Source organism: Grampus griseus (genome assembly GCF_964374135.1).
Source record: "Grampus griseus genome assembly, chromosome: 12".
Lineage (NCBI taxonomy): Eukaryota > Metazoa > Chordata > Mammalia > Artiodactyla > Delphinidae > Grampus > Grampus griseus.
Window position 1 is genome coordinate 20,920,202 of NC_139006.1, and position 144,179 is coordinate 21,064,380.

General features: G+C 43.0%; 2 protein-coding genes across 4 annotated transcripts in view; both read right to left on the minus strand.

The window, feature by feature from the left end:
- Nucleotides 1-376: 376 nt before the first annotated feature.
- On the minus strand, nt 377-62,288 carry PITPNB (phosphatidylinositol transfer protein beta). 2 transcript variants are annotated; one of them, XM_082667692.1, is made up of 12 exons: nt 62,188-62,288; nt 57,494-57,524; nt 54,567-54,712; nt 44,251-44,342; nt 43,584-43,591; nt 42,984-43,058; nt 41,313-41,396; nt 21,964-22,041; nt 9,101-9,211; nt 7,190-7,312; nt 3,535-3,620; nt 377-2,350 (listed from the first exon to the last, which is right to left on the minus strand). In XM_082667692.1, the coding sequence occupies exons 1-11, from the start codon at nt 62,205-62,207 to the stop codon at nt 3,573-3,575; spliced, it is 816 nt and encodes a 271-aa protein (XP_082523818.1). In that variant the 5' UTR covers nt 62,208-62,288; the 3' UTR covers nt 377-2,350; nt 3,535-3,572. The 2 variants fall into 2 exon arrangements, with proteins under 2 accessions (XP_082523818.1, XP_082523817.1); XM_082667691.1 differs by lacking the exon at nt 3,535-3,620.
- Nucleotides 62,289-110,127: 47,839 nt separating this feature from the next.
- Nucleotides 110,128-144,179, minus strand: part of TTC28 (tetratricopeptide repeat domain 28) — a gene marked incomplete at its 5' end in the record, with an annotated part of 590,760 nt that continues 556,708 nt past the window's right edge. Inside the window, 10 exons of one of the 2 annotated variants that reach the window (XM_082668132.1) lie at nt 110,128-115,053; nt 116,264-116,371; nt 119,462-119,591; nt 120,168-120,191; nt 121,710-121,786; nt 122,380-122,611; nt 124,879-125,003; nt 127,337-128,057; nt 129,717-129,896; nt 139,782-139,926. In XM_082668132.1, coding sequence (XP_082524258.1) covers nt 113,426-115,053; nt 116,264-116,371; nt 119,462-119,591; nt 120,168-120,191; nt 121,710-121,786; nt 122,380-122,611; nt 124,879-125,003; nt 127,337-128,057; nt 129,717-129,896; nt 139,782-139,926 — 3,370 coding nt within the window. In that variant the 3' untranslated portion in view covers nt 110,128-113,425. The remainder of the gene's footprint in view (nt 115,054-116,263; nt 116,372-119,461; nt 119,592-120,167; nt 120,192-121,709; nt 121,787-122,379; nt 122,612-124,878; nt 125,004-127,336; nt 128,058-129,716; nt 129,897-139,781; nt 139,927-144,179) is intronic. The other variant, XM_082668131.1, reaches the window with a different exon arrangement.

A 144,179-nucleotide genomic window follows, 5' to 3' on the forward strand; every position in this document is an offset into this window, starting at 1 on the left:
AATAGTTGTTACGTGTCCAAAACTGGAAGATTTGAAGTGACCAAGTCCTAAAAGAGGAGATGTAAAACATGGCCCCAAACCAAAAAGCCACGATCTTGAAATTAGCAGAATCTAACAGCAAAATGCTTACTGAGTACTTTAAAAAATACTGTGGATTTTCCTTATTTTTCCCCTTTAAGAATAGTTTTTAAAACCCCCTGAGACTAATATATAATCCTTCTTTACTGCTCAGATTTTAAGGACAAATTAAAAAAAATTTTTTTTCCAGAGTGGTAGTGCTGCAAATTAGAGAATTCTTGAAAAAACAGCAGAGAAGTCGTCCACAGTGTTCTAAACCAGACGTGGCATCAGGGAAACAACCACTCAGGCACACAAGTGGCATTTTGTGATCAAATTTATTTTTTGTTTAAATTTCATTTACTTTGTTTTACTGTAATTTACACAAGAGACTGCCAAGTAAACTAGATATTTTACATTCACCACACATTCCCTCAAATCTCCACAGTTGTTAGAAAAACATTAAAATCCATGCGCTGGGCTCTCATTTCCGTGTGCGTCTAAGCTCCCAATGATGCTACAGACGCCAGCGAGAGTTAAGTTCATTAAAAGGAGAAGGCTAGACTCTTTATTTCACAAAATTAGCAATAATCTTCCTGGCATCACTTTGCAGACAATGATTATGCTTTGACAAAACCTATCCTACAACGGTGCCCAGAGAGTAAACATCAGTCTTGATCCTGAGTACACAGAGGACATGTGCGACGTGGGGTCTGCAGCTGAGGATAAAGGGTATCACAGCGCAGGAGTGATCCTAAACATCCTTGTCTAAGTCACTGTGATCACTTCAGTGGGGACACAGGTCGTGGGAAAACAAGGAGCAGGGAGGGCAGGACTGTCAGCAAATCAGATTACTAATGTGATATGACCACGTAGGGGCTTGTGTGCTGTAGGAGGGACGGGAGGTTAAAGAAGATGGTTTGTGACTTGAAGGCTTCAACAATACCACTCTATTCAAGCTCCCAGGACTGACAGGAGAAAAACTGGATTTGGACAGAGAAAGATAATAAAAATCTTACCTAGCTATTGTTCCTTTCTTTAAAAAAAAAGGAAAAAAGAAAGAAAAAAGGGGCAGCAGCTTCTAACCGTCATTTTCATGATGCTTTTTCAGGATATGTTCTAATGACACCCTACTTGAGAGCACATCCCAACGGGTGGAACTGCGCTGGCCCCTGGCAGGGCCTCCTAACCATGTGCAGACAAGCCTCATGCTGCCTCTGAACCTCTTCTTATCTCAAAGGCAGCATCTCCCCCTTAAAGTATATTTCAACATGAAAAGAGCAAAATGTCATCACTATCTATATTCTACCGTGTAAGCTGTGAGGAATCTAGATCCTTTGCATAGTTTCCAAGCTGTAATTTCAGAAAGCAGTCATTTCAGAAACAAGACTCCATGGAAGTGCTGTACGTCCAATTTTTCTAAACAGCCTACAATCCTATTAATTTCTTTATCAATTTCTTTCTTTGCCTAACAGAAGCCTGCAAATTGTATAGTGTTTGTTATAAATCACAGACTGTCATTTCCATTTTTGCTAGACTTGATGTAGAAAAATACTTGAAATTCAACATACAAAAATCCAATAAAAAATGGAATTTTTTTAAAAGGATCTTTCCTTGGGGCAAACAAGTAAAAATTGGTCTGTAACTCTACTACTTACTAATAGATACTATCCAGTTTGGCTGTATGATAATGAAAATCCAGAAATAAATGATTATAAATACATTCAGAGTTACATTCCAAATTCCTTGGAATACCAAAAGATTTCTAATAAATTTTTCTGTGGGAGTCTGTTGATTATGGCACTAAAATTAAAATTTATAAGAGACTGATTTAAAAGAACAGAAAAGTAATAAAAGGCTACATATATATATATTGGTCCACAACTTGCCATTTATGAAACATACCAGCTAGTATTACACTGCAGTCAATTTGTCCATTAACGGTATTACTCTGATAATTATTAAAATCTGTTCCAGGTATATATATTGAAAATATTTTCTTTTGCATTCTTGCTGAAGATAGGTACAGTACTTTGGAGAAATTGTACTAATCCCTTCAGTATGTATGTACATATATACACTAGTGTGTGTATTTTGATCTGCAGCTCTACATGCGTTTTATATACAGCTACAGATAGACACACATATATACACACGTGGTTGGGACCTGTGCCTGTGGGCACATAACCACAAGCACACGTCTGGGAAACGTCAACACTGCGAGACATGGTCAGATTCTTCTTCACTCATCACTGGCTGCACTTGTTCCCCTTACTTGACCTTGATTACGTAACTGTAAGGAAAGCGAGACAGTGCAATGTGTTAAAATACACAGAGACGCAAAAAATGTTAGACCGCAGCTTGTCACAAACATTCTCTTGGAAAAAAATCCTCAGTGTAACAAAACTTCTGGCAGACAATGCACCCCAACTACTGCATTTTTAACGTTTAATCTCTTGATTCTGGTCTTACTAAGGGCATAATATTTTGTTTCATCAGAGGGAAAATAAATTAGAAGCAGAAATAAATCATAGAAACTCAGAACACCTTAGTGAAAGTAATAATAAATTTTTTAAAAAATTGTAAATGAACACTAAATTTTAAGAAAAGGGCTTTGGAGGAATCCTGGCAGAGTTCATCCATTCTTATTTGGTATTTTTCTTCAGGACTGAACATTTCGTTTCTCCGGTGTTCAATAATTAAAGAGCAGGTAGCACACGTCAGGGGGCAGCCAAGAAACAGTGGGGTAAGAAGTGTGTTCTGTCTTGTCATTTGTCTCAATAAACATCATAGCTCAATATTAACAAATGACGACAGTGTACTGCCGATTTTTGTTTTTCATCCTGGTTTCAACATGTGGGGTAGATTTTGAGGCTCTTTTTTTCCCCTCTAGGAAAATCTCTTATCTAGGCATGTAAATCTGTGTGAAAGAAATAAGACCATAGAAATATTTTACACTGTAAACAAAAAACAGTGCATTTACACATATTAAAGCTAAGTATAAAGACTGAACAGTCAACATGAAGACTTCCTGATATTCAGAAATTGTCAACTAAAATGAATGATTGAGATTGGCCCTTACGGCATGGGATGAAGGATCTTTAACTTTAAATGCTTTTACATATTTCCTTACTAACCACAAATGGTCCTAAGTGAGAAATAGGTCAATTAACTGGCTATGGATGAAAACTCAGCTGGTTTCTAGGACAGTGCTGCATGATGAGTAAGCGTACTTGGCAGCTGGATTCTAAGCCGTAACACTAAGAACTAACTTAGGATTACTAAATTCAACCTCTTCCACAGATAAAATTCTTACAGAATAACTCAGGTGTTCACTGTCGATGTCTGAAATATATACCTCTTACATTCTAAAAATTAAACCATACTTAATATGTTGTCTCCACTCAGCAAGTTAACTACCCATTACCAAAAAGGTATTGGTTTTTAAACATTCTTTTTACCCAGGTCTTCACTTACACAGTTTGATATTGTCTCTGACCCTACAGGGGACTCATCTAGACATCAGCAGCCGACGTGCCTCGGACGGAACCCTTCTTACGCATCTAAACGTAAAATAAAATCATGAGCTGCTGAAATCACAGACTCTAAATTGGGTTAGTAAGCAAGGGGAGAAAAAAGATCTAGAAGAGATTGTGAAGTGACCGCTGCCTATTTACAAGCATATCCACATTAAAAATGAAGTTCCAGGGCTTCCCTGGTGGCGCAGTGATTGAGAGTCCACCTGCCGATGCAGGGGACATGGGTTCGTGCCCCGGTCCGGGAAGATCCCACATGCCGCGGAGCGGCTAGGCCCGTGCCTGCGCGTCCGGAGCCTGTGCTCCGCAACGGGAGAGGCCACAACATTGAGAGGCCTGCGTACCGCAAAAAAAAAAGTTCCGAGGCCCTTCTGTAGTTACCTTGATCTAAAGTAAATCTTGCAAAAGGCTTTTCTTACCACAGCACAAAAAATGTATCTATTCTCTAATCTAGGAAACAAAAGCCTGCAGACTGATGATGTGAAATTATCAAAGATAGCCAGGGTAAATGAACTGTTCACTAATACAGTGTGAGAAAATGCCCCGATGGTCTGGTTCACCTTTTCATAGTCCCTGGACCAGACAGGAAGCCATGAGGTGTGGCCACCTCTGGCTTCTGAGACCAGTGTCCCTCAAAGGAGTTCTTTACAGGAAGTTTATTAAAAAGAGGGAGGACAAAAGGAAGAACAAGCGAACACAGGAACAGTGTATGAGAAACAATGGACACAAGGACAGGCATCAGAAAAGACAGGCATTCACAACAATGGCCTAGAGACAATTCAATGAGAAAATTAGAAAAGAATGGACAGAAAAGGAACACATGTAATAAACACATTTCTGAAGCTCAACCCTTCCCCCCTCTCCCGATCCCTCCTGAAGGTCCAGTTGAGAACAGGCATAACGTTGCCCTAAGTACTCCTTCAGTTGCTGGGCCTAACCCCAGTATTTCCTCTTCAGGATTACAGGCAGGGGCATTCCTCTCATGCCTAACCTCTTGAGGTGCTACGCCTTCTCTCCAGGGCCAAAACCCATTCGAAAGAAATCCAATTCTTCAGATATTTGTGAGTTGAGAATTATAACATATCACATTCTATCATCAGGTGTCAGGGAAACAGGACCTCAAGAAAAGGGGAAATTCCTCCGTGGTGAAGAGGACTTGAAAATGTTACGCCTCTTCAGGAGGCAGGTGTTTTCTGGGTAGGCATTTTGGCCTGTGGGCATGATGCTGCCCAGACTGAGATGCTCACTAACCAACTGTTAGGACTCAGAGCAGCAGCAATGGGCTGTGGAATAAAGCACTCCCCAGTGACCTAGAACAAAATAAATGGGCTTTAACATTAAGATGATCAGCATTTAACCCTACAATCTGACGTGAAGTATTTTTGAAATATTTAACAAAGATACTGCCATGGATTCCCAGCCCTGAACCAATGACAGATTTCTACCAACTTCATGAGGGAATTTGTCAGTTTAAGCCATGTGGATACAATAATGATGCTTTCTAATAAACTGGGCTTCTGTGTAACACTTCTTACACCTTCTTTTCGAGTGCGATTCCCAACTCACAAGTAACAGGTGTGCATGGAGAAGCAGTTGAGCCTGCAGGCCCTCTGCCACAGGTGGCAGCCACAGTCACCACCTCCTGTCAGGGCTCTCCCATTGGCGCTGTGTTCAGGCACCTTGAGACTAAAAACTTGTGAGGGAAGTAAGCACTCCCCTGGGGGAAGACAAGGCCTCGGCCAAGTTCCGTCCAAGGGGTCCAGAGCCCAAACCAGGGAGGGCTCCATTCGTTACCCCTTCAGCCATCACCACTCTTCCTCATGCTATGGACGGGCCTTCAGCATAGAAATCAAAACCAAATGAAAACCTCCTTCCTGAGAGTTCGAATCAATAAATATAAGTCCATTTTCTGTTTCTTCTTGGTGCTGGCAAATCGTTTTTTGGAGATGCCAAGGCTGTACCATAAGCTTAGTGGGAATGAGTGTGTAATCCTGCTGCTTTCTTCTTGATGTTCAGCTGACACCGGCTGCTTGGAGGGGTTGGAGGCAGAGGTGGCAGCTATTACTGGAGCCTGGAGCACCTGGAAGGAGCAAAACCAGGCAAGGCAGGAGGAAAGGGACTAAGACTGGGTGGTGGTGAGGGGTGCTGCTCAGAGAAGGGAACCTGACTCTTGAGAAAGGGAAGACAAAAGTGGGAGAGAGGCATTGGAAGGAAGGTAGCAAGTACCCACGACTTACTCTTGTCTGTTTAAATATTTTGCCTGGGGCCAGCCTAAAAATAAGGGTGTAAGGGATGGTCTTCCATGCTTGCCATCCTATCACCTTACTCCCAAGATCTAGAACTCAGAGCCATACTATTAGTATGAGAAATTGAGGTCAGAGAGGCCTCTATTGTCTGCCCTGCAAACCAAACCCCAATTTATAATGTTGTCACTATGGGAAAACATGTTCCAAATCTCAAAAACTGAACTTAAAAACGTTTGGAACAAAATCCATTCATAAGCTGGAGGCTGCTTAAAGTTTACTTTATGTATAAGATAAGGTTAAAACATTTTATTGCCTTATAAAGAAAATATGTCCTGGTCCTCTCAGAAGGTTTGCATAAAGCTAATTAGAAGCAGATCTGCTGTAATCACCAAAAGTAAGCAATTTTAAACACAGATTCTTTACAGTGCTATGTGCCAGACAAATAGATTTCCTTCTGTGCCAAAGAACCTGATTTGTTGCCATTCTCCTGTGATTAAATGGAGTTCCTGCCTCACACACAGGCGTTCGTCAAACACTCCCGCCCGCCCACGGGGCTTCCCAAACTGGGACTGCTGGCAGGACTCTGGATGCCTGCATGGAAACCACAGCCTACCCTGGACATTCCTCGGGTTTACTTCCCCCATGGGGCCTTACTTCCAACAGAAAAGAAGCGCAGCCCAGAGCAAAAGCAAAACCAGACGCATGCAAGAGTAAGTCGGGGAAGAAACCACTCTGGGAGAAAGGGGGTGCTCTTGAGCTGCAGGGCCGGCGCTCTGGTGCGGGAGGAGCTGGGGTGGGCTTAACTTTGAGAAACGGCATGCAGACCTCCAGCCCAAGGATCACCTGAATTTCTGCCTAAAGCTTGTAAGAAATAAGGAGACACTGCTAGTTGTGGGATGGGAGGAGGCACTTCTGCGATCAATGACAATACTACTAGCCTTATCTTATCTACAGAATAGCGAACTAGGACTTACTGTGCTAGCATTAATAACTTACTGCGATAACAAAATGACAAAGGCAACTTGGCCTGATAAAGTGAATGCCTAAAAGGACTGCGAACCAGGCACCAGCATGGACAACCAATGCATGAAAAAGAATACAAGACCACTGAACATTTTACACGTAACGAATTCTGGATCAACAAAGTTCTAATTTACTTTCACGAAAGATGCTCAACAAAAGAGAAATCAGAATAAAAGGATATTAGTGTCTAAGAAACTGGGTTTTGAGGATATAGAGATTAAGAAATGGCTTTCAATAACACTTTTCCTAATTTTAAGTCTATACTTATTAAGCACACAGTTTTAGAAAGGGGAAAGTAGAGAATTTCCCCAGAATGGGAAGTCTTACTGTTTCTAGTTCTTTCTGAGTTTCATCTTCCATTCTCCTAATATCTTCCATTGTCAGATCAATCCACTTGTCAATCCAACAAAAAAGCTGGCGATGGAAGTTTGTAAATATCCTTTTTTCTTGCTTTTAAAACAAAGAAGAAAATGATTACAAGACGGCAAAACTCTAACATAACATATTAACTTTATGTGCCCCAATTAACCCATGAAATCTACATATTCTTGGTTTGAAAAGACCACTATTTCAATTAGTGAAAATCTTAATTCCGTCCTATTAACATTTTGTAAAACAAAATAAAAAGAAAAATCTCCCTTTGAAATGTGAAACAATCCTCCTTGCAAAAGCAGAATGATTTACCAGAAACTGAAAACAAATGTGGTGGGCATTCTGATCCAACATGAACTCCTGCTAGACCCGACTTAGTTTTACCTTTTTCTAATGTCAGTGACTAAAGGTCAACTTGATTTCTTCTGCTATAAAATCATACACTGTCATTCTTAACTTCTCTGCAATTCAAAGAAATATTGTGATGTAGAATACAACATGTACTTAAAGAAGAGAGTTCTGGGTTCTTTAGAATAAAATGTTTTCTTAAATTAAGAATTCTTATATACTCTCCATTAATTTTTCTGCTCTATTGTTACTAGGTACACACACACACACACACACACACACACACATATATTTAGTGGCTTTAACATATATAATTAGTGGCTTTAATTGCTGGATTATTTAAGTTTTACTACACTTTCCCAAGAAGCGAGAAAAGTGCAATAAATAGTGAATACTTTAGTACGTTTGGACAATCGACTTAAATTTTTTTTTCCATGAACAGGATGGACTTTATCAATTACATGTGTACCTTCTATTTATCAGAACTGGATTGTTAATCTATTATTGTGATCCAAGAGGAAGAAAAGAAGCCAGTATTTACAGAGTGCCTACTGTGGCCAACAGCAAGCAGGCCCAAGAATAATGAAAGTTTCCAGCACTTTAAGATCCTTTTTTTTTTTAAACATCTTTATTGGAGTATAATTGCTTTACAATGTTGTGTTAGTTTCTGCTGTATAACAAAGTGAATCAGCTATATGTGTAACATCCTTTTTTAAAAAAAAAGTTAGAGCAGTTACAGTTTAAAAGTAGAAAAGTTACAGTGAAACTCAGATGCAACTAGTTGTGGGAAGTTCAGAGATATAACAGGGGCCTCTATATAATGATAATGGAATGAACTATTCACCCTATAGGAAAATTAAATACCAAAGAAACTTTCCATGTTCCTCACACGTTTACAACCATGTGTTTCTATGCAACTGCAATTCTCCCCTCTTTCTACGTCAAAATACTTGTGTTACTTTCAGTTGAATAAAGAAGACATAAAAAAGAGGTAATTAGAATCTGGATCCTCAGATTATGTCACCCTAGGTTCAGCGTAACTATTCTCAGTGAGGATCTCTGAAGAAGACATCCCACCAGAAGGTGGAAAGTGCACAGGGCACAGAAAGTGTGTGTCAGGAGAGACCTGTGTGCAGGGGCTATCAGCCGAGCTGGGACAGAGGAGCCTCAACATCAAGGCATGGCCTCTCCCTCCAGCCAGTGCCAGGACCCTGGGTACCCTTGGAGACATGCTGGACGTGGAAAGGGCGCTCTACAGAAGAGCTGGGCAAACCATCAGAAAAGCACTTTGCACCAAAAACCGCTATGCTTTTCTCCAAAGAAAGCCCCTTAAAACCTCTGCTGGGATCTGTTTTTGCTGTTTGTAGGCAGAAAAAGGAGGGCAGAGAGGAATTACACAGAGGGGCAATAATTTCATGTAAACGAGAAGGAAAAAGTGGCAAAAGAGAAAATATACCATTAATAGCTACTTCAACTCTTAACCTAAATTTAAGTCACCATCCTCTGAACAGACTTTACCTTCTGAATGAAGTTTTCTACTTTGCTTTGCAGTCCCCACCACTTGAATTTGATGGTCACCAGCTTATAGGCACACATCTGAGGACAGTCAGGGTTGCTTGCCAGCTCCTTCTGCATGAGGAAAATTGAAAATGGGCAATCGTGACTTAAAATTGACTGTCGTGTAACAACATCACAGACGTACATGAAGAAAATTACAATCTCATATGTGTTTAATTCAGGTATTTGGAAATTTGAAATCATTTTAGCAAAAGCAGCAGTATTCCCCTGCTGCAAACCCTCCTTCCACAGACCAAGTTACTTCCTGGCTCTACAATTTAATAGGCACAGTGCTCCGCCTCAAATTACACTATTCATATTTCAGATTAAACACCAAATTCAATTCACATCATATCAATAGTGAGCCCTTAATACGTAAAGGTTCTCATAACACCATTATCGCACTCCCACCGTGGATGTGGTGAGGTCTCATCCATTTTATTGAGCCTCATTAAAAAGCCACGAGGAAGATTAGTCGTCTTCTTGTCTTCAAACACTGGCAAGTGGAGGGGCACTGTTTTTTGTGTTTTTTTAAAAATTTATTTATTTTTATTTTTGGCTGTGTTGGGTCATCATTGCTGCGGGCCTTCTCTAGTTGCAGTGAGCAGGGGCTACTCTTCATTGCGGTGCACAGGCTTCTCATTGCGGTGGCTTCTCTTGTTGCAGAGCACGGGCTCTAGGTGCGTGGGCTTCAGTAGTTGTGGCTCGCGGGCTCTAGAGCGCAGGCGTGCAGGCTCAGTAGTTCTGGTGCACAGGCTTAGTTGCTCCGTAGCATGTGGGATCTTCCCGGACCAGGGCTCGAACCCGTGTCCCCTGCATTGGCAGGCAGATTCTTAACCACTGCACCACCAGGGAAGTCTGGGGCACTGTTTATTAACTGAGGTATTTTTCAACCGAAAGCGGGGACATTTAAAGGGATGTAGCAGCAAAAGTGGATCTATAATTATCAAGTATTTGAAGGCAAATCCCATAAATCCGGACTTTAACTTCCATAAATCATTACAACTCATAGTTAAAATGTAGTAGGGAATCAAATCAAGAGTTAGGGTAAAAAAGGAAAAATATTAAAAAAAAGAGCAAGGGAGAGAGAGGGGGGACTATGTGGACAGAAAAAAACAAAATAAAATGTTCGCAATTTACTTTCATAAGAAAACATGAAAAAGCAATTAGAATTTGGATCCTTAAAACATGTCACCCTAGGCCCAGAGTATAAAAACTTACTCTGGATTTTTAGGTTCAGCATAAATAAATAAGTAAATAAACAGGTAGAGAGAAGGAGAGAGAGGAGGCAGAAAAGGGAGAAGAGGAGGGAAAAAACAAATACGGCAAAGTGCTAACAACTGTCCAGTCTAGATGGAGGTGTTTACTGTTCTATTCTTTCGGTTTTTATGGCTGCTTCTGAACATTTTCATTATAAAAACTGGGTGGGGGGGGATTGCAAGCTATAGCATTGCTGATGATTTCTGTGAAACTTAGTGCAGGCTACTGTCCTAGTAAGCACAATATACTAGCATGTTTACTTGGGGGAGAGGGGTGAGTGGTGGGGGAGGGGTGAACCAGGAACTCACCGCGCACATCAGTGTCTTCACCATGGACCCACTTAGCACCACTGTTCTCCCAAGGTGGTATATGTGGGAGACCGATCCGCTCCCGAGCTGACCAAGGAGAGAGCCTGGGACGGGCCCAGAGCAAAGGCAGCCACCAACCTGCCTCTGGAGCTCCCAGTCTAGCATGGAAGGCAGGTATGGTTCAAAGAATCCCAGGTGGCAGAGGCGGACTGCAGGTATGGTCTAGGGGAAGGGCCATCCAGTAAACTCTCAGCCCCAGTTCTGGTGTAATTCCAAGAAGAAAGCTATGTCTCAGGACTGTTATAAAGACTAAATAAGGCAGAGTATGCTCCGTGCTTAGTTGGTGGGACTCGGAGCTTAAAACAGATTAGTTCTCCCTCCCTTATTCTTTCACAGAGTTGTACCTACCACCTTGAATTTGCAAAACAATTTTAAAATAAAGTTTCTCAAAAGAGTAGAAAGTTACGGGGACCCTTTTTATAAAAACTAAATTAGAGTGAAAAGATTAAGCAGCCTTTTACAAGCGTTCTTCTCTTTTTCACCACTGTTCTTAGCTTCACACAGCACTCAAATTGCAGAGCTGGCGTCAGTCACACTGTGTGCCACTATCACTTCTTGTCAGCTTGCACTCATACACACTTTCAGTAAGTTCGTTGTGTGTGAACAAATATTACTTCCATTCAGCCACACGTACATAAAATTTTAAAATGATGAACTTCTAGGTCTTATTCTAAAACCTCAAGATTATTCTTCATTTACACAATCATAGCAACCAGACCACATTTCCCCCCGAAACTCTCAATAATGTTCCAGTGTCAAGTGAATTCTATGATACAATATATGAAAAAATTCTATTTTGGTATTATTAATAGGACTCAAAGCCTGTAGAGTCCTGCATGACTGATCAACTTTTCTCAGAAAATGTCTTCTGTAATAACATTTCATCTTCTGAATAATGACCTGGTACATGGATTAAATCAATGAGGCAACATCACAAGCATTTAAATACGAACATTACATACAGCAGACAGTCCTTCTGTAGGTGAGTTCTATGTCAACAGAAGGACTTGGCTAGCTCAGCTCTAGTTTTCCAGTTTCCTTCCCGTTAAACAGAGTACCAATGTGAAAATTCAGCATGGATGTGTACGTGTGCACATGCGTGCACACACACATACCCATACTTTATGAACAAGTTTAATTCAGCAAGTATTAAGTGGGCACCATTTACAATCCCATTTGTGCTAGGTGGTATTAGAGGACACACATGTGGCTGGTAGAGAGGAGAGTGACTATGTATAAAAATAATGATGAAACCACTATCCTTGTACGAACAATCCCTATCAGAAGGGACACACCTCTGTTGTGGACACTGTGACCCCAGACTAAAATCACATATTTGTAACTCCCCATCCCGTCCCTGACCTGCAGACCCAGCTCTTAAGCTGGGCTCTGGTGTCTCTAAGAGCAGTCCACAGCCTTCCCCAGGATGTAGCGAGCTTCTCAGTACCCAGCCTTGTTGAAATAATGACAAGGTTGGCCTTTTACAGATCATTTTTTCAATAAGCAGTGAGCCAGAGTGGAGGTACTCTCTAATCCAATAAGTGTCACTGACATGAAAATTTCACATGAAATACAATTTGGATGTATGTAGAATAAGGCACTTAAAACTGTGAGGTACACCTGCCAAACGGTAGTGCTAGACTCGGAGTAAGGGGACTTGGGTTGCAGTTCCCATTATGCAAAGTAACTTCCCATGTAACGTGGGCAGGATCCTTTACCTCCCCAGGCCTTAACTTCTCTGTCAGTAAAAGCAAAGGCTGGGCTCCACTAGAGCTTTGCATCTTCCACTGACGTGCCACTAAAAACAGGGGTGAAGGAGTTGGGTGTGAGGGTTGGGGTTGGCCCAGGGCTGCAGTGGGTAAGCTCATGTCCCTGACATTCAATGGCTTGTCTTACAACTTCCTATAATTTTGCATTTTATTCTGTAATATGCTTAGGCTTAACAAAATATCCTCCTGCCCACCTACTCAGGCTGAAATTTCCTCTTGACTGAGAACCTCTGATGCACTACTGATTAGTCCTAAGATACCTTCCAGATGGAACATTCCAAGGTCCTATTAATTACGGGCTACTGAGAGCTTCGTTCTCAAACTCCAAATCATTGGACACCTTGTGCTAAATGAAAACCCTGGGTGTTTCTAAAACACCAACTCTTCAGAATTTCCCCACCATTTTATAAAAACAGCAGGATGAAGCATGGCTCTAATTAAAGAGTAAGCTAAATTTAATACACACATGCCTATACCAAACTGGGGCTCCAAGAACAAAGCACACACGCGTGACTTCAATAATTACCCAAGTTTGTTTCTCACATTCTTTCTAGTGACTTTGGCAGGCTGCTCAAACTAATTAAAGTACTACTGGTAATTTACAAAGTAACACTGGTCTATAGCATTTAGTTTAAAAACTGTAAGTGATGGGACAACAAGAACCAGTTCTCTGAGCTATCTTCCATGGATCTAAAATGTACATTGTCTCAATTTGATTTTTCTTTTCCATCCAATTTACAATTATTAAAAAAAAAAACTGCAGCGAAGAATATGTAAACCAATTAAAAAAATAAACCAGTGAACAAACAGCCTGCTGCCTTTATTTCTTGGCCTAATTCTCCACAGTATCAATACTCTAGTGTGAGGTACAGAAGGTGACTTACAGAAACACAATCTCAAAGATCCCCGGGAGAAAGATGAGAACATAGAAGCTATATATTTTCATCAGCTATCATTATTAATATGTATGTGATATTTAAGGTCTCACCCCAATTCGAAAAATGACTTATGCAATTCACCTCTTAATCTGTGCTGTGGTCTTAAAACTAGTGATTAAATTAAGAAAATAGCTTTAAAAGTCTCTTTTGGGATTTCCCTGGTGGTGCAGTGGTTGAGAGTCAGCCTGCCAAAGCAGGAGACGCCGGTTCGATCCCTGGTCCAGGAGGATCCCACATGCCGCAGAGCAACTGAGCCCATGCGCCACAACTACTAGGCCTGCGCTCTAGGGCCCACGAGCCACAACTACTGAGCCTGTGCGCCTAGAGCCCATGCTCCGCAACAGGAAAAGCCACTGCATTGAGAAGCCCACGCACCGCAACAAAGAGTAGCCCCCACTCGCCACAACTGGAGAAAGCCCGGGCACATCAACGAAGACCCGACACAGCCATAAATAAATAAATAAACAGACAAACAAATAAATAAAAGTCTCTTTAATGATGACACAGAAAATAGTAAACTTGACTACATGTGGTAAATAAAAGGTAAAAGAATCCTTTTGGCATAATCTTTCTGGGGTGGGGTCTGACACTACGTAGTTAAAAAGTTTTAAAGCTGCTCGTATCCTATATATACCATATACCCTTTAACTTGATAATTCCACTTTCAGAAATGCATCCCAATTCATCAGGTAAGAAAATAACACTGTAGATTTTTTCAGAACAGCGAAACCTTGGACTTACTAAACACCCACTGAAAGAGAGTTGGTGAAATACCTCATAGTTCTTCCAAGCAATCGGCTACTATGCATACAGCCATTAAAAACCATCTTTTCAAAGAATGTGAAGAAAAATAAATCATAATACCAATATAAATAGGTATCTATGTATAATATAAACATCTACAGCAAAATAAACTATGTGAATTAAGAAATATAACAAATAGCGGTAATTAAATGCTGAGACTACAACTGACTTTTATTTTCAAAACTTCATAAATATGTATTATTTTATAATCAGAAAAAAAAAATTAACACGCTTGAAAAACAGACTCTAAAAAAGTTTTTGCCTTCAGCTGAGTATTTTAGGACAAAGATTTACTTCGCCCTAAATTATCTGGGTACTATTTTAAATCTTCATTCATCTTTGACTATAAACAATCTAAATATTTTCCTGCTTCTTTTCTTTTTGATGTTTCATAAATCAAAGCTAAATAAAATCAAGCTAAAAGCTGAATTAAGATCTTTAATACGTAACTTTAGCTCAGTCCACATTTAATTTTTCCTCATCTTAAACTTCTAAAGCAAAAACAAGGTATACATGTAAAGTATTATCAGCTTCAGAGTTATCAGAAGTATTCTTGTGAAAAAATGTGTAACCTTTAAAAAAATGTGAAAAATCTCAATGGGACAAGTATTTGCGACCCCACATTCAGAGCAGTGTTTTAGAATCCAGAGAACCCAAAGGAGTTTCAGCCTTCAGGGAGCTTGCTGCTGGCGCAAAGCAAAGTTTCCTCTTTGGCCTTAAACAATACAAATGTTTTCTGATTCTTTCCTCCTCCATCATTTGAAAAAATAACTCCAAAGCAAATAAAGGCAAAATCTGAATTCAGATCATTCACACCTAATTCCAATCCAGCCCAAACCTAACACTTCCTAACCTAATGTAGCAGTAAATAAAATTATTCTGCTAATGAAAATACAAGTTTTATACAGATTATAGCATGAAAATTTAAAAAAACGATCGAAAATAAAAGGTAAAGAATGGTTGGTCACCAAAAGATAAGAATCAGAAGTTCTATAAAAAATAAAGTCATGGGCTAACATAAGAACCCAAAATGATCACCCATCTCTACATGATTTTAAATTTCATCTGTAATACTAGCTCGCTGTGAAATGTTTCCAAAATTGTATTTAAATAGTTTGTGTATTCACTGAATTCCTTACATTTCACTTTTCTAACTATAAATGAAACCCCTAAGCTCAAATCATGTTTTTAATTTAACGACACATATTAGGTTACTCTGAGGTATGTGGATGAGGCCTAAGGGAGAGTAATGTATACTGAAGCCACACAACGTAACTAAACAAAACGCAGGGTGTTTAATTGGAACGGTGAGCAATCAGCCCATGCTCTCCACAAGAACTACTTCCTCGTATCTGTGACAAACAAATACACACAAATGCAAAAGAGGGGGAAAAAAACCACCCAAAGGCATTCTGCAAACTCATTTCCGAAAAATGTAGGCCTCTCACAGCTTCATCCTACATGTCAACTGCACATACACTTTTTCCTATTTAAAATGTGTTGGGATAAAGACAGAATAGGTATAAGTTACATCTAACCAGCGTTAATATTTTGCAAGGACACAGCAGTTTTTATAAGGCTCATGCTCCCTTCATATTTCAAATTTTCAATTTTAGGCAATCTGAACGCTCAATTTCAGCTGCTGATTTCGTAATGTTAAGTTTCCAACCCAGAGTTCACTAAGAAAGTTAAAAATAAATGCACTGCTGTGGCTGTTGCCAGCGCCCCCATCAGTAAATATCAACACACGATTACAGAATGTATGTGGAATATGCGTACCGAAATTTCAAGCAAAGCCTGATGCTACAATTCACAGCCATTCCCTCAATTTGGTTTAGATTTTGGTAGTCATTTGGACAGACCAACACTGGACATTATATTCTCTGTAAGTACATGGCAAGTCCAACACTGATTTTTATTTGGTTTAAGATAGTTAACTTGAATTCAGCAAATACTTACTAAGTATCTGTAAGTATCTACTATGAGCAAACCCCGTGCTCAGCACTGCACATACCAAGTGAGCCAGACACAGAGCCTACGGTTGAGAGTTCAGAGAGTGACGGGGTGACGAGGAGGTGGGGGAAGGAAGGGAGTATGAACCCGTGAACCGCCACCCTGACGCAGGACACACCAAGTTCCATGAGCAGGTCATCAACAAAGGACTCGGAAGGGTTCAGGGCAGGAGATTCCTAACTGGTTGGGCAAGTGCTAACTGTTAAATGGAAGAAGTAAACGTGGGATAAAGTTCAAAAGATTAAACTAATCGTAGGTTAAACTAATTTCACAGAAATAGACAGTAAAGCTTACTGCCTGTGAGAGAATGACCAGTCACATTTTCCATGCCTCCAAACTTAGTATTTTTGTAGCTCGCACCCATTTTACTAATCAGAACTTTACTAAGCATGTGCTTCATGCTTGTGTCCAATTACTCCAGGAGTGACACCAAATACAAGTGAAATCACAAATTCACGCTTCAAGTGAAACTCATGAAAACTTTATGGCCCTGACTGTCAGGAAGACACTCCGCAAGAGGCCCATCCTGTCAAATCACTCCTTGAACCTGAGTGAGACATCCCATCCGTCCACGCCTAGTCCTTCGGCTCTGCCTGAGAACAGAGGCATTCGGTACCCGAGATAAAGCTAGAACTAATCATGTACCGCTCCTGGGGCACTTAGCTTCTGGAAGACACAGAACGGCTTTTTTGGTGTCCTCTTAGGAGTTGCATAATTGATACACACTAAGGGCAAAATGCCTATTTTTTATACTGAATTAAAAACGTAGTTGCCAAACCAAGTACTCAAAAACAATGAGCCATGTTCTAAGGTCTGCTTTAGCATACATAAGCCACAGTGTGGTCAACTAGAAACTCATTATTAAGCCTCTTTATACCACCCACTATGGGGTTTCAAACGTGAGATTACAGGGAGGGAGCACGTTTAAAATGCCTTCACATCCCTCCTGGACTCAGACCCAGGTCTAGATGAAGACACAGGAGAGTGCCCTCAGCCCTCCTCCTCCTCGGGCGGCTCAGTAAGAGACAGTGCTCGTTAGCCTCTAGAGGACGAGGATGGATGATCTGGGCTGCCTTCCTGCCGGTCTCTACCTCAGAGAGATTTCCACTGAGGGGTTTCAAATTCTCCCTCATCCCCTACTTCCATTCTTCCCATCCCCAGCCAACAGAACCTTGTGGTATCTCTACTTTAGGCCACAGACAACCAAAACTGCCTTCTTTTCACAGGTGTGGGGGGAGAAGAGAAAGGAGTCTTGGCAGCACAGCAGGAAACAAATCAGCATCCCCATAACCCAGAGATGGCTGCCCTCCACCGGCTTGGAGAATCCAGAACGGCCTCCGCCATAAGTCCAAAAGGAATCTAAAGCGTGACCGTGCAGGTGAACTGTACAACAAACTGCTCTGCAAGGCCAAGCTCCAACTGCCAGAGCTTTTACATAAAATTGAATTAACTGACATAGAAGACAAACTGCACGTGTCTTTATGATTAGAAAGAGAATATTTATATAAAGATATATAAAAAGATAATACAAAAGCCACCACAATTTCTGCATCAACTTCTTTACTCGACCTGATCCCCTAATACCCCAATGTTCAGACACATGTCAAGCACTGTAAGGGCTCTGCAGATGCTTCGGCAAAGCCTCTTACAAAGACCTTTATAGGCCCAATTATTAACTATCATATGTATGTAGACATAGAGGCTGAAGTCTTCATGAGGCATCTGGATTAAATGATGAAAAAAATGAGACCTTGCCATAATCTTCAAAAGTGTTGTTTCAGTTGGTTAAAATGACAACTCCTCACCTCATCAGAGAAGGCAAACTGGAGAGCTAAAGGAATCCACATGCACATGGGTAAACCATTGGTACTGGTAGTCATACCAACATCACAACCCCTGAAACATAAAATGAACCAAAACATGGACACGTGCGCGCGCACACACACACACACACACGTGCATGTGTGGTGCTACACAGAAGACGTTTACATCCATGAGAAATGCACAATTTTGCCTTGAAGCAAAAATCTTTATAGGTCATAAATCACTCTCCTATTACTATGCAGAGTCACTTAATCAAGTGTTGAACCCTAAATAACAAAATGTAATTCACATGCTCAGATTTTAAAAATTCTTTTTTTAGAGGGAAAATGAATACGTATACAACTAAGGTCTGCACCTGTGGGTTTGTAGTTTTAAAAAAATAATGTATCATACCATAAACTAAAAAAAAGTCTGTACTCCTAACACATACAGGTAATATGAAAATCTATTCCCTGGCAATCCCGTGATCCCCTGCTAGCAAAGGCTCTCTAAACTGTGTGGCCTCTGCTTTATGGCTGACCCGAGTCAAGCACTCATGAAGCACTCATAACCACGAGGGGTAAGGACAGGTGAACCAGGACGTGTTCGGCAATCCCCAGACACCAGAACCAAGGGAACCCTGGACACTAGACAAAGAAAAGGAATAACTGTGTCGTAAATAGGGTAGCATATTCACTGACCGCATTAACCCCAGGAGATGATAGAGGATTTTTATTTCCAAAGACAAAAGCATGACAACAATGATAAAAGCTACCATTTATTGTGCACTTCCTCTCTGCTGGGATTATAACATTCATTATTTAGTCCTCACACAAACCTTCTGAGGCAGTTACTAATATCATTCCCATTTTAGAGGTGTGGAAACCGAGGTTCAGAGTTAGGGTTAAGTTATTTAAGTCACAACTTGTGATAGATTCACGATGGGTTTTTAATGGATCTCCCTTAGTGCCACTGTCACCTAACAGATTCCCTGACCACTGGAAACGTATGACAGGTATTAAGAGAAGAATCAAATTCTGGAAAATACCATGAATAAGAGAGCCACACAACTGCCATGATGCAGGAGGGCAAAACAGTGCAGACTGGTGAGCCGGGATCTCTGGATTAAGAGCCAGAATCTGCTATGTCTCCATGCCTTACACATCTCTGTGACTAGCACTGAATCAGGTGCTACAGAAATGGCAGACGCTTCTCCTGTAACTATTATCCCTATTTCTCTGGCCAAGTTTCTAATCTATAAAGTGAAGCAGCTGTATTTACCCCACAGGAAGGTTGTGAAGATTGAATACAACCTTGTCTAATGCCTGGCACCAAAAAAAAGCTTCTTTTCCCTCATCCAGTCTGGTGCAGACAAGCATTAAATACTGCAATGATTCAGAAGGAAAACATCACTGTGGGATAAGTAAGGGAAAGTTTCAAAGCGATCACGGGTGTGCACTTAGCTGTGACTACCCTTTGGAATGTGTTCTGGTAAGGTGAGTCTCCGCTGAGGGGTATGGAGGGCCTCTGGAGCGGCAGAGGAACCACCAGGCAGCACTTGGACTGGAGCATTCTTCTATACGATCCTGGGTGAGTGGGACCAGAACAGGGTTTCTTCTTCCTTTTTGCCTTAAGTACCATGTATTTCTTCCCTATTCTCATATTTCAGAAGTATAGAAACCTTCAACTATTATCCTTCCCTGGTGCTCCCTTTGGTGCCAGGCAAATAGGGCCTGCTGAACAGCTGCAGGAGATGCTGACAAGAGCAAGTCAGTCCACAGGTTCCTGTTTTTCTGTATGTTGTATCATCAGCTAGTCAATCCTTCTTACTCTTTAGTTTCTGTCTCAGCAGTAAGTGATGCTTTTAAGGCCAGTGTTAAATCTCAGAGAAAGACTTCTCCTCTGACTTACTCTTGACTCCCTGAGTTATTTCTGAGATCACAGTAACTCACTGAAATTCAGTTAAACAGTAACCCAACTTATGAGAGTAGCTGCACCTACCATCTTTTGGCTCAAGTCAACAACCGACAGGCAAATAGGTAGAATGGTATCACTACCAGCCAGCGCTCTCCCTGAGAAATAAGCTATTGTTTAACCCCCTCACCACACACACACACACACACACACACAAAATGGGGGCAATAATTTGCTATACTGCAACCTGAAAAAATGCAAAATTTCACAATTTCTAAAAACGAAACCTATTCTAGAATTTTAAGTAACCATTAATAGATAATAAAAGACAAAGCAATGTTAGTTAAAAAGGTAAAAATCATAAATAAAAAAGCAGTAAAACTCATATTCCAAGTTCCTAAAGGTTGGAAATCAGGTAAAAGTCATAGTGTCAAACTACCCTTGCTGCCTGTTATGAAACTGGTTAGGAGGTCCTACAGGAAAGATGTGCACCCAGACACAATAGCCCACCACATAATATAGCATCACCTTTCCAAGTTTATACCTGAAAAATTGACAATTTGAAAAAAATTCAACATTTAATCCACCTCCAACTCTCAATTTCATGGCCCTCTATTCCCTGAAAACTATCATCAGCTAAAGAGCTGGTACTTATTGGGGCCAGAAGACCTCTGAGAAGATATGGCAACCTTAGAAGCAGACACCTGTCTGCTCTAGCACAGCACTCTCTTTTAAGGCCCGTGTTAAATCTCAGAGAAAGGCTTCTCCTCTGACTCAGGGTGAGTTCTAAAGTTCACAGTGAGAAATCTTGAAAAGGGGTGGGGAATTTTTTTTTTTAAATCCATGAGAGTAAATTTAGAACATGCATACTGAACTTGTTCCTTAATTTTTTTTTTTAAGTGACATATATCACTTTCTGGGTATTAAAAGTCTCTAGTCATGTCCATTAAACTGAAAGAATCTTGAACCAAACTCTATCCAGAGAACAAATGTGAAAATAATTATGAATCATTTCTTATAGAAGAAAGTCAGACTCGTTCTTCATTTTAATTGATGTGCAAGACTGTCCAAAATAGTCCAACACCCATGGAGAACCATTCACTGGGTTCTTCTTGTGGGGCTGTTACAGTAATCCCCTATCTGCAAGCAACGACTAACAGTATTTAGTTGTTGCTTGCAGATAGGGGACTACTGTAACAGTAATCCTAGACATCATTTATCGATGACCTGTGACTGGCTTCAGCATAAACAGATTGGTTACCAAGTAAAACGCTGTTGGCGGAAAATCTGCTCTGGGCATGTTTAGGTTTTTATGCTCCTCTTCTCCTGTCAAATTAGCTGTAATAACTTGCCATCAACACATTAAGCCTTCTCTAAGGGGCTGTCATTTAGTTTAGCGGATGTCTTTAAAATCCATTATATTTCTATAGCAATTTAAATTATTACCCTAACATTGCTTTTCTTACTTCCATGAATAAAGTAAGGATGCGCTTTTTATTAGAAAACAACTACTTGCCATCAAAATTGTTCTCTGGTGCTCTGCTTTCCGAAATGTAACTATTAAAAGGCCAGGAACATGAGACCGGGGAAGGGGAACTTGTTCAGTTTTTACCAAGACTAAATTTAAACTATCAACCTTCACTTAACATGGATTTTTGTACTGCTTCAAGTCTCAAAAGAGAACATTACAATCCCCAAAGACTAAATCACTTGTCTCTTTTAAGAGTTATCAGAATAGCATTATGCTGAAAGTGACAGCCTGGCTCTGTTCTGTTTGTTAATGCAGCACAGACTTGCTGGCCAACTGCAACTGGCTGTGAGTCCTTATCACAAATAAAACTATTTTTGTGCCATTTCTGTTTTTCACTTAAACGTCACCAGCTCTTCCAGACTCAGGACCTGTCAAGTGTTCTGTTGCCAAGACTCTGCCTGTCAGAAAGGTCAGCATCCAGTACCTTCCAGTTGGGTCCCAAAGGGCCTCTCTTGGTTTTGACTGACTGGAATAACGCTGGGTCTTCATCAGCTTTGTAGTCCTGCAAAGCAAAACAAAGTCAGAAGCAGAGAAGAAAACCAGAGAAAATTCTTTAACCTTGCCAGAACAGCCCTCTGCAGCTACTAAACACATGACAGAAACTGACGGGGCTTACTGTGCTTTGCATAAACGCAGGAAAATGTTTCTATACGATATTAAGTTCTCAGTTTGGTTCTCTTTGCTTTAAGCTTTTACCTTAGCAAAACAACTACATAATAAAAAGTAATAAAAGTCCTGACTAACAGTCCACCATGACTGGTTGCTGGATAGCTATCTCTAAGAAATCTTCCAAAACTTTTCAACAGTTTCAGTACTTTGATATATTATATATTCAGTACTTTGATATACATATAATCACACTCAAGAAATAAAGCCGACCCACACCAGTTTTCACAACACCCCTAGATGAAGACACTGGCCTCTAATGCCTGCTGGAGAGCAACCCCCATGACTGCGAACACCGATCAGAACCACGGATGCTGTGGCATCCCTTGAGCTCTGCCACGGCTGGGTCTGTGGTGGATGCCTCAGTTAGGAGGCCAGCCACTCCAAAGCCTTGTTCGTGGAGAGCCATGGGTACACAGGCAAACCTCAGGGACTACACTCATGTCAGCCCTGCAATGCCAAGTGAGGTGAGCGAGGGCTTTACGACTCCATATGGGACTCAGTTATATCATGCCATAGGGAACAGCCCTAAAATCTAGGTTTTATAGGAGGTTTTGGTGTGTAAATACTCTTTCCCTTAATATCCTCTTTCTGATAGAATGGAAAACATGAAAGGAGTAAACCTTTTTAATCCTATCTGCTTTACAAAAGTTCTTTGGTCATTACACACATACATACACACAATCTACAGACAGAAATTAAAAAACTACTTTTGAAGAGCTACCATCCAGATTTTAAAAAAGAAATGAGTTGTAACAGTAACAGTGAACAGAGGTCAGTTGAAAATAGTACAAAAGGAGAGCCCCTTTCTTCTTGAGCAGAATTTTTAAACCAGGGGTCCTTCACAGCATTTATGTAGGGACCACATACTTTGAGAAAAATGCCCAGACAAGTCAATATGAAAAAAAATCATTGTTTTAGAGATAGGGGCAGTGCAAGCACTGAACACATGCCAAGGCATAATACAAACTTTCAAAATCAAAGAAAACATGCTGAGAAGCAGCCAATCAAGACTCAACAGTTATTCAGTAAATGCATATGACATGTTAATAATTCCTAAAGAGAAAGTTATAAATAAATTACATGAGGAAGGAGAAGAGTGAGGTTCGGGTAGACAACAAAACTTTAAAGAAAGATAACTGGGCAAATGTGTGACCTTGAACTCCTAACCGCTGTCTTCTAAGAAGCTACAAAAAGGTCCCCCAGAGGGTTAAGACGATTACGCAGGCAAACTCGGCTGGCCATGCTGAGCCTTACTGCTAAAATACGCAACATGGCGCAGCTACAGGCACGAGGTCAGTCAGCACTGTCCAGGAATGACAAACTGGGATGAGCCAACTGCAAGGAGTCAGACAACTGGAGTTAGCTGGTGTGTCTGGGCACATCAGCAGAAAGTTCAATTACTGTCAGCTAACATGAATTCTTAAATTCCAATTTAGAACCGCACCCTAAAAATTAACAACTTCACTGCTGACCGAGAAAAGAATCAACTGTACAGGTGATCTCAAGACCTGGATTCACAGTGAGAAATCAGCTGTCCTACTAACAAATACTTGTAACCCCTTTTTCTTCTAGGTCAGAGGCTTGGAAACCCAGAGATAAGCTCAGTTTCCTCCAAAACTGAAAATATTTAACATTATATCAAATAATCACTTTTGACATCCTCTCCCTCGATTCAAGGTCTATTTATTGAACAGCCATCACAGAAATGGTGCATTACATATGCACCATGCAGTGCACAGGATGCTAAGCTAAGAGGCAGTCTAAGGGATCTAAGGACACAAGGAGAGCCAACACCTGGTTCTGGCTCCTAGAAAATCAGTCTAGCTTGGGAGCAAAGCAAGAGAGACAAAGAAACGGTAATCGAAACCCCAGGGGCTACATGTTGACTGCCAACAGAGAATAGAGAGGAGAGTTATAGAAAGAATTGAAACCAACCGACACCAGCCAAGGAAATGTATTTTTAAAATGAGTTTTAACATCATGTTTAAAAGTAGAAAAATCTTACTGCTAAAGAACACTGTGTTAAATTTTTTGAAGATAAAATTTTAATTATCTGTATAATGCCCAGAGGTCTGACCAGTGTTTAACATTTAACAGTTCATCCCATTTGAAGGAAAAATACTTCCTTTTTTCTTTTTTACTAACTGGGGTGTGACCTTACTGGGGGCATGATGCTCAAGTTTTTGTTTTTTACAAAATCGAAGATATTATGGAGCCTGGCATGAGTTGAATAGTAAACACCACATTTCCTGAATCTAAGAGGCTGCCAGTTACAGGATGCTCCATTATTTTATGTACCATTAAGAAGGAAAACACTAAGCCAATAAAACATGCCACAACTGGAAGACAAATCTGACGAAATAGAGACTGCAGAACTATCTCTGAGGATGCTAAACTCACCAGCTCCAAGAGAAAGAAAAAGCAAAATCCACAAAACAAAGTGTACACACGTATCAGTAGGGCTGACAGTATACAATAAGGGTAGTACATAAACCAAGGCAGAACTAATTTAAGAAAAGCGAGCTTGGTCTAAAAATTGTACCAGCATAAATTATTTTCATGTAGAGGTAAACTAATTAAGGGGTGACTCACCCCAGGAGCTGGGTCTAAGCATGATTACAGCACCAGTGAATGTGAAAACGTAAGCCGTTGGATTAGATGGACTTTTGGACAACACTCCTTTCTCCTTCCTAACCCCACCCAGCTCCATACCATGGCGACACCTTAAGGGATTTTCAATGCTTATCTGACATAGATTCATTAACTGAAGAACATGGAGTAACACTTTGAAAGTTCTCCACTCTGGACCTAATATACTGATCCTGAAAGTTTATTTCCGAGCCTTCATCATTAGTGCTGTTCACTGGATAACTTTTCTGAACTACGGATTCACAAAATTATAGAGGTGAACTGCACCTTGAAGACCACCCAAGTCGCTTCAATTCACAAATGAGGAAACCACAGTCTAACAAGAAGGTGGCAATGGCTCACCTACCTGAGGACTTGAACACAAGCCTTCTTACCCTCTGTCCTGGGCTCATTCTAGTCCAGCACACAGGAGGACAGCAGAAAGGTGTCCACAAAAGCCAGATAAGCAAAACACATTTCAAAAACACCAAGAAGCAGCAGCACCAGAGATACCAAAGTGGATTTTCCTATAAGGCATGAGTGTGTGCATATAAAATATCACACATACACATATATACATATATCTCCAAAGCTAAGTCTTCCCTCTCCACTTTTTTCTCTTGAATACAAAGCAGCAAACATTAAGGATATACTGAAAATGCAACAAAACCCAATTATTAACAATAGCACCTTAACCTTGACAGATGAGGATAATGCATCTTGTCAAAACCTAGGAATTTTTTTGTGCTTTTTAATGTTAGTTTGAATACGTAAATGTTTAATCAGTTGAATTAAGTAGCAAGATATTAAAAAGCAGGAAGCAGGTGTGGTTTTAACAACCTCAGTTTTGTATCTCTATAACAAACATTTAATTTTTTGAACAGTATCTTTTTTGCTACAATTTTATTGTTGGGTAGCTAGTTTGGTCTTTCTGTATATGAAAACTGGCCGATTTATATCCGTATCACAATGAACAAATATATTCCTTCATGTATGACAGTTTCAGCATACAGAATGCAACCTCCGCTACCAATTATAGCTGCAAATGAGCAATAGTGTGGAATGAGACAGCCTGCTGGCTTTGTTAGTATTCTGTCTCCTTTGGGATCCCGTGGGGAAAGGGGAGGCTCTGATGAAGAGAAGCCCTTGGCTCATGGTTTATTGTGCTTGCCACCAGCTGCAGACTTCTCATCTCATTAGTTCTTTTAGAATACTGTGGGTGAAGACAGCTGTAGCCTACTTGAGTCTTCAGCTCCTGGGTATTCTGAAGGCTGAATTTGCTATGCACTTTCTGTAATCCTTGGGAAAAAAAAGAAAGCAAATTCACTAGGCCAAGGAAATGTATTTTTAAAATGAGTTTTAAAATCATGTTTAAAAGTAGAAAAATCTTATTGCTAAGGTGCACTGTGTTTAAAAATTTTTATGATCAAATTTTAATTGTCTGTATAATGCCCAGAGGCCTGGCCAGGATAAGGAAGGGTTTAGTAAAACCATCATTATCAAGTTAGGTGTAATGTCCCCAGACACTGCTTGCTCCACCAATGCTAGCGCCTGAACAACAGAAAAACACAATGGTATCAGCATAAGGTAGATTCAGATAAGTGTTAATACAGCTCTATTTAATTGAAAACTCTTATTTAAGTAAAAAAGGCAAGTCAAGACACCCTTTGGAGAACAAATAAAATAAAATATGGTAAATAAATGGGTTACTGAGACTCCATGCTAGAGCCACAGAATACATTAATTAAATTCTTATAAATAACTGTTTTCTGTCACTGGAATACAAAAGTTGGGCTACCTCTTGGGTGTACATCTGTTACTCACTACAGTTCTCAATAGAAACTCTCAACAGAAACCAGATTCATTTTGAAGACAAAGAATATTAGTTTTACGGGGCTTCCCTGGTGGCTCAGTGGTTGAGAGTCCGCCTGCCAATGCAGGGGACACAGGTTTGTGCCCCGGTCCGGGAAGAGCCCACATGCCGCGGAGCGGCTGGGCCCCGTGAGCCATGGCCGCTGAGCCTGCGCGTCTGGAGCCTGTGCTCCGCGACGGGAGAGGCCACAACAGTGAGAGGCCCGCGTACCGCAAAAAAAAAAAAAAAAAAAAAAAAAAATTAGTTTTATGAATCTTTTAGCATAGTGGCTGTCCCCCAAAATGCAAGTAAAAAATCTGTGCTGAGCCAACCCAATGTCCTAGAGCCAGACTGAACTCATGATTATAAATGGGGGAGTGAGGAGGTGATGGGGGTAGGCTGGTAAGAGCTTCTTAACAGCTTGTGGAAAAATTGAGATGAGCTCCAGATACCAGAAACTGCTTAAAGAACCATGCCTGGTTACCACAGGTGAGGTTACAGTAAACTAAGGAAAGGAAAAGAGTGCCCAATCCACATGCACTAGCAACTCCTTGACACCTGCTCTCCCCAAAGAGAAACAATTCTACAGGGTAAACAAAAACTTGAGAGAGATATTAGGATCCTGCAGCCTGCTGTAAAATGCCTTCCTTTAGCACAAGATGATTAATTAGGTGTCTATTCAAATAGCTCAAAGATAATCATTAAGTTTAAAATGCACAGGTATTGCTGCTCAACTTAGCAAAGCTTATTTCTTCTAATCACATCCTAAAAGTAAAGACCAGGATGGGGGAAAGAGCTGAATTAAACATGTAGATAAACAAACATCATCATTTATTAGCACTGCCCTGTATTTTCCAGTACTGTGGCACTTAGAAAAAAGGAGTTCCCAGATTCTATCACCATTGACCCAGTGCATAGCTAACTGGAGCTGAGAAAACTCAAGCCAGACTCTAAAAGGGAAGTCCATTTAAAAAAAAAAAAAAAAAAAAAAGTTTGCATTAAATTTTGCAAGTAACAGAGGTGTAAAGAGAAAACATTTACTAACTTGTTTAAGAAACTCATTTCAACAGTTATTTTCAAATAAGCAATTTTCTTTCCTATTTTTAATCACATCTCCCCAGTGACTCCTCACCCTTTCAGGTTCCCATAGAGTACCATTAATGTAGTATAAGTAAATCTCATTAATTCAGGTCCTACCACCTTGGAATTCATAATAATTCGGACAGGGGCTAGACTGAAGTTTATCTTTGTATGATCTATGAAAAAAAGATTTGCTACACAAATTAATAGAGTAACAAGATCTCAGGAGGGCTGTTTAAACAGTTCAGAAGTGTTTTAGAGCAATTCAGAAGCATTCATTTGCATATAATTATTATGCTAATTACAAATCATTCTTATCTATTCATTAAAGCAGATTCCCAAAGGACCACTAATTGTCAATAACTTGTTGGCCTAGTTTCTGTTACTGAATGTACCTCAGAGGAACAAAACTGCATTAAAAAATATTCTCTAATTCAACACTCTCATTAATCCTTACTGGCTTTCCACCAATGAATCTTTAAAGCTGAATTTTTAAACAACTGCCCTGAGAACTGAGAAATGCAGTCAAACCTACACACCCAAACAGAACACTTTCTTGTAATCTTTTCAATCTCATAGAGATGCTGCACAGAGACCTGGGGTGGGCGAGCTTGGCGGACAGGGGAGGAGGACAGACGCTGTCAGCAGAGCTCTGTGCTGAAAGGTGGCCACAGCCTAGAGCACTGCTGGGCTAGAGCACAGCTAGAGTAATCACCTCCTCCATTCCTTCTCATCTTGTCCGAATCACAGCCAGAGCCTGCCAACACTGTCATGTTTATGAAGGCAGACCCCCAAAGCCTTTGGAAGGTTGCAAATTGATAGAGAAAGAGAAAAAAACTCAGAATTTCGGTTACGAAAAGAAGTTACAACCAAAAGCCTGATGTGACAGTCTCCATCTCCTACAACCTGGCAGGGAAACTAAATAGTTGGGCTCCAGAGGCTGGGTTCCTGGAGAGCCCAGGGCTGGAGGGTACTCCCCAGCCCTCCTCTCAGGGGTCAGTAGGCTACTGGTTTGGATAAGCCTGTGTTTCATACACAAATATACAATATATTTGTTACTGTTACATTATATTTATTATTATATGTTTATATAGTATAGCATTTAAAAATGAAGACATTTTAAACTCTTAAAACCAATGAAATAAGTTTCAACATACCAACAAGTCAGTTTTATTAAAGATGATTGTTAAATATATATTTTAAAATTAAACTGCGTATGCCTAAAACATAAACAATATGTTTAGGAAAGTTTTGCTTAACATAAATGCATTTATTTCCTTAAATGACAGTAGATCACAGAACATATTACATCAAATTCCTTACACTAAAATGGGAATGTCCTTTTGAAAATTCACAGGGTGAGCCCTCTCCAGTAAAATGTCCATTTTGGTTCATGATTTGGGCTTCAGGCACAGCTGCATCTAAATCCCAGGACCCCCTTAATTCCATTAGCACCAATTTAACAAACACTAAATGGGAAATAATTGCAGAAAAAATTTTAACTTTTTTTTTTTTTTAACAGCAAGAGCAAAATCTGATAAGCAGCATCATTCTTGCTACCATTTTAGGAAAACTTACTTATGTTCCAGGCACACACTTCCTCCTAGTTAACCCTCACAACCTTGGAACAAAGTTACTAACATTGCCACTGGGGGTGAGGAAGTGAAGTTCCTTGCCCAAGTTCACGGTGGCTGAGCAGAGCCGGGACTCAGATGCTGCTCTGTGGACACCCAGGCACCAGGAAACTTTACTGCAAAAATGTGATGTGATTACACTTCATCACTTGATAAGACTCAAGTACCCTAAGGGATGTTTACTCCCACTCGGTCTAGAGAACCTCTCCTTGAGGGCTTTACACTGCTGAAAAGGGCTTTTATAAGGAACAGACTTTAAAAACTTGATTTGGAGCTGTTTATGCTAATTTCTTTAAAAATATCTGCCGTTAGCTGCTCAAAAAAACCCATTTTCTAACTCTTACCAGACAATTTCTCCCCCCTAGGAACTACTTCACACCTGACCACCTCCACCACCCTCCCTTTTTTTACTTTGAAATCATGGAAGAGATTAGAAGTAAATACCAATAACAGGTTCTAGTGGAAAAAGTATTTTCCGCAACATAAGCTTGTACACACAGAGTTTTCAGAGAAATTTTAAAATTCTTGCTAAGATTTAAGCAAGCATGAAATAAGCAATGTGCTCTTTTCCCACAAGAGGGCACTGCCATCCAACTATGCCTTCAAATACACAGGACATTCTCTAAATCCACCACTGGATGCAAATCTAAGTGTTCCAGAGTACTTGACCATGTAAGGCAGCAGAATAAAGTGGGAAACATTTTCACATTTCTTTTTAATAAGAACCATGCTTACACTTATTTATATCTTCTTTGAGAATGGAGAAAAGAAAACACCCTCTGTAACTCACTACAAAAAGGATCTTGACAATGATTTGCTTCACAGCACAGCGAAGGGAGACGAGATAAGCCTTTGACAAGTGAAGTTTCTTAAGCAAAAGCAAAACCACCACTACCTCAAAACCTGTACTTGAGTTGTTCTGTTTTAGTTTCCAGAGGTCAAGGAGGCTACTACTACAAGTCAGGAGCTGGATCACAGCTCTCACCTCTTTATGATGCACACACTTTAATAAAGAGCTTTTGGAGCTCTTGCACATATACCGGGGATAAGTTACACCCTTTCAAGATAGAAATGAGTGTCTAGGTTCATTCTAGTGGCAGAAGGGAGAGGTACTCTACTGGGTTGAGTGTCTGCTCATGCCAAGGAGACCTGAAGCATCTGGCAACCACAGGCTCCTCGCACTTGCTGGAGCCCGGCCACAGACTTCCAATAAACAAAGGCTCTCTTCACGGCTGAAGAATGGGGCAGCCACAGCTCTGGGAGGCAGAAAGCCCTTCTTAGGAAGTGAGAGGCAACAGCTGGAACAAAAGTAACATCTAAGATGCAGGCGCTCTGTGAAAGCTGTGGGCAACAATGGAGTGACGGTCAGCGCTGACCATTTAGGGTTATCAGCTACCAGTGGTTAATTCTGAAGTCTATTAGATTGACCCCAAAAGTGTCACTTTTGTGGCTCAAAAGCTGACAAATATTAACAATTTCATATGGTCTGATCAAATATTTAACTTTTTCCAGTCGAATTTCATGTTTCTGATTTTAAAGAGAAAAAATTTTAATCTTATAAAGATTATTTAGAAAGCATATTTTGTGATTCTTACATTTCTTTAAAATTATGAAGTTTTTTTTTAAAGGCAGTGCAATAAAGCATATGTTGCCAAGACTATCTACTCAAATGTGTAACATCTGGGTACTGTCTCACAGAATGTCTGATCAAAAGAAAAGATATGCCCGAATCCTTCCTAGAGCGCAAGAAACAAGCACTGCTTAAAAGTGTGACCAAAACTTACATGCCTAAATAAATGAAACCAAGTTTCATCAGCTTTCCATGGCTGACATTTAGGAAAAAAGTATGTTTAAAACGAGCAGTAACTTTAAAACAATACATACTCATGGTTTAAAACAATTATGAAGTGCCAGATTGTTCAATACTCAAATAATGGAATGGTGTTCAAAGTGACAACAGCTAAGTGGGTGGAAAAGGCAAGTCTTACATGTTCATTTCCAAAGGCAACCAAGATTTCAGAAAATCAGATACAGCTTAGCGTACTTCTGCTCTCAACTAAAACGGGCCCACCAAAACACATTCGCCAAACAAATGGATCATAACCGGAGAACAAATGGTCAGTGCTGGAAAGAACAAGCAAAAAGCACAAACTTTAAAAGCCAATTCATTTTCCTGGAGACCACCATTACCACGGGACTCCTACAAGTGGATTGGATGAGCCCAGCAATCCCATTACTGCCTTTGGATACGCAATTAAACGGTGGGGGCTCTTCATTTAGTAAAGTACTACACTCCAAATCTACCATCTTGTCAGCCTTTGAACCCGGACTTTGCAGGCACCCTGGAGCCCAGCACTGGTCTCTATCAGTTGTGAGAAAAAAAGCTCTTTGGTGGAGGGCACTCGACACCACCAGACTACACAATCAGAAAAAACGAACTCCAAGTCACTTAGAAACACTTTTAACATGTTCACTGATTAAGAATCTTTTTTTTTTTTTTTTTTTGATTAAGAATCTTGCAGGCTCTTCAGACAGATACAATTATTAGTTTATCTGGAAAAATATTTACCACGCCAACACAGAGCAAATAGCAAGTTCCAATAAATGTTTGCTAAATGAACATGAAAATATATGAGTGGTGCTCACTGTAAGTACGCATACCAAAAGACATCTTAGGGTCTCCAATCCTTCTATTCTGTTGTATGTATGCAAATTTCCAAATATGCCCGAGTTTAGCAGTTATGGATGGAGGTAACAAAGGCCACGACGAAAGCTGCTATTTCGGGGGGCAAGAGAAGATGGATGGAAGAGCCAGCACTTGCTTGTTTTAAATAAATTGAGAATGCTCTTAATCAACATAATGCAAAGGAAGGAACAGCATACAGTGAGATGTTCTAGAAAAATAAGTCAGCAGCCCTGCTTTTGAGTCCATTGGTAACGTGGCTTGCGGGAAAGTTACAGCACTTCCCTGAGCTGAAACTCCTGAACAGTAAAATTAGCGACTGGTGTGAATGTTTTGGGACCATGGCCTCCAGTTGAGGTTCCTTCTGCTTCCAAAATCCTAGAAGGAGAGTGCCCCCTCTACAATGTTGACCAGTAACAGCATACTAGAGCACTTCCCAAGAGTGAGCAGAAATCACCTAAAGAGCTGGACAGAGACAGCCCAGGGCCTGGAAGGCTCTGACCTGGGAGGAGGAGAATTTTCATCTCTAACAAGCTGCCCACGGGCAGACCTTGCTTAAAAGGAAAGCGTTTTGGCCAAAGTCCTAGCTTAGGACTTAGCCACAACGTTCCCCAGAGGGCCTCAGGGGCCCTAAAAAGAAGCTTGTAACCTCTAAAGAACGTTCAGAGAACTGGACCAGTGGGCAGATCCAGCCACAACTGAGATCCACACATGTACGGCCTTGTGGCCGTGGTGGGGGTGTTCTCCAAAGGAGCCCAAACAAGTGGGGAAACTACATAGGCTGGAACGGAGCAGAGGGGTTCCAGGCCCCACGAGGGAGTGAACTTTATGAGCAGCCCTGGCCTCTCACCTGGGAGTTCCCGTGTCCCTTGGGGTAGCAAGGAAAGAAGCGGGACTAGTGAGGGGAGCCACACTTTGCTCCAGGAGCTCCTGTTGAAAAAGCTGCTCAGGAGAAGTTTTCTACTGGAAGGAGATGGCACAGAGCCGTCTGGAGTCCAACAGTGGCGACCCAAGGAGCACAGCCCAGGGAGGGAGGTTTGGCTACTGGGGGCAGGCATCAGGGCTGAAGGCATAGAGCTCTGAGTCCAGAGTGTGAGATACCTCCTCTCCACCACTTCCCGGGGCGGGGACAATCGCAAATGTGGAGGAAAAAAAAAGGACTTGGGGTAAACACAACACGGCAACCAAGGCAATTATACTCATGAGCATGTAAGGATAAGGACCTGAAAGTAACAAATGGGGCAGAGGGGGGTTAAAAAGGACAGAAGAAGGAAGAGATACGTATGAAATCTGAGATTTATCTTAAGAGCACGAGCTTCCTGGGTCACTCACAATGAAAGTGCCCCTCTGAGCTCTTTGAGGAGTCTCCACTAAGGATCTGATCAATCAGACCACACCTTGCACATCCTTTCTGTGACCCAGAAACAATATGGCATGTGAGTTTCTAGCTTGTGTGTCTCTTCCTTTTAGGAATACCATCTTCAGTGAAACAATACTAAGGTTAAAAACTGGGCAACTCTTGGCTTTGAAATGCCTCATTTGGGAAAAATCTTTCACCTTTAATTAATATACCCTAAGATGATGAAAAAGGGAAAAAAAATTATTCTCTCTTTAAACCTGATGCATTTTAATTTGGCATAGATCTATATTTTTCAACTATATCTCCCAAACTTTTATGCCATTAATATTTGCTTATTACTGACATCTAAAAAGCAGATGTTCAGCTTTATCAATTTTAGACCTGTGAGCCTTAAAAATTTGAATTGAACATTTATTTCCACGAAAAAAAATTATAAATTATAAAAATAAAGTCCCATAGCATGTACTTCAGAGGAAGCATAGACTACAGAGGAAGGCTGATACAATCCTTTCCCGGTTACACATAAATACCTAAAATGTGGTTCCAATTTCTTTTTCTTTTCTTTTCTTTTTTTTAAATTGTGCTCATTTTCTTTCAAATTACTTCCAAAAACGAAGGTCTCTCTGATGTTAATCATGTGTACACTTCGGCTTACACTTTAAAGACTCTTCCTCTCCTGGGAAGTGACTTTTGTATACAAATCATGGAAAGCTACTTAGACAAAGTGCTGGAGATGATTAAAAGGGGCCAGATTCAAATTCATACCTTAAAAAAAAGCAGAAGCAGATGTCAACTGACTCATTTGTGTATATTTTGGAAATGAGTTGAAGATATGCATGTGCATTTCATCAGGACATTTAAAGAATTCTCAACTTTTTATTGTGGTTATGTATCAACAGCGACTTTAGAAATTAAAAATACTTTAAAACTTGTATTCTGGTGTTTTACGCTGGACACCTCGACTCCTCCTTACAATCTGATCTAACTGAAACACTTTTTAATCTGACAGAAAGGCATCTGCTCATTCAGAAAGGACACAGTTTTTAGAACTGAAGGCACATCACATATACTTCATGATCCAGAATTAGTACAGAAGGAGCTAAAGTAGCATTTGTCCATTTAATATTTGAACAATAAAAACTTCATTTCCTCCAAACTGTCTCCCCATTGCCCTGCTTTTTTTTTCACACCACAGAGGAAAAAATCTGCAAATTCTCTTTGACTGATCAAACCTTTACTGAAGAGCTCTCTGCATGTCAGGCGTTGAGCATCTTGTTAGGTCCTAGAAACACAGACATGATCAGTACAGTCCAGGCCCCCAAGGGGCACCCAATTTACTGAGGAAGGCTTTTCAAGAGTGATAGCTGGGTTATATTTGAAATGGGGGAGGGGCAAGAAGCTGAGGGGATGGAGGAGATGTGGGGGCAGGGGGTGTGTTCTGATGGAACGTGATTGTGCTCAGTGGCTGCTGCAATTACAAGCAGAAGGAGCCTTCCCTCTAAAAGGATATAACATCTTAATACTTCACTCCAATGCCTCTTTCCACTAAAACAAGAAATCCGTTTTGCATGGTAGCCAAAAGAAATTGGGTGGGGACATTTAAGCAGAAATCTCAGACTGCTCAGCTTGTTTCATTAGGCAGTGCTGTTATCTTCTAGAAAATACCAGAGAATGGTGGCTATAGTAACAGTCCTATGCAGACTTCCCATAAGTCATCAAGGAAAAAACCAAATAACCCATAAATTTAAATGTATATATGATTTCTGTAGCAAATTACTCTGTGACTCTGCATCACAGTGACAGTTTTTACAACTCCTTGTTCCTAGAGTTAGTTTGACAATGTCATCCTTCGATTATGTAAATATGTCAAAGCATCCACCCAAGTATTCAGTTACACTGTGGGTCTAATCACATCCCTTCTATGCATGGTGAAGTACAGTGCATAAGCATGACCAAAACCCAGCAAGTCTACAAGGAGAGCAACACCGCAGAGAGAGTTAAACGCTAAAAGCAGTCAACAGTTACTCTCAACTAGAATAACGTTCAGGGCTGTGTTTGTATTAAATCCAGCTGCAGTGACAGAAACCCTCCACCAGGTGGAGTAAAAAGATTCAAGCTTCACTTCCAACTTCCTGGTTTCTTAACTCCCAACCATTTCACATTTGTCCTGATTTGGGAGAGTTGACTACTTATCCTCTCAAAATACTGTTTTTACTTCTTTTACTGTTTTTACTTCTTTTACTGTTTTACTTCTTTTACTGTTTTTACTTCTTCTTCGACTGTTTTTACTTCTTTTAAAGCAAGTAATATGCAGGACAGAAATTCAACCATTTCAGACGTTTTAAGAAAATTTAGCTCATTCAAGTAAAACCAGAGTTCATTAAAAACAAAATAAAAACCAAGGAATTAGACTGAGACTAAAACCTCCAGGAGTTAAGGTGCCAGGCTGAGCATGGAGAGGTGACTACACCTTCAGGTCTCCCTACTGAAAATCCACCTCGTTGGCCCATGCACAGTTAACCAAGCTCCCAATTCTAGCATCACTTTAATCCTTAAAGAGCAAACTTTAGGTACTAAAAATTGGCCACTGGTATGGCAGACGTATCCTAAGATGACCCTTTTCCCCCAGTGAGTCACAATCTTGTGTAATCTCCTCCCCTGAGAACAGGTGGAAGCTGTGACTTGCTTCTAACCAAGAGACTATGGCAAAGGTGATGGGCTGTCATTTCTTTGATTAGGTTACATTACACGGCAACTCAGTTTGTGGTGATCTGTCACGTAGCAACAGAAAACTGAACACTGAGTGAGAACATCCCCCCCCCAGTCCACTGGGCATGTCTCTGCCAGACCCTGACTCTTCTACCCCATCCCCCTGCCATCTAATCTAGCTGCTCCCGTTTGCTGAAGAATCACTGTCACCACCATCTTATACACACTTCTTGACCTCTATACGTAAGCAAGCAAATACATGCATATAGATATTATCTTTTTCCCTCCACATTATATTGGAAAGGATAACCTATCAGTACAAAAGATTCACTCCCTTCTGGTGACTACACTGAACTCCACCATACGGGTGGAACCACGTTTTTCATCAGCTCCCCATCGATGGAGAAACATTTAAGACTTGAGACTGTTTCCTTATAAAAATCTTATGCTTATACATTTGGTACTTCACATTGAGTAGGACCAATTCCTAGAAGTGGAATTTTGCTGGGGCAAAAGGCACGTGCATTTGCAATTCTGCGACAGAGGTTGTGCGACTTACACGCCCACAGGGAATGTATGTGAGTGCCTGATTCCTCACCCCCGGCCAACCCAGGTGTTACAGGTTAGTTTCTTCATTGCCCTCAAGCTCATCAGGTTCATCTGACACCTATTCACAAGTCACCACTCTGTGAAGAGGGGATGGGTTCCTGAACACAGAACAAGACACAGCAAAGAAATGAACAAGAGCTGAAACTCAGCACAGGGGAAAACTGATGCCAACGAAAGTGAAATCCCCCGGAGGCAGATCCTGCAGGACACACAGGCTTTGGACAGAGAGGAAGGTTCCCAGAAGGGAGGCCAGAACAAGAAGTGTGACGTGGCCAGTGGCAGACCAGCTTGAGGAGAGGAAGACAGTGCTCAAGTGGCAGCTTGAAAAGAGACAAAGCAGACAGGGCCTCTGCTCGGAAGGAGTCAAGTCAGTGGAAAGAATACTGGACTGAGTTAAAATTTCCACTTCAGGCATCAGCTCAACGACCTTGAGAAAAACGCAGTTTATCTGGCCTTAGTTTCCTTACTTGTACAATAGGACCTCCCTGTTTAGCCCTGAAACCAAACTATGTGTAGCTGCAGAACTGTGTTCAAAGTAAATCGTATGGTGAAGACTAGTGTAAGACATGCAGAACTGTGCTGGGAGAGGGGCAGAGGGAACTTCCCAGCCCCATGCTCTAGGCACTCGTCCTAACAACCAGAGTGGTTTCCAAGAAACTTACGGTTCTGCAAAGCACAGTTTGAAAGCACTGAGGCCTAGGTAGCTAAGGTTCCCCCTTCAACTCTATTATTCCAACCTCTCCCTCAGCGTTGGATAACGCACCTGTACCTCTGCTTATATTCTGCTTGCCTGCAATTCACTCATTCATTCAACATACATTCACTGAGTACCTATTACAGCCCAGGCACTGTTCTAGGAGCTGGGGAAGCAAGGGTTAACAGTACAAAGATTCTTCCCTCTGGGGTTCAATTTCTATTTAGAAGGGAGAGAAAAAAACAAACAAACATACATCAGAGCAACGCGGGTAAGAGGGAAAACTGCAGTGAGAGTGGGGGTGGACCGCTCCACCCATCAAAACGCTACTTGTCATCATATTATGACTCTTCCTCAGTCTTTTCAGACCTCTGTCCTCACAGATCATTTCTTTTCTCTGAAATCCTGATGCACTCTGGACCAAGCACACACCCCCACCATTTGTTAACTATTTCACTGTACGGGGTTTGTCTCACCCAGAGTGTAAGCCTCTTGAGGGTACTGTACCATCTTGAGGAGCTACCGGGGGCTATGCCAGCAGCACAGACTGAGCCCCATGATATGAGTTGACTGCTATGACAACATGGCCATTTCAGAAATGCAAGTGCATTCTTAAAGCTTCCTTTGACACAGTGGGCTATAATTTCCAAGGAACATGAAAGTGCAGAATCAAAGGAACAAATTAATTCAACAGAAAACCAAACTGGATCTGGCAAGAAGTAAGGAGAGCCAGGTGGTCCAGGTGTTTGCAATAGGAGCTAATCCTAATGCAAACATTAACTAGTGGAGGCCAAGCAGATGGGGGTGGAACCTGAAGGGAGAGAGTGGGGCAACCATCTGTGCCAGCAGAGGGGAAGGAGGAGGCTGTGCAGAAGGCAGAGGCAGAGCCCGAGCCCCATGACTCCCCGTGCTCCACCCACCTCAGCCTTCACATGCCCCCAGGCAGCTCAGTGCTCTGCCCCTCACCCCAAGCCCCAAACTTGCAAGGGCACCCTCACCTCCCACCACACAGAGTTCCCCTCTCTCCTTTTATAGCAGAAAATATGCATGTTAAGGTTCTTTCTTTCTTTTTTTTAATGCCAAAAGGTTTTGAGAATCCCTACACGATATCATTTGTACTTGTAGTTTCCACAACTGAGAAAACACACAAACAAAAAGCTACTGTGCCACACATGTTCACAGTAGCACTATTTACAATCGCCAAAAGGTGGAAACAACCCTCATGTCCACCAACAGAATAATGCATAAACAGAACATGGTATTCATACACTGGACTATTCTTCATGCATGAAAAAGAATGACAAAATGACACATGCTACAAGGTGGATGAACCTTGAAAACATTATACCAAAGTAAAAGAAGCCACAAACAGAATGCCAGATATTGCTATGATTCCATCTATATAAAATATCCCAAACAGGTAAAACCATAGGGGCAGAAAACACTTAGTGGTAGCCAAAGGTTGGGGGGAGGGAGCAGTGAGGAGTGATGGGTAGAGGGTGTCCTTTCAGGGAGGTGAGAATGTTCTAGAACTAGATGGTGATGATGGTTGTACAACACTGTGAATGTATTAAACGCCACTGAGCTGCACGTTTAAAATGTTTGAAGTGGTAAATCTAATGTGTATTTTATTACAATAAAAAAAGGTACTGTGAATTCAGTAAACTTTAAACTAATCTTTAAGGTGTAACTTGGAAAACAGGAGCTATGAACGGTGAAAAACAAAACCACACATACATATGTGAACACTTATTCACTCCCCAAACAATGCTTGGTGTACAGATTCTAAGAACTCCTGCTAAGAATAATGACAATAATGGCGAACATTTATTAAAGCAGGCACTGCTCTAAGTGCTCAAATTTAATCCTGTGAGATAATCAGCCCCATTTTTCACAACATAAATCAGGAAGAGAGGTTAAGTAACTAAATAGCCAGTAGGTAGCAAGCCCTCAGAATTTGAATCTGAAGCCCATCTAGTTTCAGAGTGTATGTTCTCAGTGACAGCACCATGGACTCAACAATGCAGACCCCTCTCATCTGGGCCCAATCCATTCTCTCTCACTATCTATCCCCCCCCACCCCACACACACATCCTTCCAAAAAGAGAGCCACCTGCTGAGCCTCTGCACTGTGGTGCCTTCCAGCCAGAGCCCCTGTGGCAATGCTGCTATCGTGCATCCCGGGCCAGCAGTGCCTTCCCTCCTCTCTGGAGGTGAGGCTGCGGTGGAAGGAAGGGAATGAGGGCCTCCAGGGCTCTTGCACAATCAGCCTGAACTGTTCTTTCCCCTTGCACTGTTGCCTGCAAACATTGTTTGGGAGCCCATTTTAGCCTGAGGACAGGAACAAAGAACTACTCTTGTGCCCCCGGCAAAATGAAAGGTGCCTTGTGCTCTGCTGGAGAACAAGGTGGAATGCAAACCTCTGAGCCACAAGACTGGACCGTTTTGCTTGGCCAGCACAACTTAGTCAAACACCCGCAATACAATCCGAGTGCCTTCACCCAATCCCGGTGGGCAGCACTGCTGCTCCAGGCATCTGAGCTACCCTGACCTAGCCATCAGTGACCCACTCCCAGTGATCTTTCACCCTATCACCACACTCTTTAACACACATGAACTCATGGCTGGAAGAGATACCAAGAGAGATAAAGAGAGATAAAGGGGCCAAACAGACACCTGAATGTTGTTTTTAAAACAGAACATACATTCATTTCTAAGGATAAAAAAGTCCAATATAACTTCAGAGGTGGAAATAGCACTAAAACAGAATAACTTCAAATCACAGCATGACTAAAATTTAAGAATTTCTATGACAAGAGTCCCTTATCCGTGCTCACACTTCTTATCGGGGAGGGAGCCTTAAACAGAACAGGACCTGGCCTAGCAGAGGGTCACTGCTGGCAGTCCCAACCCCAGTGATTTCTGAGAAAAGGTCGAACCTTTGTTTTTGAAAGCTTACCTTTCAATTTCAATGGCAAAACCAGACATTTACTATCTGGGTTATTTCTGTTCAGCTTACAACACTGCTCAAGTTCAGGGAATAAGCACAAAAATGAAATGGAAAGGGATCCTAACCGAATGTGCCATGCTTTGCCATGACAAACCAAGGGCTGCCACTCTTATTGCAAAGTTTTAGTTCTCCAGACGAGCAGGAAGAGGGCCACCGGTTATTTTAGCACGTAAAAAATCCACAACGGTACCCCACACACTACAAGAACTGAGTTCACATTTATAAACTGGGGCAAAGTAATAACAAGGGTCTTAATTGCTGGGGTTGGGGTGAGGACTAAGGGTCCTTACTTTTTGGGGAAAAAAATTTTTTTTTAATTAAGTCAAAAGTCTAGAGTACAAATAATTACATCTAGTAAGACTCAAAAGAGAAAGCTACACAACTGTTAGACTGGGATATTCTACCATCAACCATTTCCCACAAATGACAACTTTAGCCCTGAATTACTGAAAATTTGTATGTAAATTAAATTTTTGCTTTCTTAATCAGACTTTAAATGTACAAGGGACCCATAGTATTTAAAGAAGCTCAAGAGAAAATTCTTTTGTAAAATAATGTTATTTTCCCCCCCCCCAATGAAAACAAACTCCTATGTATATCCTGGGTATACTGGTATTTCTCAGAGGGATCACTTGTACAAAGGTGAAATCCACACGAAAAAACAAATCACCTTCTCTCTTATTCTCTGATCTCTTTTGCTGCTCTGATCTCTTTTTGGACCCAGACCTAAGTTCCAGGCTTATTTCAGTGTAGAAAGGTAGGTCATACCAGAAAAAAAAATAAAACAATTTTTAGATGTAAAAGGCAACAGGTTAAAATGTCATCAAGTTGTACATCATACTTACTGCTGGTTCAACTTGACTTCGATCTGCAATATCTATGTGGACAACTTCAACAGTTTTCCATGTGTTCGGATCTAAACCGTGTACCTATATATGACAAAGAGAAAGGAAACAAAGCAAACTGTTAGGCAAAACTACTACACTTACATACATAATCTTTTATCTTTAGACTCTCGGAGTACATTATGAGGAATAAAAAAATCCAAATTGCTATTTCATTAAATTAGTTGTCTGAAGGCTGGAGGGATCTCAAAATCTTTTACCGCTGTAACCCCAAATAGTAAGTGGGGGTGGGGGAGGGGGAGAGGGAAGGGGATAATGCCAAATTAACAGAAATCTGTCACCATTATTTTCTGGTAGCCCTTAGAGATGATTTATACAAAAAATGTACCTGACCTATGTTTAACCCAAATGGTACATGACAAAGTCCTTGTAACCTCTAAGTCCTAGACAAACAGAAGGTGACATTATAATTACATTTTAAGAGGCTGCACTGTATGGTCTAAATCCTCTCCTGTATTTGATTATCCTAAAGCTATTCAGTTTCAGTAGGATGTCAATTCCTCTATACCTCATGTTGTTCAATCATTTATTTCTGAAACTCCATCTATGAACCCATAAAGAACTGTTTAAAAACTGCCAAAGATACGCCCATTTGAAAACTAAAAATGGCAAATTAAATCATACAGACTAAAGCATACCAAAATATCTCATTTCGACTAAATTTTAGAGCTACTGTAAAAAAAAAAACGTGAAAAGTCAAATGATCATCTCGAAGAAAAACTCAAGTCAAATACTACAAATTATCATTAAAGTTCTACTGATTGGCACCAATAACATTAAACCACAGGGAGAAAAGAATCTACAACAATTACCATAAACTTACTTTCCCATAACAGCATATCATAAGGTTAGAACAGTAGTTCTCAAACTGGAATGCCCACCAGAAAATAGACTGCTGGACCCCATTTCCAGAGATTCTGATTCAGTGGGTATACAGTGAGGCCTGAGCCGTCTGCATTTCTAACAAGTTCCCAGATGCTGCTGCTGGTCCAGAGATCACACCTTTGAGAACCACTGGGCCAGGGCATCAACCTATACCAGATGCCCTCCCAAGTTCCCTGCCAAACCTTACAAGTTAATGACTACACTGAGTCTTAACTGAGTTTTTGGTAATTTACTTTAGGGATAAATGTGCACCAATTTGTAAAAGGCAGGAGCTTGTCAACATTTCTGTAAATCAGTCAAAGTACCTTCTCCCTCCTGCCTTTTGGCCATTTCTCTGAAATCAACCCATATTCCAGCAAAATGGAATGGAGGTGAAAATTAAAGCAATCAATTTTGCTATGCAGAGCAGCTCTGGCAAATACACAGATGAAAAGATGAAAAAAATTATCTGTGAATTTTTATCTATGCTCTCCCTGTCCCAGGAAAAGAGAAGTGATGATAAAAACAGCAACCTCACCAAAGTCCACTCACACACCAGGGCAAGGGACTGACAAGGAAGGCCCGTTTGTTTCTGGCTGTGTGCTTGCCTCACCGCAATCTGACACACACCCCGGTGTGGCCAGGTGCTCATCTAAGGCAGGTGGCATCACTTTGGTGATGACAAAATGACTACAGTATTCCCATTTCCAGGGCCTTCTACACTGAAAGCCCAGAGTCAAAACTTACATTTTCTAATGTTCCCAAGTCTGGTTTGTGCCATGTTTCAATTTTAATGAAGAAATCATCTTTCATATATTCATTCTGCAGAAAACACAACAGTAAAATGATAGTGATCTTCCACTGGTTCTTGGGGCTCATGTCTGCAGGAGCTTTCCCCAGCACAAGTATCCATGCTTTGACTCTATAGGAAGACTGACATAGGAACACTGGTCCTCAAGTGACAAAGAACCATTAGCTGCCTACTTTTACAGACTTGTCAGGCCAACCAATTGCTGCATGCTTTTAAATAATGTAAACAACCCTGCTTGTCATACAGCACACAGGGCTAATAGTAAAGAAGCTGTGAGGTTTGGCGAGTGAATCTGGCATTCAAAGGAAGTAGCAGAAGCAAAATAAAGTGAATAGGGAGAGTTTTGAGGCAAGGCTGGAAAGAGCCCCTTAACAATGGAGCACGAGGTGGAGCGCGAGCTGCTGCCAGGAGCACCGAGGAGCAGCCATGCAGCAGTGGGCAGTTTTAAGAAAAGAGCAAGAAATAGTTGAAAATATTACTATATAAAGCAAAGTTTATAGATGAAGAGTATGTGACACAAAAAGAGTTTTACTCACCGTTACAACTGAGGCATAACGAACAGGTAGGCGACAAAAGGGGAAAAATGTCAGAATATTAATTGGAGCCAAAATTGTCACAATATTTAATGTCACAAAGATTAAACTACCTGCCAACACAGAACATTTGGTTTATATCTGCAAAACACAACTTCTAAACAGTGACACTATACGATACTTTAGATTGTGGAATCAATAATCTAATTTTAAAACAATGGTAAAAGAATAATGTCACAAAAGCAAAACATCGTTTATAAGGCTAACTTAGCAAACAACAGGAAACTGTTTGAGGAGTCTGTCCGTCATATTCTTCCTCTACTATGTGGCAATACAAGTAAAATACTGTTGAAACTACATCAAATGACACTTGTGCATGAGAATGACCTTTAAGGTTTCTGTATTCCTTTTATTTGCTCCCCGTGGAGCCTGCTTGGTCAACGGAGGACCTCAAGGTGCCTGTCATCTGGGAATGAACACGTGTCCCTCACTAGGGCCTGGGGGCGGGACCCAGCCCAGCTGCCTCTCTGCCAGTGCGTGCAGTGACTCCCCGACAACCCAAAGAAGGCCTTGCTTCGTGTTACCTTTCTCTAAGGCGCGGGCACCGCAGTCCCTTTCCTCATTAGCCGCAGGGTAGAAGGGTGAAACGGTTTCTGGGAACCAGACTTACTTGTTCTACAGTAGGGGTATGCGTTCCAGGCTTTCTCGTGAAACACCAAGGAGCCCTCGGGAGCAATCATCCTCACGAATGCAGGGACTTTGCTTTGAGGAGAGAAATACTGGATATATTTTCAACAGCACCATTAATTCTTCGTTGGCTGCTATCAGACTGCTTCAAAGAGTACTCAAATATAAAATTATTGTTTTTTAAAATAGAAGCAATTCTTTCTTATGGCTTTTGACCTACTCCCCTAATATGAGATCTAAGGGTTAACTGAAGCTATTCAACCTGCACATAATACAACACAGAAGTTCTCTCCTGCAGTTTAGACTACACCACATTGTTTCTTAATGCAGTATATAGTTGCCAAAATAAGATAACGACTCTGAATAAAAGTCCTTTAATACATTTTACAGAATAAACTTAAAGAAAAATGATAATGTGAAGGATCCATGTACAGAGTAAGATATTCAAATATGTTCAAGTATAACATTTTGTAGACTTGGAAAATGAATGTTAATTGCTGCCTCAAGTATGGTCAGAGTAGATGGGTTAAATATGTAATTAATACATGATGAGTTTCTGTAAATTCATGAGATAATCAGGAAAGATTCCAACAGATAAATGGGCAAAGGACATCCACAGACACACCACAAACAGAAAACACAACTGGTTAACAAACATGGAAAATCAGTTTTATCAGTCTTCAAAGCAGTACAAATGAAATGACCATTTTACTGATCGGTACCTACAGTACAGAAAGCAGTTTTACATGCACAGGCTTTCCACAGGTTGGATTCAAATCCCAACGTCACCGCTTAGAAGCTGTGTGACCTAGGGCATATTACTTGGCGCTCTTAACTTCCTCCTGTGTTGAACGGACTTCATACTATCTACTCCGCAGGGTTATTGAGAGGATTCCATCAGACAGAATCTGTAATGTGTTTAGCGATGGTGCAGTGCAGTGAGAGCCCACTAAACAGTGGTTACTGCTTTTTAATTATAATTTGACATGCAGCTGGGTGCTTTCATGTGCCTTTCTTCACTTTAATCCCTCAATAACACTATGAGTTAAGCACTAATTCATTATTTCATGTAACCAGCACTTAAGTGGCTGAATAACTGTATGTCAAAATGATATCCTCCAACTTGAAGCCCTGCGTATATTTTTTCCATCAGAGCTGCTTTCTGACAACTTTCAAGCACAACTTAATTTCCTAAACTAAGAGAAAGAACAAACTAAAGATACATGAGACCCAGAGAGGACTGCTAGCCCCATAGTAAGATTGAGCAGTTGAACAAAGATATTCCTATGTTGAATTTTGGAGACTAAGCAAGGTAGATGGAATGAACTCCACACCAGCCAGAGAGCTGCACAGCTACAGTAGTGTGGACAGTCCTTTCCTTGCCTCTGCAGTACCAAGAACGGTACAGTTTAGGAATTCCCTACAGTTTAACTCACCTGATTTAATATGTATTTTAAAAAATGCCGTAACTCTTAAATGCCTTGTTTACAGACAGATGAAATAAATGTATTCCAACCAAAACAAAAAACAAAAAAAGACAGGATACATGAAAATAATATCACATTAAAAGTCAAGGAATCTCTAAGCAGTCCAAATTATTTCTTCCATTGCTAAAAAACTGGAACCAAAACTCCTTTAAATGTAGGAGAGGTCTAATCAGGGTATAACATAATACATATGGGGAATGTTTTATAATACTAGCTACAAGATTACCTGTCATCTGAGAGAATGACGAACAGATTATATCAGTGGTTCACTTGGTCAACTTAGAAAAAGGCAGGAGAAAAGTAGCTGTGTACCAGCTCAGAAACATACTCTGAACTATTCTATTTATTCCTATAGTGCCCAATATTCTAAAAACCTTAATATTCATCAAGTTTTAAAATTTGCTGACACAAACAAGAAAATTGGCAGTCAGTTACTGACGGCCAGCATGAGCCAAATCTGTAAGGAAGTTTTAGTGTTTCATCGTCTTGCTTCCAAATGCCTATTGTCTTATTTCCAGCATGCTTTTTCTACCATGCGAATTCCAATTCATTTTATGTTTTGACTTAGTTAAAAACGACCAAACCTTTGAGCTAGTTTTGTTTCAAATTTACTGGTTTTTTACGTTTAACATGAGAACATTAACATACATCTCTCCTCAATGAATCTGACTAAATTTAGGGAAAATGTATAAATGGAGAAAATAAAACTGAATTTCACTTCTACTTTAAAGGAGAGGAATTTTCATTAATGGCAACTTTAATATATTCCTAACAAGGCAGGTCAAGTGTGCCATTCGTACACAACTGAAAGCACGTACCTTGTTTTCCACCTCAGTATCACTTAGGAAGTCACTTTAGTTAACATGCAGGAAACTCTGTTTTGGAAGCTTAGAGTCTCAGAAAAGGGACAAATATTAACCAAATTAACAAAATAGAGCTAGACCTTCAAAAACAAACAAATTAAAAAGGACATTCCTCCTCTTATTCCCCCAAACTAGTCACAAAATGTTGTCCTCATGATAAACCAACATGCATGACAGTGCTTACCTCAAAGTAAACACATCTCGATTTCAGAGTTTAAGAGTCAGCCACAGTATAATGTCCAGATGCACAAAGGTACTTTGCCAATACACAGCCCTTCCCCTACCCCATCTCTGAATACAAAATAAGAATACTTAACTTCAGGGTAAAATTCAACTGAAGTGTTTTATCAGTTGTGTTATCAATATTAAGATCTAACCTCAATATACCAATGGTTGTGAACCTATCTGTTGTGCAGTAAGACAACTTCGTCATAGTTGCAGAAGAAAACAAAGGGCTTATATGATTTAAAAGATACATAATAAATGACCATTGTGTAAACTGAACTTCTGATGTAGGAGCTTTTTAAAAAAATCTTGTTCCTGAGATAAATAATACCTTGGCAAATCATTTCAAACTGCACTTTTTCCAATGAAATGTTTACATCTTCTTGTAGACAAAACAAACAAAACCATTCAAAGTTCCATTTTTCCATCCTTCTCCATCCTACTGTAGATAAACATCAAAATGTAGAAAAACATGGGGAAGAATTTGAAGACTACATTAATTCGTCATAAATAATCTTTCATTTTATAATCAACTAAAATATACCTTAAAGACACTGGAGACCTCATTCATTCATCCACTAAAGTATTTACTGCCTGTCCATTTTGCCAGGCACCATGTACATAATGGTGTACAAACAGGGACAATTCTTACCCAGAGCTCACCTTCCAGGGAGGGAAAGAGAAAACAGGCCAGCAAACAACAAATGACAATGAAAATTACCTTTCCTGAAGGCTATGAGTTTTAAGGAACATAGCAGTGGGCAAGTGAGTACCTGCGGCAAGGGTACTCAGAAAGGCCTCCCTGAGGAAGTGACACTACAGTGGCGACTGGAGGGTGCAGAGGGCCAGCTATATGAAGACAGCGAACACCAGAGCAGGCAGAGGGACCAGCATGACCAAAGGTCCTAAGATAGCAAAAGATCTGGTCTGCTTGGGCCGCTCGGGAGGCCTCCAGCATGGTGAGACTGTAGTGAACAAAGAACAGAGGAATACAAGACAAGGATGATGAGGTGGGCAGGGTGCAGACAGATCACATGGGGCTCCTCTCACAGGCCTAAGAGTTTGGATTTTATTCTTTGTATGATGGGAAGCTACTGAAGGCTCGAAGGAGGGGAATGACACAATGTGATTTAAGTTTTAATATCATTCTGGCTTTGTGTGGAAAATTAAATGGAGTGGGCAAGAATGGACGGCAGCAAAAGTTAACTAAAAATGGATTAAAGAGCTAAATGAAAGAGCTGAACGTATAAAATTCTTAGAAAAAAACATAAATTGAATGTCAAAATTAGAAGTTTTTTAAGCCTCAAAGGATATAAGAAAATGAAAAAGACAACTCACAAATGGGGGAAAAATACTGCAAATCATGTATCTGATAGGAGACTAGTATCCGGAATATATGAAGAACTCTTACAATAAAAAGCCAACCCAGTTTAAAAATGGGTAAAAGATTTGAACAGATATTTCTCCAAAGATCTACAAATGATCAATAAGCATATGAGAAGATTCTCAACATCATTAATCAGCAGGGAAATGCAAATCAAAACTACAATGAGATACTACCTCACACCCATTACTATGGATGCCATTAAAAAAAAAAATTCCAAAAATAACAAGTGTTGGCAGTGATGTGGAGAAAATGGAGCCTTTATGCACTGTTGTTGGGAATGTAAGATGGTACAATCACTTCGGAAAAGTCTGGCACTTCTTCAAAAAGTGAGGAGTTACCGTATGCAATTCCAATTGTAGGTACGTGTACATGTGTATGTACATACCCAAGAGAAATGAAAACATATGTTCACAGAGAAACTTGTACACAAATGTTTATAGCAGCATTATTTATAACAGTCAAAAGAATGAACAGCAAGAGATGAATGCAGGGAGGCAACCGGAGAAGTCTGAGAGACATGGAGCTTGCATTAACGCAGTGGTGCTAGAGATGGAAGAAAGGGAGAGATATAAGGGGAAAAAAATTAAAACCTGACTTAAAATTCCCCAATTTGTGGGAAAGGAATAAAATCGCCAGACACAAACTGAATAACTTCTGGAAGGTATAACAAGACTCTAAAATTCAAGAGAATTATAAAAAACAAAAGGAGAAAGAAGTATTTTTCACAGAACAAAAGGAAAGTAGGAATGAGAAATGAAATATACCATAAAGAAGAAACTACATTGGAAAATGTCTGACATTCTTCTGAAATAGGATCACTCCTGATGTAGAAAACTTTGAACTATTCAAATCTTAAGACTCAGGCCTATATACAGAGAAAAAAATTATGTGTTGACAGCTAATTCTCGACTAAAGAACGAATTACTCTACTTGGCTGATATTTATTAATTTCTTACTTACTATACTTACTCAGTGATGCTCATATCTCTGTGAAACAACATATGTAATCAACCTTTGCATTCTCAGATGATTTAAACTTCTCATTTTTAAACACGAACATAACTTAAGTTCCTGGCAAATGACTCTTGTTGCTTACAAAAATGAGCTCTTAACTTGAACCACATGAAACTTTTAAACAATGATTTTCAATAAAACCTCTGCTTCGACCTTTGAGGAACGAGGCCATTTTGGAGCTGATAAAGCTTTATGAATTCTCCATCATCCAGGACTGAATGAAGTTGACTAGATTATAATGCTTATAGGGAATAAAAAACAGTAATGCTGATTTTCCCCAAGAAGGAAGAGAAAACAATAGCAAAAGGATTGGTCAGTGTGTCTGTATGAGGTCTCAGGACAGCTGCAAGTTTTTCTCTGAAATACCATCTTAAAAGCTGCACCACATTTCCTTGACCAGCTTCAAAATTCTTCAACCAATAAATTCTGTCTCACCTCCCCACCATCCACTATTAAGTGTATATTAAACAACCTTAGGAAACGTCCTCAAACTTTTTTGGCAAATGGGGTATACAACAAGACAAATATGTATGCATACAGAAATACCTGATTAGGTGTCAAATGGAGAAGTGACAAAAAGTGATGGTGTTTAAGGAAGAAGGATCAATATGAATGAAAGTAGTCAAGGAATGCACGGGACAGATCTGAACTGTGCTTAGGAAACCAAGCAGGTTATGAGCAACCTGACAGGGGCGGAACAGGTCACTTCTCGAGGACAATAAAGAGATGGGCTTGCTTAGAGCCAAGGGTTTTTACTTTGGACAGAGTTATAACAATTGGAGATACATGGGTAATCTTGAGTAAGTACCTTGTTAAGTTCAACTTTATTTTGGATAAAGACTGGCGACTTTAAAGACTTAGGAGAAAATGGGATGTGGTGAAATCCATGGTCTTGGAAGAAATTTCTCTGTAAACTCTTTTGGACTTCACTTTAGGAAATGGAAAATTTCCTCCCACAGGGCTTAGCAGTAAAGAGAGCGATAAAGAGGAGCCACAACGCCTCCTGGGTTCCTGGGCTATCTCTGCTACCAAACAGCAGTGACATATCAGCCAGCTACTGAAATCTTAGTTACTGGACCTAGTTTCCTCACTAGCAAAGGTTGACATGGGGAATGAATGAGCTCCCACCTAGAGCACTTACAGTGACCAGTACACAGGAAGTACTAGATCCTCTGCTTAGAATCACAATGGGTGAACACTCACTATAAGTTATCAAAGGAAATGGAAAGAATATCATCCCATAAGAGGACTATTACCTGAGACTCAGGGAAACCAGACATTTGAAATGTCCCTTGCGATGATCACTAAATTTTGTATTTATTTTATTTTTATGTAGGAAAAATATACTACTCAACCTCTACTGTAAGGCTGGTAGCCCTGAGAACTCCTTCTTTAACGTAGCATGTTATGGATGTATTAAATTTTGAATTTTTTAATACTTCACCAAGATTGTTTCTCAATCTTCTGGCTGAGATTAAGTGTGTATATCTTACCATGAAGTGTTTTTTGCTGAAATGGGAAAGCATACTGACCAGGGAATTCAGAGACCTCGATAGCACTTGGTAAAGCAGACCTCAGAATTCAAGTATCCCAAATGTAAAGTAAGGTGCTGGCAGCCTCAGCCAACCAACTTACCCAGCAAGGTTTGCCAAGTCTGCAAGCCTGTCTATCAATGCTATACAGTGACAGTGCACAGAGCACTATAGGTTTCCCAATGGAATAAGTCCTGGAAAAGGGAACATATATTTCTGGACACAAATTTAACTTCCTCAGGGAGAGAGAGAGAGAGCTCTAAAACTCTCTAGGGACTGTGGGTATGTCTTCAGCATGCTGAATGGATGCCCTTGCAGGACACTGAAGTCTGATGGGGCTGTACTGCCATCCCTAGGCCATGCCTGTGGTCTTTCCTCCACAGGAAGGCCTGAGCACTTGCTGCTAAATGATTCTTTACCCTTCCATAACAGTTATCCTGGGGCTACTGTGCCTTCAGTATGACACTGATGACTTTGAGCGTGGACATCTGATTGCCCTTGCTCCATGACCTCCCCTACGGGACCACAGCGACAGTGGGTCCCTGTTTTATTAACAGACAGCTTTTTTATTGTTTTTCATTACCACCAGAGTGGCTATTATCTGCCACACTGCCTGAGATCCATTACTGCCACCTTCTTTCCTTCTTCCCTTTCCTGTCTCATGCCTCTCCACGCTTCCATCCAGAACTGCCATCTCAGTGTGACAAGGCCAGCCTTCTATGAGCATCAAATAGTCCTCACCATCCGATCAGACCCCATCTCGCCCTTCTCATGGGACACCTGTGCTCATCAGTGCAGGCCCTTGAGACTGTAACTTGTGACCAAAAGAGCATGGGATTAGAAATCACAGAATCCAGGCTCAGTCTCCATCCCACCACTTACTACCTGTGTGACTTCGAGTAAATATGAAACTTAGTGCCTTCTTATGTATAATGTGTATACTGCCCATGTCTCAGGACTGCAATGAGGATTAAAGGAGTGCATGAAAGGGTGAAACCAAAGGGTACTGTGGAATGATTTCAGCTCCTTCTAGGAATGAAGAAGCAGCTCCAGAAGCTAGACTGTGCTGGGAGGGTGGCCTCCACAGCCAAGGTTTTCCTTTATTTAATTGCCTGAAAGGAATTCCGAACCTCATCCCAATAATCCCTCCATAATAATAATATCTCTTGCACTAACCATATTTATACAGCCCTCTTGAACTTAACAGATACATTATGTATGGCTGGAGTGTCACCTAAATCGGATATTTCAAAATTAATATTTATCATTCTTTACTTTCTCATTAAACAAAAATACAGAAGAGTAAAATAAATTTAAATCACCCATAACTCCACCACCAAGGGAAAAACATTCTTAACATTTTAATGAATCTCTTTCTAGGCATTTTTCTGATTAACTTTTAAAATTATATACAACATATTATTTATGTACAAATTTAGCAACTGGTCTTTTCCATGTAATAATATATCAAACATTTTCTCAATATTCCAACTCTTAGTTTTCAAACGAAGGATATTTTGAATCTATTTCAAGTGTATATGGACATCACAGACCAACAGAAAATTTTACATATCAAACTTTTTGGTTTATTTTAGATGCTCCAGAGAGTTGAATGTTTATAATAAAGGGAGTTTTTATATATTGGTAAAATTCAATTAATGAGTAAATATAAAATGCTAGAAAAGTAAGCTGAGTAAGCTGAGTAAACATAAGTAAATTCAATGCTATAAATATTATAGGTTATACCATCTAGAATGCTAAAATTCTCTCAAATGGCACATTTTTAGATACGCTTAAGGTGCTAACAAATTAACAGAAACCATGAATAACACAGTCTTTATGGATAACTGATTAATCAAAGTTATTGCCTTCATTCAAACCTGCATCAGAAACAAAGAAATGCTGTGTTCTAAGCGAAAATAAAAGTAAAATTTAAGGTTCTACAAAATGATGACCCACTTTATATTCATGTGTCATTATAAATGAAGCAATAGCCTCAAACAGAGAAAATATGAAAAATACTAATAATCACAACTTATCTGCAATTTTAAAAACCTCTATAAAACCCTGGCATTAATCAACATGAAGAGAAGAAAGCCAAGAGCAGAGCAGATTCCCTCTTCCTTTGATAAACTGGGGACACTACTGACAAAAAAAGACGCTTAAAAACCATTACTGATCTTTCACCCTTGGATAAATATTGCTATGCATTTTCTATTTTAAAATATTTATGCCAAAGACAGAGATTAGACTGCCAAATTTAGGAGAATGTGCAAAAGAACCTCTGCAAACAAAAGAGATAAAAACAATGAACAAAGGATTTGAAGGGTCAAGTCACACAGGAAATTCAAAAGGCCAAATTAATATGAAAAGACATTCAACTTCACTAATAAAGAAATGCAAATTTAAACAAGGGGCTATTTTTTTGTGTATCAAATTGGCAAAAATTAAAAAGATAGAAAAATATGGGAAAACAAATGTTCTCAAACTCTTGGAAGGCAATCTGGCAATAATATCAAAATTTTAAAGGAGCATGGACTTCCAGCAATCCTACTGTAATGAATTTCTCCTAGAGAAATAGTAACCTAAGGCATAAAGACTTAAAGAAATACTACCTGTAACAGACAAAAAGAAAAATACCTAAAACACCTAAATCAACCTACCATTCAGAGAATGGTTAAGTAAACTATGCTTATGTCCACACCAAAAAATTTTACTCAGCTTTAAAAAGAATGGAAAGGGCATTAAATAATAACAACATGAAAGGATGCTCATGATATATCACTGCATGAAAATTAATGCAAAGTGCATAACCATATGTATGGTATGATCTCATTTGCTGTGGGAAACAATAAATGATACAAGTGACATATTTCTATGTTTTTTATTAATTAATTTATTTATTTTTGGCTGTGTTGGGTCTTCGTTTCTGTGCGAGGGCTTTCTCTAGTTGTGGCAAGCGGGGGCCACTCTTCATTGCGGTGCGCGGGCCTCTCACTATCACGGCCTCTCTTGTTGCAGAGCACAGGCTCCAGACGCACAGGCTCAGTAGTTGTGGCTCACGGGCCTAGTTGCTCCGCAGCCTGTGGGATCTTCCCAGACCAGGGCTTGAACCCGTGTCCCCTGCCTTGGCAGGCAGATTCTCAACCACTGCGCCACCAGGGAAGCCCTCTATGTTTTTTAAAAACTTATTTGAATACGTATAGAAAATGATCTGTAAGGATAAACTCTAGGCTGTTTCTAGTTTCTCTCTGGAGTTATGGGTGTGTGATGATGTGAGATGGGGACTAAGTTTTTAATTTATAATCTTCTGTTTGAATTGTTTAATAAGCAGACAGATCACTGTATAATTTAAAAATAACTAATAAAGGGCTTCCCTGGTGGCACAGTGGTTGAGAGTCCGCCTGCCGATGCAGGGGACACGGGTTCGTGCCCCAGTCCAGGAAGATCCCACATGCCGTGGAGTGGCTGGGCCCGTGAGCCATGGCCGCTGAGCCTGCGCGTCCGAAGCCTGTGCTCCGCAACGAGAGAGGCCACAACAGTGAGAGGCCCGCGTACCGCAAAAAAAAAAACTAATAAAGGGGGAGAAACACTCTCAAAAAATTAAAATGCAACATATTAGCACAATGAAAAAAAAATTCTTTGGGGGGGGGTCACATTACAATTTTTTAAAGCACCTCAGCACATCTACTAGTGAGTTAGGTAGTTACATACTGAATAAGTAGGCTGGGTAGTCAAAGCGTGATTGTTTAATATGATGACTAAGCACCAAATGTTAACACCCTGCTTACCTCTTCAGGTGATAAATTTTGTGTGTATACTGTCCCTTTTCTCCATCCTTTTCATAAGGTTCATTCTTTAAGACTTCAATTCCTTCTCCACCACCAGTCTCATTCTTACTGGCTTCTGCAACAGAGTAAAGCTGCCCAACCTGATACTGAAATATCAAAGAGTACAGAATTTCAATAAGTCAGCATAAATGCAGGAACTTCCTGTGCTAAAATCTTATTGTAGATATAGAAAAGCACATCCAAACCATTTAGCACATGTGTTCTATATGAAAACATGACTCAAATCAGAAATCAATATGTTTAGAGAGACAAACACCAGATGATCATACAGCTTCAAGAAACTATAATATTTTACAAGATTTCCATTATTTAAGAAAACTGTTGGTTACAAATATTCTGGTGCTTTAACATATACTATCCACTTATCAAGAGATCTTGACACTTGTTTCAGTTTTTTGAATAATAAATATACATTTGTATTTTCCAAAGCATTTTCATATCTATTATACCTCATTTAGTTTCACAAACTTCTAAAGAAGGTATGGAAGGAACATAATTGTTACTTCGCCAAATAAGAAAGCAGAGCAATCAGAATACCGTTCTCAATAATGAGGAATATACAGTGTAACAATAAAAGCCTGCAAGTACAAAGAACCATTACAGTCTAAATTTTAGTACACCTCTGGGGTGTTCTTTTCCATGCTTATGTATATGACATGGCTGATTTGGCCCTTGCCCACCTAAACACAAACAGTACTGGGTATCCAGGGTCAGAACAGTTAATTGTGAAGTTCTCTAGTAAACAGAAACTGTTTTTAAAGTATTTATAAATATCCAAGTATTACCATAAAAGGCAAGAAATTGCTGATAGTGGTTTCTATTTCATTTTAAAGTGAATGAGAATTCTCAGTGGACTTCACCCATACCTGTAGGTGGGCAGTATTGTTCTATGCCAATCTGGAGTTTCTAACAGTTCCAACAAATGATAAAAAGCAAAGTTCTTGTGTTCTAATTTGTTCTAGTGACTCAATCATGGCATTATCTCCAGTCTCTACAAATTTGGCTAAATTTCTTCCTTCCAATGAAGACAGCCTTGAAGAAAGGTTTTTTTCTTTTTTAAGCATATTTTCAAAGAAAAGCTACCTCTCAAAAGTAATAATTCAAAACTAACATTTTATTTGAGGAATAAAAAAACAGGGGTGGTTGTAAGCTTAGTAAATATTCATATCTAAAAAGCCCATGGGAGTATGATGCTATCTTGCAGGTTAATTTACACATACACACACACACACACACACACACACACACACTCTCAATTTGGAAAGATTTCTTAAACGCATCAAAAAAGTTTTTGTAGAGATTTTAGACTGCAGAAAGGGCTTTTTTCTTTTGGTTTTCATGATACAACACCAGGGTTAGTCCAGTAATGCTACAATCCTTACGTCCTTCAAAATATACTTCTCAACACTGTGATATTTTGAAAACATGATTAAAATGTCTCTAAGCCAGAGGGTAAATTTGATCTTGGTCAGGAACAGAGTAACAAAAACTTACACAGGAAGGACAACAGTATCCAAAAATATGCTATTAATGGACTGATATTTTGCCACATGCTACTAGGCTCTCATTCTCATTTTTAAGGATAACTTAAAGACAAGAGGCATGTTTTATTAAGTCCAAATATAACAAAAAGCTGAGATTATTTTGGGTGACAATACTAAGACTCAGAAACTAGCTGAAACCAAAAGAAAAATTTAACAGAAACAAATGTCAATTTCCACATTCAAGTTCAAACAATTGTACAAGTAAAGAACAGGGGTGCCTGGCTTGTCTCGAGTGTTCTAATTCACTTTAATACAGAAACCTCAGGCACTACTGAGGTACATGCGGCTATGTTCAAGTCTACATGAAACAGTGACACACAGCTACTCCTTTTAAGTTCCTGCATTTTATTTTTTTTCTGTCTGCCTTCTGTCAGCTGTCACATCTTAGGTTATCAGTTTGTTTTGTCCCACTTCCAATTCACTGCTTCTAATCGAGTGTCAGCTCTAGGAAAACCAGATAACCTAAGAGTGCAAGCTGTGCGCAAGTTACAGAAGGACCCAAAGGCCTTTATGGGTTTTCCTACACGTATCTTGATTTCTCAGAAGCTGTCTCTGCTTTTATCCTCATTCCTGGCTATACTACAGAGAGCTACAACTGCAGGACATGCAAGTTCTGAATAGGTGATGCATTTCTGTACCGTGCGGATCAAGGGAGACAATGATCTCTCACGGTTCTGTGGTCAGACTGTGTTGGGAACACTTTTTCAGTTGGGAGCAACAACTACAGCACGTGCAGTGAGCGGTGAGACGAGCTTGTGAGTAAGTCTGGAGATCACATTATATTAGGCCAAATGAATGTGCTGGGAATGTTTAACCTTGTGACCTCACGCAGAAAAGATGGAACAAAAGGGCCAGGAGGAGGAGAGAGAATTGTCCAAAAAATACCCTGAAAGGTCACCATGTGCAAGACAGAACAGGCTTACTTCTCTTTGCTCAAGTGGAAGGAACTGTAAACAACAGGCAAACTTTATAGGAAAGCAGATTTTGGTTTAAAGTAATGACAAATGTTTAAAATATTTAACAGTAAAGTAGGCTGCTTCTCCAAGCAGCAAGTGACTTAACCCTAAAGTGCCTAAGTTGAGGCTGGAACCTTCTTTCTCTGGGATACTGTAGATAGAACTCCTGCACCAGACAGGAAGTTAATCTACATTCTGAGATCCTTCCAAAACAAGGCAGTGTTAACAGAAATTCATTTACAATTAATTATCTCTAACACATCATAATTCACTCTGTCATATAAACTGCAAAGTAAAGGTAAATGAATACAATGAAAATATGTCTTTAGATTAGCGTATCAAAATAAACTATGTAAGCAAGACTTACCTCCTGAACCGAACATGGCAAAACCACACGGCTAAAAAGACAAAAGAATAACAAATATGTTAAACATGAAATAGTTGGCTTTAAAACACAGATCTCCACGATTAAAGAGGTTTCGTTTTAAATCCAATGATAGCTTAGTACAAGATGTTGTTTATGGAAGAGGGTCTTTGCAATGACTACAGCTCTAAATAAGAGTTTTTAAATGGGGGAAATAAAACTACCCATTCCTGGCTCTCAACAATCACTTGCATTTAGCATCCTCATTATACCAGGACCCCAAAAACGCAGTTGTAGAAATTCTTGTGAGGAGTAAAGGAACAAGAGAAAACTCATCACTGAACATTGCAGGGTACAGGATATATTATTTGTAGACTGCCTGGTCAGGTTGTCCTTGTGAAACTTTAAGTATGGTTTCATTCTCCATCTATGTATTATGCATTTTGTTTTTATGATACTTTCTCCCAGAATACATGTCTTGAATCTCACGAATGAATGCCTCCAAAAATTGTTCCCCACTACCCAATTATTCCTCAATTTTATTAGAAAAACAAGTAAAAGGTCCTTTAGACTTAGTAAGAAAAAACTTTACCATGGAAAATACATTGAACTTTATAAATATAACCCCTTTTCAATATAAGGTTTCTGTGTTTGATCTTGTCCAAGAGTTTGTTACTGTACATACAAAAGGACCAGTATAGAGGCATAATGCTCCTAAAGATGAATTCGAAAAAAGAATTCTATGATGTATTATTTTATATATCAGGATATTGCATTTTATCTCCAGATTTTTATAGGGAAGTACCCTCACACTTATTTCCACAATAAGCTCTGAAAACCAAGGCCATCCCTGAATATCAAATGTCTTATGATAATAGCTGGTGTCCAAGATAGCAACTTTTTCTTTTTTGGCCTGGTCATTCTTAGACTTTTCCCTCCTAACCATCAAGCTACCATAGCAGTGCCATTTAAAATCTTATTTAACTCTTTCTACTATGAGAGAAAAAAAAATATCATGGCATTCACCTCAATTTTCATTTTACAGAAAATTCCCAGTAGTTTTCCTCATTCCAACTTCTCTTCAGCTCACTTTTCACCTGTTTCTCTCTCCTTAGTCTCCTCAAACAACGATGCTTGAAAGCCCACATCACCTTAATCTCCAACACGTGTAAAACACGTCTCCTGTTACTCCCTCCTCCTTGACTACTGGGGGGTCACTCATCACTCTGTCTTTCTGATAATGGTCATCTAAAGACAACGAACATTCTCAAAGTCACAATGGTTACTAATTTTTATTCTCATCAAGAATAAACTTGTTATACAAAATCCTTCCAAACCTAATCATTTTAGCTGTCTCCTCAGGGTACACACTAACTTGCTCACTGTCTCAGTAACAGAAAATGAACTAGGGCGGAGGCAGGGGGAAGACTATGATACAGGCTGGGAGCATATTTTGGGAGATACAGACAAAGATACAGTTTGGGAGCATATTATCAGGGTCTGGAATACAATGGTAAGAAATCTATTAAATTTATTAGACAACAAGGAATCCTGGAAGGTTGTTCCAAAAGGTAAGTGACATAACTACAGCTAACCTGAAGGCGTCATCTGTAGGTGGTTAAAAACATTGAGAAGCAGGAAGGTGAGAAAAAGCCATCTTTTGGGAGGCAGGGCAAGGATGTACAAAGGTCCAAATGAGGATGCTGGGATGCAGAGGAAATGGAAGGAAAGAACAGAAAGGAAACAGTTAAAGACTTCCCTAAAGTTTCACAAAACCAAAGAATCACTGCTGAGTAATTTTAACAACTACTCACTAGTAGGAAGATCCCTATTTTTATATACTAACACTTTCAGGGAAACTTACTTCACAAAATGAAAATGACTGATAAAGACATTATGAATGAATGATGAGTCAAGTAACTTCTTCAAGATTTGCTTAAGAAAAAGTAAAAGAGAAAAGAAACAGGCTTTGATTTTGTATTATTATTCTAAAAGCAGTATTCAACTTTTAGAGCAATTTGAAATTTTTCAAACTTCTCTGAAAATCCTTCTAAAATAATTTTCCAGATCGAACTACAAATAGTTCTTTAAAACCAGGACTTTTACACTAATGGCAATTTCATCTATTGCTTAAGCAACAACCTGAAGGGAACTCCCCAACCTGAGAAAGTTATTTCTAACCTTTTAATTCATGTCAAAAATAGATGGCATTTTTTAAGACAGCAAACATTTGCCAAAGTATATTACAGTTTACCAACATCTTCACATAGGAATGACCTATTCATTGCTCCTGACCAAAAACAATTTTAGAAAGTTGACGTGTGAGTAGGAAGAATCATTTTTTTTGTTAAAAAACACTGAGTTCTTACAGTGTGCTAGACTAGATGCTGTGCGGTACCGGGAATACTTAAATAAAATAAGAAACAGCCTCTGACCTCAAAAAGTCTAGGAGGAAATGGGAATTCCCTAGCGGCCCAGTGGTTAGGACTCCATGCTTTTACTGCCAAGGGACCAGGTTCAATTCCTGGTTGGGGAACTAAGATCCCACAAGCCACGCCTCAGCCAAAAAAAAAAAAAAACTCTAGGAGGAAAAAAAAAGTCTAGGGGAGACATACATGAGGAGTGAACATTAAGAAATGTAATTGTATAACTCCTCCAGAAAAAGTATTACACCTTGAACACATTTCAACACTTGTTACCTCGGCACATTAAAATTTTTATAAAGAAAGTAATGATTCACAAAAAGCACAGCATGCAAATTCCCAATGAGAAGTTCTTTCCATGATTTAGCCTGATACTACTCACATAACTGTCAAAGGGATCTACTGAACACTTAATTCACATTTTAGGAGGGAGGAAATAACTCAGAAAAATGACTAGATCTATGACCTAAAATCAGTTCTGCAATGCACTTGCTATGTGACTTGGGCCAAGTCAATTTCCTCCTGTCTTATTTCCTCCAGAAGTCTTAATATCTGCCACTTATCAGTTACAAAAATTTCAGAGTAATAAATGAGATAACACTTGCATGATACATTGTACAATCGACTTGGAAGAAAAATTTTTATAAATCCAAAGTTCAATACTATAAATAAGCTTTAACTGAAAATGTGTCTTTTCTCAGGATCCCTGTCACTGAATAAAGTTATAATTTTTCATTAATTTATTTAACAAATATTTATTGAACACTTACTATGTGCTGGAGACTATTCTATGAGCTGAGGATGTGAGAGTGAGCAAAACAGACAGATTCGTGGAGTTTACATGCAGTGAGAGAACACATCTAGTAAAATAAAAAAAATAATCATTGTGCTGCATGTTAGTGGTGATAACTGCTATGGAGAACAATAAAGCAGGGAAGGCAAACACCAAATGGGGGGGGGTGCAATTAGATCTTCAGAGAGGGATTCCCTAAGGTGATATTTAAGCAAAGACCTGAAAGGAGGTGAGTTAGTGAGATGAGGGAAGAGCTCTTCATGCAGAGGGAACAGCAAGCAGAAAGGCCCCGAACTGAACTTTTCCTGGAGTAGTGGAGGAACAGCAAGAAAACTTGTGAGCTTGGAAGGGACAAGGGAAGGGACGTAACTGAAATCACAGCACAAAACAGTGTTAAGACCTCCTAGGCTATAGTAAAGGCATTGGCTTTTATTCTCAGTGAGATAAGGAGTCTGAAGGATTTTAAGCAAAGAAGCGACAGGAGTGACTTTTTAAAAGAAGTTTGAGAACTAACACTAAAAATAAGCTGTCCGGAGTTAGCTAAATTAAGCCAAGAATTTTAAGAGTTTAAAATCAAAAGAGCATTTGAAAAACCCAAGAACGGGCCACACTCGAAATCCCTAGTTGCCCAAGGGATGCTGACAACACGAACCAGCTGTGACAGCTGAACATTCCCTACCAACCAGATTTCCTGTGATATTCACAATCCCTGCCGGTAGGAAATGCCATAACTTTTCAACAAAACCACTTCGCCGGTCTGATGCACCTGGAAACCCTTTTATCTGACCAACCACATGTTAACGCCTCATCTAAACCCCGGGAAGTACACGGAGCCCAGAGTGTCACCCCATCTTAAAGATGTAGAAACTGAGACTCAGAGCAGAAAGATGGCTCTCCCGTGAAGGGAGAGCTTCACTTCCCAGTGAAGAGCATGTTTTCCGGACTCCCGACTCCAGCATGAACTTCAGGGCACCTACGTCCCACCTCCAGCCCCGACACCAGGGCTACCTTTACCTGGCAAGCCCACCTCCCGCGAGTTACAGACAGGCTCCACCCCGGACGAAAACCCACAGACCCATCGCGTCTCCCCCACTCTTGGGCTTCGGCTGGGTCCCACCCGAGAGCCTGGGGATGGGCCCAGGTTCAGACTAGGGTGAGGGGGTTAGGGAGAGAAGGCGGGTCCCAGCGGAAACTCCCGGCCGCGCCTTCCTGAGCCACGCGCTGCAGCTGAGACCCTGCCGCCTCCGCCCCTGGGTGGGGAGAGGGCAGCACTGTTACCACGACAACGCCAGGGGGGCCTGGGGGCGCGCCGCGGAGGGGCCTAGAGCGGGCCGGGGGCGCGGGCCGGGGGAGGGGGTGCGCGCAGGGAGCGGCCGGCCCGAGGCTCGCTCCTTCTTAGGAATATTCCGCCACTTCTCAATCAATGATTCTCCCACCACAGCCGTCCCGGAACCTCGCTCACGCCCACCGATCCTACTCACAATTCTTTAATCAGCACCATCTTCCCGGAACCCCTTCACAGCTGCCGCCACTACCTCTACCACCGCCGCCACCGCCGCTACCGCCTCTCACGGCGCCTGCGCGGCCCCGCCCCCTGCCTCCCGGGCCGCTGCGGCGCCTGCGCGTCCACACCCTTCCGCCACGACCCGTCACGTCAGCGCGCGAGAGGAGCTGCTCGGCCCCGCCCCAGTTCCGCGCCCCGCCCTGGGCGCGCGAGGTTTCTACTGCGGCTGTGCGGCTCAGCGCGCGCTAAGCGCGCGGTCGGTTGTCTCGCGTCGGCGATTCCGACCTTCAGTCAAGTTGTCTCGAGGTGGCTGTGCAGCCTACGCTCTCTGGTGAGTTTTCCAGTCGGTTCCCTCGAAGTCGTTTTCTGGTGACCAGAGCTAAACTTTCTCTCACTGCTCTTGAGAAGGAGGCCCGCCTTCTTCACAGACCCCTCACTTCAGAAGTCCGTGTTAAAGACTCGAGACGGGTCGGAGAGGGGTTGGACGGGTGGGCGGCTCGCGCGCCGGTTCCACGAGCCCAGAACCAAGCCGCGTACAGCTGTGGCTGCACGAGTTCCCAACGCCCACACCCCCTGCCCCCGAATCCAGAATCCCGCCGTGGCTGTGACCCGACCGCAGGGGCGTCCGACCCTCCCGACCAGCCCCCCGGGGGGAAAGGGGGTGCGCGCCCTTAGGTCCCGGAAAGGGGGCCTGTTGTGGGGAGACGCTAGCGGGTCCCGGTGAAGGCCCCACACGACTCGGGCGCCAGCCTGAAAGCCAGGAGGTGGCCTTAGGAGGAGTTGTAGCGCAGGGTCACTCGCTTGCTCTGTGCTAGTCTCAGGTCTAGGCCCTGGGATACACCTGGAAGCAAAATAGACACTGTCCGTGCCCTCACTTGGAAACAGAGAAGAGAGAATTTGGCGTAGTGGTAAGTGCTCTTCCATGAGTACGGTAACAGGGTAGAGGCGAAGGCAGAGCAATCAAGGGAAGGACTCTCCGGAGGCCACGGTTGAGCCTGATGTTAGCCCAGCCTGTGAAGATGGGGGAGGCATCCCAATTAGAGGAAAATAGACCGGGAGGCTGAAATACGCTTAGAGTAGTAGTTGAGGAGCAGGTGGAGGCCAGGTGTGGCTAGGACGTCTTAAGTGTGCGGGGCAGGGGGGGAATCAGCAGGGACTAAGCAACTAGGCCATAGTAAAGAGTTTGCGTTGTATGCTAAGAACCATGAGAAGTTGTTGAAAGGTTATTAAAGGAATTTTAAAAATCATTAAAACACTTCTACATAAATTTATATGGAATACACCCAGGGGAGTTAGGGCTGCCTCCAGAAAAAGTAATAGTAGTGAAATATTTGCCTAAAGCTGGAAACTTCTCCTAAGGCAGTCGCTGGGATCCACTGAGTTTCTTTGATGTGTGAAGCACTATGCTAGTTATTGTGATGGTGAAGATTCAAGGAAACACATGCTCTTACTTTCAGGGAGCTTAGAAACTAGGAGCAGCTTCTGTTGATTGGGAATCTGTTGTATGCCTTCTGTCAGTATGCTTACTGACTTTTTTCTAGATAATAGTAGGTAAAAAGTTGAGGCATGTAGACAATATTTAGGACAAATAATTGTTCTCAGTTATGGGAAGAAGGAGGTTATGGTCAAAACATAGAAGATACTTAAAGGTAAGAATAGACAATCTACAGATTTGAATACTATACCAATGAATATGAGCACTGGTGGATTTTTTTTAAGATCCAAGGAGGTAATATTAGTTAAGTAGTCATTTTAGTAGTTTCTCCCCAGATGTTATGCAGGCGGAAGATATAAATAGCTTTAAAAACGTGAATAAAGTTGTGGTTGATGTGCTTAATTAGTCATTAAGAAAAATTAGAACATTGCAGAACATTTCTGTAACTTCTGAAGTCTTCCCACAAGTGTTCACTAATTCCATTCTCTGCATAGTACAGGTGCTGCTCATAGTAACACTCATATGTTTGTAAAGTAAATGAAGAGATAGTGTGCTGGGTGGAGCATAAGTCTGAACTAGTGTACAGCATGGACATTGTCTCCATTCCCCATGTAAAGATGCATAGTAAAACAGTCAATTGAAAACCACAAGATACAGACTTCCTTGGTGGTGCAGTGGTTAAGAATCCGCCTGCCGATGCAAGGGACAGGGGTTCGAGCACTGGTCCAGGAAGATCCCACATGCCGCGGAGCAGCTAAGCCCGAGCACCGCAGCTACTGAGCCTGTGCTCTAGAGCCCACGAGCCACAACTACTGAAGCGCACGCCTAGAGCATGTGCTCCACAACAAGAGAAGCCACTGCAATGTGAAGCCCAGGCACCGCAGCGAAGAGTAGCCCCCACTCGCCGCAACTAGAGAAAGCCCATGCGCAGCAACAAAGACCCGGTGCAGCCCAAAATAAATAAATTAATTTAAAAAAAAAAGATAAATTAGCCAGTTTAGGTGTATGTATTTGTGGGCAACAAAAGATACTAATTCAGAATTAACTAGGTTGATAGAAAATATGAAATCTGTATACCTAAATACCTGTACATCTGCTTAAGAGATAAAAAAGGCAGAATGAGGGAATATTGAAGAAGACTAGAGAGTAGGAAAGACGAACCATCACCCCAAAATGACAAAGAAGGAAATATAAAGCAAAAGATTATGACACATGAAAAAATATAAGCTAATGGATTGTGTGGCATTTTCTTGTTTTAAAACTAAAGATGTTGAATCTTACGCATTTTTGCAAATATGGACATACGATGGGATATAACTTATTAGTAATTGTTTCCGGTTGTGGAAAAGATCCACCCTCTTTTTTAAGCCTGATACCTGTTGTCCCTTGTTCTAACTTTCATCCTTCAGCAAAGGTAACCTTTACACACAAGATGTCTAATTGAATTTAATTCTACAAGCCTCATAGAACCACCAGTCTCATTACTTCTCGTATACAATTTGGAACAGAGCTCGTTACAGTAAGGATGATGGTAGATTTTACTGAGGCAAACCAATGAGCACAAGCAATGTTTGGAACATTTATGCACTAGTTGATAAAGTACAACTCTGGTCAAAGAAATTTGGATGGTCCTTCAAGTACTATAAGTGAATATGGCCTGTTTTTCCCCCCTAAGGAGACGTTCTTAACCTAGATCCAAAGGCCTTTTCGTGGGTGTTCCCAGGGAATTTGTGAACCACTGAAATTATATACATAATTTCACGTCTATGCACGTTTTTCTAGGGGAGATGTCTATTGCTTTTATTTGCCTTGCTTACTCTGCAGTTTGCCATCCTGTTTTCTTTATCTTCTCCCCATTCCAGAAATATCTTGATTGAGATACTTTGATGAAAACCAGAAATATTTCCAAGAATGCATTAATATTGTCAAACATTAGGGCATAGGTCATAATATTGTACTGCTGTGGGAGAGACAGGATTGGACCTTGCAGTGGAAAGCCCTTGGCCTGAATCCTGGCTCTGCCACTAGCTGGCTCTGTACCTAAAGAGCTACTAATATCTACAACATAGATTTGTTGTGAGGAATAAAAGTATGAAGTGTCTCTTACACATTACCTGATATGTATTAGGTGTTCGGTGAATGGGTATCATTTTAAAACTTACAGCTTTCAGAGAGCAGAACTGTAATTTAAATTAAGATATAATTAAGTTCCTCCCCTCTCCATCCCTAGGGGTAACTAATGTATGAATAGGAATGCATATATTGATATATGTACATACATTCATATATGTATTGATATATGGCTGTAATTTACTCTTTCACCTGTAGTGTATAGTGTAGATTTCTGTTCTTCTCTATTGCACCAACATTTGGTATTGTCACAGTTTTTCGTTTTTACCACTTAATTGGTTTAAAAATGCTGTCTCACTCACTTCGTATTTTTCTACAGGGAGAGGATCTTTTCATGTTTACTGGCCATGTTCTTAATCTTTGCTCATTTTCCTGTTGGTTTTGATTTTTCTTTTTGATTTGTAGAAGATATATACTATAGTCACTTTGGACTCGAAATTTCATGTTGATTATGTGCACTTTATATATTTTCTTTCCATATGTGGATTGTTGTGTCACTTTGTTTACAGCAAGATTTCTCAACCTCTGCAGTATTGACATTTTGGGTCAGATAATTCTTGGTTGTGAAGATTGTTGTGTACATTGTAGAATGTTCAGCAGCATCCCTGACCTCTATCCACTAGATGCCAGTAGCACCACTCCAGTCATGATGATCCAAAATGTCTCCAGACATTGCCCATTGTCCCTGGGAGCAAAATTGCCCCTGGTTGAGAACCACCGGTTTATAGTGACTCTTGTGCAGAGTTATTTATCTTTAAGAAAACTTTATTCCACTAACATTTTTTGGGTTTATATTATACGGCAAGTCCTAAGTGTTTCATATGACCTAATGCTAACCTTAGCCCATTTACTAATCACAGCACATAGAAAATAGGTACTATTATTATCCCTGTTTTACAAAGGAGAAATCTTGCTTATGTCTTCTAATGTAGAGGAGATGTTAATCAACTTTACTGAGCTATAATTTACAGACAATAAAATGTATCCACTTTAAGTGTACAGCTTGAAGTGTTTTGTCAAATATTTATACTTCCGGTGATCCTTACCAAAAACAAGATATGTGACATTTCCATTGTTCTAAAAGGTTTCCTTAGGGACTTCCCTGGTGGTCCAGTGGTAAAGAATCCGCCATCCAATGCAGGGGACTTGGGTTTGATCCCTGGTCAGGGAAGTAAGATCCCACATGCCGTGGGGCAACTAAGCCCGCACGCCACAACTACTGAGCTCGCGTGCCTCAACTAGAGAGAGAAAACCTGCACACCACAACTAGAGAGAAGCGCATGCACTACAATGAAGAGCCTGTGGGCCGTAACAAAAGATCCTGTGTGCCAAAACTAAGACCCGACGCAGCCAAAAAATAAAAAATTAAGATAAAATAAAAGGTTTCCTTGTGCCCCTTTCCATTCGGTTCCCCCACACTCCCAGCCCCAGGCATGCACATAACTGCTTTCCATGACTCTAAATTAGACTTGCCTTTTCTAGAGTTTCATATCATTGAATGATATACAATTGACCCTTGAACAATGCAAGTTTGATCTGCGCGGGGCCATTTATACACAGATTTCTTTCAATAGTAAATATGGTATGATCCTGGTTGGTTGAATACACAGATGCGGAAATTCAGATATGCCAACTGTGGGACTTGAGCAGCCTCAGATTTTGTTATTCGCAGCCAGTCCTGGAACCAGTTCCCCGTGGTTACTGAGAAATGACTGTACCATGTCCTTTTTTGTTTCTGGCTTCTTACACTCAGCGTGTTTTTGAGATTCATTAATGTTGTGTGTAGTTCAGTCCTTTTTGTTGCTGAGTGATTCTCCTTTGTATGGATATATCAGATTTTGTTTATCCGTTTACTTGGTGATAGACTTTTGAGTTCTTCCCAGCATTTGGCCAGTATAAGTAAAGCTACTATGAATGTTTGTGTGGAAGTCTTTCTGTAGATATGTTTTCATTTCTCTTGGGAAAATTTCTGTTGAATTATGAGGGAAATAGACATTTAACTCTAGGAGAAACTGCCAAGTAGATTTCCAAAGTGGTTGTGCCATTTTACATTCCCACCAGCAATGTATGAGAGTCCAGTTGCTTCACATCCCCTTCAAAACATTTTAGCCATTCTAGTGGATATGTTGTAATATCTCACTGCAGTTTAATTTGCATTCTCCTGAAGACTAATGATGTTGAGCACTTTTTCATTTGCTTATTGGTCATTTGTGCATCATTTGTGAAGTGTCTGTTCAAATCTTTTGACCATTTTAAAATTGGTTTTCTTTTTATTGAGTCATAACAGTTCTTTATATATTCTAGATATAAGTTCTTTCTCAGAGGTATCTGTTGTGAATATTCTCTCTCAGCAGCTTACCTTTTCACTTTCTTGATGGTATATTTCAAATAGCAGAAGTTTTAAATTCTAGGAAGTCTAAGTTATTTTTTCTTTTATGATTCATGCTTTTTGTGTCCTACCTAAGAAATCTCTGCCTACCTCAAAGTCACAAAAATCTTATTTTATAATGTTTTCTTCTAGAAGTTTTAAAGTTTTACCTTTTACATTTAGGTCTGCATTCTATTTCAAGTAAGTTTCTTTTCCTCTTTTTTTTAATTGTAAAACATACATAATTTATCATCTTAACCATCTTTAATTTTTAATTTCATAATGTTGTGAATCCATCTCCATAGCTCCTTTCACCTTGTAAAACTGAAACTCTCTGCCCATTAAACAATAACTCTCCATTCCCCCTCTCCCCAGCCCGTGGCAACCACCATTCTACTTTCTGTCTATATGATTTTGACTGCTGTAAATATTATATAAGTGGACTCTTTAAGTCTTATCTTTTTGTAACTGGCTTCTTATTTCACTTAGCATAATATCCTGAAGGTTCATATTGTAGCATGTGTCAGAATTTTCTTCCGTTTTAAGGCTGAATGATATTCCATTATATGTACATACACGTTTTCCTTATTCATTCATTGATGGACATGTGGGTTGCTTTCACCTTTTGGCTATTGAGAATACAGGCATACCTCTGAGATGATGCAGGTTTGGTTCCCAGCCACTGCAGTATAAAGCGAATATCACCATAAATCAAGCCAAATGAATTTTTTGGTTTCCCAGTGGATTTAAAAGTTATACACTATACTATAGACTATTAAGTGTACAATAACATTATGCCTAAAAACATGTACACACCTTAATTTAAAAATACTTTATTGATAAAAAATGCTAACCATCACCAGAACCTTGAGTTTTAATCTTTTTGCTGGTGGAGGGTCTTGCCTCGATGTTGACAGCTGCTGACTGATTAGGGTGCTGAAGGGTTGCTGAAGGCTGGGCTGGCAGTGGCGATTTCTTAAAATAAAACGACAGTGAAGTTTGGCGCAACAATTGACTCTTCCTTTCACAAATGATTTGTCTGTAGCAGGCAATGCTGTTTGGTAGCATTTTACCCACGTTAGAACTTCTTTTAAAATTGGAGTCATCTTCTCAAACCCTGCTGCTGCTTTATCAACTAAGTTCACACTAAATCCTTTGCTGTCATTTCAATAATCTTCATAGCATCTTTGCCAGGTGTAGATTCTGGCTCAAGAAACCACTTTCTTTGCTCATCCATAAGAAGCAGCTCCTCATTCATTAAAGTTATATCATGAGATTGCAGCAATTCAGTCACATCTTCAGGCTCCACTTCTATTTCTCTTGCTATTTCTACCACATCTGTAATTACTTCCTCCAGTGAAGTCTTGAACCCCTCAAAAATCATCCATGAAGTTTAGAATCAACTTCTTCCAAACCCCTGTTAATACTGATATATTGACCTCTTCCTCCGAATCACAAATATTCGTAGTGGCATCTAGAATGCTGAATCTTTTCCAGAGGTTTTCAGTTGACTTTGCCCAGATCCATCAGAAGAATCAATATCTATGGCAGGTATAGCCTTAAGAAATGTATTTCTTAGATAGTAAGACTTGAAAATTGAAATGACTCCTTGATCCATGGGCTGCAGAGTGGATGTTGTGTTAGCAGGCATGATCGCAACGTTAATCTCATTGTATATCTCCATCAGAGCTCCTGGGTGACCAGGTGCATTGTCAATGTCAGTAATATTTTGAAAGGAATCTTTTTCTGAGCAGTAGGTCTCAGTAAACCATGTTGTAACATGTGCTGTCATCCAGACTTTGTTGCTCAGTTTATAGAGCACAGGCAGAGTTGATTTAGCATAATTTTTAAGGGTCCTAGGATTTATGGAAGGATAAATGAGCATTGCCTTCAACGTCAAGTCACCAATCATGTTAGCCCATAACAAGGGAGTCAGCCTGTCTTTTGAAGCTTTAAAGTCAGGCATTGACTTCTGCTCTCAAGCTATGAAAGTCCTAGAGGTGATAAAGATACTCTAAAGTTTTAAAGTTTCACATTTTACATTTGAGGCTTTAATCTATCCGGGCTTAGTTTTTGTGTATGGTGTGAGGTGTTGAGATCCTGTTCCCCCCCGCCACATGGATAACAAATAATCTTAGAATCATTTATTGAAAGAAATGTTTGTTATTGTTGAAGTGGATGTTTGATTTTCCCCATTTCGTACTTTATAGCAGAATGTGGCTTAACAAGGTAGCCAGTAGTATCATGAGATTCAGATAGTACTTTACAAAGAGGGGCAAATGATACTTAAAACAGTAGTTTGAGAAGTTTTTATTTTTATTTCTGCACAACTGTGCTGGGTTGAATAACTTCCATAATCCTGTGAATTTTTGGTTCTGTCAGGTGAGGCAGTGACCCTGCTGTATTTAAAGACCGTATAATTTTTGTTGTGTGCAAACATCTTTTAAAAGCTATTTGATGATCACCTGCATATATGCACGTGTGTTACCTTCCCCTCTGGATCACTTCTGTTAATGCCAGCATGTTACCATGGAAAGAATATTGGCTTTGGAGCCAGAAAAACTCTGGCTCACCATTTATGGTATCTGAATCCTATTTGTGATACAGTAATAATATATGATTTAAAGCATTTCATAAGATTAAATTGAAGTTTTTTTTAAAGCATACATAATAGGCACTGTACAAAGACTGGTTTTCTGCTCATTTTCCTAGGCTCCATATCTGAAGAGATGTTAACTACTCCCACTTCCTCTACCTTCTAACTAGGATTTTCTTTGTCAAGTTTTCACATCTTTTTTCTTTTTTTTTCCTCACGTGGTTAACAATCTTAGCATCATTTACTGAAAGAAGTATTTGTGATTGTTGAAATGGATGTTTGATTTCCCCCATTTCACACTTTATAGCAGAATGTGGCTTAACAAGATAACTAGTAGTATCATGAGATTCAGATAGTACTTTACAAAGAGGGGCAAATGATACTTAAAACAGTAGATTGAGAAGTTCTTTATTTTTTTCTTTCAGGTGAACTGATACTCATATGTAATGTCCTTCTAGCAATGCTTTTACCTTTTATCTGATATTCATTTAGCTATACCAAGTTACTTTGGGTTAGTACTCTCCTGGGATATCGTTTTGTCTTTTTAAACTTGTTTATTATTACAAAAGCAATTATATCATATGCAAAGTTGGAAGCATGTAATGAATTCCTGTGTGTCCATCACCTGTCTTCAACAATTATCAATTTGGCGTTCCTGTTTCATCTACTCTCCCTCCCCAGTTTATTTCTTTGGAGGGAATTTTTTTTTTTTGCGGTATGCGGGCCTCTCACTGTTGTGGCCTCTCCCATTGCGGAGCACAGGCTCTGGATGCGCAGGCTCAGCGGCCACGGCTCACGGGCCCAGCCGCTCCGCGGCACGTGGGATGTTCCCGGACCGGGGCACGAACCCGTGTCCCCTGCATCGGCAGGCGGACCCTCAACTACTGCGCCACCAGGGAAGCCCCCCTTTTCTCCATTTTGTTCGTCTATTTTGGGGGAACTTATATGCTTTTGTCTATTTCAATTATTATTCTAGCTTTTATAACATACATGTAAAGTATAAAAATAAGCAGTATTTTTACTCTCATTAATAATACAAGGAGTTTAGAATAGTCTAACTTTGAATACAAGTTTGAACAATACACTGGATTTTATATTGGTCCCATTCTGTTTTTCTCTTACAAATCAAACATTTTTTTGTACCATTTTATACAATCAGTATTTTATTTAGATTTGCCCATATTTTAATCAGTATATCTGCTCATCATTCCCTTTCACATCTCAGCCCTTCCATCTTAGATAATTTTACTTCTGCCTGAAATTTGTCTTCTAAAATTTACCTTAATAAGGGTCTATCAGTGGCAAATGATATTTTCTTTGTCTGAAAATGTCTATATTTTGTCTTCATTCATAAAAAACACTTTGATAGAGAATTCTTGGCTGAGATATGTTTTTTCTTGGCATATTTGAGATACTATTGCCCTGTCTTCTAGCTTTCATTGTTGAAGTAAAGAAATTAGTCATCTAATTACTGGTCCTTTGTAGGTGATACATCTTTCCTTTCTAGCTTTTTAAGAAAAGGTTTATTGGAATATAACATACATACAGAAAAGTGAAAAAATCATAAATATATTGCTTGGTGGATTTTCAATAATAAAAACACTCACAAAACCACACGCAGAAATATAAAGATAGCATTACCAGAACCACAGAGGTCTCCCTTTGTAGCCCGTTCCAGTATTTACTATCTAAAAATGATCACTGTCTCACCTTATATCATGATAGGTTAGTTTTTTCTTATTTTGAACTTTTACATAAATGGAATAATAGGCTTTCTTTTGTGTCTGGCTGCTTTTGCTCAGCACTATGTGAAATTCTTCCACAACAGTTTGGTTCATTCTCATAGAATATTCCATGTTACTGTTACTGGTCATTTGAGCTGTTTCCAGTTGTTGACTGTTATGAATAGTGACACTAATCTTTTAGTGACATTTATACTAACTTCTATTGTGTATATACTTAGATGTGAAATTGCTTGTAGTAGGAAACTGCGTAATAGTTTTCAAAAGTGGTTATGTCATTTTATGCTCCCACGAGAAATATATGAAGGTTCTGATTGTGCCATAAACTCATCAGCTTTGGTGTTCTCAATCTTGTGGCTTTAATTTGAATTTCTTTGATGACTAATGTGCTTGTTGGCCATTTATATATCTTCATTTGTGAAATATCTGTTCAAATCTTTTACCCAGTTTTTAATTGAGATGTAATTGACATATAACATTAAATTAGTTTTGGGTGTAAAATAATGACTCGATATATGTATATATTGCAAAATGATCACCACAATAAGTCTAGCTAACATCCATCACCGTAGTTACAAATTTTTTTCTTGTGGTGAGAACTTTTAAGATTTACTCTCTTAGCAACTTCCAAATATGCAATACAGTATTATCAACTATGGTCCCCATGCTGTACATTATATCCCCAGGACTTATTTATTTTATAACTGGAAGTTTGTACCTTTTGACCCCCTTCACCCGTCTTGTGCAACCCTAACACCCCCTACCGCCCAACCCCTGCCTCTGGTGATCACCAAACTCTTCTCTGTATTTATGAGCTCTGTTTGTTTGTTTATTTAAGATTCTACATATAAGTGAGGTTATGCTGTATTTGGCTTTCTCTGACTTATTTTACTTAGCATAATGCCCTCAAGGTCCATCCATGTTGTCCCACGTGGCCAGATTTCTTTTTATGGCTGAATGTTATTCCATTTTAAAAAATTTAAATATGTGTATGGCATTTTCTTTATCCATTCATCCATTGATGGACATTTAGGTTGCTTCCGTGTCTTGGCTGTTAGTCTAAACAATGCTGCAGTGAACATGCGGGTGTATATATCTTTTCAAATTAGTGTGTTCATTTTCTTCAGATAAGTACCCAAAAGTGGAATGGCTGGATGATATGGTAATTCTATTTTTAATTTTTTGAGGGACTTCTATACTGTTTTCTACAGCGGCTGCACCAATTTATATTCCCATCAACAGTGCACAAGAGTTCCCTTTTCTTCACATCCTTGCCAACACTTGTTATTTCTTGTCTTTTTGATGGCAGCCATTCTAACAGGTGTGAGGTGATCTCTCATTGTGCTTTTGATTTGCATTTCCCTGATGACTAGTGATATTGAGCACCTTTTCATGGTATGTTGGCCATCTGTATATCTTCTTTGGAAAAATGTCTATTCAGATCCTCTGCCCATTTTTTAACTGGATTGCTTAATGTTTTTTTGCTGTTGAGTTACATGAGTTCTTCATATATTTTGGATATTAACCCCTTATCAGATGTATGATTTGCAAATATTTTCTCCCATTTAGTACATTGCCTTTTCAATTTGTTCATGGTTTCCATTGCTGTGCAGAAGCTATTAAGTTTGATGTAGTCCCCCTTGTTTATTTTTGTTCTTGATGCCTTTGCTTTTGGTGTCAAATCCAAAAAAAATCATTGCCAAGACTCATGTCAAGGAGCTTACTGCCTGTGTTTTTCTTCCAGGAGTTTTAAGGTTTCAGGTCTTATGTTCAAGTTTTAATCCATTATTTTACCCATTTTTTAAATTGGATTATTTTTGTCTTGAGTTGAGAGTTGTTTTTTAAAAATATATCCTGGATATGGGTTCTTTGATATATGTATAATTTACTTAATGTATTGTTTACTAAATGGTGGGGTCTTTTTAAGGAGCAAAATTTTAAGTTTTGAATTCAGTTTATCAGTTTTTAAATGTTAGAGTTCATGCTTTTAGAGTCCTATCTTAAGTCTTTTCCTACCCCAAAGTTGCAAAGATTTTTCTCTTACATTTTCTTCTTAGAAGGTTTGGTCTTCCATCCTTTTCAAATAAATTTTTGTCTGTGGTGTGAAGTAACGGTTGAGTAAGGGTTTACATTCATCTTTTTCTTTTTTTTTTTTTTTTTTTTTTTTTGCGATACGTGGGCTTGTCACTGTTGTGGCCTCTCCCGTTGCGGAGCACAGGCTCCGGATGCGCAGGCTTAGCGGCCATGGCTCACGGGCCCAGCCACTCCGCGGCATGTGGGATCCTCCCGGACCGGGGCACGAACCCGTGTCCCCTGCATCGGCAGGCGGACTCTCAACCACTGTGCCACCAGGGAAACCCCACACTTTAATTTTTTAATGGTATGTCTTTTCTTTGATTTACATTCTGCTTATTTGTGTCTTTTATTTAAAGTGTATCCCTCACAGGGCTTCCCTGGTGGCGCAGTGGTTAAGAATCCCCCTGCCAATGCAGGGGACACAGGTTCGAGCCCTGGTCCTGGAAGATCCCACATGCCACGGAGCAACTAAGCCCGTGTGCCACAACTACTGAGTCCGCGAGCTTAGAGCCCGTGCTCCGCAGCAAGAGAAGCCACCGCAGTGAGAAGCCCGCGCACCGCAAGGAAGACCCAACGCAGCCAAAAATAAATAAAATAAAATAATTTTAAAGTGTATCCCTCACAGACAGCATCTAGCTGAGTCTTTTTTATCCATATTGACAACCTCTGCCTTTTGGAATGTTTAATCCACTAAAAATTAATGTAATTTTTGATATCGTTGTTTATTTCCTTTATTTTTTGTTCTGTTTCTGCTTTTTAACTATTCCCCTTTGTATTTTTAAAAGTGGTTACTCTAGGAATTAAAATATATAAACTTTTTTTTTTATAATTTACTTAGAGTTAAAATTTATGTACCACAGCATATAAAATATAAGAATCAGCCAGATAGGTTCATTTAATCCATTTCTTTGTAAAGGTCTGTTTCCATCTGGTATCCTTTACCTTCTGCCTAATGACTTCCTTTAGCATTTCTTATAATGCAGATCTGCTGACAATGAATTTTCTTAGTTTTCTTTTATCTAAAATTCTCTATTTCACCTTAACTGTTTTTTTTGGTTGCCTTGGGTCTTTGCTGCGCGCGGACTTTCTCTAGTTGTGGCGAGTGGGGGCTACTCTTCATTGCGGTGCACGGGCTTCTCATTACGATGGCTTTTCTTTGTTGCGGAGCAGGGTCTCTAGGTGCGTGGGCTCAGTAGTTGTGGCTTACGGTAGTTGCTTCACGGCATGTGGGATCTTCCCGGACCAGCGCTTGAACCCATGTCCCCTGCATTGGCAGGTGGATTCTTAACCACTGCGCCACCAGGGAAGTCCCTCACCTTGAGATATTTTTACTGGATATAGAATTCTGGATTTATTATTTTTTATTCTTTTGGAACTTTAAAGATGTTGATCCATTGTTTCTTCTGGGCTTTATTGTTTCTGATGAGAAGTAAGCAGACATTTTGAATCATTCATTATTCCTTGCATGTAATGTGTTTTTTTCTTTTGGCTGCTTCAAGATTATTCTCGTTAATTTTGATTCTCATCATTTTGATTATGGCTGTGCCTAGGCATTTTTTTCTTTGTGTTTGTTGGGGTTTGCTGAGCTTGCAAGTTTATATCTTGCATATTTAGTCAGTTTTTGGCCATTATTCATTCCTTCAGGTATTTTTTCTTTTGTATTTTCTCTCCTTCTAGGAATCCAGTTACATACATGTCATACTTTTTCATGTTGTCCCGTAGGTCCGTGAGGCTCTGGGTTTTTTAAAATATTTTTTCTCTCTAAATATTGTCTAATCTCTGTTGATGTCTCTTCAAGTTTCATATATCCTCCTGTTATCTTCATCTGCTGTTAGCTCATCCAGTGAAGTTTTCTGTTCAGATATTGTAATTTTCAAATCTAAAATGTCTAATTTATTCCTTTTATATAGTTTCTACTCTGCTGAGTTTTTTTTTGTTTTTTTTTTCCTTTGCGGTATGCGGGCCCCTCACTGCTGCGGCCCCTCCCGTCGCCGAGCACAGGCTCCGGACACGCAGGCCCAGCAGCCACGGCCCACGGGCCCAGCCGCTCCGCTGCACGCGGAACCCCCCCCCCCCCCGCCCCACGGACCAGGGCACGAACTCGTGCCCCCCGCATCGGCAGGCAGACCCCCAACCACTGCGCCACCAGGGAAGCCCCTCTGCTGAGTTTTTATCTTTCCATTCCTTACAAGCATATTCCCCTTGATGTCCTTGAACATAGCTGTCATAGCTGCTTTAAATTCCTTGTATGTAAAGTTCAACGTATGGGGGTCCTCTCAGGGTCAGTCTCCATTGAATGTCTCTGAATATGGTTCACATTTTCCTGTTTCTGTTTATGTGGAGTACATTTGGATTGCATCCTAGACATTGTGAATGATATATTGTAACGACTTTGGATTCTGTTATGTTCCTAAGAGTACTGATATTTTCTTTTTAAAAAACCAGACCATTAGGTTGGCTGAACTGAAACTGGAAACTCATCTCCACAGTGGGCAGCAGGTGAAATTTTTCTTTAGTTCTTTTAACCTTTTAGGGCCACTTGGAGTCTGCTTTTCATATATGTGCTTCAGGGATTAGCTAGAGATTTGGGCACTGTTTATAAACACTTTGGGGATATTTAATTTTTGCTCCCTCCTTTGTAGCATTTTCCTCCTTAGGAAACGGCATTTTCCATTTGCCCTGAAATCTTTCCTCTGAGACAAGAAAGTAAGACTATCAAGTTTTTTATCTGAGCCTCTTGGCATGGCATGGATTGGGTCCTGCCCAGCTAGAAAATGGAAAGCTCAACCTCCACTACAGAATCTTTCTGCTTCTGATTGCTCTCCAGTGCTTTTAGGGAGTTGTTGGTGTTTTGTTTTGTTTCTGTCCAGATCTTATAGTTGTTATATGTAGAATTATTATTCCAATAAGAGTTACTCAGTCATGATTAGAAGCAAAATCTCTGGGCTCTTTGTAATGCATGAGCTTTATAGATGCTCATGTGAGGAGAGCAGTAGGCCTTCATGAGTACCTATTTTAAGAGATGAGTTACATGACAGGCAGACATAACATTAGCCGTGACTTTACTCCAGAGTTTGGCTGTTAGATTTGGCAGTAGTAACTGAACCAGGAACCCTTTATTAGAGTTAGTTAGATCAGGTTGTTAGGTCAGGTCAAAGTATTCCTCCAAACTGTATGTATTGAGAGCACTGCAAACTTATAGGGCAAGTAGTTTCAACAAGCGTCCAATTTCATATTCATATAGAGTGCAGTAAGGCAAAAGCCCATTTCATCTGGTCAGTAACTGTTAAATCACTCTGATAAACAGCTTCAGTCCTTATAAATGATCCAAAAATAATATATAATATAGAATTGTGATGGATTGGAGTGTGCCCAAGGAAAAGAAAATTATCTACAATATTAGTAAGTTCAAGAAACATAACCATCTGTGGCTTGATGGAGGGGGAGTGTAACATAAAGATGTATGATGCCATTTGTAAAACTAATTTCTCTTTCCATTTAACCTCTTGTTGCCTAAGAAAATGCAGCTAGTAATTAAGATACCATTTTGGTCTTGCTTGTAAATGCTGTTGCCTTCATTAAATTTCACACTTGTGAAAAGGAGCTATTAAGAGACAGCCTAAGGTAACACTTCTTGAATAACTAACTTTGTTAAAAATACTTTCCCAGATTTCTTAACAATAAAATGTAATTGCATTTTCTGTTTTCACTCATGTGGAATCTTCTCACATGTTATCTGTTAGAGATAAGACTTGGTGATAGAGGGAATATTCTGTTAAGCCCAAGTAGTACAGTGACTTTGGAGTTCTCCTTTCCTTGCCATTTGTAATAAATAAAGTTTTCTGTTTTCTCTAATTTTTCTTACAATTCACTTCTCATAAGGTTTAGCTGGTGTCAGGGGAGAGATTCCAGAATATATACTATTTTGAAAGTGTCAAATTTTAAAAGATTTGTTATTGAATTAAAGTGGTTAGGAAGCAATCAGTAAATAATCATTGAGTCTGTATTGAAGTACTAGAGTACCTTGATAGCACACCTATAAAGTTCAAAACAAAACAGGGTGGGGGGAAGAAGAAAAGAAAGGAAAAAAATCTATATAGTCTTTTTATTGTTGATAGTAATACAATCATGGACAATGGAAACATGTTCTACCTTATAAAAATGGGTACATAGTAAAGTTGTTGCTGTCGTGTATATGAACAGTGAACTTCATGTATGACATGTCTTTGTTTCACGTGTTATGATTTTTTCCATTGGAATTCTAAGTCTTCACTTCTGTTACTGGTCTATCATGAGTATAGTTTAATAGATGAAAATGTTTTTAGATTAAACGGTAGTATAACCCTCAAGCATTCCTGTATCAGGTTACCTGAAGACAGATCTTAATTCAGATGTCTTTATTAGCATCTCTGTCATATAGGCAAAACAGAGAGTGCTTCTTTCTCTCCACTGATTTTAAGTACATTTCATGTTTTTAAAAAGTGACCATAGTAACATGCTCACTTCTGAAGTTCTTTCTCCAAACAGACACTGATATGAGCATTCTCCTCTGTTTGCATTAATTTTAACCTAAAAAGACCATCTTGAAGAAAAGATGTCTAGTTTTATCTTTTAGGTTTATTTTGTCCTTTACTTCTTTCTAGGATTATCAATAGAATGTGCTGTTAGTGTGGATGAATTTTGTGATGTGAATACTTGCTACAGAGAACAAGACCAAGAATCTAAACCTACTTTGAACTCAAATGTAACATGCTTTTGAATCCAACAATTTTTGATCTAGTTTGAAATCAAATTACTACGTTGTACAGTTGAAAGTGTTTTCTTCAGGTTAATACACAAAAATCTGTAACCTTTATGTATGTACAGTAACCACCTAGAAGATACACTGGAATAGAAATTCTCATTTTCAGTAGCAACAAAAAGAAACACTTAAGAATGAAGTTAATGCAAAGGTTTAAAAGCTATATGAAGATAACTTTAAGATAGTCCTAAAATATACAAATGTGGACTTGAACAAATTGAAAGATATTCTGTATTATTGAAAAGGATGTTTCAGTATCACAAAGTTGTCACTTTCTCCCCATGTTAAAAAATAAACACAATTCCAATAAAAAACTCAAGTTGTTTTCGTCAGGACACAGAAAGATTAATTATAAAATCTATATGGAAAAATAAACAAACAGGCATAGTCAGGAAATCCCTGAAAGAAAAGAGCAATAAGTTGCGTGTAGCTAGCCCCACCAAATATTGAAACATACTATAACTATAAAGCCTCTAAAATTAGAAGACAGTGGTGTGGTAATACCATAGACAAATCAATGGAACAGGATAGAAACTCCAAACTAAACTTTCGTACTTAAGGAGATTTGGTGTATGGATATCACCATCTCAAATCACTATGGAAAAGATGAACTTTTTAATAAGTAGTGTTGCGATCATTGGATAACACTTTGGAAAAAAATAATATTGGATCTAAACCTCATACTGCACACCAAAATACATTCAGGTGGGTCAGAGATAAAACAGTTGACCCTTGAACAGCATTGGTTTGAATTGCAGTTGGTTGAATCCATAGATGGGGAACTGCCAATAGGGAAGGCCATTTGTAAAGTTACATGCAGGTTTTCGACTGCAGAGAGGGTCGGCACCCTTAACCCCCTCCTCACTGCCCCCCACCCCCCGCGCCATGTTCAAGGGTCAACTGTAATGTAAGAAATGAAACCATACAAGAGCTAGAAGAAAAAAATGGATGAATTCCTTTATAACTTGGTAGTGTCAAAAGCCTTTCAAACTCTGACTTGATGACTACATAAAAATAGCATTTGCATACCAAAAATACTATCAAATCAATGGCAAACTGAGAAATAGTATTTGCAGACTCTGTCACAAGGGGCTAATCTCAATATACTAGGAACTCTCAAAAAATGAGAGATCAGAAACCCAATACAACACTAGGCAGAAACTTGAACATTCCAGTTCATAGGAAAGAATGTCTGATGGCATTTGAACATATTTAAAGATGCTCAAACCCACTCATAATAAGTGAAGTTCAAATTAAAATCACTACGCTGTGATACAGTGAAGTACTACTCAGCAATAAAAAGGAACAAACTGTTGATACCAAAATTATGCTATGTGAAAGATGCCAGACACAGAGGCTTCATACAGTGATTTCATTTATATGACATTCTGGAAAAGGCAAAACTGTAGGGACAGAAATGAGATATGTAGTGGTCAGGGGGGTAGGGGTGGTGGAATGGGACATGAGGGAACAGTTCAGAGTGATGAAAATGTCTTATACTTTGGCTGTAGTGTTACACGAATATATGTTCATCAAAACTCATCAGACTGTAACCCAAAAAAGGTGGGTGTTATTTTGTGTAAGTTATACCTGAATTTAAAAACAATCAAATAAAAAACACACTATGGTATCATTTCTTACCAGTTTATTAAAAAAATCTAAAAGTTTTACGGTTGGAGATGCTGTGGAGAAACATTCTCATGCCTAGCTGGTGGTAGTGCAAAATGGTACCACCTTTATGTAGGGGAGTTGGTAACATCTAACAAAATCACATGTGCATTTATCCATTGGCCTGGCGGTTCCATTTCCAGGAGTCTACTTTCTTGCTGCATAGGTCCTATCTCATCAAACGATAAGAGACTGCTGTTGTTAGTTGCTTGTGTATGCTATGGAGATTTTATTTAATGCATATATATGCAAGTAGACATTAACATTTTCCCCCTTTCACACAGATTTCTGCCTCATTTACACACTGTTCCATACTTTATTTTCTTCACTTAAGATATCTCAGAGATCTTTATATATTAGTACATAAAGGGGAGCCTATTTGTAGGGTTTGGGAGTTTTGTTTTAAAAAAAGTATTAACAGCTTCAGAATATATTCCATTGGGTATGTAATTTATTATGTAACTACTCTTCTTCTGATGGGCATTAAGGTGTCTTTTTTTTTTTTTTTTTTTTTTTTTTGCAGTACCCAGGCCTCTCACTGTTGTGGCCTCTCCCGTTGCGGAGCACAGGCTCCGGACGCGCAGGCTCAGCGGCCATGGCTCACGGGCCCAGCCGCGCCGCGGCATGTGGGATCTTCCCGGACCGGGGCACAAACCCGTGTCCCCTGCATTGGCAGGCGGATTCTCAACCACTGCGCCACCAGGGAAGCCTCCGAGGTGTCTTTTTTTTTTTTAATACTGTCTTGATATTACAATGCTGCAAGGCAAAACCATTTCACATGTTTGCAATATATTTGTAGGATAAATTCCAAGAATTAGAATTGCTAGGTAAAATGAAAGGTACATGTTTAATTTTGAAGAGTATTAACAAATTGCCATCAGTAGGGATCATACCAATTTTCACTGTTACCGCTGATGTATGAGAATGACTCTTTCCCCTCAGCCATGCCAGCAGAGTTTGCTCCCAGGTCTTTGGATTTATCGTATTTTAGTTTTACCCTTTGGTTGGTTTTCTATTAAGTTGCCAACCTTATACATTAGAGAGATTAAATCTTTTGTGATATGAGTTACAGATATTTTCCCCACTTTGTCAGTTGTGCTTTGACTTTGCTTTTGGTGGGCTTTTTTTTTTTACATATATAGAAGTTTCTTATTTTTATGACGTTAAATTTCTTTCATAGTTTGTGGATTTTTTATTTTTTTTGAGGCCACATGCTTTTTTTATTTTTTAAGGAGGGGAAATTGGGTAATTAAATTTATTTCTAGTTTGATTTATTTTTTCCTTTTGGTTTTATTGAGTTATAATTGACATACAGTACTGTATAACTTTACAGCATAATGACTTACATATATTGTAAAGTGATGACCACAGTAAGTTTAGCTAACTTCCATCATCTTGTATAGATACCAAAAATAGAAGAAAAAAAATTTTTTTTCTTGTAATGCAAACTTTTAGGATCTTCTCTTTTAGTAACTTGCGAATACATCATATGGCAATGTTAATTATATCATCATGTAATACTTTACATCCCCAGTAGTTAGTTATCTTATAACTGGAAGTTTGTACCTTTTGACCACCTTCATCCAGTACCCCTACCGCTACCCCTACCCTTCACTTCTGGTAACCACAAATCTGATCTCTTTTTCTATGGGTTTGGCTTTTTTGTTCTGGGTTTTTGGGAGTTTGTTTTGTTTTTTAGGTTCTATACATAAGTGAGATCATACAGTGTTTGTCTTTCCCTGACTTGTTTCACTTAGCTTAATGCCCTTGAGGTCCATCCATGTTGTCAAAATTGGCAGGATTTCCCTATTTTTATGGCTGAAAAATAATTCATTGTATATGTCTGTACCACATTTTCTTTATCCATTCATCTGTAGATGGAGACGCTTAGTTTGTTTCCATGTCTTGGCTATTGTAAATAATGCTGCAGTGAACATGGAGGTGCAGACATCTCTTCAACATAGTGATTTCATTTCCTTTGGATATATACCCAGAAGTGGAATTGCTGGATCATGTGGCAGTTCTAGTTTTAATTTTTTGAGGAATCTCTATACTGTTTTCCGTAGTGGCTACACCAATTTACATTCCCACCAGCAGTACACAAGGGTTCCTTTTTCCTATATTCTCACCAGGACTTGTTATCTCTCATCTTTTTGATGATAGTCATTCTAACAGCTGTGAAACCTCATTGTGGTTTTGACTTGTATTTCCCTAATGATTAGTGATGTTGAGTACCTTTTTATGTACCTGTTGGACATTTGAACATCATCTTTGGGAAAATGTCTATTCAAGTCCTTTGCCCCTGGGGATTCCCTGGCGGTCCAGTGGTTAGGACTAACTGCCAGGGCCTGGGTTCGATCCCTGGTCAGGGAACTAAGATCCCACAAGCCATGCAGCATGGCCAGAAAAATCATTTGCCCATTTAAAAAATCAGATTATTTGTTTTTCTGTTATTAAGTTTTATAAATTCTTTATATATTTTGGATATTAACCCCTTATCAGATACATGGTTTGCAAATATTTTCTCCCATTCCGTAGGTTGTCTTCATTTTGTTCATCATTTCTTTTGCTGTGCAGAAGCTTTTTAGTCCCACGTATTTATTTTTTATTTTGTTCCTTGTGCTTTAGGTATCATATCTAAAATATTGTTGCTCAGACGCACATCAAGGAGCTTTTTTCCTATGATTTCTTCTAGGAGTTTTATGGTTTCAGGTCTCACATTTAATTAAGTCTTTCATCCATTTTGAATTATTTTTGTGAGTGGTGTCAGATAGGGGTTTAGTTTCATTCTTTTACATGTAAATGTCCATTTTTCCCAGCCCTATTTAGTGAAGAGACACTCTTTTCTCCATTGAGTTGTCTTGGCTCCCTTGTCTAATGTTAGCTGGCTGTATATGCATGGGTTTCTTTCTAGTCTCTCGATTCTGCTCCACTGGTCTATATGTCTGTTTTTATGTCAGTAGTGTACCGTTTTGACTACTATAGCTTTATAACATAGCTTAAAATCAGGAATTGTGATACCTCCTGCTTTTTTCTTCTTTCTCAGGATTGCTTTGGCTCTTTGGGGGTCTTTTGTGGTTTCATATAGATTTTAGGATTGCTTTTTCTACTTTAAAAAATGCCATTGCAATCTTGATAGTGATTGGATTGAATCTAGACAGCTTTGGGTAGTATGGACATTTAAGAATATTAATTCTTCCAATCCATGAACACAGGATATCTTTCCATTTATTTTTGTCAGTTTGTGGATTTTGAGTTCAGTTAAAAAGGCCCTTCTCAGTCTAAAGTTATTAAATAACTTTACATTTTACTATTTGATTCATATGGAATATATTCTGGTGTATAGTGTTCTTGTTTTTTTAAATAGTGAGTTATATTAACAGTTTATTGAACAACCTATTTTCCTCCTAGTGATTTGAGATATCACCTTTACCACGTATTCGCTTTTCAAGTATTAGTCTATTTCTGTTCTTTCTATTTTGCTTCATTGGCCTTCCTGTTACATGCTAGAACCACACTTCTTGAGGCTTTTACTATTTTATATGGCTTGTCCTGTTATTCACTTATTTGTTTTTTAAAAAATTATATATATATATATATATATACACACACACATTTTTCCCCCCTCAGAGTTTTACTACCTTTTATATTTCCAAATGAACTTTAAAGTCATCCTATCTAGTTGAACAGCAACAGAGCTCTCCAAAACAAAACTCAGTACTAACCAAAAGCTTATTTTTTTTTATTTTTTTTTTGCGGTACGCGGGCCTCTCACCACCGCGGCCTCTCCCGTTGCGGAGCACAGGCTCCAGACGCGCAGGCCCAGCAGCCATGGCCCACGGTCCCAGCCGCTCCGCGGCACGCGGGATCCCCCCGGACCGGGGCACGAACCCGCGCCCCCTGCATCGGCAGGCGGACTCCCAACCACTGCGCCACCAGGGAAGCCCCAGAAGCTTATTTTTTTAGATATATTTTCTTCCTAAACAACACATAGCATACCATACACTTTGAATACTGGAATTTTTGGCTTTACATTTGAAGGATTAAAATACTCAAAATAACATTAAATAAAGCAGCAGTAGCTATAATAAATTGCTACTGTATCATAGTAGTGTCTCACAGCATCTATAAAAGCATTCACAATTATATTCACTAAGTTGCTTTTAGCAATTAGCAATGTCTCCCTCCTTGAGTATAACTGTTTACTTCTCTGAGTAGCCTGCATGTGTTCTCATGAAGCAAAGTTTCTTGTCATAAACATCCTTAAGTATTGGCTTGATGCTATGATAACAACTTTTAATCTCCTATTCCTATTGTGTTCCTCTATCCCTTATCATACCACTTACTTAGATCAAACTGCGTCCATTAAAACACAGTTTATAGGTATTTTGAAAATCCAAAAGAGTCAACTCAAAAAAACACAGAAACATAGCCAGATATAAGCAAAATTTTTAAAACTTAGTAGTTTTTTCTGTATGTTATATCAGAACTAACAGTTTAGAAACTATAATGGGAGAAAGACCTCATTTGCAGTAGCAACAGAACTATAAACTATCTAAGATTAATAAGTTTAACAAGAAATATGCAGAGATCTATTTGAAGAAAATTGTAAAATTTTAATAAAGAAAATGAAAAACATTTGAATAGATGGAAAAACATACTTGAATGGGAAAACAGTATTGTAACACTTTCCTAAATAATATTTATACTTAATGCAATTCCAACAAAAATGACAACAGAATCATTTGGAAGTTGAAGAGTTTATTTTAAGAATAAAACAGGATTTTTTACTTTAATAAGTTTATTTTAAAGTTCATCTAGAAGAAGAGAGCATGGAAAATTTTGAAGAAGCATGAGAAAGATTTTCTCTGTAAATATTAGAATGCACTATAGAGCTGCAGTACTTTAAATAGTGCGAATATCTGGCAGAAACAGATTGGATTTTTTAAAAAAGAAGAAACCACTAAAGTACCAGAAGCAAATGGGGGGTTTTTCCAACCATTTTATTATGAAAAATTTCAAAATTCAGAAAAGTTGGAAGATTTTTAAAGCAAACACTTATATACTCAGCACTTAGATTTTTAGTGTTTTTGCTGTGTCACATACATATCCATCTATTCATCCCTCAATCAATCTAATTTTTTTATTCATTTCAAAGTAAACTTCAGATATCAGTATTGCACCTAAATATTTCAACATGTACAGTTGACCCTTGAACAACTTGAGGGTTAAGGGTGCAGACCCTCCAGGTGGTCCAAAGTCCACATATAACTTTTATAGCCTGCCCTCCTTGGTTCCTTATCTGCAGATTCAACCAACCATGGATTGTGTAGTACTGTATTTATCATTGTGAGAAATCCACATGTAAGTGGACCTGCACACTTCAAACCTGTGTTGTTCAAGGGTCAACTGTATATTATTAACCAGAGTTCAAGAAAATGTGGCTTGCACGTTTATAATTTTGGAATTGGGTCTACCCTTGTAAGCATATCATAAAATTTAAAATTTTAAAGGAAAAAACAAGCTATATTAATAAAAAAAATGGAAGTTAATAAAATGCAATCAGATTGCCAAAGGTTAAGATTCAAAACATCGACAAAACCCAATCTGGTCACAAGATGGGGAACCAAGCAGCCTCAAGTGTTGTTTGTAAGAGTATGAATGAATTCAGCTTCTTTGAATAGCAGTTTGGTTACATATATCTACATATAAAATATATAAAACCTTTGACCTAGTAATCTCACTTAAATTTATTTCAAAGAAACAGATATACTAGGTTTTCTAAGCACTAGTTATGAGTGAAAATTGGAAATCCAAATATAAAATAGGAAACTGATAAAGTTAATTATGGTAATGTATACTGTAGTGTCTATGAATCCATTAATAATGATAACGGTGAGTCATAGAAAAAAAACAGAAAATTGGCAGATGTAAATCCAGCCATGTGTAATTACATTAAATATGAATGGAGGGACTTCCCTGGTGGTCCAGTGGTTAATACCCTGCACTTCCAGTGCAGGGGGTGCAGGTTTGATCCCTGGTTGGGGAACTAAGATCCCACTTGCTGTGTGGCATGGCCAAAACTTTTAAAAAAATAAATAAATGTGAATGGAGTAAATATTCCAACCTCAGACAAGGTTTGTTAAACTGCAAGATGCAAAATATATGCTATCTACAAGAGGCTTTAAATTCAAAAACACAAATATGTTGAATACAACAGGATAGAAAGGATACACAATGCAAACAACTGTAAAAGAGCTGGAGGAATTGTATTAATATCAAGCAAAATGGACTTTTTAAAATACTACTAGAAACAAAAGAGTAACATTTCATAATGATAGAAGAGCCAAAAATTCAGAAAGATTTAAAAAGTATAAATACACCTAACAACAGAGTCCTGAAATATATGAAGCAAAAACATAAAATTCAAAGGAAAAAGAGATAATTCAACAGAGTTGTAGCGTTCAATACTCTTCTCTTAGAAATGGAAATAAAAACAAAAAAAAAACAAATGAGACCTAATGAAACTTCAAAGCTTTTGCACAGCAAAGGAAACCATAAACAAGACCAAAAGACAACCCTCAGAATGGGAGAAAATATTTGCAAATGAAGCAACTGACAAAGGATTAATCTTCAAAATTTATAAGCAGCTCATACAGCTCAATAACAAAAAAACAACCCAATCCAAAAATGGGCAGAAGACCTAAATAGACATTTCTCCAAAGAAGATATACAGACTGCCAACAAACACATGAAAGAATGCTCAACATCATTAATCATTAGAGAAATGCAAATCAAAGCTACAATGAGATATCATCTCACACCAGTCAGAATGGCCATCATCAAAAAATCCAGAAAGAATAAATGCTGAAGAGGTTGTGGAGAAAAGGGAACCCTCTTGCACTGCTGGTGGGAATGTGAATTGGTACAGCCACTATGGAGAACAGTATGGAGGTTCCTTAAAAAACTACAAATAGAACTACCATATGACCCAGCAATCCCACTACTGGGCATATACCCTGAGAAAACCATAATTCAAAAAGAGTCATGTACCACAATGTTCATTGCAGCTCTATTTACAATAGCCAGGAGATGGAAGCAACCTAAGTGTCCATCATCGGATGAATAGATAAAGAAGATGTGGCACATGTATACAATGGAATATTACTCAGCCATAAAAAGAAACGAAATTGAGCTATTTGTAATGAGGTGGATGGACATAGAGTCTGTCATACAGAGTGAAGTAAGTCAGAGAAAGACAAATACTGTATGCTAACACATATATATGGAATCTAAGAAAAAAAAAGTCATGAACCTTGGGGTAAGACAGGAATAAAGACACAGACCTACTAGAGAATGGACTTGAGGATATGGGGAGGGGGAAGGGTAAGCTGTGACAAAGCAAGAGAGTGGCATGGACATATATACACTACCAAACGTAAGGTAGATAGCTAGTGGGAAGCAGCCACATAGCACAGGGAGATCAGCTCCGTGCTTTGTGTCCGCCTGGAGGGGTGGGATAGGGAGGGTGGGAGGGAGGGAGACGCAAGAGGGAAGAGATATGGGAACATATGTATATGTATAACTGATTCACTTTGTTATAAAGCAGAAACCAACACACCATTGTAAAGCAATTATACTCCAATAAAGGTGTAAAAAAAAAATACCCTTAGTAATTGGTAGGGAAACTAGACAGTGTCATCAAGGATGCAGAAAACTTGAGCAGCATTATCAACTAACTTGATCTAACTGAAATAGATCTCTACCCAACAATGGTAGAATACACATATAGTGTATATGGAGCACTATTATTAACAAATTTTTCAGGATTGAAATTACTCAAATTATGTACTTTAGTGCAAAAGAATTATATTTGAAATCAACAAATTATTATTTTCGATCACAACAGAATTAACAGTAGAAGGAAACTTGGGGAATCCCTTAATACTTGAATATCAATATACTTTTTTTGTTAGCAGATATTCATTTTTAATTATTTATTTAGTTTTGGCTGTGTTGGGTCTTCGTTTCTGTGTGAGGGCTTTCTTCAGTTGCGGCAAGCGGGGGCCACTCTTCATCGCGGTGCGCGGACCTCTCACTATCGTGGCCACTCTTGTTGCGGAGCACAGGCTCCAGACGCGCAGGCTCAGTAGTTGTGGGTCACGGGCCCAGTTGCTCCACGGCATGCGGGATCTTCCCAGACCAGGGCTCGAACCCGTGTCCCCTGCATGGGCAGGCAGATTCTCAACCACTGCGCCACCAGGGAAGCCCTCAATATACTTTTAAGTGATCCATGAGTCAAAGAAGAAATAACAAGGAATGTTATAGATTACTTGAACTGAGTTAAAATGAATATACAACATTAAAAATGTATGGATGCAGCAAAAATAGTGCTTAGAAAGTTACCGCTTTAAATACCTTGGTAAAAAAGAAAGATCCAAAAGTAATAACCTAAGCTTCCACCTGAAGTTAGGAACAGAGGATTAAATAAAGCTCATGTAAGGAAGGAAATAATTCAGAACAAAAGTCAGTGAAACAAAACAGAATCAAAAGAAGGGATTTCCCTGGTAGTCCAGTGGTTAAGAATCCACCTTGCAATGCAGGGGGCGCCAGTTCCATCCCTTGTCTGGGAACTAAGATCCCACATGCCGTGGGGCAACTAAGCCCGTGTGCACAACCAGAGAGCCCATGTGCCGCAACTACAGAGTCCACGTGCTCTGGAGCCCATGCGCCACAACTAGAGAGAAGCCTGCACATGCACCACGATGAAGTGAAGAGCCCATGTGCCACAATGAAAGATCCTGTGTGCTGCAACTAAGACCCGATGCAGCCAAAAAATAAATATTTTTAAAAAATAAAAGCAAATCAATGAAACCAAATAATAGTTCTCTGAAAAGATTCTAAATATTGTCTTTTGCTATACTAACCAAGAAAAAAGAAGATACAAATTACCAAAATTGAGACTGAAAAGGGGACATGATTATAAACCCACATAAATTAAAAGAATTGGAATATTATGAACTTCTTTAAGTTCATAATAGACATTAGATAACTTAGATATCAGAAAAGACAACTTAGATGAAATAGACAAATTCTTAGGAAAACACAAATTACCATAACTAAGAAGAAATAGTAACTCTGAAAATATATATATTTAAGAAATTGAATTAGTACTTAAATATCTTTCAGCAAAGAAAAGCTCCAGTTCAGATGACATTACTGATGAATTCTACCAAACACTTAGAGAAGAATTAATACCAATTCTTCACAAACTTTTCCCCAAAACTAGAAGGGGACACTTCACAATTTATTCTTTGAGGCCATTGCTACCCTAATACCAAAAACAGACATACATTACCGAAAAAGAAAACTATAGACCAACATCTCAAATACAAATGCAAAAATCCTCAACAAAATGCTAGCAAACCAAAGCCTGCAATATATATAAAGTATTAAACACCAAAAACAAGTGAGATTTATTGCAGGAATGCAAGGTTGGTTTTAACATCCCAAAATCAATTCTTATAGTGCTCCATATTAATAGAATACAGGACAATAACACATGATCACTTCAGTAGATGCAGAAAAGGCATTTGACAAAAGTCAGCATAACTCGATGATAAAAAATCACTCCAACAAACTAGGAATAGAAGGGAACTTCCTCTGTGGTAAAGGACATTTTAGAAAAACTATCATCATACTTAATGAGAGAGAGACTGAATGATTTCTCCCTAAGATCATGAGCAAGACAAGAAAGTCTGTTCTCCCCACTTCTGTTCAATACTGTACTGGAGGTTGTAGCCAGGACAGTTAGCAAGAGAAGGAAATAAAAGACATCCAGACTGGACACGAAGGAGAAAACCATCTCTGTTTGCAGATGTCATGGTCTTGAATATAGAAAATCCTAAGGAATATACTAAAAAACTATTAGAACTTAATAATCAAGTTCAACAAGACTACAGGATACAAGACCAGTATTCAGAAATCATTTGTATTTCTATTCACTTGCAATGAACAAACCAAAAATGAAGTTAAGAACATAATTCCATTTATAGTAGCATTGAAAAGAGTAAAATACTAAGGAATAATTTTTTTTTATTTTATTTATTTTTGGCTGCGTTGGGTCTTTGTTGCCGCGTGTGGGCTTTCTCTAGTTGCGGCAAGCAGGCTTCTCATTGCAGTGGCTTCTTGTTGCACAGCACAGACTAGGCGCGCAGGCTTTAGTAGTTGTGGCGCGTGGGCTTCAGTAGTTGTAGCTCACAGGCTCTACAGTACAGGCTCAGTAGTTGTGGTGCACGGGCTTAGTTGCTCCGCAGCTAGGAATAAATTTAACCAAAAAAGTGCAAATTATATTGTATTAACCTGCTAGGAGTAGTGTAACAAAGTACCACAAACTGGGTGGATTAAAAAACAAAATTTATTGTCTTATAGTTCTGGTGGCTAGAAGTCCAAAATCAGGGTTTCAGCAGGGTTGGTTCCTTCTCAGGGCTGTGATGGAGAATGTATTCCATGCCACTCTCCTAACTTGTGGTGGTTTGCTAGTAACCTTTGGCCTTCCTGACTTCTGCTGCAGCACCCTGATCTCATGGTGTTCTCCCTGTGAGTGTGTTCTGTCTCTGTGTACAAATTTTCTTTTTTTATAAAGATACCAGTCATACTGAATTAGTGTCCACCCTAATGATCTCATCTTAACTCATCTCCATTTCCAAATAAGATCGTATTTCCAGGTACTGGGGGGTAGGATTTCAACATCCTTTGCAGGGGACACAATTCAACCCATAACACTTAACACTCTGAAAGTACAAAACATAGAAGTTAAGGAAGACTTAGATATATGGAAAGACATTCCATGTTCATGGGTCAGAAGACTTAGTATTTTTGAGATGGTAATACTACGTAAATTGATGTACAAATTCAGTCAATCCTTATCAAAATCTCAACTGGCTTCTACACAAAGATTGACAGACTGGTCCAAAATTCATATGGAAGTACAAGGGACCCAAAATAGCCAAAACAATCTTGAAAAAGAACAGTGTTGAGGAGACTCGTATCCTGACTTCGAAACTTACTGCAAAGCTATAGTAATCAAGCAGTGTGTGTATTACTGGCAAAAGGGTAGGCATGTTGACTGTGAGATGTATATATATATTGGTTCCTGCCCCCAGTTCCTGGCACAGAGCTCCTAAAATCCTTGTAATTTTCTTTATAAGAGCCTAGGAACATCTCTTGTTCTAATATTTGGTCTTTGACCCCAGTTCCTGACAAAGGGCTCCTGAAACTCTTGGTTGATAGGAGTGTCTTTTGTTCTAATGAGGCAACTCTGGGTGCGCTCCTGGATGAGAGCTGGTTGCCAGAGAGACCAAGCCATGATTAGAAGCTTGGAATTTTCAGCTCCATCCACCATTCTCTTGAGAAGGGAGAAAGGCTAAAAATGGATTTAATGCCTACATGACGAAGCTCCCATAAAATCCCAATAGTATGGGGTTCCGAGAGCTTCCAGGTTGTGGAACACAACCATCCAGAAGGGTGATGCACCCCAACTCCACAGAGACAGAAGCTCCTACACTCGGGACCCTCTCATACCTGGCCCTGTGTATCTCTTCATCTGGCTGTTCATCCATATCATCTGTACTCTTTACCATGTTGTTTAATGAACTGGTAAACATGAGTAAGTGTTTCCCTGAATTCTGTGAGCCAGTCTAATGAATTAATCGAACCTGAGGAGGGGATTGTTGGAACCTCCCATCCAGGTGATAACCTGAGCTTGAGACTGGTGTCTGAAGTTGGGGTGGGAGGTGCAGCCTGGAGCCCTTACCTGTGGGATCTGATGCTGTCTATGGGTAGATAGTGTCAGAACTGAATTAATTTGTGGAATACCCAGCTGGCGTTGGAGATTTGCTTGTTGTTGTGGAGAAAAAACCCCACACTTTTGGTGACCAGAAGTATCAGAAGTGAAGTGTTCTGTGTGAATAGTAAAGGAGACTCACAGGAGAGAAACACAGTAGGGAAGAGCTGAGTTTTTCCCTACACAGGAAGGAAAAAACTGAGATTTTCCACTATATAAACCAATGGAATATGATTGAGAGCCCGGAAATAAACTCACACATATGTGGTCAACTGTTTTTTGACAAGGTTGCGAAAACAAGGATGCAAAAGAATAGATTTGGACCCCCTATTATATACAAAAATTAACTGAAAATGGATTAAAGACCTAAATATTAGCTAAAACTATAAAACTCTTAGAAGAAAACATAGGCATAAAATCATTGTGACCTTGGATTAAGCAATAGTTTCTTAAGATATGGTACCAGAAGCACAGGTAACAAAAGAAAAAACGAATACAGCAGGTGCTTCCAAAGACACTGTCAAGAAAGTGAACAGCAACCTACAGAATTGGAGAAACTACAGGCAGACCTCATTTCATTGCGCGTTGCTTTATTGAGCTTCACAGGTACTGCATTTTTTAAAATTGAGGGTTTGTTGCAACCCTGTCAAGCAAGTCTCTTGGCACCATTTTGCCAATAGCATTTGCTCACTTCAGTTCTCTGTGTCACATTTTGTAATTCTTGAAATATTTCAGACTTCATCATTATATTTGTTATGACGATCTGTGATGTTTGATGTTACTATTGCCAAAAGATTATTACACACTGAAGGCTCAGATGATGGTTGGCATTTTTTATCAATGAAATATTTTTTAACTAGGGTATGAACATTGTTTTTAAAGACATAATGCTATAGCACACTTAACAGACTACAGTAAACATAACTTTCATCTGCCCCGGGAAACCAAAACATTTGTGTGACTTGCTTTCTTGAAATGTTTGCTTTACTTTGGTGGTCTGGACCTGAACCTGCAATATCTCCAAGGTATACCTGTATTTGTAAATTATATTTGAAAACAAGTTTCTATCTAGAATATATAAAGCATTCCTACAACTCAGTAATAAAAAGACAACCCACATAAAAAATGGGCAGAGGATCCCAATAGACATTTTTCCAAGGGATACACAAATGTCAATAAGCATATGAAAATATGCTCCACATCATCAGCCATCGGCGAAATGCAGATCAAAGCCACACCCACTTCATACCCACTAGGATGGCCATAATCAAAGTGATAGATAATAGCAAGTGGTGGTGAAGATGTGGAGAAATTGGAAAGCTTATATACTGCTGCTGGGAATGTAAAATGGTGCAGCCACTTTGCTGCTTCATGTGAACTATGGAAACTAGGCCAGTGAATCCAGAGTGCTTCGCAAGTTAAGAAATTTAGAATATCCAGGATGTTTCCATAAGTCATACTGAATGTTCTTGTTGGCAAATTATTCTATGATATAATGCTCTGAGAAGAGAATTCTAAGCTTATTTGGAAAATAAAAGTCGGGAAATGTTTATCTGTTAACCATATTATAAGCCTGATTAATTAAAATGTTTACTTTCATGATATTGTTTAAAGGTTCAGCTTAATTTTCAGAAAATGAGAAGTGGAGATACTATTCACTGACATTTTGCCCTTTAAAAAAACTTTTTAATACAAGATTAGCAAGATATTAGAGCTGTGGTAATTGGATGTCTTTCAGGGAAATAAACCGTTAAAGTTTATGAGTCACGTTAACAGAAAGCCCTGTCAGTTCCACCATTTCCCTTTATCAGTTAATTCTACAATAAACATAAAATCCTCTGCCTAGAGTTCAGAGCACAGCAAGGGAAAGAGGAAAAAGCCAAAACAGAAAATCCAGAAAGTAGTAAGTAGGAAATGTTCAGTAACCTTCTGATCCTCAAGCTCATGACAAGATGTCCAGTGCTTTAGTGCACTGCTGGGACCAGCAGAATTTGGCTGTGGTGAGACTCCTTCTCAGTGGCTTAGTAACTCATCTGTGGTCTTAAAGATTCAGGGATTCCCCAGATATGTTTTCTGGAAGGCGTCTCAAAGCCTTTTTAGTCATTCAAAAAAAAAAAAAAGACGAAAGCAAGCAACAGCATCATTAAGGGCTTTGGCCCTTTGTGTGGAAGGAGTCACTTGATCGTTCCTAGGTGCCTGGGCAGCTAGTGGAAGCCTCAAGAAGGAACACAGTGTGGGACTCAGGCCCAGTCTCTGAGCACAGAGATTGGATGCCACTTGTTGCTAACATAGATTCAAAGAGAAGAGTGCCATTGCAGCAACATGGATGGACCTAGAGATTATCATACTAAGCGAGTAAGTCAGAAGGAGAAAGGCAAATACTATATGATATCATTTATATGTGGAATCTAAAATACGACACAAATGAACATATCTATGAAACAGACTCACAGAGAACAGAATTGTGGTTGCCAAGGGGGAGAGGGTGTGGGGGAGGGTTAGATTGGGAGTTTGGGATTAGCAGATGCAAACTAGTATATAGAGAATGGATAAAAAACAAGGTCCTACTGTATAGCACAGGGAACCATAGTCAATATCCTGTGATAAACCATTAATGGAAAAGAATATGAAAAAATATGTGTGTAACTGAATCACTTTGCTGCACAACAGAAATTAACACAACATTGTAAATCAACTACGCTTCAATTAAAAAAAAAAAAAGTGCCATGCAATGCTTGCTGCTCTGTACCATCCCTGCTTGGAGGAAACCTTGGGAGGAGGCTGTGTGAATGATCACAGACAACAAAACCCTCGTGTGTGTGTAATTCACTTATTTCCTTCCTCTGACCTCCTCATTACTTGACACTTATTTTTGCTTTTATGGATTCTGTGCTTTTATTTTGAGCTTCTCAAAACCTTTTTGGAAGTTGAAGAATATGTATGTATTTCTTAACACATTGTTGTAATAAAAATATACAAACTGATATACATAAAAACAGGTTCTTCATGATTTATGGAAAGCATTATGCAAATTATATTGCATGTGGGTTTTCTTTCAAAAGAATTCTTTGATTACAGATTTTCAAAGAAAAAATGTCATTGTTTGCAACTTATTCTTCAAAAAGAATATTCTAAATGCCAGATGCTCTTTTGTGGCCAGGAAGATGTATCAAAAACATATCCTTCTGTAGAAACCTCAGCATCCTTCTGTGAATTCTAAAAGTTTGAAAAGTCACATACACAATTCTGTATATGTCAGGATCTGGGTAAGAATAGGGGACAGAGAGCTGGGAATTGGGATGATCGCAGAAAGCAATCTGGCATCTACTCAGTCAGTTGTGAAGTCACTGGCATCTTTAGAATCCTGTACACAGAACCACTTTTACTGATTTAAAAAAAAAATAAAATCAAAGTAACCATTCTTTGGCCTCCATAGCCAACCTAAAGGAATTTTTCACTTCTCCAGCAGTTGTTTTTACCTAAAGACTAGGAAAAAAACAGCTCTACCCTGTAACCTCTGATAGAAAACTTTAGATGCCAAAATGTTCTCTTATCTTTTATACTCATCTGATGTGTGTGCATGACTCCTGAGTAAAAATAAAATTCTTGGTTGGTAGGCTAATTTTTTTTATGAAGTTGGATATATACAGCTGTCTTACTAGTCGGTTCTGGATGACCATCCCACTCAGTCTTTCAAGATGTATTAGAGCTTTATCAGTTACTCAAATCTGGACTGATTAACAACTTGGTCAGGTTCTAGATGAAGTTGATGACCTTGCTACACTGTCAGAATAGCTAAATTATCATCTGATATCACCTGCACAGAACTTCTTTATGAGTACGTTTTTCAGATAACTGGTGGTATGCTAAAATAAAACATACTTTGGTTTTTATTTTAACCGCTTTGGATGAAAATTTTTCTACTTAAATTAGTAAATTTTTTAATATAAAAGTTTCAGGTTTAAAGAATGGTAAATAGAATAACAATGAAAACCCATGTGCCTACCATCTATCCTAGGAAATAAAACATTATAAATAAAATTGAAACTGCTGGTATATTCCTCCCAGATTATATTGTCTCCGTTATAATTCCCATGCATATCTGTAATAGATTAATTTTACTCATTATTGTTGATGGGTTTTATCTGTGTTGGTGTGTGTAGCCCTAGTTCATTCTTTATATATATATATATATATACATATATATATATATATATATATATATATATATTTTTTTTTTTTTTTGGCTGCGTTGGGTCTCCATTACCGTGCGGGCTTTTCTCTAGTTGTGGAGAGCCGGGGCTACTCTTCATTGCGTTGTGCAGGCTCCTTGAGGTGGCTTCTCTTGTTGGAGAGCATAGGCTCTAGGCGCGTGGACTTCAGTAGTTGTGGCACACGGGCTCAGTAGTTGTGGGTCGCAGGCTCTAGAGTGCAGGCTCAGTAGTTGTGGCGCACGGGCTTGTTGCCCCGCAGCGTGTCGGATCTTCCTGGACCAGGGCTCAAACCTGTGTCCCCTGCATTGGCAGGCAGATTCTTAACCACTGTGCCATCAGGGAAGTCCTAGTTCATTCTTTTTCATTGCTCTACTTCATCATTTTCTTCTTGGTGGGTATTTAAGTTGCTTTTAACATTTTACTATAATAACACCCTGATGGACCTTCCCATAGGTCTATTCTTGTACACATGTATGAGTTTCTCTAGAATAGATATTTAGGAGTTCAACTACTGAGTCATAGAGTAGAAATACCTTTCATAGTTATCAAGTTACTTTCTAAAATGTTTATGCAATTTACAAGCCAGTTGTAGAATGTCTTTCAGTTTGAATTTCCCTGATGTTTCCTCATGATTAGATTCAGGCTGTACATCTTTGGCAGGAGTATCACAGAAGTAATGCTGTACATCCAATGAGGACCTTTATAAAATGGCACATGATTCCAAATTGTCCCATTTCTGATGATGTTTATTTTGTTCACTCCATTAAAATGATGTCTGCTAAGCTTCTTTATGTAAAGTCATTCTTTTTCTCTTTGTAAATGGTAAATATTTTATGGAAAAGTATTTTGAAACAATGTAAAACATTCCGTTCTCCACATCCACCTCAAGCCATGATGGAATAACTGCATCCAGACTTACCACTACAGCTTAATAACAAAAAATCTGACAGAATATGGGAAACAGTAGTTTCTTGACCTTGGATCCTAGGCCATGTGGATGTTGATCTCTCAGATGAGGTGAGCCCCATGACTGCCTCAGCTTGGTGCCCGGAGAGAGTTTCCAGGCCTTATCACAGGGAAGGGGAATTTATATAAGCTCAGAGGTCTCGGTAAGTGAGGCTGAGGATTTGGGGAGGTCGACATGGCTGGAATTCACAGGACAGAGTGTCAGAGAGCAGAGAGCAGCAGGGAGAGAGCTCTGGAGATCTGCAAAGGATTCTACTCGAGTCTTCAGCACCTTTGTGAGGCTGGGGATAGAACCACCATAATGAACAGAAAGGACAGTTTGTGGAGCTCACAGGGTTGGGAATACAGTAGTCCCCCCTTATCCGCGGTTTTGCTTTCTGTGATTTCATTTACCCACAGTTAACTGTAGTCTGAAAATATGAAATGGAAATTCTAGAAATAATAAGTTTTAAATTGCCTTGCTCTTCTGAGTAGCGTGATGAATCTCACTCCATCCTGCCCAGGACGTGAATCATCCCTTTGGCATATCCACACTGTATATGCTACCTGCCTATTAGTCACTTAGTAGCCCCTCTTGGTTATTAGATCGACTATCGCAGTATTGCAGTGCTTGTGTTCAGGTAACCCCTATTTTACTTAGTAATGGCCCTATTGACCTTTAAAGAAATTATTGACAGGAGACCTAGGAAAAAACATAGTGTATGTAGGGTTCGGTACTTTCCTTGGTTTCAGGCATCCACTGGGGGTCTTGGAATGTATCCCCCTCAGATAAGGGAGGACTACTGGAGTTCATGTTCCCAACAGCCAGGATGGAGAAATCTCATTATACATGGCATTGGATTGTTCTCAGAAGGTGATCACCTCGGTGATGGAACTGAATTTGAATTAGCCTTGGACTACAGGCTGCTCTGGTCCTGACCTAACGAAGCTCAAAAGCAAGCCGCAAAGGATCAAACTGTTTCCAAGTAACTTAACCATGTCCCAGAACAAGGTGTAAAACATTTTAAAGGAATACCACCCCGCCACCAAAAAAATCCAGCACCCAACAATGTAAATGTTTCAGCATCGAACCAATAATTAGGGGATGCAAAGTAGGAAAATATGACCCTTAATGAGGAGAAAATGCATTCAAAAACTGACAAGAAATGGCGCCGGTGGTGGAATTAAAGAAACATGGACATTTAAAACAGCACTTACAAGTGTACATCATATATCCCAGAAGGTAGAGGAGAGCATGATGCAGAGTGACGTGGAAAATCTTAAAAAAAAAAAAAAAAAATCTACGGATGGAAACTGTCTCATGTCTCATCAAATTTTCAATTCATTTATATCAGTTTGGACTCTTGGTTTCCTATTTTATTCAATGGATTATACATTGTTACTAGTACTATTTATTTTGATATTCAAGTTGAACCTGACTTGGCCAGTGGGAGCCCATTCAGGTTGTCATCTGTGTGCTTTTGACATGTACCAAACATTTTTTGAGAGCTTTTTAACTTTCAGATGCACAAAATGTTCCAGCCCTGGAATCAGGCATTTTCCAAAGAGCCCTGGTTCCTTTTAATGAAGAACGGTATCAGAGAGAGCAGCATGTGTCAAAGCCTGAGGCACGAGCATGTTTGGCACATCCAAGAAGCAACAAGAAGGCCTCTGTGGCTGGAGTGAGCAGGGAGCACAGTGGTGGGGTCAGATTACGGAGGGCTTCACGGGCATTAGAAGAGCTTTAGCTTTGAAGGCTTTGGTGCATACACGTAAGGTGAGCCGATGTATGTTATAAAATGGTTGCTGTGGCTGCCATATGGAGAACAGACTGAAGGGAAGAAGGGTGGGAGCAGGAGAGACCAGGGAGACCTGACGGGCCAGTCAGCAGGTGGCAGAGGTGAGAGAGCCAACAAGTTTGCGATGGATTATATGAGATGCTTGAGAGAAAGGAGGAAGGTGAGCATGGCTTCCCTGGTATTGTCCTGAACAGCTGGATAGAATTGCCATTCTACTGAGATGTGAAAGACTTCAGAGGGAAGAAGACTGGGGAGAAAAATTAGGTTGGTGGTTTTTTAACTTTATAGATATTGATGTATAACGCACAGAAGAGTACACAGATTGTACTTGTAGAGCATGATGGGTTTTTACCAAGTGAACCCATCCAGGTAAGCAAGTCCCAGTCTTCCACCACAGAGTAAACAATATCCTAACTTTTAACAGCATCAATTCGTTTTGCTAGTTTTTGAACTTTATATAAATGGAAACATATGGTATATATTCTGTCTGGCTTATTTTGCTCAGCCTTCTATTTGAAATATTCATGCTGTTAACACATGGTTGCCATAGAGTTTTCCATTGTCTGATACACCATCATCAATTTATTCGTTCTATAGTCCAGTTTGTCAACTTTTTATATCCTGTGTAAGAAACATTTGCCTACCTTAAGGTTATGGAGGTAAAGTCTTGTGTTTTATTCTAAATATTTTCCCTAGATTTTCTGCCTTTTAGTTTTGTATAGTCCACCAAAACTTGATTTTTGTGTATGGTGTGTGGAGGTCAAGACTGATTTTTTAAAATATGTATATCCAATCGAACCAGCTCCATTTATTGAAATTTATTCTTTCTCCACTGTACTGTAGTGTCATCTTTGTCATAAATCAGGTGTGTGTGTGTTTCTAGACTTTCTATTGTGTTTGATTCATCTGTTTGTCTAACCTTGCACCAATCCCATTCTGTCTTTATTGTAGCTTTATAATAGAGCTTAATTTCTGGCAGTGGAACTTCTCAAACTTTGTTCTTTTTCTAGACTCCCTTGGATACTCTTGGCTCCTTTGCATTTCCATATAAAATTTAGAATCAGCTTATTTCTACCCACCCCCCTTCAAAAAACCCTTCTGAAGCTTTTATGTAGTTTACACATAATAAAATGTGTAAATTTTAAGGGTACAATTCGATGAGTTTTGTCAAATGTATACACTCACATAATCAACACCAGTCAAGATATAGGACCAGTTCCATCACCCTAGGAAGTTCCATCATGTTTCTTTCCAGTAAATCCCCTTTTCTTCCCAGAGGCAACCTCTCTTGATTTCTATCACCATAAATTCATTTTGATTGTTCTCGGACTTTATATAAATGGGATCATAAAGTCTGAATTCTTTTGTGTTTGACGTCTTTTGCTCAACTCATTGTTTCTGATATTGGCTCCCGTTGCTGCCTGTATCCTTCATTCCTTCTTACTGTAGCACAGTGCCCACTGTATGACGATACCACAGTTCCTTATCCAGCCACCTGCTGACAGCCATTTGGGCTTCCCCATTTGGGGGCTCCTATGAATAAAGCAACTATGAACATTCTTGTATGAGTCTCTTTGTGGGCATCTGTTTTCATTTCTCACAGGCAAATACTGAGACATAGGATTGGGTGGCTGTATATTAAATTTTATGAGAAATTGCTGAACAGTTTTCCAAAATGGTTGTATCATTTTACACTCCTACTAACAAGGTATGAGAGTTCTAGTGGTTCTGTATATGCACCAACACTTGGTGTGGTCAGTCTCTAGCCATTCTAAAGGTGGGAAGTATTTTTTTCATTGTGATTTTAATTTGCATTCCCAGATGACTAATGATTCTGAGTACATTTTCATGTGCTTATTGATCATTTGTATATCTTCCTTCATGAAGTTTCTGTTCAAATCTTTCATCTTTATTGTTTGATGTTTTATTGTTGGTTGCCGGTGATATAGATATTCATTCCAGATACAGGTCTTCTGTCAGGTAAAGTTACCATGAAAAATTATCATGAATATTTTCTTCTAGGCTCTGCTTGCCTTTTCATTTTCTTAGTGATATCTTATGAAGAGCAAAAGGTTTTAATTTTGATAGATTACAATTAAGTTTTCTTTTGTAGTTAGTTGGTGCTTTTTGTGTCGTAAGAAATCTTTGCCTGACTTAGGGTCAAAGAGGTATTTTCCTATGAATGAAGCTTTATAACTTCACCTTTTATGTCTAGGTTTATGATCCATTTTGAATTACTTTTTGAGTATGGTTTGAGGTAGTCATTGAGGTTTTATTTTTCTAAATGAAATGTAGTTTTAATGCCATATGTTGAAAATACTGTTCTTTCCCCTACTAAATTACCTTGGAACCCTTTATTGAAAATCAGTTAGCCATCTACATCTGGGCCCTTTTCTCTCTATATATATTTCTGGACTCTTCTCTGTCTACTATTTGTTTATATGCCAAAACTACATAATCTTATTTACTATAACTTCAAAGTAAATTTTGAAGGCAACTTCTTTTTCAAGTTTGTTTTGACTCTCCTAGATTCTTTGCATTTCCAAATAAATTTTAAATTTAACTTGTCAGTTTCTAATAAAAAGTCTGCTAAGACTTTTTCCTGTTAATATTTTCATTGCAATTGTGTTACCTCTATAGATAAGTCTTGGGAGAATTGACATCTTAACAATATTCAGTGTTCCATTCATCAACATCTATCTCAGCTTATGGCTTCTTTAATTTTTGTCAGCAGTGTTTTCTCATTTTTAATACAGAAATCTTACTTGCCCTTTGTTAAATTTATCCCTAAGTATTTTTTATCAACTTTATTGAGGTGTAGTCTACATATTATGAACTGTAACCATCTTGACTGTAGAGATCAATGTGTTTTAATCAATTTATGTTTATTGACCTAATGGTAAACAGAATGGGTTTTAATTTTGTTTTCTAGTGTTTGTTGCTAGTATATAGAAATACAATTGTATTTACATTTGGTTGTGATGTCACTTAAAATTCTTTATTCTTGAAGAGTTCATAGCCTCCTTTTTCTCTATATTATTGGCTTAAGAGACCAGTCCAGACCACTATATGTACAAATAAATTAGAATAAAAATTCATATCCTTGGTCACACTGACTGTGTTGTGGCTGCTCAGTAGCCACATGTGCCTAGTGGCTGCTGGATTGGACAGCCCAGCTCTTCATCATTGCAGAAAGTTGTATCCAAAAGCACTGTGTGGAGTGATGGGGTGGCCCCACCTTGGGAGTTACCTCACTGTTTACTCATGGTATTGTATAACCCATTCTGACAATCTCTGTATTTACAGTAAATTGAAAGTTACATACCTATATTTAAAAGCTTAATTAAATGCAGATTACACTTTTATTTCAGGTCTACCTCATATGTGATGCTATGTGGTTTGTACTGCATTACAGAGAACTAAGAATTGACCACTAGCTTTTGCAACATTTTGGATGTAGCTTCTGATCTTGTGTTGGGGACAAAAGCGTGATTTGAGGGGGTGGTTTAAGAGAGAAGAGGAAGAGTGGAAGTGGTGACACTGAGTATAGAGCAGTTGCTTTGTTCTGAAAGAAGCGGAGAAATGGCATGTTTGCAGGACGGGGATATGGGGCCACACGGGAGAGATCACAGCACGTTAATATGCTGATAGGAATGATTCACCTGAGAGGAAAAATCAGTGCGGGAGAGAGAGGGAGGATTATTGACACGCTGTCCTTCAGCGGGCAACCAAGAGCGGGTCTAAGCAAGTGGAGGTGTAGGCCCTGGAGAGGGGCCCAGATGTCTCCACCTACAGTGATGGAGGGGCAGGCTGAGCGTAAGCCACAGGAAGGGACGTGGGGTTTCTCTTCTGATTGATTCTATTGCTTTTTTTTTTACATCCAAGCATCCAAGATCATAGAGGCCCCTCACTGGATGGCCTTAGACTTAATGTGTTCTTCCATTTCACGTGTGTTTCTTATTCCTTTGCTGTCGTTTCCGTCTTCAGTTTGCCTCCTCTACAGCCTTCCTTCCTGCTCTACTTCTGACTTGCTCCTTTTATACCATATGTTCAAACATCCACAGCTCAGGCCATTAAATCGAAAGGAAAAAAAAGTCCCATTTAAGTTAACCCAAGTGGGAAGTAACTGAACATTGAAGTGGAGAGCAGCCTGGAACTTAGCTACTTCAGGGACTTTGTCTCCCTCAAGGCGCCTTTGCATCTGCTCTTTTCTCCTTTCTCCACTGCTGGCTTCCTCTGCTCACTCAGTTTTTGCACCTTTGCACCTCTGGCCTGCACATGGCCGTGCTGGCCACTGACCTCAGTTTACATCCCTACCTTTGACTTTGGCTTCAGCTGCAGAGACCTGATCTAGACCTGGACTGAAATCATGAGAAAAGGAATCTGGTCGCAGGGGTTTTTCCTAAGGTTCTGACCTCCCACAGGATTGGTGGCCCTGCTCAGGACTCATCAGCTGCAGCAGGAGAGTAGAGTCCTTCCACATAGAACACCTCTGCCTCCATATGCTGTCTCATCCCTCAGGCTGAGTCAAGGCACTTCTTAGCCGGGGCACTGGGTGGGGAGGCACAGTGATTGGCATTTTCATTCATCAAGCTGTTTGGACTATTTGTAATACAGGAGAGAACAGAATCTAATTAAGTGAAGTGTACAAAGTTTATTTTATGGACTTTTTAACATCTATTTTAACTTTCTGCTTGTTTATTTTTTATTGGCTACATCCTATTTATCACAACAAACCCTCAGCAAATATTTGTAGAATGAATGACTTTCGAAATGTTAGGTAAGAACTGCCTCTTTTTTCTTAATTACATTGCAATTTTATTTTATATTTGCATTTTTGGTTCAAAAAGAAAATGGCTACAACTTCAGAAAGATCTGGGGACTTCCCTGGTGGCGCAGTGGTTTAGAATCTGCCTGGCAGTGCAGCGGACATGGGTTTGAGCCCTGGTCCCAGAAGATCCCACATGCCACGGAGCAACTAAGCCCGTGCGCCACAACTACTGAGTCTCTGCTCTACAGCCCACAAGCCACAACTGAGCCCGCATGCCACAACTACTGAAGGCTGCGCACCTAGAACCCGTGCTCTGTAACAAGAGAAGCCACCGCAATGAGAAGCCCGCGCACCGCAACAAAGAGTAGCCCCTGCTCGACGCAACCAGAGAAGGCCCGCGCACAGCAACGAAGACCCAACGCAGCCAAAGATAAATAAATAAAATAAATTTATTTTAAAAAAAGAAAAAGAAAGCTCTGTATATGGAAAAAAGGTCAGACTTTTGGCAGAATGCTGCCAGACAGATCAGAATTCAAACTCATTTACCTGTCCGAATTAACTAAAAGGGCAGACTTTGAGCCCTACTATTGGGACTTAAAGTTATTTTAGAATTTTAGAACTTCTTATTTAATATAAATATATTGAGAATATTTATATATTTAAGAACATTTGTTCCCTTAAGCCCAAATGCACAATTGCTACAAATCTAATAAATATCTTGAGATTGGATGCAAATTCATTTGGGAGGCAAAATGTTTCCTCGATGCCAACATGTCCCTTTAATGTATTTGGATCCAGATGTTTCGGCCTTATTTGCTGGAGTGGATGCAGCATTAGACTGTCAGTTCCCTGTTTGCCATTATTTAGTATTAGAGGCTGTTAAGCATGCATACTGATTGGGAAAGTTGAAGAAAGGCTTTAAATTGAAAAAGGTACCAAGCTGTGGTCTTTGTCCAGACATCCTGAGGTTAAAAACAACAAAACAAAGTGACTATAAATAAAGCATTAGAATACTAATATTAAAAAGCACCACAGGGCTTCCCTGGTGGCGCAGTGGTTGGGAGTCCCCCTGCCGATGCAGGGGACGCGGGTTTGTGCCCCAGTCCAGGAGGATCCCACGTGCCGCAGAGCGGCTGGGCCCGTGGGCCATGGCCGCTGGGCCTGTGCGTCCGGAGCCTGTGCTCCGCGGCGGGAGAGGCCACGGCAGTGAGAGGCCCGCGTACCGCAAAAAAAAAAAAAAAGCACCACAGTAGCTAAGAACAGTCTTGGTAGTACCTGTCTTTCATATTAGCTGTCAGTCAAGGTCCCCAGCACATAACTAGATCTTCACTAAGGGCCAGTCTCTCCTTCAGGGAAGCATCTAACAAAGCATGTATTCCATAACTGAACATGCAAATTCTCGAACAATAACAGATAATATAAATTATATTTCCTAAGGTAATAAACACCACACGATTGTGCTAAAAAATCTTTGCATGGTGCTGTGTTAACCTTGCGTCCTTAGATCTACGCTACAGATTATTGTACTAAAGTCAATTTCTACTTTAACATTAATAGGGTATAGTTCTCACGTTGTTTCTTAAGAAATGATAGAACTGCTTGGAATTTCCCTTACATTTGCATACATATTTCATTGTTCTTATACTAGGAGTGTAATAGATTTGCTTCTTGTCTAATTACAATGTAAACTGTAGAATTCAGCACTCCAGTTCTCAGGGTGGTAATGTGCTCTGTAGTTTCATGCTGATTGGTTTTACTTATATGAATGTGTTTATAGATGCTCCCTAGGGCCGGAGCTCTGGCCCTTAAGAATACCATGTGCGTGTTCATCAGTAAAGATAAGCACCAGTGACTAATAGATAGATCCGCTTTCAATCTATGTTTTCCTAGTTTTAAAAACACAAGGATTTAATGGCCAGTATTTTATTTCGGATTTTTATGTCTAGATTCATAAATGAAACGGGCCTATCCTTTGCTTATACTATCTATTGATCTTAGAATTAAGAATACCATCATGGAGTGATTTTAATATCTTTTATTTTTATATTTTCTTAAACAATTTGAAAATACAGAGTATCACTGGTCCCTGAAAGTTTGGTGAAGTACATGTAAAACCATCTGGGCCTGTATATTTTGGAGAGTTGGATAAAGGACAAGGAGTTAGGATTACCATTTTAATTTTATGGGCTCTTTTTTTTAAGTTTTCTTTTCCTTCTTGCACTAGAGCTTTTAATAGTTTTTCTAAAAGTTTATATAATCTAATTTATTGTTGTATAGTTGCTAATAACATTTTTACTCATTCTTAAATTCCTTATGAAATAGTTTGTATGTGTGAACAAGGAGATGTATGCTACAGTTCTTTGCAGTTGAAGTCACTTGCTTATCACTCCTGATTCTAGTTCCATTGCTTCCCTCCCCAAAGGTGACACCACTCCTGCATCTGAGGTCCATCGTTCCCTGCATTTTTGGATTCCTCAACTACATATCTATGCCTAAAACATACTAGGTATTATTTCACATTTTCACGTGTATTGGCATAAATGTATTCATAGTATTTTCTTATTAATTTTTGCTGCATTTTTAGCTGTAACCGTTTCTCCTTTGCTCTGTCTCAAATACACACACGTGTGCATGCATGCACACAGTCAGCCTTCCCAGGAATTGGTGTATTTTTTCTTTTTGGCAGACTTTACCCTTCTTGATCTTCTGTACTATCTTTTTTTAAATTAATTTCTGACTCTTGTTATTCCCTCCCTTCTTTTCTCTCTGGGTTTTTCCTTCTCTTTGGGTTTCTCTTGTTATTCCTTTGCTAACTTCTTGGATCAGTCACCTAGCTCAGTGGCATCATTCTTTATGCACTTGTACCACAGCACTGGCTATTTAGGATGGCATCCCTCCTCATTGGTTGGGGCTTAAACAGTTACATGTTTAAAATTAACCTTGAAAATAAACATTTAGGACTATAATTTTTTTCTTTAAAATGCCACGTTAACTGCATCCCACTAATTTTTATGAAATTTTAAGTTAATTTTATTCTTAAGCTATTATTTATATATTTCCTGAAAGTGGCATGTAAGCAGAAATAAAAATAAGTATATATATTTTACTTTATCAGGTGAAAATGAGATTGTTTGTAGTCTATTGTGCAAACTTCTGGTCTTGAGTAGAACAAATAAGAAATACCTCTGTCATTAGTAAAAGTAAACCCCAGAAACTCCCAAGGTGGCACTGGAGGCATCTATCTGTTTAGATACGTAATATTTTCTCATTTCTATTATGAATTCCTCTATGGTTCATATGTTATTTAGTGCATTTTAAAATATCTAAGTGGTTGGCAACTTTTCGATTATCTTCTTGTTATTGATGCCTTAACTGAATTGTATTCTCATTAGGTTGGTGGCAATGATATTGATTGCTAGAGGCCAGAACATGGTCTATTTTTCATGAAATATTTTGTGTGTGCTTATGAAAAATGTTGATTCACTATCAGAAACTAGGTTCTCTCCAAGTCATAAGCCTGTTTGCTGATTGTTTAAACCCACCATATATACTTTCTAAATATTTGTCTAATTAACCCATCAGGTACTGAGAGTAAAGAGTAATATCTCCCATTATAGTAGTGTAGTTTTCCAAACTTGTAGTTCTGCCAATTTTTACTTTATGAATTTTAAGGCTATAGTGTTAGCTGCATACAAATTTAGAATTTTGCCTTTCGACTAAGTTTTTTTTTAACATTAGCAAATGGATCTTTGTTTTATTAATGCCTTTTACTTTAACATCTATTTTACTGATTCTTTACTGTCATTTGGGGCCCTTGTGCTTTGGTAGTTGGGTTTTTTCTTTTCGAACAGCATTTTTTTTTTTAAAGAACATGTGGCATGTTGCCATCATCTGTCAGGCTCCTTTTTAATTAAGTTTAGTTCACTTACATTTTTAATGATTACTGATTATCACTGATTTTTAAAATTTATTTCATCTTTCTTTTCTCCTCCTTTTAAAATAGTTTTTGTTGTTGTTCCCTCTTTTTTAAGTCAACTAAGTTTTTTAAAATTTATTTCTCCTCCACTAATTAGTTTGGTATAATCCTCTATTTCTATTTTTTGTGTGTGGTTATGCACACTTAACATACTGTCTCTAAAAATCTACTTTTCTCTTCCCAAACAAATAACACTTTAACTTCCTTGTTTTAATTTTTTATTGCTACCCAAATGAGACATTACTCTTTTTATATAATCAATACTTGTTTTGATTTTTTTTCACATTCACCTAATTCTGTGTTCATTATTTCTTCATGCATCTCAGACTTTCACAGGTAGGACTGTTTTCCTTTCTGAAATACAGTTGTCCTTTGAACAACGTCTGGGCTGGGGCACCAAACCTTTGCACAGTAAAAATCTGCATATAACACGTAGTCCGTGCTTCTTATATGTGGTTCCTCACGGCTCCTCCATATCCGTGGCTCCACATCTGCACATTCAGCCAACAGTGGATCGTTTAATATTGTAGTATTTACTACTGAAAAAATTCCACATATACGTGGACCTGCGCACTTAAAACCTTGTTGTTTGAGGGTCAGCTGTACTTCCTTTGGAAGTTTCTTTTAGATACAGGGATCTAGTGGTAATGAACTCTGTTTGTCTGCAACCATAGAATTTTCTGTCCTGCAACACAGAAGATCAGAAGCATTTAGCCATCTAAACCACTACCACCAACCGGTACCCAGGCCTCGGGGCCAGATGAGCTGCGTGCAGGTCCGCTCTGCTGTGCGCTTTCTCTGGCTCTGCTCCTGGCAAACGTGAGGCTACAGTGTGTTTATAAGGATAAACTCCAGACAGAAATACATGCTCATTAATGACACATGACCACTTTGTGTACTGCAAAGAAACCTAGGAAGTGTGGAAAATGCATAGAAAGTGATTCAGATACAGTACTTAAAACCAAAGGAACTCATGCTTTAATAGACACTGAAATCACAAAGGAAGGCCAAGTGCCTTAGCAATCTCAATAAAAATATGAAGTTCTTTTTACAGGGTAAATTTCATAATATAAAAAGTTTAATGCCATCTGGAAAACTGTAATTTACAAAAAAAAAGTCCACATAGGCCAAAGATGGCTAACACTGCATACAAGGGGCATGAGTGCCAAGTGGGGAAGGCGTCTGAGGAAGGGAGATGTGACCACGTGTGTCCTTACATGGAACATCTTTGAAGGGTCTGGCACAGACAAGGGCCCAGTTCACAAAGCACATGGACAGTTCTTTTAGGTAAAACAACAAAATATGTGATGAAAATTATACATTTTTCACATTCTGCCTACTTACTAAATGCAAACCAAATTATTGTGTGGCATTTTTTCCAGCCTGAACTGAAACTAACGAAGTGACTGTTCTCCTTGTGGTGGGGGTGGTGGCAGGACAGGCACTGAGCTGGGGACTTGCCAAGGTGACCGCCTACCGGGATTCACCGGGACAGACAAGCACAGCGAGGACAGCGTGTGCAGCAGCGCGTGGACCAGGGACCGTTTCAAGTGGATGGAGGTGAGAACTTCTTCATTTTACTACACACCAATACCAAAACGCATCAAAATGTAAGCTTGAGTAGCTAATTTCGTCTTGGTATATTGACTTAGTTAAAGATCACTGAAGTAGTTGCATGGTTCACTGGTGAGAAGTAAGACAGATTCGACTACCTTGCTTTGTGGTCATACCAAGGTTTCTAGGAGAGGGAGATTTTATTGCTTGTATTTGGTGTATTTGCATCTGATGGAGTAGAGTAGGGGCAGGGGTTCCAGTTTCCTGAGCTGAAAAAGAAATAATATCCAATGCTGTCTGCATACAGTGAGGAAAAATATTTTTGTAAATTTCACCCACACCCATCGACTCCTTCCAAGTGGGGCAAAGAGCCGAGGACTATGCAGGGGTCATTCGCTTCCATCCACATGGCTCAGGTTCCCACGCATTCCTATCAGTTTTATCCACAGCCTGACACTCACTTTCCCTAGATTGTAGAAACAAAACATTATGCTAATTGTGTTTTCTGTCATCTATACCAGGAGTCAGCAAACTTTTTCTTAAAAGGCTAGATATCTTAGTTTTTGTGGACCAAGAGGTAAAAATCAAAAATATTATGTAGGTGTTTATTTATATAAATATTTTAAAATGTAAAATCCATTCCTAGCTCATGGCTGTAAAAATCTGGGCCTCTGACCAGATTTAGCCTGTGGGTCATTTGCCAACCTCTGATCTGTACAAAGAATTTGCAAATTATACAATCTCACATAATTTTTAAGTGCATACTGTTTTCAAGGTAGCCTGAAAAATTCACCTTGATTTTACATCCATTTCACTTGTATAGAAAACACCAAGACTGACAGTAAACATAAAGAAGCGGCGACTCTACAGTGATTTTTAGATTGGTCCTATTATTTCATCATCTTTGCTTTTCTTCCTTGAAACTTATATCTAGGACCAAAAAAAAATCATATATTCCATTTGGCTTTTCAACATGAAACCTACAACAACAAATGTATTTAGGACTAAAACCAGGTTAGGGTCCACAAGTCCTCCTCGCTGGCTTGGTAACCACGGGGAAGCCGTCTGGGTGGTGGAGGATGTGCGCTAGAGGGAGGCCTACAGGGTTGTGCCCTCGTCCTCAGGGATGGAGCAGAGACCCGGCCTTTCCTCCAGGGCTACTTGGCACTTGGGAAAGAGGCTGAGAGTTGCTGAGAAAGGAACAGCCCAACTATCTATATGTGGATTCAGAAATTTACTTTGAGGTTTATTTCTTGTTGCTGACGACCTGATTTTTCTATCTAAATGCACAGTGCTATAAACTTGGCTTTTATTTGCTACACTGGTTTTTATTACCATTTATGAAAGACATAAAGACAACCTCATAGTTGCTTGCTTCTTTATAAAGTATTTTTCTTCCAGTGTTGGGATCAGGGTTAGAATGGGACATACTTTTGCTTTTGTCAACATGGCTGTTGGGTTAAACACAAAAAGCTTCTATGACATAGCTCAGGAGAGTAAGACAAATTGAATAAATATTATCTCTTCCTCTTTTCAGAATACAGTGAGGAACAGGGCAACTAACTGGTCAGTGTATGTTTATAAAGTGAGATCCTATCCAGGGTTAAAAACTCCCTGGAGGTCTTGATGTTAGTGTCCCTCCTGCCAGGCCCCTCCTGTCCACTCCCTGTGTGGCTTGTGTCCTGGGACAAGAGGCTGCCCACCGTTGTATGATGGGCCCTCAAAGTGAGGATGGTAGGATTTCAATTTTAGAATTACCTAAAAGAGGCTTATATGTAAATTCTCTAACTAAACTTAGGACTAACATGATTTTCAGCACTTCTTTTCTTTATTTAAATATGTTAATGGTTACCCCCACCTAGACTGTTCTTTTGTCTTGTCCCAACTGGCAACAGTATCAGTGAACTGACATAGCTATAGGAAAAGTCCCTCTTTTTTTTTTTTTCTATGACAACACTTTTAGGTATATCTCTTTCCCTGTTCAGCAGTAATTCAGATGTATATCCCAGCAGAAGGTCCCCTGCTTCTGAGGCTGTGGACATTAAAGTCTTCTGTGTGAGGGGGAGGGGATTTGTCCTTCGGACCACAGGAGCAAGGGGCACTGGTCACACTAAGATGAGGGTCCAAATGCAGCTCACAGATGTGAGGTGCTGGGATTTTGGGAACCTGGTGACAGATTTAGACAGAAGGGGTTTTAGAAACCTGGCTTTGGGAAAAGATAATAAAATTAAGCAGGTAATAAAGGGAATAAGAGCTGGAAGGCTAGATTCTGGTTAAATCTAGTTAGCCATGGGATTTTTCTTTTGTTTTTTTGTTTGTTTGTTTTTTGGTTTTTTTTTTTTTTTTTTTTTTGCTTATAAGGAAACTGAATAATTTCAAACTCCCCCCTCCAAACTTGATAATTGCTTATTGAAGACTATTCAAAATTTGACATTTTAAAAAACTTTTTGAGCTTTTAAAAATAATAGCTATAAATGCAAAGTACTGTTGATAATAAAACCAAGTTGTTTATCCACGTACAAAAAAGGTCAGTAATGTTTTAAAAGCACAAAGTTGCATTTTTAAATCACAATTGCATAGTTCTAAAATGCCTGGGTAAGAGTTACATAAATTTTTTTAAGAAAATTCAAGTTTGGTTGACAGTGGGGCCCCAGGGACATTTGTAGCCCTCAAAGAGCAGAGTTCAGGAAGTGAATTATTGCCTTGTTACTCTGATGTTACAATATCATGAGACCAAAACTGCTACAATTTAATTATAAATCATTGGCATTTTTAAAACTAGTATCCTGTTTTTTGGCTACTATAACACTTTCATGTAGAACTCAACTTAGAGAGATTTTTATATACCCTACCCCCAACCAGCACCTGAAAGCCTTAAAAAAGCTCTGTTTGTATTTCTATGTATAAAAGGTACTGCATATATACCTCTTAGCAAAATATGTGCTCCCTTTCTCTCCCCACCCCAGAACCATGACCATTTTTGTACAAAAATCCTGTTGAAGAATCGCATCAAAGATGAGAAGCAGGGAGTTCCAAGGTAGACATTTGGTGATGTGTAGAAAATTCCATGAGCCTCCTGCACCAACCCCACAGAAGTCCTGGCTTTTGGTGAATCTGGTCCAGAGTCCCAGAGGGGCTACCAGTGTGTGTGTGTGGCGTCTGGGAGTGGTGGCGCCCGCGCCCCGAGAGCACCCATGCTGAGGCGGCCACGTTCAGGAGCAGGCCAAGTGAGTGCGGAGAGCTGGGCTGTGGGCCGCTGTGCTCCAAGCCGGTGTTGGTGGGTATAAAAGATGTTTTAGCATTTAGAGGAAGGAAAAAATCTTCCTGGGGACAGAAACTTGTAGCCGTTTCCAGAAGGAAGTCTCAAAGGGCGCGTGGGCACTGTGGCAGGAGGGCCGGCAGGCAGCGGCAGCGTGCTCAGCGAGGTGGTCTCCGTATGCCAGTGTCCGTTGGGAGGGGCTTTTGGGGGCGTTTCCCCACATTGCTGCAAAGACAGCTCCTTAAGTTCCAGCTTGTCTGCTCCTTCCTCCTTCTTGCTGTGCCGAGGTGACAAGTTTAATAGACTGAGGACATCTCTCTTGGAAGTCATCGTTCCAGGGGTCCCCCGGAATATTTTCATTGGTCCCGTGGAATGCTGGGGTGTGCTCTGCCAAAACATCTTCAGGTTGTGTACAGCCTGCACCTTCTCGTCGATGGCTGCCATCTTCAGCTTGTCTATGTCGGGAGCGTCAGCTGGACTCGAGCGAGCGGAGCCAGCTGAGGAGTAGGAGAGAGCTGGGGACGGTGCACTTCCAGCAGGAGACTGGTGGCCTGAGCTCGGGGACATGTTCCTTGGTGATTTGGAAATGTGAGCACTGTAAGGAGAGCTGGGATACTTCAGCTTAAAGAGAGGCTGGTCGGTCAGGGAGGTCTGGGAGTCAGAGCCGGGCGACGGCCGGCCACTGTGCTGGCTCGGGCTGTCTTTGATGGACGCCTCTGAGGCGGTGGGGCTGCTGTATCCTGAACTCACCTTGGGTAGTGAAGAGCTTCTGGCTGGGGGCTTTGGTTTGATAGTAACTGGCGACGGCTGGCTCTTCTGGTGGGAGAGGGCAGGCCTGCTGAACGCACTTGTTTCTGACGCTCTGAAGACAGCAGCGCTGTTGGGCACGGAAATGCCATCTTCAGGATTAGTGCCCTTACCTTGACCACTACCCCTCTGAAGACGTTCCACCGCAATGAGATGGCTTTGTGTCTCCTCTAGAATCTTCTGGGCCAACTCTTGTGGATCGAGCTTTGGGTTGCTCTCTTCTTGGGATTTCACGGTACTATCTGTTTCTGTACTAGACTGGTCTGATTCTCCCGTATCTGAACTTGCTAGTTTTCCAACCTTCTGGAAGGGTGAGTTTGGGCTGGGAATCAGAGTCATTTTAACTGGAGAGTTTGGAGTGCTTATGCTCCCCTTGGAGCTTACCGAAACTTTCACACCGCCAGCTGTCCCGACGCGGGACTGTTTGTGATCTGGTGAGAAGCGAGTCTGTCTGTTTTCTTGGTAGGCCGCCAAAGGCTCAGTGCTGATGATGGAAAACCCTTCGTATTCTTCTTCGTCTTTGCTGTCTGCAGGGCGGGTCGGGGGGGACAGCTGGCTCCGAGGCAGGGTGGATCGCTGTGGGAAGGCGTTCTTGGATCGGTCGTAGTCCTGCCTTCCTCGAGGACCTCCGCCCTCTGACCCACCCTCAGGCTTGGAGACAAAGCTCATTGAGGAGGCGATGGAGCTCAGACTGTACACAGAGATGGCATCTGAGGCTATGCTCTCTGCACCGGTGGGAGAGAAAGGAGGGTGCTGGTAGCCCAAGGGCAGAGCATTGGAGACAGACTGGGCTGAGGCCAGAGACTCCAGGGAGGACGAGCTGTCAAGGCTGAGGCGCTTGGGCAGCTCAGTGGAATCTAAGACAAAACATAGGTGCCCAGAGGACAGTTAGAATTCTGTATGGTTCTTATTTTTCTTTCACAAGCATCTTTATATGCATAGGAGCTAGTAAAGCATTATGCAAGTGTTACTTATACACAACTTGAATTCATCTTATAAGCCTGAAACACACAGTCCTGTTGGAAAAAGTAAAGCTTACACTGGGGACAAAAACACCCTGAGATTGCCCACAGCCCCGTGCGCTGCAGACCCCGCCATGTGCCCATCTCCACTCTGCTCCCTATCTCACGGGACCCCATGGCAGCCTCCTGCTCTGAATGGGGCGATCTGTGATGCCCCCTGTCCTAAACCATCATGCGCCATCCCTTCCAGCTCCGGCCCCATCGCTCCACACCCCAGCAACCTCCTCTCCACACGGCCTCTCCTCCCAGCTGCTCTTAACCCACTCCAGTCAGGCTTTCGTCCTCCCCAGTTCATGTAAAGGTTAACAGTGGCCACCAAATCTGGTATTCTGCACAATCACACCTGGCCCTCATGGACTGATCCTTCCCGGGCCCCTCCTTATCTCTGTGACCTCTGACCCCAGGAGCGCCCACAGGACACAGTCCTCTTCCCCTTGGACCTATGTGCACATTTATGTCTCCACACTGGACTCGTCTAACCAGCTGCCTATGAAGGTGTCCAAGAGGAAACTCAGACCCCTCCCATTCCTTCTGCCACTTTCAAGGTCTCAGCAAAGGCAGCCCCATTCTGGCAGCTGTTCCAAAGAACAGGATATCACCTTTGGCCCTCTCTCTCTGAGCACATTTATCAGCAGGCCCTGCTGGTCGCCTTCAAGCCTTGGCCACCATCCGAGCCAGCATTTAGCCTCACTTGGCCTCTTGAGAATGGCAGGCAGGCTTGCCCCAGGGTCTGAAAAGTGCCTCGCAGGCCCGGCTCTGGGCACCACTGCTCCCTCATCATCTCTGCTGCGATGCCACCCTCACTTCCTTAGTCCCTTAATCTGCACGTTTTCTGCAGAGCACATGGTGGCACCTCATCTAACATATACTACATATATGCTCATCGTAAGTCGAGTTCCACGAGAGCAGGGAGTTTGTTTACTTGAACATTCCGTAACACACAAAAAGGTTCGTTCACTTAATTCTTCCTCTTCCCAAACCATAATCAGGGTCATGCCCGTGGCTCCTGGGGGCCACTTGGGGTGGCGCCACGTGGAGCTCTTACCGAAGAGTGCGAGCAGGGCTTGGAGCGCAAAGTGCATGGTCCGTCGATTGGCTTGTTTCCCGGTTTTCAGGATTACTTCCTCCTGACCAACCTCACAGAGATCAAAACCTATAGAAACAAAGAATATAAACACCTGCTTCCTTAGGGAAGATTCCATGTCCTAAAAAGGATTAGGGCTCCTCTCATACAGTCCCAGGGGAACCCCTGCAGACCCCCCAGAAAGCCCCGCCTGGGCCCCCCACCTGCACGTCAAGCATGTGAACGTCAAGTCACGTGAACCAATGGGGGCCAGCTCTGCGACCATCACACCTGCTCAGCGTGGCTCCCCCTTGCTGTGTGTGCACCTCTGTCCCTTTGTAGAGCGCTGAACTGCATTCTCCAGAGGAGAGGGTGGGAATTAGTAAGGCTCATTAACACTTGTCTCCATTCTTTTGCAGAAGAACAGTCCACTTAAAGAATACTGTCCAGGACAATGGCCACTCCGTTCGGCATTAGGTCCAATATTTAAAGCTAGTGCAGGGGAAGGTGGAAGCTTCTCAAGGGCAGGACAGTGTCTCCATGTGTGGTCAGTGTCTGCCACAAGGGCTCTGAGATGAGCTCTCTCTGATGCTGCAGAATCTGCTGTAGGCTGAACTGCCCTGCAGGCACCCGCTCCTCTCTGCCAGAGCCTAAGGGGCTGCTCCTGAGCCTAACAGTCCTAATGAGACACGGAGCTGGCACAGCCAAGGGCAGGAGCCTCCTGAGCAGGAGGCTGCCTAACGAGCTGTTGCCACAGCACTTAGACTCATCAGGGGCCATTACAGAGGCAGCCAGCACGTCTCCCGGGAAGAATGTAGGAGGAAGAAGCCAAACAGACACCACAGCCAGTGCTGCGTCCATAGGCGGTGCCACGAGCAAGGAGTTAGTTAGGGCCTGGGAGCCTCAGCATGGAACGTCTTCACTCACCTCCTCAGCGGATCACTGAGCTCTGCCTGAAACAGTGCAGATGCTCGGTGCCGGCAGCCAGGGGGCAGGCCCTGTGATCCCAGGCCCTTCCCCTCTGACCTCACAGTCTTCCCACAATAGGGACCCATGACACTTGATGGATGACGGAGAGCATCCGCCAAAGGAGAAATCTGTCTCTGCCTTTTTTATTCTTGTAACTCTGATATTGGTTCTGACACTATCATTCCTTTGGGAATTAGATTCAGTAGAGTAGCCACTCAGCATTCGGGTTGCTATGGGACATTTTCCTCTCTGAACTCAAAAATAAACAGTCCCTGAAAACAACGGGAAGGTCTCAGGGAACTCAGCACTTTGAAAACAAATATCTAATAATATAAATGTAACATTTTTAGTTAGAAAACTCTATCAAAGTAATTTGAACTGGTTGCTCTAATAGAACTGAGTCGTCTAAATAAACCACAGCTCTGTGATGGGTGTGATGGTGCCGAGGGCTGGAGGGGGCGCTTCTCCCCAGTCTCAGTCCAGAGGACTTAGAAATCAGAAGTATGTACACCCAACTCACCCCTTGAGTATCACTGGGATTTGCAAAGTACAGAGACGTAGAGGAGCATCAACAAAAGTCACCTAGGATCCCAACACCAGAGAGAGCCAGTGACACACCTGGCAAAGGGGCATCAGAAACAGCCTGTCCACAGGGGAGGAGGGCTGGCTCTGTCACACCCGCACTCGAAGGGGGGCTGAGGCCCTGCTTGAGGACAAGAGCTTTTCTTTTATACAGAAGGGCCTTGGCTTCGTTCTTGCCTCACCCTGCAGCCCATCACAAAGGTGAAGAGACCCAACCTGGGCGTGGACCTGATCTTTCTCACCCTTGCTCCATCTGCTCCTGACTTACCTATTCAGATATAAATTTACTATGTTTACACCAAGAAGCCTATGTTTTAAGTCCACAGAAAACAAGTAAATAGTACAAATCATAAAGGACATCAAAGCATCTACTCACAGGGGATTTGGAGCCCCTGCGGGGCTGTGTGGCTTTCCCCCTTTACCTTCAAAAACAAATGGAGCCTGCCCTAAGCTGAGTTGGGCTGGGAAAGGTCATCTACAAATGGACTAGCAAAGATGGCCCAATACTGAATATCCAGGCCTCCCAAGCAGAAGAGAAGTTCCTTAAAAAGGAATCTGCCCTGCCATGTTTGACGGCTGGTCCCTGTACCAGTGAATCCAGGCCATGTCAACCTCCAAAGACGCCCCACTCCATCAGGTTAAAAACCAAGGGACTTCCACTGGCCTCACAGCCCCAGGATCTACCCCATCCTCTCTCATTTGCCCCCATGTCCCCTGCACCTTGCCCAAGCTCACAGACACTCTTCCCTCAGCCTGGATCTTTCATCCACAGGCTCTGGGCCTGCCAGCCTCCCTGCCTCCACCCCTCTAGCACATCACTGTGACCCCGATGCTTTTGTCTGTCATGGTGCTTCCTCACCTGAGGTGCTCCCCTTAGATTAGGTCTATGTCTGTCTGTCTCCCCCTCTAGCATGAAAACACTGGTAAGAGGGCAGGGCTTTTTGTCCTTTGCTCACTGCTGATCCCCAGTGCCTAGAACATTGCCCAACATAGAACAGGTGTTGAAAAACAAAAACAAAAAATGTGTGGAGTGAATGGCTCTCCGGCAAGTCTCACAGGCACTTAAGTGGGGCAGGAGGAGAGCAGCTTAGCCTCTTAAGATGTTTTATCAACAAACGCACCTGTGGTAAGAAAAGAGCGATATTGTTGGGAGGTGCCTCAGTTGGGTTACAATGCTGAAAAAGGAAGAGTGTTCTGGATTGAAAGAGGATCCTGAAATAAGCAGTTCTAGGTCCCCGTGGTCAGTCAAAGGTGGTTTCAATTGTATTTTTTTCTGCCAAGTTCCAGTAGCCAGTGATAGGGACCAATATTGAAATCATTATCTTATGACTTGACTATTTTCTTTAATCATGGCCTGACTCCTAACAATACTTGAATCTAACAGATTCATCTTAACGCAATGACTACAAATGGGAGAGAGGAAATCATGATGTAGGGAGAGTGGGACAAAGCTGGAAGGCCATTTGGAAATTGTGCTAAAGCACTAGAGTCTGCATTAGCTATTTTTAAGTAATAAACTAAGAAAACACTAAGACCCTTGAGTCTATCAACCCAATAAAAATGAGAAAAATAAGTTTTTTAAAAAATAGAATGAAAGAAGCCAATGAAGTCAAGGATGCTCCATCCTACCTAGAGCCGCCAGGAATTCATGACATCCCGGGAGCCGCCACAGCTGGACGCTGATGGAGACCTGAATGGGGGCTGATGCGAAGTCCTGCTCCTTCTCGCCGGCCTGCAGCTGGACCAGCACCTGGTGGAGCTGAGCGGGGAGAGCGTCAGCGTCCGCTGCATCTGGCCCCCAGGGGTTTGTCCCCAAGTTTCTCTTGTGTCACCTGTCATTATCATCACTAATGACCTTACACGTGGGTAGCATCTGAAATTCTCTTTACGGTGCCTCCATGCCTACTGTCCTGCTGTCCTCTCTGGGGGAGCTCGAGGCCCAGGCCCCAGGCAGGGTTTCTGCTTCCAGCCTCTTCCCTCGCACACTGGCCACGGGGCTATGAGTGCAGGAGGGGACTCGGGGCCTAGAGGAGGGGTGGGGTCTCCCAGACACAACCTGCTGAATGTGTGAACTCCACCCGGGGCCTCGTGTGGGTTCACAGTGTGTTGCTCCTGCCCCTGCTGTTCTGAGGGAACTTGAAAGGTCAAATCAAGAGCACAAGAAGGGTGGAGCAGGAAAGGGGAGCCAGAGCGGAGACGGGGCAGACCACCTGAGCCAGCGGCACTGCCCCCCCAGCCTGAGCGCGTGTTGGCGAGACAGCAGTGCCAGGGGGACCTCGGGGTGGGCGGGTTGAGGGGCTCACCTGACAACAGTGCTACTCAGAGTGGTACTCACCATTCCAACCATATTTTTAACAGCCTTCGGCCAGCAGATTATAAGAAGAAGAAAGAAAAAGAGAGAAAGAAGAGAATTTAGACTTAAGCACAGGTAGTTACGCAACACAAGCTGATCACTGCTGTAGGAAGCACCACACCGGGCCCGCGGCTCTGACCCGGAGGGGAGAGGAGTGAGAGTCAGCAGGGACACACAGGAGAACGCACAGCCACGCCCAGGCCAGACATGCGCTGGGGGTGGGGGTGGGGCCAGGGTCGGCCAGGCCCTGCCCTTCCTCGCCAGGAGAGGGGGAGGGGCACAGTGGGCGCGGATAGGCCACTCTGTAGAGCAAAGTCCACTCTGGTTCCAGAGTGACTCGGAAATGCCTACCATCCCCCAGCCACTGGGGGCGGCCCAGGACGCTTCCCTGTGGAGGTCCCTGTGCTGCCACCAAAAGCTAGAAATTAAGCTATTGGCTGTTTGGATGCTCAGCCTGGCCCTGTAAATGTAACTCTAGCTTTCTCTTTTTGTAGAGCACAGGCTTGTAGCCCTCCTGGGTTCAGGATGTTTAAGTGTCTTCCTGATTCTATTCAACAAGCAGGTCTAACACACTTACTACAAAGTAGCAGAAACTCAGTGAAGGGGCCAGATGAGTGAGCTATGTTCCAAATCCAAGCTGGAAACCACCCCAGGTAGGGGGAGGCTCCAGGAACCAATCAGATTTGCAGAGGTTAACCCTAGATGGAGCAGCTCTATTTCCACATAGAAACAGTTCCGCTCAAATGAAACCTGCTGATATCTAATAATGTGTATTTTTCAAATTATTACACTGTAAGGTGACCAGAGAAAACTGCTCTGTGCTCTTTAGGGGTTGCTACACTGTCACCCCAGTGCTTGTTCCAGACCCTCACTGGCCAGTAGGAAGATCAGAAGCTCTTAGGCCAAGTTGGGAAGGGCCTACATGATGCTAAGGGTTAGAATCCTCCAATTCTCTGAATTAGATCTACATTCTCCTAAAAGAAAGCACTTTTTGAAAAGCTGCTAAGCAGTATCTTTCATGAGACTTGACTTTGTGTTCACCGCTGTGCCTCAGTGGTGGTTTTGTTTCAGGCAGGGGTCATACTTTGATCTAAGAATAAGTATTGGAGCACCTGTAGCCACCCTGACGGGATGGCCCTACACCTGCTGGCTTGGGTAAGGTGGCTGCCACACTTGTCAATCAGCAGAAACAGTTGGTGGTTAGGGATGATAAGGTGCAGGAGACCACTGAATGGAGAGTTCAGGAAATGCCCTGAGATTAGAGGTGACTGGGGCCCCTTAAGCATCCTCTGAGGCCCTTGGGACTCAGTGCCCAGGGAGGACACTGGGAGAACTTGCTCCTCTGTGCCTGCACCTGCTGGAGAGGGCAGTTCTACTCCCAGCCCTTGCCTTTTCCTTCTCATTACAAAAGCTGAAAAAAAGCAGTGAGGCATCACGTGCAGGTTCCTATTTGGGGCCAAATCACTGTCTTTCCAACCCAGCACAGTCCTCAGACCTGGGCTCAGCTGTCCTGGCTCAACTCACCCGGCTGATGAGCTGCTCGCCCGTCTCCGAGGCAGTGATGAGCTTGCAGAGGGCTTGGAGGGCAGGGTTGGGCAGACCTAAAGCAAGGAGGAGGCAGGCGTTATCCGGAGGGGCCTCTGCACCCACGGTCCTGCACCTTCCGAGGGGAATGCACCCCAAACGCTCAGCTTTGGTGGCATTTTCAGAAACTCGGGACAGCCAGACGTGTGTATCCGTGTCTGGCTTGTCTCTGAGAAGGGCAGATGGAGGCAGGGCCAGTCCTGACCCTGCTGTGTCCTCCAGACATATGGTCACATGCCAGGACCCCAACTAGTCGCTTAGGCAGCATCACCCGCTTCGAGTGAAACACAAAGGGCAGCCCTGAGCATCTGTGCCCCGCGTCACCCTGGGGTCAGCCACACAGCTCTGTCAGATCCGAAGCTGCTGAATAAATGTTAATAGCAGCTACTGTTTGCCCAGCAAGACCTCACGTCACCCCAGGAAGGGGCAGAGGATATGTTGCCATCAGATGGAAACACTAGGTCAGGAGCACTCCTTTCCCCCAGATCAGGAGGCGTCTGTGTCTGGGACTCCTCAGCACTTCTCAAGAGACCCTCGCTCCTCCCCACCTGAGACCCAGCAGGGACCGCGGCCACCCACTGCCCTGCTCAAGCTGTCAGCCAAGGCTCACCCAGCAGGGACTGGATGGTGCTGCTGCACTGCTGGAGCCGGTCGCCCGGGTCGGAGGTTGGGAAGAAGACAGCTGCTGGCAGGCCACTGGCCGGGGGGTCCAGCCGGAAGCCCACAGCGGTGAGGAGGGCCTGCCAGCCAGGGATGCCGCCCACTTTGTTCTCCACGCTCTGCTGGGATGTGTACATGGCGTTGCGCTGCCCGTTCTGAATGCGCTGCAGGGACTTCTCCACCTGCAGGGAAGGGGGGAGTGAGGTACCACTCTGCACGGGGTGGGTGGGGGGGGGGTACCCTCTTTTCTCTCCAAGTGGCTTTGGGGGAACACAAAGCCTGTGTGGGAAGCTCTGCAGGGCTGGCAGCTGCCACCAGGCACCCAGGCCTGAGGACCACACTCTGCAGCAGCAGCCAGTGTCTTGCAAGGGAGGGGCTGCTACCATCAGAGCCGAGGGCTGGAGGCTCAGAAGAGTCCTGTCCCTTCCTTAACCCAGCTCCAGGCTGTCTTCCACAGACACTGAAGTGACTTGTCTGAAAACCAGTCTCCGGCCAGGGACCTGCCCCAAACCCTGCAATGGCTGCGCCTCGTCACTAGGATGAACCCTCAGGCCTTCAGGACCCCCTCACTGCTCGTGCACCTCACACACACCAAGTAGTGCCCACCGTGGGGCCTTCGTCCCCCAGGCCTCCGACTCCTCCTTCATCCTGTAGCGCTGACCTCTGTGTCCTGTGTCCACCTGCACACGGGCCCCTTCCACCTTCCAGGGCCTAAATCAGTGCTGCCAGGTAACTGCCACCCTAACTCTCCCAGGGAGCGTCCACAGCACCTGCAATAGCCGCAGGCCTTCCCTCGGCGGTTTTTCTAAGGGAAATCTCAGTCCCTCTGAGATGTCACCTGCTCTGGGGCACATGTGCCGTCACTGGAGGGGAAGGAGAGTTGTCCAGGATGTCACTTGAGACTTTTCTTAGAGTAAAACCCTGGGGTGCTGGGGGCTGACATCAGAGGCTGGAGGAAACGCACGTTCCCGGGCAGGACAGACAGGCAGCCAGCTGGCTGTCCCCTGGGCTAGAAGGGCGCTAGAGACACTGTCCAGTGGATAGTTAGGAGGAAAAGACTGGTGAACTTGACCCATGGCCCCTACACTCACCCCAGAAGATGAAGCCAAGAAGAAAGAGAAAACCCTTAGATGTACTCGAGGGGCCTCAAGGCCGAATGGGAGCGAAGAGGCCTGGCTCTTGCTCCACGGCCTGGCCTGGGAGGAGAAAGCAAATGGGCTACAGCAAGGAAGAAGGGCACCTCTCGGGGAGAGAGGGCCCTGACAGGGGTCCTAGTGCTGAGCAACATAAAGGCTCCGTGCAGCTTCCAGGCACAGGTTAAAATCAGTTGAGAAAGTCTTCCCCCAAAATTCTCAAAGCACAAGAGCACATCCACCCAGTGGCAGGCAGCGTGGGTGCCTTGCGTCTGGCCCAAGAGCTGTCAGAGGTTTCAGCCTCCAGCATTCTTGTTCACACACTGATTTCTGTCAGGCCTGAAAAAACCTCCTTCAGGCAGACCTGAGCTTAAGAAATGTCCGTGACTGATCCCTCACTGGAGTCCACACAGAGCTGATGCCCAGCCTCACGGGCCGCAGCGTTCCCCTGGCCAAGGGAACATGCCCACCCAGAAGCCGGCCCCAGCCCACTGCCAGGACCTGTGGAGAAGCCTTCACTGGGCCCTTCCCTCCTGAGCACAGGCAGAGCCGTGTGTGCACCTCTAAGCTATGGGGTGGCTGTTTGCCTTGGGTTTGGAAAGAGCTCGGCTGTGGCGTGGGCTGTCCCCTACCTCCCCCTGCCTCACGGGGTCTGGGCTGGGGCTGCACTGGTCTTTCTGGCACAGAACTCCAAGGAAGCTAAGAATTCTAAATTATCTGAAACTGCCTTCCAGGTTATCAAGGTGGAAGGGTGGAACAAGCTTTATGGCACTGTTTCCTGGCCTGATTTATTTATAACCTTTCAATTCTGTAGAAAATGGCATGGGGCCTCTGTGTTCTCACCAGGGCCCCACCAAGAGTAGGGCTGGGCTTGGACTCTTCCAACTGAATTTAGGGAAAGGCCAGTGTCCTTTGATTATAAAATACCAGTTCTCAGTTACTGGGACCCTATTGTGTGCCAGCTACTCACCTTTTCTCTAACCCTCACGAGAACCTTGAAAAGGTAAAGTTTTATCCCCCCTTCTACTCGAGGAAGTTGAGGCTCGGAGAGCAAGGTCACTTGCCCAAAGCCATGGGGTGGAAGCACCTGTGGTCAGGCCCTGCTCCAGGGCCCCCCTTGGCCACCCCCCACAGGGTCTGGGCGAGGATGGCTGCAGCCATCGGTGTGACACTGCACACTGTGCCCACCACACAGACATCTGGGGACAATGTCCCCTCCACCTGCTCACGCCCCCCGGTGCTGTGGGATCCCTCCAGCTTCACCCTGCTCCTTGTGCATCTCCGGCCGCCTCCCGCGAGGGCCCTGCGCCCCTTACCAGGTGCAGCAGCACTCGCAGGGCATCCCGCGCCCGCTCTGGGTGCTGGAGGATCTCGGTGAGGGCCTGGCCGATGAGCGAGGAGGGACTGTTGAGCTTCACATCACTCCCGATGAGCAAGAACCCTGTGGGGAGCCCAGAAAGCACCTCAGAGTCGCCCTCACCCAGCCCAGCTGGTCTCTACAGCTCATTTGTGCCACAGAGAGAGAGAGGCGTGCCAAGGACAGCTGCTCCACGGGCTGGACCGGGACGGCTAACTCACTGGGGCAGTTTGATACTCTTTTGCTGGGTGAGCTGCTCAGGAAAGCTGCTGAGGTAACTGCGCAGTGAGCAAGGCAGGAAAAGGCTGTGTGGCCCCCAGGGGCCTCCCTGGCTTGGCCACCATCCCGAGAAATGATCTGCCTTGTTTTCCCTGAAATTAATCTGTGTCGGTCTGGAATGTGCCCGGGGATGGAGGGGCAGGTGTGCCTGACTGCTCGGGGCCACCAGACGAGGGGACAGGAGGAGGTATTTCCCAGTTGTAAGACGAGCAAACGGAGCCTAGGCTGGGGAGGAAGGAGCCACACATCTGCCTGGATCCTGTCCCCCTTCCTCTTCCCCAGCACCCACTTCCATAAGCAGGGCCTGGGGGAGGTACACAGCGGAGCAGCCTCCCCCAGCAACTTTAGGGCCAACCTTCTCCAAGTAATGGAGGGGAAGGGTTTTCTGAGAATGAATGTGCCAAGCCTGTTTTTAAGGGTTACAGGGCAGCATCATTAAACACCATTTCCCACAGAACAGAGTTGACTTTTCTATCTATTGTCTGTCACTGAAACTAAACAATGACAAAAATACCACGTCCGGAAGATGGGAAGATGCGGGGTGGGGTTGGGAGGCCCTGTCAAGAATAAATGGCTAAGCACAGGGGCTGGGTCCCCACAAACCCTGCAGTACATTCTGCGGGACCACATGGTGCTCAGAGCCCCTTCTGACTGCTGAGAACAGATATAAACAGACACCATGTGCTGAGAACAATCATGGAAACCACGGGCGTGATCGCCTCTGATTTCCACATCTCCTGGCAGAAGAAGTCTGGCAACATGGCCAGGCCCAAACCCGCAGGGCCTGCCTGCCCCGTGCCTCGCAGATGGAGGGCCCAGTCGTGAGCTGAGGGCTGCCAGAGAGGAGGCCTGCTGGACCAACTGAATGTTTCTCTTCAGCCACGTGAGGAAACAGGATAGATTCTGCTTTGAATTTTGAATACCTTTTTGAACAAGACCACAGCTATGAGGTGTTTGTGAAGTAAACACGTTCCACTCCTCAACAACATGGCTCACCCACCCGGCACCAGCCCTCGGCCGTGGGCAACTTCAGCGCCACGCCCAGGGTGGCCCCTGTGGGCTCCTGTTTGCTGGCCACTGGGCCCGGGACGCCACGGCCCCGCTTCAGGGTTCACCCGCCTTTGGGGAACGACACCAGCAACCTCAGCTCACGTCAACTGAATTTACTTTGAGGGGAAGAGTAAAGTGAAAGTCATTTTGTTCCCAACTTTTAAACATATAAATGAATGGTATATTTTTTGCCATTAAAACAATAAAATGTTAATGTTTGAAAATAGTATTTTTGGTGTTCCTCTGCTTCTCAAGGTTTAAGACACTTATTGTGGCATTGGTGGGATTGTCTTCTGCTCTGGAGGTCCTGGGGAGGTGTAGGGGCCAATTCAGAGAGACCACCACAAACTGAAGGATCATGAAGTGTGTCAGCAAAGCGGCCCTGCCGCAGGAGAGGCCTGGGTCTCAGCCTGTCGGGGAGGGTCTCCCGCATGGGAGGGTCCACAGTGGGTCGCAGGTCATCGCACAGAGCTGAGCGGCAGACCAGATGTCACAGGGAACATGCTCCCTCCACCCCCAGGCCCTCATGCCCCTCACAGGGCCCTGCGGTGGGACCACCGGGCACACACGCCGCCGGCCCCTCATGCATCACAAGACGTTCAACCCACTCCTCAGACTGTCTCAAATGTGGACAGGGAGATGCCAGCACCACCACCGTCATCCCCTTGGTACCACTGAGGACACTGAGCTTCAGGGAGGGTAAGGAACCTGTCTCAGGCCACACAGCCTGACGTGGAGCTGGACCAAACCCAAGTCCTCCAATGACCAAATCTCAGGTCTTTCTGAACACACTGACTGCTCTTTCCTACAGTCTGGGATTTCATACGAGGGCCGTAAAATGGGTCACCCAGTATACACGACATCAGGAGGGGCCTGACATGTGCTCTGATGGCAAACTCTTCTGATGCTCCTGCTCACAAGGCCACTTTAATGCCATAGTGAGGAGAGGCTGACTTGGCTCCGCCAGCGAGGCCCCCTCCCTGAGCCTCTCCGCACTGTCTTTCCCCAGCACCCCCCCGCCCCCGTCCTCACACCCCACCGCCCCTGACTGCACCCCCAGGCCCTCTGACAGGTGCCCGAGCCCCTACCTGCCCAGTTGGAGGGGTGTGAGAAGGCCTTGCTGCTCTGCACCACCTTCATGGCCTCACCCAGGGCCGCGCTGGCCTTCAGGCCATTCAGCAGGGACGAGTACAAGGCGTGCAGGAACATCTTGGAAGCAGCCACGGGCACAGGCCACAGAGACACGAGGACACACTGTGCGCCGGCCGCCAGGAAGGCCCGCGTCAGCGCGATGACCCCGTCGGCTGTGACCTTGCTGTTGGACTCCTGGGAGGAGCCGAGAACCACTAGCTTCACAGGCAGCCGCAGGTCCAGGACGTCGGCGGCTGTGAGCAGCAGCTCCTGCAGCGGCGGGCAGTCCGAGATGCTCTCGCCATCACTGGTGTCATCCTGCACCCGCAGGGACTCAGGGATGGTGTAGGGGTGGCCGAAGGAGCTCTTGCTGCCAGCGGGGGTGCCTTCCACACTGGGCGTGAGGACCAAGGCCGACAGTTTCCAAGAGATGTGGGTGGCAAAGTGGACGCACTCGGCCTGGGTCAGGGCGCTCATGACCCGCTCTTTGGTGGCCACGCTGCCCACCAGCGGCTGGCAGCCCAGCAGCTCGGACACCATGTAGGCCTCCTCCTCGGCTGACGGCATCGGGCCCCACAGCCACCTGTCCATCACCGCCGATGGGAGCTTAGGGTTGCCGACTACAGCCGCCATGGACGTGGAGCTGGAGTAGGCGGGAGGGTTCTTCCGCAGGTGAGACTGGAGGGGAGGGAAGACAGCGGGCCACCCATTAGGGCTTCTCTGGGGCAGGCAGATGCCAGCTCTCCAGCAGGGCTGCACCTAGCGTGGCTCCACCCAATCTCCTGATAGCTTTGTTCACTCTACTTTTCAAGACCTTTTTGACACAGGTGCATGTCTGACTGAGAATCACACCTGCTGGTGACAAGCTCTTGAAAACAATGAGACCAGATAGATGGCAGGAAGACCCCTTGACGTTTGTCAAGCCGGAGGGGGGTGGGACAGGGCATGTAGGAGGTGAGGGTGTGCAGGGCAGGATCACCTGCCCTACATCTCCCTCCCACAGGCTCCCCTGTGAGCCCCTCAATCAGGGGGAACCCACTCCTGATGCAACAGGGGCTCTGAGGGGTGATTTTGTTTAAACTTGCAAAAAGCAAGTCGCAGGGGAGACAGGGCCAAATTAAGTCCTTTAGAGGCACTACAACTGGAAAGATGAATAACATCACTGAATTATAACATCAGCATAAAGAAGCCCAACAAAGTTCTGATTTTACCCTACGATGCCTTCTGATGTTTTTTGGGGAAAACATCACGTATCAAATTATTTCAAAATAATTTTTTGGTGTTTCCACCTGGTGATGCCTTAAACTGGGAAAGAGAAATGCCTCTCGGGTGCCTGTCGGGAGACGGGACTCTTCCACTCTCTGGTTCATCTGTGCCTCCCAGGGTGCTCTGGCAGCAGGAGAGGTGAGTCGACCCTCCGTGCCGGACGGCACACAGCGGGCTCATGGATGGGATTCACAGTCAACCATGGACATGAGGAAACTTGGAGAAAATCATTTCTTTCACCTTGAACTGATTCTGTCCCATGAGAAGTACAATTCAGCAACAAAAACAGTCATAACTAAGATCTCCAAAACCCATGAGGCAGAAACTGACCTGGCTGGAACCATGCCAATGACCAAGGTCAACGGAGGCCAAGGCAGGTCCCGTGGGGGCCGCCCACGCCCAGGCCTGGGGCAGGAGTGTCGGGGCAGGAGGGACCCCGGGTCTCTGGGTATCTGGGCGAGTTTAGAGAAGGGAAGAGGGCTCAGGGCTGGCTCTGAAGGCCCTCTAGGTAGGTGGGCAGCGCCAGGGGTGGCTGTGGGCTAAGCCCTGACCTGCGGCGGGCCACTGTCACCCCCTTGAGTCCACAGAGTTCATCCCACACTGATTTTTGCTGAATGAGACCCAAGTCCTGAAAGCCACTCATTTGTTTTCGGTTCTTTGTCGGCCTGTGGGGCCCCTGCCCACTTGACGCTAATCCCATCTGTCTGCCCTCCGTGCCTGCGGCCCCTCTGCTGGGCACACTCGGCGCCCACTCAGCGGTCAGCTTGGCAGGTGAGCGCGGCCCCCAGGGCGTGACCCGCTTCCTCAGACAGGCGACATGGCCTCCAGCCTGACTCAGTGCTGGGAGTAGCTCCCAACCCTGGTGTCACAGCGAAGCAACGCAGAGAGAAATGACACACATGGTGGCCTCCTGGGGTGGCAAAGGGTTCGGGAGGCTGTCCCCCTGCCTTCGGACGGATCTGCTCCAAAGTCACCCCACCAGCCGCAAACTAGGGAGTCCACACCTCCTCCTGCGGATGCCAGCCCAGCCAGAGGGACGGCGCCCCAAACACCCAGGCGGGCCTGACTTACCTTGGCCTGAGGACCGAGGGAGCGGATGGAAGGGACGGCGATGAGGGCGAAGCGCTCGTACAGGTACTCATTGGAGGAGCTTCCCTTCAGGAGGGCGAATGGGATGAGGTAGAGCTCCCCCTCGAGAACCAGGACCAGTTGCCGGTGCCGGCCCACAGGGCCGCTGGAGTGCATCAGGCCCTGCAGGGTGAGTGGAGCGGCTGACACACCCAGCGGGGGGGACGCCTGGGGAGGACCAGGCACCCCCGCCCCCAGGGGGGCCGCTCAGGGAGTGGGGGCGATGGGCGGGGCTCCCTCCCACCTGCCTCACAGGCGCCACCCAAGGAGGAGGGTAGAGGAGCAGGGCCAGGAAGGAGACTGCTGTCACCCGTCACGAAGGGTGTCCCACAAAGACAAGGATCAGCCCGGGTCATCCAGATGTTTCTACAGATGGCAGGGGATTCATGCAAAGGGCAGCTGTCCCAGAAAGCACTCAGTGAGTCATGGTGCACCCGATGGACCAGGGCAGGAGATGCTGCGTTGGCACAGGGACCCTACGGGCAGTGTAGGAATGACCCTGTCACACAGGCAGTGAGGTCTCAACCAAAGTGGGACGTGCTGTCCATTTCAGTGGACAGGAGGCGAGAGAACTGGTGTGCAGACAGAAGCTTTGGGAACCAGGATGACATCCCCGGAGGAGAAGGGTTCCGGATTCCAGGACCTCAAGTCACCTCAGGCCTCTGTGTCCCTCCCCCGAGGACAGGATGGCCCCATGGCCCCAGGCTCTGCAGGGGCTGTCCCCACTCGCTCCCCCGGTGCTGGCAGGGAATCTGACACTGATGGGACCCCCATCACTCCTGAAAGGCCCAGGTGGGGACCTGAGGGAAGGGTGAATGCATGCAGACCCAGAGCAGACAGACACCCCTCACGCTCCAACAGAATTGCTCATAGGAGACTAAGGCCGGATGAATCTGGATAACACAAGTGGCAATGACTGTGAAAACCAGACTAGACATAGGCTAAGTGTGAATAAAGAGATGAAGCGGCCACAGGAGCCTGCGGGGAGAATGTGCAGGGCCCACAGACCGCGGGCACCAGGTGCCAGGTGCTAGGCGGCCCTGAGCCCTGGGGTGCTGGCTCGGGGGAGGGTCACAGCCGGGTCCCCCACACACATCCCTCTGTTGCCCAAGCCACTGCGCTCTGGAGGAGCGAGTGTCCACGGCCGCGCTGCTGTGGGCACTGGGCTGAGGGTGCAGAGGGCATTCAGCTAACCCAAAGGGACACGCGCCTGGTGGGACATTCTGTCTGCACAAACCCCCTGGGGCTTTCTTTCTTTTTTTAAAATTCTAGATGCATCTAAAGAAAGCAGAAGTAAAAATTACTGGGCCAACTGTTTCTTTTTTTCTTTAAGAGCTACTTTCCAAGAAAAGGTAAAAGTATCGCTGTACAACCCAGGAAGGAAGAAGTAGGGTGTGCACAGTGACCACTCCAGGGGTCAACTCCTGGGCTCCGTGTCCCCACCGTGGGCCGCACCGAGGCCCCTGCCTGGCCTGGCACAGGGAGGAGGCTCTGGAAGGCCCTCTGGAGGGCAGACTGCTGGCTGCTGCAGTGCACCCAGAGGCCCTGGGGGCCGGGCCGGAGCAGCTGGGCTGATGGTACCCTGACCTCGGGGATGGGTCAGCAGCTGTGACAGTGACAACTGCTCGCTGCCCAGCCAGAGCACTGCTGCCCGGCACGTGGGCAATGGGAGGGCTCAGGCCACCTGCCATGGGCAGAACCAGACCCATCCTCGCCTGATCCGGGGTCACCAGGCATCACTGGACGGGGTGGCAGCCCTACCCCTGCAGACCTTCCCTGGACTCCACCTGCCAGGGCACCAACCCTGATAAGTCTCTGTCAGGTGTCATTCCAGAGGTCACGGGCTTCACGGGGACACAGCACTCTCAGACAAGTCCCCAGTCACGACAGCACCTGTCACATGAAGTGAAGGTAGTTGAGGGGTGCTGGGCCAGGTAAAAGGCTGGACGCCGCTTAGAGAAAAGGTCCACAGGCAGCGTGCCTTTGAAGGGACTCTGCTAACTCCGCCCACAAGACTGTCTTGTCTGAGGCACAAGCCTTAAGAGGGTGATGTCACGTCCTGGGAAGAGCTCAGGTGTCTTCTGCGACGACTGATTTCTGATCTCTCCATCAGCCACTAGTGTCTAAGGTGGGGGACTGGGCGATGAGGAGCCACGTCAGTTCAGGACTCAGTCCCTGCTCGAGAGCTCACGATGATGCAATGTCTCAGAAAATAAAACGTGCACAAGAAACCACTACTGAGTGAGACCACGGAAGTGTAAAACGCCAGCCCCAGAGGGTGGAACACGATGCTGGGCCCGCCCCCCCGCCCCAGCTGCTGCTCTGCACGTGAGGGTGGGGAGGCCCCACCTGGGCAGACGAGGCCCATGGGGCACACGGAGGGCAAGGCTGGAGAGGGACTCGGGAGCCAGATGGTGGAGGCCTGAGGCTGAGCGGGAGTGTGGCTCTCGCAGGCTGTGGGGACCTGCATCCTCTGCTGCGGAACCTCTGATGAAGCCTTGAAAGGCAGCCTGCACCAACGAGACGGGCTGCTCGCGGTAATTCAGGCGAGGAAACGCAGCGGAGAAAAGGGGACAGGACTTGCCAGGACTTGGTGAAGAGTAGCCTTAGCAGCGAGGAGAGGGAAACGCCTCTGAAACTCTAGCCTGGGAGCTTGCGAGCCTGTCTCTGAACCGTGTACCCGAATTCATAGGTCCAGATCCTCCCGGGACAGCACCTCGCCGCAGGTTCTGGCCTGGCACGCACAGCCCTGGGTGAGGGCTCCAAACGGGACCCTTATCCAGCAGAGGGGAAGGAGGTGGGTGGTGGCAGACAGGCTGCATGGCAGACGGGCATCTCTGGTTAAAGGCAGCGGGAACACTGACCGAACGTGTTGGAACAGGGGCCCTGAAAGCTGTCCTCTGCATCCTGCCTCCAGGACACACGAACGTCACCCTGGCACGGAAGGATCAGCCATAATCCAACGTGAACTTAAACACAGAGAGCACAGTCATGTCTATGCAAGCTACACCTCGTCTGTTAGACGGAGAAGAGAGAATTCAAGGAAGCGCTATTCTGCGCCTCCGTCTGCCAGTCTGGGAAGGGCTCGCTGGCTTCTGAAGCCCTGGGTTTGAAGGACAAAAGGGCTCCGCATCGCCCCCACACCCGCCACGAGCACAGTCCAACAAATGCCAGCAAGGACCCCGACTCTCTGACCCCTACAGTTTCCAGAAAGGTGTCTTCTGAAATAGAAAACACTGGGCCAAGTGCCCTAAAATCTGTTTATTCCCCCAGGAAGCGTGACCCTGCCTCTCGCAGCAAACACGGCTGGAGCGCTCGCGGCGCCAGGCCAGCCGGGCTGGAGGGGAGGCGGGCAGCGAGAGGACGAAAACGGGCGAAGCCCAGGCTTTGCAGAGAGAGGGCTCCTCTCCACAGGGGGCTCCAGGCGGCTGTTATCAGCTCCCACCTCAGCTCCCAACGCCCTGTCCTCACCTGCTCTTCACACGCTGCTTCCTGCAGCCGGTTCTCCCGAGCGAGCGACACGTGCTGCCCTGAGGCGTGCGTGCGTGCGTGTGCGTGCGTACGCCTGCGTGCGCACGCGTACTAAACCGCAGCCCCGCCGTGGCCCTGCCATCTGTGGCTCCTGGCCTCCTCCCAGCCGCACTCGGGGGTGGCCCGGCTGACCAGGGAACAGCCCGCTCCCGGGGAGTGGGTGGAGGGGGAACCACGCCTCATCAGTGTCCGTCCTTCCTGGGTTTCGCTCCCTCAGCCCAGGAGAACCACACAGTCTCCCGTATCTCACAGTTACCCCTTCACCACAGGGAACAGTCTTGATACTGATCTCCCCTAGTTAACCTACCTGTGCTTTCTAGCTCCGGACCAGACCCAGGCCCTCTGTTGAGCGGGGTTTGGAAGGTTGGAAAGCCTTGCCCAGTGACCAGGAAGGGAAGGCACATTCCGGGAGAGGCCTTCGCCACGGGGTCTGGGCCCGTGTGCTGGGTCGGGAGCTCTGGGGGACCCGGAACTGCTAGATGATGGGGTGTGTGGTTAGGGGAGAGGTGGAGGGGGTTCTGAGAACATCGACAAGACTCTCACCTCCCTGCCCCTCAGTTCCCGAACCCACGGGACAACACTGACTCCGCGACCTCACAGGCAGCGTGTGGGGCTCTAGGCGGGCCCTCAGCACATACACGTCAAACGTGAATTCTCAACTGCCTCCAGGTGCTTTAAGTAAGAGGAACACAGGTCCTATTATTCATACTATTCTTTCCTGCTGGGTCTCGATCATTTTTCTAGTACAACTCATTCCCTTTCCCTCCTGTGTTTGTAAACATGGCCAAAACACGTAAATGGCCTCTTTGGAGCATCCAGCTCCACATGGAACCCAGGGACTCAGGGATACCGCCATCACCACGGTCCTCCTCACCTGCACGTTTCCACCACCATCATCCACAGCTCTTCACTGAGTATCCACCACACCTGACACCTGTGAAACCCACCGCCGAGCAGTTACCCTGACGTACAATTTCCGAGTCGGCAGTTCCCCCAGGCAACCCCCACGGGTCCCAAGTGTTTGCTGGGTGGTGAACTCTGATTCAATCACCATTTTGGTCAATGGGATCTCCCGTATACACTCATGGTGACCTGGGGGGTGCTGAACCGTTTGGAAAGCACCATTATCAAACATGATGTTGCATGTGTCCCAACTTTGGCTTAAGCACTACGTGCTCTGTGCACAGCACCAGGGTCCAGAGGAGCAGCCTGCAGCCCCCATATGCGGGGAGTTCCGTTTTCACGGAAGGACAGGAGGCCTCTCAGAGCCTTGCAGCATCACAGGCCAGAGAATGAACACCCCTGGTCACCACGGGGGAGGGCAAGAAAACTCCTGGGTCCATGAACTTTCCAGCAGTTTAGATCTGGGATGAAATGGACTTCACTATGTACAACAAGGATTCCAGAAGCAAAGAGCTGACTGCTGGGAATCTGGATACCCCAGAACCCTGTACAGGGCTTAGGATTTTTTTCCTGACTTATATTTTTGATTGAGTGAATTGATCAAACAGAACTTTTTAAGGTAGAGAAACCTTTTATGTGACGCTTCTGAGAAATATTGGTGTCATGGATGGTTGTATCAGTCTCAGTAAATATCAAAGCTGTTCAGAAAAAAACCCTGAAACCATGACTAAAAGCTACCAGGATTGTAGACACTGTATTCCAACCAGAAACGCAGAGTCCAAATTCGACCCACTCAACTGTCCTCTCTGAACAACAAAAAACAAACCACTGGTTTGCCTGGAGATTCTGAGAAGGGGCAAACCAGAGGAATCTGGCTACGGGAGATGCATGACCAGTGGCCAACCAGAGCCGAAGGGGCCTACCGGCCACCCAGCGTCCAGTCTCAAAGAGGCCTCTCTGTAACCGAAATGGTGAAAACGAGCCCACACACCCTCAGTGGAAGGCGTGCCTTGGCTCCCCCAGAACCTACAGGGGTCAGGCTGAGACGGGGGCAGTTGAACATCAGCTCGAATCGACCCAAGGGGCCCTGACCCAGGTGAGAACACTGCTTGCCTGGCAGGAGCTCGCTGATTGGTCTGGCGCTCTCACCACTGCTTCAGCAGTCCAGACAGCTTGTGAGTCGTTGCCTCCGTTTTTCCTTCTCCTAATCAGCTGTGGTGACACTTGTGGTCCTTGGGTGACGTCTGTCCTATCCATGTGAATGTTACCACAAAGTCCCAAACAGAAATCAGACAGCCTGGAGGTGCCCATCTCGCAGGCCTTGTCCCCCCTCCACACTCTGGAGTCAAGGTCGGACTGTTGTGTGACGAGCCTTCGAAGATGACCTCCAAAGCCTCCAGTCTACTTACAAACCAGGCACCTGACCAGTTGGTCTCATCTACCGGGTAAGGATAAGCTAGGTTATCACACCGCTTTACAAGAGTCCCTTTCCCCCAGAGCAGACATCACAGTCATGACCTGCCAAAGCCAAGCTCTCCTCCTGGTCAAGCCCCTGGCAAAGCCAGAGCCCTACCTCGAGTTTTCAGAGGAGAGGTCCTGGGCCATCCTGGAGATCTGGTGTCTAGGAAGGCAGTTTACCAACCTAACCGATGTGAACGGCAAGTTTTAAGTCAGTTTCTGGGGTCCTGAACCAAATAACTCCGCTTAGCCTGGAGGCTTCTTTAGTCAAGAGCAGAGGTGGACGAGGGGGACTGTTCCTTCTGACCAGAGTCGTTCACTCCTCCTACCTGTCCTATCATCTTGGCTTTGACGACTGTAAACTTAGCAAACAGGGAATTTAAATAAATGGAAACAATTATAAGGATGACAGAGACTATAACTAGAACAAGCCCAGGGACTTGTTAATTCACATTTAAAGAGTGATTTGACCAAATCCTAGGGAATCTTAGACTCTACACCTGGGTCCTTAATGCTAGCAGCTTCTGGCTTTGGATGAGGCCCCGTCTGCACACTGAGGGGTAATTCGGGGCCTGCGCTTCACGTGGAGCAGCCCTGGGGGCGCGTGGTTCTGCGTGTCCCTGTGGCGAGTCCAGGCTTGGGCACGAGTTACTACCCTTCACTCCATGGTGACGAAGAACGAATGCCACGGACACAAACCGGGTCCCGGTCCCTCTCACACTAGCACGTGCCACTTTGGTGACATTTTCTCCTTTGGGTCTGAGACAGGATTTGACTTAATGTTTGATGATGGCTCATGGCAGATGGAACGGGGCCTCCTCAATGATAACTGGACATGCTCACCCGTCCTGACAGCAAAGGACAGCGTGCTTCAATGAAAGAGCCAAGGCAGTGTTTCCCTTCAGCTAAATTAAATCAAGTCCTGGTGCAAGCCTGCGGTAAAATATTATTCTGTTCCACTTTTCATACCGTCTGACCTAGTCCCTTAGCAAGAGGACTGAGGCTAAACAAAGGCAGTTGTTCAAATAATTATACGTCCCATGTGAAGAGGCTAATCGTTTTAGTCTTGAAGTGTCATTAATTCATAATCTTGGACTTTTGGTTTTGATTTGTATTTTCACTGAAAATGTGAAGAAGGCTTGGCTCTGTCTGGCAGCTGACAGCGGCGCGAGTGGCGGACGGTGCCGTGTCGCCCTCTAGTGGCCTCCGGAGCAGGGCGGGAAGCAGCAGTGGTAGTCCTCCGCCAGGCAGTGCGCTGAGCGGGAGCACAGTCCATGAGCATCATACCCGGCAAACCGCCCCCGCCCCCACTGTGCCCGGTGTGTGCCCGGCTGTGCCTGGCACGTGTCAATAAACACGTGAATGGGGAAGGAACTCCTGATTAGATCCCAGCTCTTCGGTGAAGTGGTTTTACTGAACCGCAGTGAGTCCCATTAGTCAGCCAAGGGAAAGCTCTTGCCCTGATCATTTACTTTAACGACCTCTGAAAGGTTTTACTCCACATCTCTCGTGAGGCAGCCTAACTCCTTCACTGTGTTCAAACTCCTCAGTCACAAAAGGACTAAATATCAGGAACTAAATGCTTTCAAACTAAATGCCTCACTTCAAGACGAGACGTACCCCTGAGGGTCACACCCGTTCACACATGCAGTTCCCAAGCACAGAGGGCCCGCCGCAGCCTCAGGACGCCGGCACGCACGTCGGGGGGCCGGGGTTTCCTTCCTTAGTCAACTGTATAAAGACATGACTTCGATCACAGTTCTAACTCGTTTGGGGCTCGAGTCCATAAATCTTCCCCCTCCCAGCACCCCTGGAGGAGCACAGATGTCCAGACACAAGCAATCACTAATCCCATGGGCATGTTTATGTTCTTTAAGTCATAGGGGAAAGTCCTCAGAGAGAAAAACTGTCTAAGAAACACAGGGCAGTGTTTATGAACTCATGGGACCCCTTCAAGGATGACTCGTGGCTGTAGCAGCCTCTCTCCTGGGTGGAAACGCTGCAATGGAGGGAGGGAGGGGTTGCCTCTCTCCGCCCCCAGCCTCTTCCAGCTGCTCTCCACCCCGAGGATTTCTGTCTTTGATACAAGGGAAGAGCCCCTTCCCTGGCCAAAAGGGGCGGGTGTCAACCAGCGAAACAAACAACGCTCAGGTATGGGTCCCCTGCAGGCACTTCGCTGGACTTGGGATCTACCCAGAAGTAAGCCGGAACCAGCACCCGGCTGGTTGACAGCATCGGGGGCTCACAGACTCAAAGCGCCTCCAGGGCAGGCCCAGCCCCTTCCTTCTGCTTGATAACCTCTTGGAAAGCTCCCAGCTGCCGCAAAAGAGCGGCCACAGAAAACCCATTAGCTGACTTCTGCCTTGGGTCTTCTGTTTTGTATCCAGACTAGACCCAAAAAACAAATGCAGCTTTGGACCACGTACCATCTATAAATTTTACTGAGTGCCAACATGCACCAGGCCCCGTAACAGCTGCTAAGGACACAGAGATGGCTCTGCTCAGTGGCATCGTCCTTAATTTCTAATGAGGACACAGGTACTCAAGGAGGGGTACCAGCTTGGCCAAGGTCACCTAGCCAGGAAAAGGCAGTGCTAGACATGAGTCCAGGCTTCCAGCTCCTAGAGGCTCTATGCTCCCCTCCACCCCCGTGTCCCTGAGCGAGGGAAGTCCAGAGGGTGCCACCAGGCAGTGCAGCCTCCTGAAAAATATTAGGCAAGTTGACACACATCCTGGGAAGGCCAGGCCAGGAGATGCACTGGCATTTCCTGAGGGTGAAGGGATCACTGTCAAGGTGAGGACACCTTGAGGATGCACCCCTGTCAGTCGGCTAAAGTGCAAGAGAGCTGCTGATGGGCCACTCCAACACCTGTGAGACGAATCTCCCACCTGGCTGTGGGGAGCTGCTAGGAGGGACACACAGGCTGGCTCCCTGAGGGCCCATCAATCCCCACCTTTCCCAGCTGAGAGATGGGCCCCCCAGGAGCACAGCCTCCACTTGCTGCAGGGGCCTGTTATGAACTGGATGCTTGTGTCCCCCCCAAATTTATATGTTCATGCCCTAGGCCCCCAGTGTGATGGTATTTGGAGGTAGGACCTTGGGGAGATAATTCAGTTTAGATGAGGTCATGAGGGCAGGACCTCCATGATGGGATTAGTGTCCTTAGAAGAAGAGGAAGAGACCTGAGTGTGCTCACTCTCCCTGTCTCTCTGTCTCTGTCTTTCTCTCCATCACGTGAGGACACGAGCGAAAGTAGCTGTTTTCAAGCCAGGAAGAGGTCTCCCACCAAGAATCTGGGATTTCCAGCCTCCAGAACTGTGAGAAATAAATGTTGGTTGTTTAAGCCCCAGTCGGCAGCATTTTGTTACAGCAGCCAGAGCTGACTAATACCCAGTCGCATACAAAAGCATCTGATGGGCTCACCATTCAGATTCACAAGATCCCTGAGCCCTTTGGCAGCCCTCCCCCAACATCCTCCCGCCAGTTACAGAGCCACGTCTGGATTGAAAAGTGATGTGCAAAGACTAGGGCCACAGAAACCTGTCAGTAGCCGCGCTCAACCTTCTCGAGAAATCACAAGTGCAAGGGTGTCTCTGCCACTGGACCCTGTGGTGGAGTGAGTCCTGACAAGGGCAGAGGCCAAGGGTCTGTTCTCAACAGGAAGCGGCCCTGGGCTTGAAGCTGCTCAGGCGAGACCCTCAGATGAGCAGTGGGTGGGGGAGCGCTGACTGCTGAGGAGATGGGGGAGATGCGGGCAGCCCTGCGCCACCAGGCCTCCCCAAGTCTGACGAGCAAGGTGGGAAGAAGCAGCATCTCATTTGCACCTGAGGTCACAGAGGCCAAACTGACCGGCCAGCCAGTAAGGAGCCGGGCTGGGACCTGAACCCGGATCTGCCTGCCCACTTGGAGCTCAGGGCCCATCCACTAACCAGCAGCCAACCCAGAACACACGTCCACTTGGGCTTCTGGACGCTGACCGAGAAGTTGGACAGAGAAGCCCCATGTCTGGAAAACCTCTTCTGTCTCAGGAGCCTGTTTTTTCTCTGGGGGGTGTGGGGGTGCTGAGCGGGAAGTGATGCGTCCTGACGCCAAGGAGCCCTGGGCCAGGCACTTACCCCTTCCATGGGTGCCACGAGCAGGTCGTACAGAGCGCGGAGCGGCGGCCTGGCGAACGAGCTCTGCCTCCTGGGAAGAGAGGAGGTCCCGTCCTTGACGGGCGACGTGGCGTTGCCGACCAGGCTGGTCATGCTCTGGCAGCTCCTGGGGAGAGAAGGACAGGGGTGATGTCGGGCACAGGCTCCGTTCCTGTTCCTGGAGAAGGGAGCTGGGAGGCCACCCAGCAGGACGTGCGGGCCTCCCTCCCTCTGGCCTCGCCCCCTCCCCCTCAGGTACTGTTCACAGCACAGTGAGCACTGACAGACACCACAGGGCGGACCAGCTGCACACAGCAGCTTACATGGCTGTGGAGTTTTTCTGCATAATCAAATGTCCTGAAGTGCTCTTCAAAGGATTTAATTACATCCTTGCATGGAGCGACTGGGCAGGCAGACATGAGGACCATGAGAATCGGGGCAGCCACCAAACTGCTCGGAAGACGGTGCCCCAAGACCAACTAACATCCAGGGCGTTGGCCCCAACCTGGGCTCGGGTCAGCCTCCGGCCCCCACCGGAGCCCCAGCACAGCCCGAGGCCCCGCATGGGGGGGTGGTCAGCTCAGGAGCAGCTGCAGCGTTTTGTTTTCCTTTTTAATTTATGTTCCAAAGTTTCCAAGCAAAATTTTATTAGTACAGGTGGTATTTTCAACCCCAAGGACCCCAAGTTTCACACTCCCAACACAGGCCAACAACATCCACTGAGTCACTGATGCACTGAGCAAATGTTTCCTGAGCGCTGGCTACCTGCCAGGCACTGACGCAGGCCCTGGGGACCCACAGAGGACAAGCGGCACAGGTGAGCAGAAAACATGGCAGGTTGGGAAACAAACCCATCTCCACTGCAAGGACCAGGCTGCCCCCACGAGTCTTTCTGAACCAGCCCTTCGGCGTGGCTAGCGTGGCCTCAGCACAGCCTCTGGTGATGGTCTCCACATGACTATCGGATAGTCAGTGGTCTCTCAAGCTTGATCCAGACACTGTGCACAGTTCTGGAGTTTCTGCTATGCACTCAAGGACCTTAAGGCAGAGACCAGGTCTCACACCAGACACATGGCCAAGTAAGTACTCTGGGCAGTGGCAGCTCTGTGGTTGTTACCTAAGGAAAAGCAGAACGCGGCTTTCCCTCCTGGGCCAGGCCAGGATCCATGACCATCTAGAGAAATGATCTGAAAGATGCGTTTGCGTTTTTGAGGCATGGCTTCTGTCCCTGGCCTTCCCCCGCCCTTTGCGGTGTTCTCAGCAATGTCCCACTTCTAAATCCTAGGGTCGTGCCAAGCCAGGCTGTGAGCACCCTCAGCCCCTACCCTGCTCCTGCAAGAGAAGAAAGAGGAGGGGGCTCGGAGGGCCTGCGAGCCCGCTCATGGCCGCTCCTACATCACCCTCACTCAGAAAGCATGTAATTACAAGTGACTGGGGCTGCGGCATGTCTTTGCCATCAGAGCCAGTGAAGCACAGATAACCCTGCAGTGACACTCAGAGGCTCACTTAATTCCCTGGAATACACGGCAAAGAGCATTGCTCCCCTGAAGGAGAGAGCACCAAACGGCCCTCCAGAGATGTGCTGGAGTGACGCGCAGTGTCTGTCATGGCACCGCGTGCTCCTACACACGGCCTGTGTGTGCTTGCAGCCTGGGGAGCCCGGGCTGCCACCAGAACAGCACGGGGGGGCGTGGCAGGACTGCAGCACCCTGCCCCACACACCCCTCACTTCACTCCTCAGACATGTGTCTCCTGGACTGTGGGCTTGTTACCCCACTTGAGGCACCTGAGTCTGATTAATCTGGCCACAGACATCCAGGGAGTGCCATGTTCCCAGACAACGGTGTGGCCACAAGTCCTAACAGTGACCGATGGGGCGCTCCACAAACCCCAAGGCCCTAAACGAAATAGCTCCTACTGGAGACAGAGACCCAGCTCCACATCCCGAGCTCCCCTGGTAGTACAAGGAGACCAGCATGACCAAGCTGCACAGGGAAGGCAGGAGGGGGTGGGGAGCTGTGTGATGGACAGACCTGTGGGCACGGGTCCCAGCCTGGGGCAAGTCTCTCGCCCTCTGGGCCTTACTTTTTGCATCTGCAAAAAGGGAAAACGCTGCAGAGAGTGTCAGATAGGGGAGGATGGCTGCAAAGCATCCAGAACTTGAAAGGTGTTGGGAGTCTCAGCTGATGGGACGATGAGTGAGAAGCCCTGGGCAGGAGGGTGGGAGTGGGCTGGGGTGCCTTTTTATTGAACCCACGAAGTGCCAGAGGCATCTAAAGGGGCCCAACAATGCTAACCCACTCCACACGCATCACTACCCCGCACGGGGGTCCACAGAGGGGCTGACCCATGGGTCCCGGCACTCGGCTGTACGTAGGGAAGGGAAGAGCGCCAGCAGAGGTCCGGGGCATAAGACCCTGACTAGCTGCTGGTCAGGCAGAGCCGAGGGAGGGCTTTCTGGGAGAGGACCATTTGCTGTGGGCACAGGGGACGATCTGGAGTTAGACTGCCTGTGGACAAGGAGGGGGAAGGCTGTTCCAAGCCCAGGGAACAGCGCAGAGGGAGGCACCAGTGTTGGGAATGGAGCACTGGGGTGCTTGGGGCAGAGTGTTGGGGGCAAATGTATGGAGGGTGGGGCTGCGGGCTGGAGAGCTGGGGAGGTGAGGCGGCAGGGCGGCTGGCCCACCCCCTTCAGCACCAGGCCTGCCTGAACAGGAAGCTCCTCCCCCAGGCCGATTCCTTGCAGGGCCAATCAGAGGAAGGCCTCCTGCTGGTCTCCACGGCTGGGACCAGGCTGGGACTCAGTGCCCTCACCCCCGGCCAGTTCAGGTGGGAAGCCAGTCGATGTCCTTGGTCAGGGTTGGTAAACACACGGCCGGTCGCTGCACGTGTTGCTTGGTGGAAGTTTCCAGGGACACTCTCTCTGGGCATCTGTACGCTTCCGGGGGCTGGGGGGTGGGCTGGGTCTCAGGCTAGGACCCACCAGGGTCACAGTAGCGAGCAGTGGTTTCCTCACCTCCACAGAGCTGCCTTGGACAGACTGCAATCAACAAGCTCCCTGTGTGCGTTGCTTCTGCTTTTGCTACAACATTCACAGTGACCTACAGCGGCTCTCATAGGGGTGCGCCTGCCCGGAGATCTGCACAAAGGTGTGCCATACTTCAGAGGAGCCGAGCGGTTAAGCTCCTTCCCTGAGCCGGGGGGCCGTTCCCGGACAACACAGCTGCCGCCGTGTGACTCTGCCAAGGCATGTCACTTCCATGCTCCCCACTTTTCCTTGCTTGTAAAACGAAAGGGGTACACTAAATGCCTTGCAGGTCTCTTCTAGTTCTAAAAAATTAAAAATCTACTCACTCTAGGAAGCCATCAAAACTGCGGTGGCTCTTTTAACTGCTCTGCTGGCCACAGCACTAGAGCCCTCCCTGAGCTTGCCCGTGTCGGCGGCAGGGCGTGAGCACAGCGATCTGTCTGGAAAGTCGGCGTCGCCAATGCACGTCCCCGTGGTCGGGATTCAGAGTCACAGCCAAGCGGCCACGGCCCCCTGGGCTCTGAACCCCGGGCCCGAGTGGTTGACAGGTGTGAGCGGATGTGTGGGATGGTCCGCTCCCTGCTGTCCTCCTTCCTGGCATTGTCGCCACGGCCCAGTGCATCCGTCACACTGCGGAAGCACGGCCACGGGGTGGGGCCTCGGCGATGGCACTGCTCTGACTTCTGCGGACCCTTTCAACCTGGCTGACTTCTCTCTGCCTGGGCAATCTGGACGCAGATGAGAGGATGGTGCTTTGACAGGGTGGAAACGTTTCCCTGTGGCAAGAGGGTGAGCCGCAGGAGGGGCTGCGCCCCTACTCAGGCTCCTGCCAAGCCTGCCACACCCACATATCGCTCTCAGGTCCCTAGGAGGTGGGGAGGTTCCTCTTCTACAGATCAGAGAGGCCAAGAGCCTGGACGAGGTTGCTGGCCAGGGCAGGGTCAAGCCTCCCACCTGCCGGGGAGGGAGGGGTTTTATTGTGTCCTCCCAGCATTCAGGACACACTGAGCAACCTGCACTTGCCTCCGATCCCTGCCCTCCCTGCTGCTGGGTCCACAAAGGTGACGTTGACAGCGGGCGGCCTCTCCCAGATTTCGTGGGAGCAGGAAGGAGGGCCGGGCTCCCGGGACTCCCAGCTGCTCCGCCACGCGGCTCCAGCAGGGGCCGCTGGCTCGCTTTCCTTGAGGCCTCCATTTATTGCCAGGGATCCCATCGGGCTAATTGACAGTCCAGCTCTCAGCAGAGAGGATTTTCTCACACCACATCGTGGTCTTTACCAGCTCATTCCTCAGATGATGTTTATTAATCTACTTCTGGAGAAATACTCGTTTTCTCTGCGGCTCGGCCATCTG

Excerpts from the sequence above, each read along its gene's own strand:
- PITPNB (XM_082667691.1), bottom strand. The coding sequence starts at position 62,207 with ATGGTGCTGATTAAAGAATT. Across the intron at positions 44,343-54,566 it reads AAAATTTATCACCTGAAGAG|CAAAGTCCCTGCATTCGTGA; the intron begins GTAAGCAGGGTG and ends CTCTCCTCAAAG. Across the intron at positions 7,313-9,100 it reads TAGAAAACTTCATTCAGAAG|CAAGAAAAAAGGATATTTAC; the intron begins GTAAAGTCTGTT and ends TTGTTTTAAAAG.